The sequence below is a fragment of the Cupressus sempervirens genome, chromosome 8, assembly GCF_028749045.1.
Source record: "Cupressus sempervirens isolate cs-2001-9-10 chromosome 8, ASM2874904v1, whole genome shotgun sequence".
Taxonomy (NCBI): domain Eukaryota; kingdom Viridiplantae; phylum Streptophyta; class Pinopsida; order Cupressales; family Cupressaceae; genus Cupressus; species Cupressus sempervirens.
This window is the reverse complement of record NC_143125.1, coordinates 793,854,123-793,979,359: the sequence shown is the minus strand read 5'-3', so window position 1 is coordinate 793,979,359 and position 125,237 is coordinate 793,854,123. Positions and strand designations below refer to the sequence as shown.

At 36.1% G+C, this 125,237-nt stretch overlaps 1 protein-coding gene across 2 annotated transcripts; it reads left to right on the top strand.

Annotated features, from left to right (window-relative positions):
- Nucleotides 1–3,547: 3,547 nt before the first annotated feature.
- On the top strand, nucleotides 3,548–120,808 carry LOC149544787 (ascorbate transporter, chloroplastic-like). Of its 2 annotated transcripts, none has more exons than XM_089795359.1 (12): nucleotides 3,548–4,025; nucleotides 12,983–13,539; nucleotides 14,354–14,461; nucleotides 26,027–26,182; nucleotides 39,695–39,910; nucleotides 62,599–62,808; nucleotides 92,240–92,377; nucleotides 93,425–93,526; nucleotides 93,682–93,747; nucleotides 119,524–119,608; nucleotides 119,772–119,882; nucleotides 120,099–120,808. In XM_089795359.1, the coding sequence occupies exons 1-11, from the start codon at nucleotides 3,971–3,973 to the stop codon at nucleotides 119,867–119,869; spliced, it is 1,791 nt and encodes a 596-aa protein (XP_089651485.1). In that variant the 5' UTR covers nucleotides 3,548–3,970; the 3' UTR covers nucleotides 119,870–119,882; nucleotides 120,099–120,808. The 2 variants fall into 2 exon arrangements, 1 of the variants encoding a protein (XP_089651485.1); XR_016355071.1 differs by having other exon boundaries at nucleotides 3,557–4,025; nucleotides 119,772–119,930.
- The last annotated feature ends 4,429 nt before the right edge of the window (nucleotides 120,809–125,237 follow it).

The window sequence follows — 125,237 nt, the reverse complement described above, 5'->3', positions numbered from 1 at the left end:
CTCATGAAGAACTGATGTAATTATTGTAGCTTATCTTTTATGATGTTTTTCCAATCGCTTGTATAGGACTGAGGTGATTTTATTATGATTCTTTGATTGTGATTTCATGAGCCTAGGGTAGGTTATCTATGTGTAGTGTCAGGAAGTGGCTTGCAATGAGGGACGGGAGACCCGAAGTGGCTCTGGGGATGACTCATTGTAAGTTGTTTGTTTTAATAAGTGAAAACATCTCACCTAAATACTGACTTAAATGAACCTAATAAGATAACTGTATGTTCTCTCCCATGCCTTGAGTGCTACTACAGACTAGGATGGGGTAGAGAGAACGCTTGGTTGCGACCTTGCATTCCATAGTATGCCTCGTCAGTACGAGAGGATACTAATGGCCGCAGGATTACTGGGGACCCGAGATTCCTGAGGGATTTCTTGGGTAACTTCCAATGTGATTCATGTGATGACACTTTCCCGCTTGCATAGTAGGTTTCCTATGTGTCTTTGTGGTGCCTCTGGGTCTAGATGTCTATCTATGTTGGAACCTTTGAGTTAGTGTACTTTTAGGATTCCCTAGACTTAGAGAGTACTTGTGTTTTGTGTTTTGATATCTTGTTTGGGACTTGAGACTATCTCCTCAGCGCGGTGGGAGTGGACCATTTAGGTTCCATGCGGTCGGGTGGTAGTGCTTTTACTCTTACCATTTGAGATCTGTCTGGTGCTACCTTGGCTGGAGCTTCTTGGGATGCTTGTTCATAATGTTTAGGTGATGTGTTCTACTTTGGAGGATCATCTTATGCTTTATTCTCGAATGTTAGAATTCTTTATGCGTATTTGGTAGCATGTTAGATTTCTTTATGCATATAAGGTAGTATGTTTTAGGAGTGATGTCCCTATTGCTATACTACCGATGATATCTACGGTGACTTGGGATGTTACGCGTGGGGGATGGCTAGGGCCCATGATGGTCTAATGATGTTATTGATGGTTGGGAGGAACCACACACTTAGATTAGTTGTGTTTTATGATATATGTTTTATCATTATGGATGTATGGATGTATCAAGTATGTTATTAGTTTCATTTATTTTATTGTACTTTGTATCGTGGATTTGAGGATGATGTATCTTTATCTTTACATATGTATATTCTTTTAGGCCTTTCATACCCTGTGACATGTACAGTGGATGATTGAGCATTCCGAATTAATTTGCCAAGAGGCATTCAAAACAAATGTATATTGTGGGCATTGGACTTTTGTATTATTCTTTCATGTGGATGTGGTAGTTGTTAGACTCAGAATTAATTAAATTTAAAAGTAACTCAACGTCTTGGGATCCTTAAGGAATGTAACCTGTTATGTATGATTGTTGATGATTACATGTTATTGCTTCTGCTACTACGTGTTTGATGTGTATGTTATACATGCTTACTTTTAAAAAAAAAAATGTTTAGCAAACTTAGTAAAACTTTAGGTTAATTCTTTTGGATCTCTTGGCGGGGCGTTACAATTTGGGATGACAAAACAAGTGAGGGCGGGAACTGTAGATGAACAATCTCTTAGCTAATATATGAAAGACATAGCAAATGCAAACAATGATGTGTTGTGGTAATCCGGGCCCAATTAGAATCTTCTCATTTTGGCTGACCACACTTTTGTATTTTGAAACAATGAAGACCTGATGAGCATTATTAAGCAAGTGATCTTATAATGTTACAATCTGTTGACTACAAGCAAGTTCAAAGATGATTACCCGCAATTGAGTTTCCAAATAAAATGCAAGTGGTCACAAATGCGCTAAAATTGATGTTTGATACAGTTCTTGCATAGTTCGAGCCTTCAAGTTCACCAAAATTTGATCTCTTTATTCATTCATTGTGAGTTTCTTACCATATAACCCTTGAAGTATTCATTCATAGTTGTACTCGAGTCTTCCTGACATGATATGTTATATCATCTAGGACAACATAGATGAATTTATTCACAAGTATGAAAGTGTGCGAAGCACAGGAACATTCATGACGCAAGCACATGGATTGGCAACAAAACAAAGACTAAATAAGATCATATACTTTGATTGTAATCTTTACTGGTAAGGCAACATGGATGTCATAGTCAAATAATTAGTCTACAAATTTCGGTCAACATACAATCCAAATAGCGATTGTTATCATCAAATAATCATAGATAACCACTGTTGTGAATGATACGAACACCTAATCAATTGATGAAAAGATTGGAAGAGTATTGTGACATTCTTGTTTCTTCTGTCTCTCTCATGAATTATCAAAGGGCCTTCTCACAATTGTAAATAAAATTCAGATGAAAAAATCACACAATAATGAAGCTTTATATGTTTCAACTTTCAATTACAATATTCACATCTCAGTTTATGAATGATCCCCGATAACCCCCATATTGTAGTTTGTAAATTTATATAAATTAAAATCCATTCGATTGGAGATGATAAACCTAATATGAATAAATCAACCACACCAAAATTTTTCACATGCTTAGACAATCATTCTAGAAACACTCAAGAACAACAATATTCAATAATCGTGTCTATATGTGTTGAATATATGATCTTTCTTCTTGCTTGGTTGTGCTTGTAGTTATTTTCCTTCATATGCTTTGCGATACCTTTAATCCTTTCAGACTGATCCACATGTGCTTCCCATGGATATGTTTGTATTTTTTTCAAATTAGTAATCTAGTCTTTTCTATCCTTTCTTACAATTGCAGTCTAGCTCTGAGACCATGTTAAGTAACATGGATAGATTTCTACAAATGTACTAACATGGTCAATGTAATTGATGTATTTCAAATGGAGATTTGAAAACTCATAAATATGAAAGAAGACATGTCTTATGAGTTAATATATTAATTATATAAATAACCATATGTCTAATATATATATTATTTGATATATATATAATGATGATTTACCATCAATAATGTATCTCATGATCGAAACAATTTGAATGCAACTACAAACTTAACAATTTTAAATTAGAAAATTATAAATTTTATATAAAAGATTTATCTATTGAATTTTAATCTTCGTCATCATATCTCTATAAACTATTATAATTTAAGACAAGTACAACCGACTACATGACACTTTTTTCATCTCTACGGTTATCTCTTTCATTCATTCTCATATTTTTTTATATCTTTCCTTTCTCTTTTCATCATTTCTTGGCTCGTGTGCCACCTTTTGCCTTTGGATTACTGGTCTTTCATTTTTCTCTCTTTCAATCTCATTTTGAAAATGAAATCTAGCGGAGAAAGAAAACTGAATAGTCAAATCCAAATATATTCAATTAATAAATTCTCAATCTAAGCTCACTCTTATTTACCCTAAATATTATTATTTTTATTCACGACAATGTGACGTATTATTTATTTGTTCATTTCTTGTTGAATTTTTATTATCTATAATACCTTTTATAAATAAATAATAAAAAAAAAATCTGTGACACGTTTTAATTTTTGCTTCATGACCATAGAATATTCTCTTTTTCTTTTGAGAATTTGAACCTCAAACAAAAAGAGCAGACCTCACACATTCTTATCTCCTATCCGTAAAAATCTCCCCAATTGGCATGTAGACGCGGTCACAGTACAATCGCACACTTGTCCAATTTCCAAATACGCCACGTGTCAGTCTTTAAAGGCTTTCAAGTTTTTCCCTGCAAAAAAATCTCTACTGGATTAACTGTAATTTTGCAGTCTATTTTTGCGACTGGAACCCGAAGGCTTTGGGTCTAAAATCCACGTTCCAGAACTTGAAGCTTTTCAATCTTTTCGTTGCAAAGGGTTTGGAATGAGCTCAGCGTTCTAGAGAATTAAACGGCGTCAAAAATGATGCAGTGTGCGGAAATTTACATTCGATTTCCTCGGGAGGGGATATAATTAGTAATAAATATATCTGGGAGGGTGGGAGGATTTCGGGCGCCGTTTTCCTGCCAAAATTATGACTATTGGAGCCACACTTTCCCAAGGCCAGCTCGGCTGTTTTGGCTCGCGAGGTATATTCGGAGTTCGTTTTTGATTTTTAAATACATTAAATGGCTTATCTTTTGAGGTGCCGCTCTTGTGGATTTGAAAAAGAATAAAATGGCGGGCACTTACAGTTTTTGTGAATTCTGTCTTTGATTTATTTGGCAAGTTGTTGTTACAGGTGTGTGAGTCCGGTTTATTGAACCTTTCTTTAGGATGTAATTGTTATTGTGTGCTGTAATTTATAGTTTTGGTTTTGGTAAGTACGGCGTACCGTCCATGGCCGTCCACCAGATTTGAACTTTGTTGTCTCAATTTAACTAAAATAATATATCTATATGAAATGTACTAGGTACTCTTACTTAGTACTGAAAATCTGTTTTTTTAAAAAGAAAAGCATGAGACACTTCACAGATCGTATATTAAATATATTAAGCGTTGAGCTTGAACTAGCACGATACAGAGGAATTGTAAGCGAAGACAAATTTATAAGAGGCATGCGTGGTTTTCCGCTGCTGTGATCTGTTGGAAGAAGACCGCCCTGCTAGATTGAATATGGGATTGCACTGTCTGCCGAGCCAATAAAAAACTGGACCAAATGTTAGTTTCCTGTTACGTGGGCTAGTGCCCATTACAGCGTGCTGGTGATATGTATAATGTGACGGCACGTGGCCATGTCGTCTGTACCTTTTGATTTAAATCCTTCTACGTTTTAGCATTTATTGCTTTGACGACATCACTGGCTAAACTTGGAGTGGTTGGTGCGAATGGCACAGTTAGGGTCTGTTTCAGTCAGAATCCAAGCTTTAATCAAGCCAAAGTAGTATGAATGGATTTTTTGAGTGCATGTCCCTTATTGACATTGCTGTAACAATTTTCCGACAATCTTCTTTTAACATTATTCTATAACAGAAACTACAAAATTAATTTCCCCCAATTTCCAGCTGCTGATATAATCCATTTCAAATACATTTACTTATGGAATATATATGTATTGCTATTATGGAATGTTACGTTCATAAACTACGAACAAAATTCTGACATCATAAAATAGATAAATCCTTATGAAACTCGTGGCTGACCTCATTGCAGAGAGTCAACAATCAGATCAGCTTTCCAATGTTTTTCTTGAATTCCTTATTGACTATATGACACTTCCAAAGGAAGCTGTATGACTCCCTTGAATGGTATGACAACCCTTTATAAGCTGCGACCTCCAAAAAATAGGCAGTGACAGGTTTGTTAATGCATATTCAAGGCTGTTCACAAGGCTCATAAAGCCTTTGAAAATATTATCACTGTTTTCATTTTAGGATTTGATATGGTACGATTCCTTTTGGGTTTTTTAATAAGGTGTAGCTAGGTTAATCTCAGTATAGTATTGGTAATATGTTTTCTCCACATCACACGCAACACATAAAACTGGTTCCTTCTCCCTTTAGACAATCTACACATTAAGGTCTGATCTGTCTTCTCTATCCGTACAACACTTGTTTACAAATTTATTACTTGCAGGGAAATCTCAATAAATTTGTACATTGAATTCCAAAGTCGATAACTATCAACAAACTTCTTGCAAAGCCTATATCAATCTGCACATGTGGGAATTCTAGATGACCTTTGAATCTTTTATATCCACATTCTGACCTTGAATGAATCACATGATATTGGCTAGGGGTGAATCTTTTACCACTGAAACCAATCTTACCTTAGGGCTGGAAGAGATGAACAGCATTTAAGCTCACAAAGAATATAGATCTTTATAAAACATTCAGAACGAATGTGAATTCCACAGTTATGGGATCATTTGATTGCTTAATTTGTTCGTTTCATAGTTGTCTCTTCGTATTATGAGAGCTAAACATGTGTATAAATATAAGTGCACATTGGATATAATTATGTTGAAGAAGTGAGTATGGTTATTGCTCTGCCTGAAGAGTGGATGTGGCCATTTATGGTGAACCACTATAAACCTGTTGTTAATTTGTGCTGTTTTCAAATCTCTAATTTTGTTTCCATTTCCTATTTGGTTGCCTTTTTATTTTTACAATTGGTAGTAGAGATGTGTTGAGTCAGTTGGCAAGAGAGATTCAAGTTTGAGTTGGAGCAATGTTGTTTGAAGAAGAAAAGATCGAACTTAAGTTTGATGGCCATGGAAGATGCAAATGGAGGACTATTTGGAACTAGAAAACTTGTGGCAAACATTACACGATAAAGCAAGGAAACCAGGAACCAATCACATGGAGATTGGGATATTCTAGACACAAGAGCACTTAGAGCCATTTGGTTGTGCTTATCATCTTTAGTAACACATTTAGCCCATCCAAGGCAACCACAACTATTGAATTGACGAGTGCATTGGGTAAGTTATATAGAAAACTCTCAAGATTGAATAAGGTAATTTTGACCTCAGAAAAAATTACATCTGATATTTGGATGCATGATTGGGAGCATCGTTTTATGCTACTCTGTGTGAAAAGTTTTTTGAAAACTTGCAAATTGGTGACTTTGGTAAGTTTTTTCTTGGGAAGAATAATTCTTATGATGCTAATTGGCAAAGGGGATGTTTTGTTAAAACTAGCAAATGGAAATAGCTGACTGTTAAAGGATGTTAGATATGTACCTTAGCTGAAACAAATTTGATTTCAGCTGGACAAATGTGTTCTCAAGGGTGTGATATCACTTTCAAACCCAATAGATGGAAAGTTAAAAAAGGGGCCTTGGTAATTGCTTGGGGTAGAAAATTAGGTACCTTGTACGCGATAGAGGGTCATCCTAAAGTGGGATTTGTTTTGCAGCAGAATGTAGTAGAGCCTATTGGGGAGGTAATTCTTGAGGTCTCTCTTGTTAAGTTGTTAAGGATGATGCAAAGGTCGATTAGGTGAAGTTGACCCCAAAACTCAACCATGCCTTAGGAAGGCCCTTTAATAGAGTAAGGTCTGCATTGAAGACTCAACCATAATGGAAGGTTTAAATGGTTTCACTTTTACTATTAATTTACTGGTGCTCGGATATGAGCCACACTGTCATGGGAATTATGACAACTACAATTATGGAGGTATTGGCAAATGAAAGGACAAAGACCTCCACTCGTGATTTTCAAAGGGGATCTAAGCAAGAGAAAAAAGTCCACAACTTCAAGGTAGATAAGGCAACTTATTCCTTAGCTATTCTTGCAAAGACTTATGAAAGTCATATGAATGAAGGCTTTCCGGATGAATTATAGATCACACATTCAAAGAAGATGATGAACCGAGAATGGAAGCAACTGTTTGTCTTCTCTAAAGAGTACATTCAAATCTCCTTCGTGGAGATCACAATGAAAGGCAAGGAAATTGTGAAAGATGATTTCATGGGGCATGTTGTGTTTTGATTTGTTTGAAGTGCCCACTAGGGTGCCCTCAGATAGTCCTATGGTGCCACAATAGTGCGGACTGAAGGGCAACAAAATTGAAGATGGTAATTCAAATTGTGCATTGTTTTCTAGTGGCAAGGATGGAAATGATATTTACTAGTGCACTTGTGGAGGATTTTCTTTTGCTATCATTATTGAAGATGAAAGTTTTCTATTATAGAATCTTTGGTATAGGTGCAGGATTGCAAAGCATATCAGAGGCAAGCTGCTTTGTATCCTTGAGAGTAAATTAAGGGATGCCTTAAAGTGAACCTTGGTGAAAGTGGGGGGTGTGTTGGGTGAAACCTATGATAAAGTAGGATACAGTATGAGGAAAGCCTAGCATGTTGTTGGGTTCTAATCCTACTAAGGTGTCTTGCTATCAATGAAATGCTATGTTTTATGGATGACAACAAGCTTTTGTGTTTTGCTAGATGTAAGTTTGTTCCTCTTAATGGAGAGTATGAATCTGTGTTTAAACTAATTCCTTAGTGGTGGAGAAATTAGAAACATGTGAGAGAAGCTGAATATAGGTGTATGCAAAAATCTTGGAGGTCCATATAGCTTCCATTAATCGAATTGGCATATCTTGTAACAAGTGAGCTTGTCTATCCTTGTTGAACATTTATAGCCACTAGGTTTAGTAAATTTGTCCCATCTAGTTTTAATTCTTGATGCTTATTTGAACTGAACATTATCTTTACTTGAACCATTGATATTGAGGAATTAGTGCACTCATCCATGTTGAAGTTATGGCTAGTAGAGACTAATATGGCATTCATCTGCTCCATCGACATATTCGATTTGGAATAAAATTTGTTCAAGTTGTTGGTCCTCAAATTTGTTTTCCTGTGAGACACATAAGATGTACTTGCTTTAACTACCTCATCCATATTGTCCTTTTAAATAAGGAGAGTGAGAAATAGGAAATGAACTGCCATTGTCAAAGAAGAATTTTCTAATGACATTGCTTACCTTCTTTTTGATGTAGAGGGAATTGTGGCTTGCTTCTAAACAAGGCTTACTTAGATAATTAGGTCTCACTAACCATACAATGGTTACTTCTCCCATGGCCTTGCCAAGGACTCACCAAGGACTTGTCTAAACCTTCCCAAGATTCCTATTCAAACAATCCAACTTGTTACTAGTTTACAATCTCGCACAACTTGATTGAGCTAACAGTTTGCTCCTCCCCAAGGACTACTACCACAAGCCCTCTACCAACTAGAACCTCAATGTTGTTACAACTTTCATGACATACAAGTAGTCTTCTTACATTCTATTTAGGCAATGGTTAAATGGGTTCTATTCAAATCAACTTACTTTTCAAGTTATTGCAGGAAGACCTAGATGACCTAATGCAATTAACCCTGCCTATTAGGTATTTAGCTTTAAACTTGACATCCACCTAAATAACCCTTGCAACAAATTGCAGTCCCTGACACCCATTTGGCAGCTCTATACAATTTCCAAGAATCATTTGGGTTTGGCTTCTAAGAGTCTTGACCCAAATTGAGCAAGATTAGGCTTAATGAGCAACTTTTGACCAATTTCCCAAACGACGACTACAAACCTTCATCAGTTCACTTTTCTTGAAGTCTTGGCACTTGGGGTCTGCACATGTCTGAGGAATCCTAATCTAGCATTAGATTCCACCATTCAATCCACTATACATCATAATCAAACTATCTTTCTCTCTTCCTAGCTCACCACATCCTAGTTATCAGCCTAGGGTATCATTGCAAAAATAGGAAATCAACCTTGGAAAGACCAAAACCAAAACCAAAACAAACTATACAAGCAATCCTAGCATTCCAAGAAGCTATTTCAAACTTTTGACTAGGAAATGCTAGGCAAAATTCATTTTAATTTCTAAATCCTAGATTTTGAGGGTTTTAAGCTTGTTTGAGTTCAAAAGCACGACTCTTTAAAACAAAACAACCTCAGAGCTTCAGACCAAGTTCTTTAGGAATCTAACTCAGTAATCTTGAAGATTTAAATGTTTGCTTAACAAATCTAATCAATGTACTATGAATTGTAGTATGGAAAAATGACAAGCTAACAAGAAAAACAAAGTAAAACTAAACACAAAAACTTGCTCTCTCGCCTTGATCGATCCAACCAACCTCAAAAACATTTTCCAATGCGTTATATCTTTTCTTTGATCAGTTGTGCCCATTCATAACTGATTTGCGGGCTTGAAGTTGCATTCTTGCAACATTGTTGCAAAAGTTGCAACTTTGCAATTTTGCATTTCCAATGCTCAATTTTACTCCTAAGTGTTCTAATTCACTTATGAATCATTCCAAACTCCTACTTAGCCTTGGAACACCCTTCTCAAGCAAGATTTACATGACCACTCTTGGTGGCTGAAGACCCCAGAATCGACAAGTCAATCAATCAGGGTTTGCAAACAAAATGGGTCTAATTAGGCTCAATCCCACACAATTTTCTGCCTTTAGACCTTATTACATCAGCTAATTACATTTAACAACAAAATTGCTAAGGTGCTCCTGCACCACTTTTGAACTTGGGTATTGAATATGTCCATTCCTAGATTTTAAGTTGAACCCACAACATTTCATTTCCCCTTAATTTTGTTGGCACCTAACTTTGTGGTACCTAAATTTGCTTGGTCCTGAGTTGCTTTGTGCTTTTGGCCTCATTTTATCATCACTTATAAGTGGTTTGAGATGATTCCATATGGGTCTACTTTGGTCAAGTTTGCACGAGTATCATTCCATTTCATTGTTCATATCCCTATTAATTTGTAAAAATCGAAAAGAGTCCAAGTGTGGGAGCGTTTCGTCATCTTCTATTTATGCAGAATTTCCTTTGGCCACTATAAATTTCTTGCTTGTATATAACCCAATTCTGAAATCTAGTCCCTCATGAAAGTTTTGTATGGTACATTTCTTCAGCCCCCCCTCCATTTTTCTCTTTTCCTATCTTTATGGAATCTTGATGGTGGTCCAAACCCACCCTTCTTTCTCCCCATATCTAGATCTATTGGGTGGTTTTGGTGCCTCCCTCTTGTTTATCGTAAGGGTAAATGGATTAATGCATACAGAGAGAATAGACAAGAACAACAGTACTCCTTTTATTAGTCGCATATGCCGAAGACAGTACAATATGCTCATGATGATGATTTTTTTGTATATATACTTTCTGAAGAACCTTCCCAAAGGGGTTCGTCGTTACAATGACCCAAAAGGGTGTATATATACTTTCTGAAGAACCTTCCCAAAGGGGTCTGTCGGCTATATGACAATTACCGAAGGGCCCGTCGGCTACATAATAAGAACCTTCCCGAAGGGACCCATCTGCTGATACACAATTTTACCGACGACACCTCCCCTCTAGGTGAAGGTATCATTCAACATAGACCGATGGATTTTTGACATGTGCTTAACCGCCTCCTGTGGATCCTAGTCTCTGGTTGATGTGATGTTCTTTGAAAGCTTGATCTTTTGGTGTAACGATAATGGTCAATCCAACAAGTGGTATTAGAGCGCTGGGTTACGGGTTCAAATCCCTCAGGTCATGCTGGTGGGGGAGTTGTTATGAGGTTGGTACCTTCGTCCCCTCTAGGTGAAGGTATCGTTCAGCATAGATCGATGGATTTGTGACATGTGTTTAACCGCCTCACGTGGATCCTTGTCTTTGGCTATTGTGATGTTCATAGAAAGCTTGAGCTTTTGGTGTAATGGCAATGGTGATTGCAACAAGACCTCCCTTCACTTCTTGCAGTCTTACATTTGTCCCTCTTTCTAGAATTTCGAAGAGGATTCATAGTTTGTCTTCCACTTCAGCCACATCTCCTGTCTAGCTTGACAAGGCTTCCACATGTCTCCCTCTCTCCTTGCTGTGTGAACTTCTAACTTGTATCTTGACATTTAAACATCCTTTCCAATTTCCGCTTCCTACATATATCCACTCTTGCATATAAATCCTGGAAAATCTTCAATTGCCTTTTACCTTTTGTTTCTTCTCATACAAACTTCAACTTGACATCTAGGTATTTTTCCATCACCTGGACATTGTAACTTGATGTCTAGTCATGCATTCTCTTCCTACATTCCTCCTCGGTGGTTCCTTCATTCCTTTCACCCCTTTTTGTGTACTTTCATTGTTATTCTGGATTTCCATTCATTCATCTAGTTATGAACCTTGGTCTTGTTCTGAAGTCCTGCATTGTTACTCTCCCATCTTTTCGGCACTACAAAAACAAATCAATTTTATTAGCTAAAATTATGATCAAGATGTTCTAAAAAGGGTGAGTTCTGAAGACTTTTTTGGAAGCTCAGTTGCAAAAGAAAAAAAACACTTAGGGTAACTGTGAAATACAAAATAACAAATTATAACATTATGCATGGTTATGCAAATGAAAAAGAGCAGCTTTTGATTAAAAAGTTTAGAACTTTGAAGAAATAGCATTTTATTTTTATTTTCATTTTTTATTTAAACAATAAAAAGGAAGTTTAAATTTTTAGTGTATTGAACCAAATGGATAATGATAAAATTACTATTCAACAGTTCAATTTGTTGAAAAATCAGACTGAATAAAGTAATAACATTGAAATAAAAGGAAAATGAATAAAAGCACTTTGAGTTTTGTCTTTGTCATTAGCTGCAAGGTCTTCCTCTTCCTCTCCTTCCCGTTTCTTCTTTCCGTTATCCTTTTGTGAAAATAGAGCAACAATGGGTATGGGGTTGCAGAATTAACCTTCTCCAATATATTGTAAGCATCTAGATTGCATGCTTTGTTCCTGAGGACATGTCCCTATACACCAATGAATTTAGTTGTCTCTCTAGATGCATGTATTAATGGTGCGGTGTGTGATTCATCCTCCATTCAGTGTCATTGACTTTATGCATTTTATATTCTTATTTTATATGTATGGGGAACCTTTGTAGATATTTGAATAAAAAATTCAATAAATATGACATATTTAGAGGCCTTTCACGGACTATATAATCTCCAAATATTATGTAAGCAATCATGGATGAGGATAAAATCAAGAGATTAGATCCAAAGTTTTTAAAATGACTGTACGGTACTTTAAGGAGAGGCAAGAGTTCAAACTTCACATATAGTAGTCAAATTTGCATTGACTAATTGTAACATTCTTTATAAAATCCTATGTAAAGTTCACAGCTGCTCCAGAGGATTTGATAGTGAACACAAATTGCGTGAATAATATCCATATATCAAATTAGATAATTTTTACTTTGTAACCACTTCCATGACACTCTTTGCCAGAGAAGATCATCATTCCACCTCCATAATTCTGAGTAGGATCTGATTGACGTCATATTCTGCTCTTTTTGGGTTAAAAAACTTTAAAACACGCATCTTTATAACGAGGTTTGCTGAAATCTGTATAAGCAGTTGGAATAAAACTCAGAAATTCATTCAAAAGCTCCCCTTGTGATATGTTCTTTAGAATAAGTTTTCTGTTGGCTATGCTTTCTTGTATTTTAACTATGCTGATTATTCTGATTACTTTATGGGTAGTGTTCTTAGTTTTTTGTATGTTTGTATACAAGTCAAATGAGAAAGATGACATGTAGCTCATGGTTGCTCAATAGGTTATCAACATAATCAAGCTCTTCGAGATTACAAGGCGAAGCACCATGAGACGAACCAAAGGATATCTCTTTCATCTCCACCTTTATGTTCCATATATCATACAAGAAAAATAACATTAAGAGGGGACACAAGTTTGAGAAAGAACTTTCAAGGAAAGCCAAATCATTCTTCTCCTTCGGGAGTCTTCATTTGCAGTCTTTGCAGAACTCCGAAGCATTTAAAATCCAGAAGGCAATTTTTGGGGAAACTTAAATGCTTTCTTTCCTCTGAATCGAGCAATGGTTACTGGGAAAAACCAACAAACTTGGCAAAGCTTGGTATATCTCTCAATAGGAAGTGGCAAGACTATGATCTCAGGTTTAAGGCATTTGCAGATACTGAACCTGAATTTGGAACAGATGGACCAGATTCAGTTCCCTCATTCAAAGGGCTGCCGGAGTCTGTTGGGGCACAGAAGATGGTTTATAAAAAAAGTCTATTAGGGAAGGAGTTTCCCAAGCGCTGGGTGATTGTACTTCTTTGTTTCTTTGCCTTTCTCCTCTGCAATATGGATCGTGTATGTTTTCTTTCTCACTTGTACTTGAAAAAAATCTCATTAATACATTTGAAGTGGCTTCTCATGAATCGTGCCATTTATATGTTAGTTTTATCTGGAACCAATCATGTCATATTCCTATTCTCTCCAATGTTTGGGTCTAGCTTTTTGTCTCCTCTTGAGGGAATTTGATGTTAATTTTAAATCATTAAACATAGCATTGAATACCATGGGTATATAGGAATATATTATATTGTGTGGGTTCATTGAGAGCATACATGGTATGAATGAAAGCATTAATTTGAAATGATTGTATATCAATCCATGGACCATGAGTGCATTGTCAACCCTTTCTTCCTTCCAGTGATTCAAACTAATTTTGTGCTTCCACTCTAAAGATGTTCTGCACTTTGTAGAAGCAGGTGGCATGTCTGTTTTTGCTCATGAAAGTTTCTGGATTTGATGGTAAAAAAAATCTACACAATCAAATCCAGAAAATTTCATGACCATTCATATGGATTGTGAAAATCTTGATGGTAAAAAAATTTACGCAATCAAATCCAGAAACTTTTCTGAACATTCATTTGGATTGTAGAAATCTACTAGCTTTAATGTATGTTTTTTATAGAGATAACCAACAAGAACTGTATGAATACTGGCTAATGTGGTACTAGTCCAAATTTGAAAGTTTGCATTTAAATTACCATTCCCAACTGTATATGAGAAACATAACTATTAGTATCTGTCATTTTTAACATTGTTCTGAACACAGGAATACAGAAATACTCATGTGAAATGTTCAATGGCTATATACTGACTTTTCAGTTTTTTGCAGGTAAATATGAGCATTGCCATTCTGCCTATGTCTTCAGAGTTCAAATGGAGTCCTGCAACAGTAGGTTTGGTGCAATCTTCATTCTTTTGGGGTTACCTGCTTACTCAGGTCAGTTATACAGAGAAATATCATCCAACCTTACCTATGGTTTCAAGGAAAGTGTTAACAGATTGCTTGAACTTGCTTGTTGACTGGATGCATATTTTTCTGCCATATCCATGAGTAATTTATGCAATGTTTGTTTATTGTCATTTTCTTTCTATCTCTGATGGAGTAAATTGGACCTTTCTCCCCTTGTGTCAGAGAATCTAGAAGCAATGTATCTTAAAGGATAAAACTAAAACCGTTTACCCCATATTGACAAAAGGCCTAAAATACTTAAGCTTGTATGGATATTATGACACTATGATTATATTTCCTGCCTTGACTTTTGATGTCAGTTTGTTCTAGTGGGATCCTGCTAGCATCTTGCATTTTCTAAATCATGGCTATATGCTTTGTCAAAAAATACCAATGCTCATTAGATGCAGAAATCATATGGAATTCTATCATCATTTATAAATATTTGCAGTAATACAGATTCCATTCTCTGAAAAGATATCATGGCCAAACTTTTACTATGCCTCCACCAACATTTAGAGTGTCTCCACCAACATTTAGAGCATTCTTATGGCCACCATTATTGGGCTTCCTATTGGACTCCATCTTGATTTGTTTCATAAGAATCAGCTTCAGTTCATGGAGTACAACATCACCTATGGAGAGTTCATCATAGAGAACCCCTATATATGCAATCCTATTGTATAACCACGTCTATCTGACTCTTTATGGTCATGAATGTAATATCCTAAATGTCTATGGTTCATGTCACCAAAACAGTGTCACTACTCCACATTATAGATGGTAGGTTGCTTTTGGTTCACAAACACAACGTTTCATAGTGATACACATTTAAGATGAGTATCCCTTGATAATTATGTGGGAGAATATTGTTTGTGGGATGTATAGAATAAGTGATGTGGGTTATTTGAAAATTTGAAATGAATATATAATCAGTTTATGAAATTCAAGAAGAGTCAGCAAACAATTTGGTTATGATGTTGAAAGATTGTTTCTTGAAATGAGCCGACAGTTCTTCCTGTTGTCAGCTGTTTGGTTGTAAACTCTCAGTCCCATAGACCCTTTGTGGTCTTTTGTTGGACATTAATAACTTTATCTTATCTTTTCTTATCTTATCTAGAAATGACCCAATGAGATAATGGATTAATTTATCGAAATGAAAAAAATTCAGGAGCTACAACTAAATTACTACAAGTTTGTTGTGGTTTTCATATATCAAATAGAAAGAGATAAGTGTTGGTACTCATTCTTATTACTAAGTAATTGATAAATATTTGCTTGATATTAATGATGATCAAGAGATCAATATATACAAAAGAATAAAAGATGTTTCCTTAGGAAACAATCGTAAAGAATAGAAACTTCCTATTCTAGATACAGGAAAATAAATATTAGAAACATTCTAATATTTATTGGAGATTACAATAGATAACCATTAAGTAATAAATAATGATAATAGAAACTATCTATTATCGTAATACCCTCCCTTAATGGTTAATCTATCCACAACACCAAGTTGTCCTTTGCATTGAACAAACTTATTTAGACCAAGAGGCTTGGTGAGAATGTTTGCAATCTTATCCATTGTAGGAATCCACTGCAAGTCAATTTGGTGCAAGAGCACCTAGGCTAACCTCTACTAGTTAGTCAATTTTGGCTTGTACTTGACTCTAGCCAAGTCAAGAAGTTAGTGTAATTTGGTTGAGGACCTTAGAAGGTCTTGTTTTATGTTGGTTAGGTGAATTAGTCACTAGGACTAAGGTCACTAATTAACCTTTGTTTGTTGTTATTTCAATTTCCTAGTGTTAGGAGCTTAGCTTAAGTTGGAGTCTTAAATGTGTTCTAAATACATAATGGTTGTTGTAAAGATTCCATAAGGTCATAAATGGCTTTGGATCCATGAAAAATAGGTGGTTATGAGTCCTAGAATATAGGATTGAGGCACATGACAAAGTTGCCAAGTGTTGAGAAGAAGTTGTCTTCAATTTTGCAATTATTGCAAAAGAGTGCATGCCATTTAGGTATCTTTGGATTCCCTAAGTTATAGGATGGTTATGCTGCATCCAGTAGGCCCTAAAATGAAGGAAATGGCATCTAATGAGACCTAATACTCGAACACAAAGTATGATGGAAGTATTGTAATAGTTTAGAGAAAGTTTAGAGAGCTCTGCAAGCATTTTTAACAGATTTTTACTGGTGTTTGTGTTGACAGTCATATTTAATGGACTGAACGACTAAATATAATTCTTGATTAGTGTTCTATAGGTTGTTTATGAACTTTTTCATTTGGATATCAGGTCATTTTGAGTTCATCTAAGTACTGGTTTTGGGCGTTTTAGTTCAGGCAGTCTATTTTCAGCTTATTTTGAGTAGTTTAGAGAGTCATGACTCCTCCATGAAATCTAACCATGGATAATCATTCATGATAGATGGAAATGGAAGAGGAGTCATTTTTGTATATATTTTTAGGAGTTAGGAGTTGTGAAAGCATGAAGAACTATATATTATGCTAGGCCCTAGGTGAGTTTGTGCAACCCGGTTAGAGGTTTAGAGGTGAAAAGAGTGAAGAAACATTGTATGGTTGTACGTATCCGTACTGCTCCAAGAATTTTTCATGAAGATAAACATCATATCTATCCATTCTATGCATATAGGAGTCATACCAGTCATTTAGGATTTACTTTGAGCAAGTTTGCTATCAAAACCACAGTTCAGTCCTAGAAATCAGGCCTATTAGGCATCTTGTCCTTATTTATAGGAACCCCCTGTACGATCACTTTCAGACCCAGAACCCTTAATGAAAGTTTTAAAACTTCCAAAAGGGTATCCAAATCAAGTTTTAGTTTTTTGAGTTGTTTGGAAAAAATTTACTAAAAAGGGGAAAAACGGACTGGTGAAGACTACAAGGAAATAAACCTATTTTAAGGTCTCTACATGATGAATTGCTGAAGCTGATTGGAAGATGATTCAAGATCCTTCCAAAATAGTTCAAATGGGAAATATTATGATTTTTTACATGATGGAGAAGACCCCTGCAATGCTGGAGCATGTTTATAGAGATTTGGCACTTAGAGCCTTCTAAGGGAGTGTGGAGAAGTGAATCAAAACTAGGGTGTTGATCATTCAAGGTGAAGTTTTCAGAGATTGACTCTTATAGAAGAGTTTGAATAGGTCTTAGTTAATGATCTAAGCCTATTGGAAGATCCTATAGAGAAATAGGATACTAGGAGGCAAGTGAAGTCTCTTGAAGGGTGTGAAAACAAGCCTTGGAGTTTTATCTTACACCACAATTGCCCTGTCTTCAACCAGTTGACGTATGTAGTGAGAGTGAACATCCACATGCTTGGTTTGTTCATGGAAGGCTGAATTTCAAGCTAACTTGATAACACCTTGGTTATCGACAAACAAAGTTGTGGGGCCTGCTTGTTACATCTGCATATCCCCAAGCATTTGATGAAGCCAAACAACTTCACAACCTACCTTATCTGTACCTCTGTATTCAGCCTTTGTAGAGGAGAGAGAAATTCACTGTTGCATCTTATTGGTCCATGCGGTGGCACCAGAACCCAAACTAAACACATATTTAGAAGTTAACTTTTTATCATTAACAAAACTTGCCCAGTTTGAATCTGTGAACCCACTGACTTTAGGATTACAACTCCAAGAGTAAAGAAGTTCATAATCAGTACTACCCTTCACATTAGGAAGCGCACTCTTTTTTGCCATCCAATGATCAACCTTAGGAGTTATCATAAAACGTGAGATGTAGATGAGGCTGCCTACTAGTTGCCTATATGTAGTATCATCAATTGGAGGAGAATTAGACTTGGCTGATAACTTCAGACCTTTCTCTATGGGTGTAGGCGTAGGCTTGTAGTCCTGCATACAAAACTTGTTTAACGGAGCCCTGACATATTTTGACTGAGAAATGAATACATGAGTAGACTGCTACCAAACCTCAACGTTTAGGCAATAATGCATGAGTCCAAGAGTAGTCATATCCAAAGATTGGTATAAACTCTGTTTGTTTTGTTGAATCAAAGATGCTAAACTTCTAGTGATGATCAAATCATCCACATAAATGACCAGAAGGATGATGTCATCATTAGTAGTTTTGATGTACAAGTTTGAGTCTGAAGAACTCCTCTTCAAGCCTTCATCATAGAGGTACTTATCAATTTTCATGTACCATGCCCTAGGGGCTTGCTTCAAACCATAAAGAGCCTTCACCAGTCTAAGAACCTGGTGTTCTTTACCAGCAACCTTGAAACCAAGAGGCTGCTTCATGTAGACCTCTTCTTGTAGGTCACCATTCAGGAAAGCACACTTGACGTCCATCTGGTGGACCTTCCAACCAAACAGTTCTGCCATGGCTAGGACTAATCTGATTGTGCTCATCTTTGCTGTAGGAGCAAATCCCTCATAATCAATGCCCTGACACTGAGAAAAAGCTTTTACAACTAAATGAGCTTTGTACATATCTAAATTACCAAGAGACTTGTATTTGATTTTGTAAACCCATTTGCAGTCAATAGGTCTCTTCCTTGGTGGAAGATCAGAAAGGACGCAAGTGTTATTCTTCAACAAGCTCTGGTGTTCAAATGTCATGGTCTGTTCCCACTCTGGAATTCTTTTAGCCTTAGAATATATTTAAAGCTCAAATACACTGTGAATGTTGGCCATGAGAGCAAACTCTATAGGTTTGCTCTTTTTCCGAGCAATTCTCCCATCATTGAGCTCATCATCTCGAAGATCAGCATGTGTCTTAGCCCACCACTTAGGCCGGAGAGGAGAATCACCAACATTAGTATCAGGAGATGTTATATGATCAGGTTTCTCATCAGAATAATTTGAATTAAATTCAGGTGAAGCATCTACATATCTAGGTGATCCTATAGGAGAAGTCGGAGGTGTCTCTATAGGATTCACTGGTATAACTGGAGCTACAGGAGCTGTTGGAACCCTCCCATCAGGTGGACCTAATGGAAGCTGAACTCTCAAATCATGAGCCTTCATAGGCTGGTCTGCTAGATTAGGAGTAGGAGAAATAAACATGAATGGTCCTCACTGCTCGTCAAAGACCACATCATGATTGTACAGGAGACGAGATGTCTCAGTGTTGACCAAATAGTAGGTTTTGTGAAGACTACTATATCCAAAAAGCATGAGTTTTTGACTCTTGGCATCCGACTTGGTGCATGACGCATCAGAGTCCAAACAAAAGCAAGAGAGCCAAAAACCTTCAGGTGATTGATTTTGGGCTTGTGACTTGACCAGGCCTCTTCCAAAGTCTTACCTTTGACTGCTACCATAGGTGTGACCAGTTCAAAAGATAAACAGTAGTGTTAATTGCTTCTCTCCAAAACTTCTTCGAAACGTGTGTTTATTCGAGCATGGAGGGAGCTATCTCGATGATTGTTCTGTTCCGACATTCAACTATATAGTTCTGCTGTGATAAGTGGGGTGTGGTTAATTGGCGTTTGATGACATGAGTATCAAAGAAGCTAGAGAATTCATTAGAACAAAATTCCCCCCATTTTCTTACCTAAGAGCAATAATAGATTTCCTAGACTCTTTTTCAATTGAAGGTTTAAGCTTTCGAAATACAACAACGACTTACAATTTCTTTTTAAGAAAATATACCCACATTTTTCTCCTGAAATCATCAAAAAACAATTAAAAATACTTGGACCCAAGAACAAAAGCAGTGGCCGTATCGACATGAGCAAAATGAAGTACTTGAGAAACTCGCCATGAATCACTAGTGGTGAAAGGTGTGTGATGTTGCTTCTTAGCCTAGCATGCATTACAAACTCTAAGATGCTGAGTCTAAATCTCTGGCAATTCGAGGACAAGCTCTTCCCGATCAAGTTGAGAGAGATAGTGCACATTTAAGTGCCCATACTGCTGATGACAAAGTGTGTTGATAGAAGATCGCCAAGCAGCTATAGGTAAGTCTCAAGAATCACCATAATTGGTAACTCTAAAAAGACCACAATACTCAAGACCCATTGCAACAATAGACAGAGTCGCCCTATTATTGATGGTGCACTGATGTGAACTGAAGGTGACATCCAACTGTGGAGAGTCGTAGAAACTGATTGACTAACAATAGATTTAGTTCCATCTTTGGATTGTAGTACACACCGAGGAAAATGAGATTCCTCCCAGCAGACTGAATCTAATTGTTGCCTTTGCCAGCAATAGTGTCTTCTTTCCCTCCAAATATAACAAAATCTGAAAAAGGCTGGCAGTAGTGAACTAGTCTTTGTGGTGGGTGAAATTATGAGAGGCACTCAAATCAATGTACCAGGCAAGAGACTTCACATGATCTGTAGGTCTTTTAGCCATGAAGGTGTAAAAAGTAGATTCTATCTGCTCAATGTTCTCTGCACTATTCGCTTTGGGTTGCACGCCAGATTGCATAGATTGGGCAGCTAAGCATTTCCGACATTCAACCTTCATGTGACCATACTTGTGGCAATAGTTTTAACGAATGTTCCTTTTCCTAGAGCCTTTTGAAGCTGGAGCAGAGGACTTCTGCTAAGCAGACTGTTGTGAGACTTTCCTTTATCCTTCTGAAAGGATTTAGCAACAAAGGCTTGCTCTGTGGAGGTGGAGTTGAAACTGCTACCGAATTGTTGTTTCCACCAATCTTTCTGAAGAAGTGTTCAAAGATATGTGAACTTCAAATCAACACCAGTAGCAGTGGTGTTGAGACTCTCAATAAAATGCTTGTAGGACTTGGGTAAACTCTCGAGGGTTATGACCACAATGTCCTCTTCCTCCATCTTGCATCCAATGACAAGCAATTGATCATGGATTTCCTAAATCCTATTTAGGTGTTCTTGGAGCGACTTCTGCTCATCTGTGACAATGGAAAACAAAGTGTTCTTGAGAAAGAAGGCTCTTCATTTATTCGAAGTCTCATGAGATGCTTCCATATCTCGGCAGTTATCTTGCCAGATGGAATCTGAGGGAGTTGATCATTAGCTACATATAATTTGAGAAGCATCACTATCTCCTGATGATGCTGATCATTTGCAATCTAATAAGGACCAAGTTGAGTAGGTTGAGTTCTAGTACCCATAACCACCTAATTGTTGCCGTGATACTCAAAGATGCTTAGCATCTGCTATTTCCATGAGCCATAATTGCGACCATTGAACTTCTGATTTCCCTCGAGCAAAATATTAGTCAGAGATGCCATAGCATGTTTTTAGTGAAAAAGCGTGAAACCATGTGAAGGCATGTACTTGAAGGCACAAAAGAGGAAGGCTCAAAAATATGAAGAAGTAACCACAAGAGAGCTTGAAAAACCCAGAAAGAATATGTTGTCAGATTCTAGATCCACTGGCTAAAAAATTGAGGGTCCTAGGAAAAAAGATGACAACCTAGTTGAGCTCTCGAAAAACTTACCAAGAATCTATAATTTTTTTTTGCTTTGGCACATAAAATTAGGGTTTTGAACAAAAACGACCTGGGCTGAATAAAGCTTCAAAATAATGGTGGATTTGCAAAACAAACAAAAAATTCTAGGCTCGAATCAACAACAGAGGTTTCTAAAAACCCTAGATGCCTCCAAATAGGCAAAAGACGACCATAAAACAAGCAAAAATGACCACTGTTTTTGCAAGAAAAAATGACCACAAACAGATTGCAAAAAAAACATAAAATTGGGCACGGGTTTACCAAAAACTTACAAACGTAGTTGCAAAAAAATGGCTGTAAGTTTCAGACCAAAAAACCTTAGATGAAGTAGATATCACAAAAAATAATTTTGAAAAATATTGCTATGAAAATTTCAAACAAGAAATTATAATATTTTGTGAAAAAATTGAAAGGATTGACTCTAATACCTTATTACGAAGCAATGTAACAACCAGTTCTTCCGGGTCTTAATTAACAACTAACATACTCATAGAAATACAGATATTACTTCTATTCCATAGGAAGTTAAGTTAGTTTCATTCATATGAAAGAGATTGACGGTTAAAATCAATTAAACAAAATTTCTTAACTAAGAATTGAAATACCATTAATTAATTTTCTATGGAAGTTAAAATCTACATGCCATGGAATTTGAGATCGAAATCAAACTAGGGATGCTTCTGCAACCACCCAGGTTAGTTCACCAATACCACTATAACAAAATCATATGATGACTACCATCGAAAACTTCTATATCAAAATCAAATGTCGATTACTATTAAATAACATTATATTAAATTAGGGCATCACATACCATTGGATCATTTAGGGCTTCAGATACCACTGTATCACTTAGGGCTTCAATTACCACTGGATCATCTAGGGCATTAGATACCATTGTATCAATTAGGATTTCAGTTACCACTGTATTATTTAGGGCTCTAGAGACCATTCTATCATTCTTTTCCTTCCGATTGCTTAATTGTGGCAATAATTCAAGATTAGAAGCTATGCTCATATTTGATATTCATATAAATAAAAACAATACATAAATCTATCTCTTGCATCTAGGCGTAAAATAACTGTAACAATGAAATAACTTAATTAATCTTACCTCCTTGCATATACATCATAAAAGTGATAATACCTGTTTCCGACAAACAATTGAATGTATAACTTATCTTTGTCTGTTGTACGTCTGACAACTTTGGGAGAGGTGAAACATTGTCAAGGGCTTAACCATCCAACGTCGGACCTTATCTTATTCCCCACACAATCTCTAATGAGAAAGGCCCTCCCTACCTGGAATAGACAGGGTTCACCTGTCATTTACCGAGCATTCTGATAATTAAACACACCACTAAACTTGACAACAAGAGTTACAATAACAGAATCATGCATGAGCTATTAAATGATTCATATTAACAAAAATGATAAACATTGTTATGTCATAACTGATACTGTTTCGTGTTATTGCAAATTCCTTTCTCTCACCTCTCCACCCTTTTCTTTGGCCACACAGCCAGGCGAGTCTCAGGTGTTCGAAATCTCAGAGTAGACAACTTTGTCAATTATTCAGGAAGATTACATACATCTAGCATTTCACAATCTGTGATTACATGATTATGTTCTTTTAAGATTTCAAAATTAATTGTTTAAATCTAATATCCGTTGGCATAATGATTATGGATCCATACTAAGTTTTTCTTGGCTTCCACTTGCCATGACAAGCAGAATTAAAGAGGATCAAATCTGTAATATCAAACAAGATATCAACATAAGCGATAACCCTACAAACATATTGTGAACATTTGAAAAGGGTGGGTCAACATATACCATGTTAAGAGCTCGTTAATATTCAAACGTTCCATCAAGTATCTTTGGCTTGTACTAGATTTGTTGAAGTCTGTAATTCTTCCTATATATAGTGGTTTGGCATAATGATTGAATTTAGAAAATCAGTCTTTCTTTACCTTGCATTGAGTCCAAATTACGAAATACTGAATGAAGACAATATTGTAACTAAACATTCTATCTGGATATTAAACATTTACCAGAATGAATACCTGAACCAAGGAAAGTTACTGTCATAACAATGCTACAGTCAGAATAAAATATATGATCTGCATGAGAGTTTTTGGTTTCTACAATATGAAAAAGACGTTGCAGATGTATCTATGCAAATGCTTCAAAAAGCCGAGTTCATAAGGCTGAGTTACTTTTGAAACATGGTTGCTTAGATTGGGAGAGAAAATGGGGCTTAGGCTCACTGGATTGCATGAAACCGGGTGCTGGAGATGACAAAAAGATTAAGGAAACGTAGTAAAGATTGAAAATTTCACGCTATGCTATATTGGAAAAATAATAATATCTATCCACGACAAGGTAGACGAGTTAATAAAAAGATGCCGGACTTCAATCACGGCTTCAGTTACAAGAAGAATCGTGCCTTCTTAGCTTCTGCCGGTTGAAAGATTATTTCTGAGACTAATAAAGGAAGTCGGGTATGCATGAAGATATATCTCTGGTGAATAAAAGAAGTCGGAAAATAATATATATCCCTGCCTCCCTCTCGACTCATAATAAAAAAAAGGTTTAAAGAAGACTCTTGGCTTCTGTAACATAAAAATTATCTTGGCAAATAAGAACGCCAAGTGTTAAATTGCTCTTCAAACAAGAAAACAAATAAAAGATGGAAAAAGAGTTGGAAGGTTATAATTTGATTATTATTAAAATTTGAATGTTATTATATCTGAATATTATTATAATTTAATATTATATAAGTATATGTAAATATATTAATAGGGTGACATCACTTTATTAATATAATAAAATGGTGCTATTTCATTTTAATAATTATATGCATGTGTATACATATTTATTATGATAAAAGATCAATTAAAATCCTTTGAGGTATGTTTCATATTTTAACTCAATTATTTTATGTTTCTCAATTTATTTATTTGAATAGCTCATGAGGGTCCCACAGATGTATCCTGTTTCAAATCACTAGGTTCTCAACCCATCTGCCCAGTGATGGTGATGCTCTTGTGCCTAATTCTTTTTTGACAATGCTTCCACCCCTTCAACGTGTTTCTTGCAAAGAAATTCTCCGTAGTTAAATTATATTATCATAATAAATTATTTAATCATAAATAATCATAACGGTTAACTATCTTCTCAATTCCATGAATTCGTGATAAATGATCAACTAACTTGTTATCTTCACTTGAAATTAATACGACTAATCATCTTACCATTTCGCAAGATTATAACCAAATTAACTGTCAATTGACTTCATGTGAACCTCAACGACTATATTTCAAATTAGGTCAAAAATTGGGATGTAACAAGCAATTGGTCAATGTTTGCTTGATTTTAACAATGATCAGGAGATCAATATATACAAAAGAATGAACAATGTTTCTTTAGCGGACAACCGTAAAGAATAGAAACATTATATTCTAGATTCAAGAAACTAAATATTAGAAACATTTCTAATATTTACAAGGGATTTTAATAGATAACCATTAAATAATAAATAATGTAATAGAAACTATCTCTTATCATAATAATTCTAATATTCCTTCAAATGCGTAGTGTTAGTTTTTTTTTCTCTTTCTTTCCATAGGTGCAGTGTTAGAAAATTTGAAATTGATCTCAAATTACACCATTGCAATTAGCTAATTATCTTAATGTTGATTTAAATATGGTTTTTCTTTGCATTCATTTTTCTACAGTGATTTGGTTATATATCCACCTGTGATCCTTCAAAGAGAAACTTCAAGTAGTCTTCTTCAAACTATTTCATTAAATACTATGGGTAAAGAACACGCTATGAAATATTGATATGGCATACTTTAAATTCCAGGGGTAAAGAACATACTATAAAATGTTAACAAGGCATATTTTGTGGTTGTTAACTGAAAAAAGAACTTGAGAAGTGAAAAAATATATGGCTTAAATATATTATTTCTCTTTACTTGATTTTGCAAATGCTTTACTTATATACATTTTTTTTTTCAATTATATCAATCTTTTCAAATTTTGCTGTATGAAATTTTGTTGATATTGCCTGTAACCTGTTTTTCTAATGTGCCTAGCTTCTGAATCAATTAGCAGATTGCTGGAGGTATTTTGGCAGACAAAATTGGCGGCAAAGCTGTTTTGGGATTTGGAGTAATGTGGTGGTCAATTGCAACTATTCTGACACCTATTGCTGCAAAAGTTGGATTGCCAATGTTGCTTTTTGTCCGTGCATTAATGGGGATTGGTGAGGTTAGTTTGTTCAGTAGCTCATTTACCATGGGTGCATTTTAAGGTTTCTCTGAAAGAGCTTCAATTGGCAACTTTTTTAGAGTTGGATACAATAGTTTTTCTTATCCCTAGTTTCAAAATCTGTCACATGTCTAAAATTCATATACATTATTATGAAACATTTTATAATTTATTGAAAATGTCAATAGACTGGCTATCTCAGATAAAAACTTTTAATTGGGGAAGCTTTATAATCTGAATATGGATGAACGATCTCATTCTTGGCAGGTTAGTGCTTACGTTGGAAAGTTTGGTCTCATCCAAATCAATAGGATCTTTTTTAATGTGCAGCTCTGTTTGCTATATTGTTTTCACTTCTTACATTCATTGTAATTTTGTCAAACAATTTGCTTACAATGTATTATTTTCAATTTGAGTGTTTAGAGAAATAGTCAGAGATGCAGAAGTAGTTTTCATGGCAATAATTGTTGTTCATTTTTCACACATGTTCAAATGAAGGAAGATGCATGCTTATTACTTTCAAGTAATTTTCAGAAAATGCATCAAAGAAAAGTATTTTATTCATTTGGAAATAATGTTCAATATTTGCATAAAGGAGCAAATCATGACAAAAATTTAATGCTGAAAGTAAATTTCTCACACACATCTGACTATGAGAGTAGTCCCTACGTGTTGACATATATCTATACCCTACTGAAATCAATAACATGAAAAAGGAGAAAAGGGAGGAAAAAGTCATGGGCACCAATCATTGCCTATAATGACTAGTGAAGGGGCGTCCATCTGCATCCACCGCCTTGCTGTTCCGGATCTCGCCCTTTCCGTGCTTCTAATCCCTGTGTCCATAAAAGAAAATGGGTTAGATCCAATGGATCTAAGCAATGCTGATAGCTCACTTCATCTCACTTTCATCATCCCACATGCTATTCATATCAGTAAAATACAGACATACATCAGCAGATAGAGAGGTCGATCATGAAGAATAAAAGTATTAAAGGGACAATTCTTTTTGTTTTGAAACTTTTTACTTATAAAAAACTGATGAAAACAGGAAAAGCATAGCGGGTGGGATTGGTTTGCATATAAATAAGTAAAAGAAAACATTAAAGGGACATGTATTCCATTACGTGAAACCTTTTGTTTCATTCAGACATGACAATGTAATGAATAGAAATTAGAAATCTATGCTAAAAAATTAAGGTACAGGTATCTTTTAGCTAACAACAGAAAGATGTCATAAATAATAGCAGAGATTGTGTTATTTGTAATAACCCTCCTCAAATCTGACCTCAAAAAATGCTGATGAAAGCTCAAGGAATTTCATCAAACAATTCACATGCAAGGGACGTATGACTGATATAGTATTTCAGCTAGCTTCAAATGACTTTTTCTTCAATTTGCATCAATGAGAATCTTGTGCTCGAAGACTGCAATGGACTACACAATGACCTAACATGAGTGTGCTACTAATTTTGACTGCATATATATAATCTAAGCATGAGGAATGAACACCTACAGCCAACTGACATTTTTACAAACAGTTGGTATGCAAATTAACTAGTTGATAAATAATGATATTAAATTGCTTAAATGACACCAACAACTATTATCTTCTTAATTGCAATGAAAAATACAATGCTCATGAAATATGGCCAAGAATTTGGCATTTACATGGATTACAAAATGATAATGCTGGTATAATGCACACTTACAGCTGAAAACTTATAACACCCTAAAAAGCAATACTAACAGAAGAACCTGGTTGTAGATAGCTGTAATAATTTCCTTCAATGCTGCCCCTTCTGCTTTGCTTTTTTCGAATTGCTTTTTCGGCCTGCTTTTTCGGTTTTGTTTTTTCGGACTGCTTTTTCGTACCCGCTTTTTCAACCTGCTTTTTCGGTTCCGCTTTTTTGGACTGCTTTTTCGGATTGCTACTATGTTGAATCTCAAGACCATATCTTTCAATGGCATCAAGATTTCCAGCTTGAAGGGATTTCGTCCTTCAAACTATTGAGACATAATCTCCAGAAAATTCTCCAATTTCTTTGATATTTCCAAGCATGCATAAATGAGAGCTATCCTCTTTCTTTTAATCCCTTCCTCACTTGCTCCACGCTTCCGTCTTGCCAATGTGAGATAATACATGAGTTTTAATATTACTTCTTTTTTTCTTTTTATAAAGTCCATGTATGTACTCAAAAGGGGGACTCTTGATTTTTTATAAAGTGACTTTATGAAACATTATAATATTTAATTTAAATAGTCACTTTACCGTTGTAACTTCAAACATTAAAATAATATACCAAATAAACTCGAAACCCCACATATAATAGCTCATCAGAAAGAGCCCAACAAAACGCATCTCATCCTGTCACTGAAAATTGAAAGCACTGCATCCCCCTTATTGGCTTACTAAAAATAGTAAGTCTTTCCGAAAACCCAACAAACAAACTCCGTTTGGCCTGTAATTAAATTTGACTAGGCCAAATAACCTCAGGATCCCTTTAGAAGTCCTGCTTAGCCCTCGGAACCATACAAAAATGGGCTAATGACAATATACCTCCAAACTGGCTAAGTGGGGGACATTACATTATCAGTAAAGCTAGTTGCAGGAGGATCTTGGCAAACATCAGGTTTGCTGTCAACAGCTTAATTGAGATTACCCAAACAACAAAAGATCAAAAGGAAGCAGGTGCAAAGTAACAGGGAATTGAAATACTTTAAGTTAATCAGTGCATGGAGGAGACAATTTTCAGTAGCCACAAGTTTTCACATTTATTGCCAAACAATATGATATATGTAGAACGGATTTGTTAAAAGCAAAAGGGCTTAACGGGGACAGATTGCTAGAAGAGAGAAAGAAACAAACAACACATGTATGAAACTTTTATTCTGTTTCAGTCGTCATTTTAAAGAATGGAGGTATAGACTATTTTCATAAGTTTGAAAATGTTTAAATGGTAAAAATGAGCAGAGAAGCTTCATTATAAACCACAGATCTGAGGTGGTAATTTAAACTTTTCTAGTTTTTAGAACAAAAATGGAAGAGTTACAGCTGTGGTATGACGTGTTAATGCTGCATCACTCATACAGCAATAAAAAAGTAAAAACAAAACCATAAATTGTGCCCAGATATTGCAGATCTAAATAAATATGATGCATGATAGTTTCCGTCAAGGAGCAAGTAACAGAAAAGTCTCGAAATATGGCCACTTTCAGCAAAATAATTGTTTATATCAGTTCTTACAAATTTTTGAGAAGGGTAACATACATCATAAACATCAGATATGAGTTCCTAGCAGCTATATAAAAAATCACAAAATCTGAGATGATGATTATGCCCAGATTTTATGGCTTTCCAAAAACAAACAAGCAAAATTATCCTCCAAGCATCTAAAAATACAGTCAATCAGCTGCTAAATACAACAGTAAGAAGTGCCCAGATTTTATAGATGTAAAGTAAAAACTTAACCAGCAGACATGTTACTTATTTTTCATGCCCATGATATATGCGAATTCCATAAAGAAATGAAGCAGGAGGACAGCTTACAGCAGTAAGCAACTGAGTTACATTTTTGTCTTATTTCCAAGCATGCGAAATATGACTCACGGCGTCTAGTAGAGCCCAGCAAGAAAGAGGAAAACCCACAAGAAAAGAAGTGCGGGTTCGACTTTTAAATATCAAAGATAGAACACAGCTATAGCAAAGCTCCTTGATTTTCATACCAAATGTGTATTTTCAGTCATGCTGAAGCAGAGGAAGTAAAGGAAGCTTCAAGACTTAGCAGGAGCAGAGACGTCACCAAGAAAAATTGCCATTTCAGTTGTAAACAACGACTCCAATGCTTAGATCTGAGGTAGACACCAGTCGGCAGCCAAGAGAATCATTTTATTTTTTATGCCAACAGTCTAAGGGGCTTCTCAAGGCGTCCATTGAAGGCATCATTCACCAAAAATGAAGTGGATAGAGCAAAATCGCAGGGGGTTACTCTCAGACGGCTAGGGTTTCAAAACGACCCTGCTCAGTTCATTTTTGCTCTTTCTCGGACATGAAATGACAAATAAACCTATCGACTTCCCCTTTTATGACTTTCTTAATTGCATTTAAGAAGATTTCGGGTCCGGTTACATTCTATTTTTTAATTGCATTTGCATACACTTGTAATAACGTATTTGTATAATGTTTTAGAAAATGCATGCACATTTAAAATTTATTATTATTCTTTAGTTGATTTATATTATTTCGACTCAAAGATAATAATAGATTTTAAATGCATTTTGGAGATAAATAAAGTAAAGTAAAATAATGCAAGTGAAAAGGGAGAGTTCATGTTTAAATGTTCTTTTATTTCTCTTAATTGCATAAGTATTAGAAAGGTTGTAATTATTATTTTTATAATTGATAATCTATAAATCAATTATTAAAATAATAACATTCATGCAATTAAGGAAATAAATAATAAAGTCTAAAGGTCAAAGCGAGTTCAAGGAGGAGTTGGGACTTTGCAAATGCCAAAATTCAAGCGGACAGCTTCAGTTAATATTTTTAGAGGCCCAATTCAGACTGAAGACTTCAGAGTGCATTATGGAGTTATTTATGGCAGTTTGGGAGACTTTTTTGCATTTTTCTTATGCATGGTTGGTGGAACCTCAGTCAGAGATATTCTAAGCATGTTTTTGGGATTTTTAGAGGTTCTTAATAATGAGTTAAATTTTTTTTTTTTTTTGACCTAGCTCTCCTATTTTGGGACAGTTGTATTGTTGATATATACTCCTCTTATTTTTTGAGGAAGGGGTTCAGTTTTTGAGAGAGGACGCTTATGTGATTTCATCCTTAGTGTCTTTTTTCTCCATTATGCAGATGTACTGTTTTGAGGGCCTTTGATGCAAGTAAAGTTTTCATTGGAACTAGTTTTGGAGTTGACAGATTTAGTTGTGTGCGTTAAGGTGATTGATGTTATTCAAATTATGTTTTAATAATAGGCCTTTCTGAATGATGTCTTATCTTGTACCTTCTTTATCTAAATAGCTGTTCATAGGTTTTGAGTTATGTTTTCGTTATTGATGTATTCGATTGTGACCAAATTCCTTTCGTATATTTTCAAAAGTTCATAAACCTCCTCTTAAATTATTGATATGAATTAGCAGATCTTCAAATAAGGTTTTTTGTGATTGTCTTGTCAAATCTTTCATTGTGTCTTAGGTATAGCAGTAATCTGTGTTATCAATCTTGGTGTATCACCTTATTTCTTTAAGTTTTCCGTGTTTTAGGTTATCTTTTTACCCTTTTCCATCTGAAAGTTTCACTTCTCCATTAGTATAAGTAAGGTATAAGATATATCATACAGGAACCGGCCTAGAATCCGGAGTTTCAGCCAAGTTATAAGTTACCCACAACTTTTGGCTGATCCCATGTTTCTCCAAAATCGCTGCGAGTTTTAAGACTTAAGGCAAATTTTCAGGGTGCAGATTTTGGAGATAACAATAATATAGTACAGTGATTGAAAAAACTAAAATACCTTTCCGAACAATACTTTTTTCAAAAGCCCTCAACTAGATTAATTTAAGATCTGAAATTACCATTTTCCATGAAAATATGAACTACCTAGATAATAAAATTGCATTAGAGATCCTTTCAAACATACCAAGAAAATATGATGGACTTTAATAAATTATTGTAATTGCATCGAGCTCCAGTAAGCTCCTAGATATGGACGCAACAGCTAGAAAGAGTTTCCTCTACTGATAAAACTGAAAGACAATGCAATAGGAACCCTAGGCTCCACTCTCAGGCCAAACAATCAATGTCAAAACTCAAATGGAAGCTCTAGAGACTCAATGCCACACACAAGAATGGTAGGACCAGATGCAAGGATGGTACAACCAACCAAGGAAGATACAAATAGAAAACAATTCCTCAAAACCTCCCTTTGGTCAACTTACACAAGTCTAATGTGCAATAATTGTTAACAAATCTGAATATGAATCTCCACAAATAAGCTCCACTATGATTCTTGTATGAAACCACCAAAAAATCCTCCAGATTGGATCTTTAACCATTGCAGAAGATGTTTCTTGCTAGGGTTCTCCATCCTCACAAAGCCTAAGATGGACCAAGTCCAATCTCCAAAACCACACACGCTTTTTTCAAAAAGAAATATCAGAAATCACCAAATCAACATATCTCAAATGAAGGACAAAACCTGAATATGTAGAATCTCAATGAGAAATTAGGGGAAAAACAGATTAGATCATAAGGGCAACTTATATATAACAAAATAACAACATTTTCCCTATCTAAATATTTCACATGATTCTCTTCAAGTGGAAGTCCCCTTTTTCTCTATAAAATATCATTTAAAAATTTATTATTTTCAATTTAGGAGGCCACATAAAAAGATCTTAAAATATTATTTTTGCTCCTTAAGTCAAACATCCACTTTATTTCACTTAACTGATAGTCACTTTATTAAAATATTTAGGTGAAATAATACAAATACTATTTCCCTACCTTTTGAATTTCATCAAGTTCTAAAACTAGAATCTACACTTTGGCATTGAAGGAAGGCTAAGACTGAGATGAATTACTCAAATTTGCACTTACAATAAATAGTAATATGCTAGAAATAACCAAAATGATTCAAACCTTGAACCCAAAGATATTGATATTGAAGATATGACTAATTACGAAAAATAGAAGTTTCCCAAAACAAGGATTACTAAAAATAGTAATGGCCTAAACTTAGTAAGTCATCCAAGATTTCCAACTGATCAATTTGTTGGGTGGATATTTTGCAACCGACAGTTTTGAGTAATATCTAGTGGCAAAATAGGTAGATCAGCCCTAGCGTGTGAGAGATAGTCTCTCCTACCTTAAAGGGAAGGCTCCCCCTTCTCACTGTTCCTAGGATCAACTCAAGGTAAGCAAGAAGTTGAGAGATTTGAAAGGGTATTACCAAAATTCTTTCCTCTTAGCTTTCAGAAAAGAATCCACTTAGAGTAATGGGCAAGACGAAACCTCGAACTACACTTCTATTTAAAGTTGTAAATGGTGATACTGATAAACCAACACTAACTCAAAGGCTAGCTAAAAGCCTATCAGTTTGGCACTAAGTCCGGTCTTAATCTATGCTATAAGAATGGCCTTTACTATTGGGAACAAAGACTTCCAGAAGTAAAGAATTCTAACTATTTTTGTGAATTAAGAAAGAGATACATGCTATAGTCAAAGCTCATAGTCTATATATCTCCACAATCGCTCTCAGGCAAAGCTGCGGCTCTAATTGCTAACTAACTCTTTATTTTCAATTATCAAAAATTTCAAAACACATGAATCAAAGATGACAAATGCAAATCACAGTCAAAGCTTCCAACTTGCACATGTCACAATTGCACTCAATCAAAGTTCAACTTCAGTTGTTTTTTTTGTATTCACTTTTCTTTCAAAATATTACTACACAATCAAAGTTATACTTGCACAATTTCTCCAAGCTCTCTAGTTCTACAATTTCTTTCAAAGTTATACTTGCACAATTTTGCCTTAAGCGGCTAGTTCCTTCATGGCTCCTGCGCGACTTCCTCTCCTGTGATCCTGTAGCGATGGCTCCCATTGTAGTTTGCTTCCTGTGTGGCTGTGACTTGGCTGGTTTGCTCACGACTTCGACGTTGCCCTTGCTTCCCGTTGCTTCGTTGCTTCTTGTTGTCGTTGCTCGTTGCTTGCTTGCTTCCATCTCATGCGCTTGTTCATTTACCGCTCCTTTTGTCTCTCGAGATTTTTCTTCTGTTTCGGCTGCTCGTGCTTGTGTTCCTTTTTCCTTCCTTTCTTGCACGCGGGTTACTCTCCTTCCTTGTCGTGAATGGTTAGCTTGTGCTTGTGGTTGCCGTTGCCATTCTTCTCTTGTCACTTCTTACTGCTCTTGCATTTCTTCTTTCTTCATCTCTCAGATTGTTATCTTCTCAGTTGCTGTTTTTTGGAGACATCCATCCATTTTGGTACAATGGTCTTTTATCTTCATAAGGCTTCATCACAAGAGTCTCATTGGTGTGCGGATACCTGCAGTCATTCCCCTTGCCCGTTGCAACTTTTAAGAAGCAGTTGCATGCGTTACGGGAAACCTCCATCTTGCTTCCTGCATTCTTTCTTTCTGTTCCTTGGTGTGGATAGCGTGTGACTGGCAGTGGTCTCTTGCAATGGGGACTTCCGAGCCTATTCCAGGGACTATCTCTGTGCTCTCGGCAACCAATATTCCTACACCCTCATTGACATATCAGAGACTCTATGAGAGGATGTTGAAGGTGGAAGCGGATAACCAGGGTTTGACGGAAACTGTTCTTGGACTCACTAAGTCCATCGAGGCAATCAAATTACAGGTTGACTCCAACTCATCTGTCGTCTCCTCTTTCTCTGTCACTCTCTTATCTGAAATAACTGACATCAAGAAACACTTTGATATGGTCATTGATTAGTTAGGAGACCTTGACACCTTTAGAAATCAACAGTGTGATCTTGTGACCAAACACACTACTCTTCTATTAGAGACAGAGTAAAAGGCCAAATCTTGGGCCTTTGTTTGTGTGAACCCCATACTGGATCCCTTGGTGTGGAAAAGATTGTCCAGGGGCAGAATACTGAGGAACATTGGAGGCGGGCCCATAAGCTTAACTTAGAGTTCGGGGCCTCCCTACTATTACTACAGACCCTATGACAGTTGGACAGTCCTTTCTTGTTGACCAACTTGGCATCTCAGATATTTCTTTAAACAAGTGTTTGGTGGGACTAGATGGTACCCTCTTTTTGTGGTTCCTCTCACTTTCTGATAGATTACGGGTTCTTAGATCGAAGAGGAAGCTATTCCCTCTTCTTTCGAAGATCTTGGATGAGGACCTCACTAGGGCACAGGTTGTCGAGTTGCGGCATTCGAGGGATTTGGTGATGGAGGTGAGACGTGCCGGTAAGTGGGCTGTGATCCGCAACCTTAGAGCTGTTATTCGTGACTCCCCTCCTATTGGATGAGACTAGAGACCGACTCTCCTAGCCAAATGATAGTCTCACCAGTAGTTGCATGGAGCAGTAACTTCCTTTGACTCTCTCCATATTAACTACTGGAACGGTAATGACATTCTTTGGTCATTACTAGGCCTATTTGTAGATGCGGTGGGTTCAATGGATATTCTTGTCGTCACGAAGACTCATGAGATTCCGGTCCGCCCTCTCTCAAGGTTTGATGAGTTTCAATGGCTCTCTGTATGTAGGGAGGAGGTTCGTGTGCCTGGGGGTGTCCGTGGATCAGGTGGTGTAGCTCGCTTGATCAAAGACGACCTCTTCAATGCGACTTCGGTGGTCCACTCTAACACAGCTAGATTTATATGGATTCAGATCTAGATCAGCTACACCGAGTGTCTTCTCAAAGACATCTTCATGTGGTGTGTTATTTCCTGCCAGCCACCTCTCCGTATGTCATTCATAGTCCTGTTGATGGAGATCCCTTCTCAAATTTACATGAGTGCATGTCGAAGTTCTCAAGTTTGGGTGACATCATCATCTTGGGAGACTTTAATGCTCGAACCAGAGATCTTCAGACCCCTCAGCATGACCATATTTTTGATTCAATCTGTACTAGGGAGTTTGATCAAACCAATATGGGTTTTGCAACGTCACTCTTCAGACAACCTTGGGCCTCTTTCTTGTTATGGTCGCCATCTCCTCCAATTTTGTGAGTCTTCTGGGTTGCTGATCCTGAATAGATTCTCTTGCTTTCTGGGCTCAGAGTCCTTCACTTGTTGGCCTCATTGTGATGGTGCGAGTGTGGTTGACTACGTCGTTATGCTTGCTTCTGTTATCCCCTCCATTACCGGCTTCACCATTACCCCCCCTCCCCCCTTGGCCAATCACTCCATCCTTAGCCTTGTTGCCTACCTCACCCTCCGTCCCCACCCTAGTTCCACCCTTGCCCTTATACTTGAGCCTCCATACCACCTTTCGCTTCTCCAAGTGTGACGACTACCTCTTCACCCTCCACCTCAAACGGTTGCTCCCCGCAGACCTCTTTATTGAATCCTCCCAGGCCTCATCCTTACTTGATTTAGTTGTCGATGATTGTTGGGAGTTTGCCCTCCTCTCTATCCCCCACCGCAAGTCTTCCCCCCTCGACCATGCTAGTTATAAATGCTTTCCCATTAATCTTTGGGTCGATGCTAAGTGCAAGCCTTTCCATCGCTCCTTGTGTGCGTCCTTTGCTACCTGTTCCCCCTCTTACACTCAATTGTGCTCCTCGTACCACTGCCTTCTTCGTCACAAGAAGTGGTTGTTTGTGGCTTCATAGCGCAAATCCCTTTGTGATGCGCTCGCCCGTGACCTGAAATCCTTCTGCCGCACCTTGTTTACCCGCCGTCCTCCCTTGCCTTACACCCTTAATTGGCACTCTCTGGTTTCCCATGTCTCCACTCTCTATGATATCCTTGGCCAGCAACCCACCCACCCCACCTCCCCCACACATTGCCATCTTTTCACTCCCTCCACAGTTTGTCAGACTCATGAGATGTAGCAGAGCTGTCGATGAGGACGATTTTCAAGCAGAGATTTTTAAGCTTGGTATTTCGATTTTGTGCTCCTTCCTCTCGGTGCTTTTCAATAGAGTGGTGTGTATTGGTTTCCGTGTTTCTTGGTCGATTCACGTGATTTACCTGATTTACCTAATTTGCCAAAATTATGGTCTCTTGGGGCAAGAACTTGGACGTTTTTGATCTGAGAGGCAAAAACGTGGGCTCAAAAGGCAAATGCATGGATTGTGAATCCAAACGCATTCTTGGAGAAGCATTACGTGTTTTAAATAACATGTGCCTTTGGTCCTTTATATAAAACACATTCCTAGGAGGCTTTTACATATTTTATATAATATGTAATAGGCAAAATGCATTCTGAAAGCCTCATTATATGTTTTGAACTTGCTTTTTGGAGTTGAGATGCAAAACACACTCTTTGAGTGCCTTTACATATTTTGAAACTTGTCAAAATGATGCAAGTAGTGCAAAAACGAATTCTCCAAGGCTCTTTGCATATTTTGAAATTTGCATGTAAAGTCAATTCTTCATAAACGCACTCTTGGGAAGTCATTACATATTTTGAAAATATGCAATATGTAATATGTTTTTGACAATTTTGACTTTTTGGAAAGCCAAAATGTGGACTCAAGATGTAATTCCATGTAAAGAAGTTCTTTAAATGCAAAATGGACTCTAGGAAGTCCATTACATGCATTTGTAGTGCAAAACACACTCTTGGAGGTCCATTACATATTTACATGTAAATGGGTTGAAAGTTGCCTTTACGTAACTTAAATGATTAATTAAGCACATGGTCAATTGATTTTTGAGGAAATATCACTTAATTGGGTCAAAAATAATATTTACACTATATAGTTTAATTACTATATGCAAATATCACTCAAAAAGTAATATTTATTTAAATGTTTTAAATTAAAACATAAAGTAACTCAAAAATTTAAATCAAACTATATAGTTGATAAAGTCACTTAAGTGAAAAATTTAAAAAGCAACTCAACATAAAAATATAACATAAAGTGCTCTAGAGTCCATAGTCACTTAAGTGATAAAGTAACCTAAAAACATAACATAATATGTTATATTCTTCAAAAAGTGAATGTCAACATTAAAATATAACATTATATTTTAATACATGCAATTGCGTCTCAAGGTAATGCTTTTTGGGCACTTAAATGGTCATATCTTTTGACTGTCAAACTTAATTAAGTCCTAAGATATACTGAATCAAAAGGAAAACCAAAAGGAAAACCGAAAGCAAAACTAAAAGAAAAAGCAAACAAACACACTCAAAGTGTGAAAAAGGACGTTGAAGGCTTCAAAAATTCAAACATAGGCTCGCTAAACAGAAAAAGGAAAGACTTGACGAAAGCCTTCAGTAAATGAGTTCATTATCTGAATTGAAGTCAATTGATTGATGAATACTAACCAATTAAATAACAAACCAATCTTAGAGAAATGCGAAACTAAGTTGAAAAGGTTTCATGCTGTTACCTACATTTTGTGGTGACAAAATGCAGGACAGCACAATCAGTGTCCAAAATGACACTTACACACACGCTGGCAACATCAATACACTCTTTTGATTCTACTAACACCAACCCAAAAAATCAACACCAGCTGCACTACAAAAGAACTCAAAAATGGGGATGTTATATCCTTTGATTTGTTCTTTGTTGGAGTTATTTTTGCAATACCACAAGCCCATGAATCACCTACAAGCAAAACACCTATCACAAATGGATATCAAGCAAGACAAATTCGCTCAACAATTTGAGAATTGTATTGACGTACATAATATTTCATTGTACAAATGAATAAATGAATGAATCCAATACAAGGATAAATGAAACCCTAGACTAAACCTCACATTCTATACAATATAAACTCTAGTAGAGCATAAGGCAGATTTGTGTATAGGGTGTACAACAAAAGATTGCAGGTAGGAATGTGTAGGTCATATGATTGTACAATTGGGAATCTTATGGCATTTTTCCTATTGATTGGTTGTACAACAAAAGCTTCTACCAAATTTATTTTATCTTGTTGTATGATGGTACTTGATTAATTGATTGTATAATACGTTGTCAAATATTATACATGTTCAAGTTTATAGTATGCTGTACAGAGGGGAAGAAGTTTGGGATATAAAATACTATAATTTGATGTACTTTGTTGTCATATGGTTAACATGTGAAGGCTATCAAACAATATAATTTTTTGTCAAAGATACGCATCCTTTCATATCCATATGGTGGTGCCCATATGAACTTGCTATATGAGAAATTTTGTTTGAACTGGAGCATTATAATTTTTTAATTAGTTTCTTAGTTTCTTTAAGGGTTATCATATGATATGAATTGTATGTATAAATTTTTAATTTGATTTTGTCCTAGCTTGTTGTATGGAAAGATTTGTTATCACACCATTGGAGGGTCGTACTATAGTAAAGTGGGGAATGTTACAATTCAATTTCTTAATTTTTTTCATGGGTAGATATACTTATTTCGTTTTAAACGTTTTGTATTTTCCACCCACTTCACGATAATGCTTTTCCCTTTATTATGTTTTTAATTTTTTCATTGTTCTTATTTAGGACTCACCTTTTATTTTTTTCCCCAGTTTACTATTTTTCTGTTTGAGCTGCTGTATAGTCTTTTTCACCTTTCTTTAATAGTCTTCTTTTCTAAAGAAACCATGTAAAAAATAATCTGTATAAAATTAGATCATCATATTGAATTATAATATGTTGATATTATTTCACTTCTTGTTTCTTGATCTGTATTGGTGTTTGTATTTACTGATTAATCTATTAATGTCATTGCTGTGCTAAGATGGAGTGCCAAAGGCATTCTTCCTTGTATGATTTCCTGCATTCCTTTTAAATTCTTTTATCTAAATGATATCTCAAAGGACCTTTTTCCCCAATCTGACAGCAATGCTTTTCTGCAGGGTGTTGCTATGCCTTCTATGAATAACATGCTTTCAAAGTGGGTCCCTGTAAAAGAAAGAAGCCGATCATTGGCACTAGTATATAGTGGAATGTACCTTGGTTCGGTAACAGGCTTGGCCTTCTCCCCATTATTGATCCAAAAGTTTGGTTGGGCATCAGTTTTCTATTCATTTGGTTCAGTAGGAGCCATATGGTTTGCCTTATGGCAGCGCAAGGTAAGTCTGTTTAAACAATTTCTATATACATTTTTTAAGTCTTAATTGATGAATTATGTCACATATATGCATATAGAGTTGATGCAACTCAGCAAGTACATTAGTTCATCAAGATCTATGGTTTTCATTGTTAAACTGAAGTTCAAGCTGGAAGCGTACATGTAAAAATGACTTTTCACATCAGGTTATTCCAAATGTCATTCAAATAAGTCTTACAATACACAGTTTTTCTTTTACTTAATTGTTTAAATGTATGGCAAAGCTCCCAACAGATAATGGCAACTAAAGAACTTTTATGGTCTGCCGTGTTATGCTCCAGAAGACAATAAGTTATAACAAATACAGTCACTGGGAGACGTGCCTCTGAGACCTTGTACAACTCTAGAGTCTTTAAAATTGAGCAGAGACTTTGACACAAACTTTCCCGAAGTTTCCCAGTCTCCTGTCACGAAATTTGAAGTTTCCCATGCATCTCTGGATTTATTTTTGAATTTCAAATTTTTATATGTAATGATAAATCGTAGTCTGATATGGTCATATGCTAAAGCGATGATCAGAAATAAGATACGCAGTGTGAGTTTTGAACTATTTGATTCTATATGGAATAATATTAAATGAGTAAATGACATTATCAATAAACAGTAGACTCTATGATATATCATGTTTTGATTCAATGGTTTTAGATTTTAATTGTTCATACCTAAAACTTTCTATTGTTCTTGTTTTCTGATTTCAAAGCTCTATGTTATGATCTTTCTTGGAAATTATTAAATTACATAAAAAAGAAAATTTTCTGTCTCCAAGTACCCACTTCACCTATTTTGAAAAATTATCGTACTAGTAGCTGTACCAGTGTTGGTGACCTCCAAGTCTCCATGACTCCAAGTGACTATGACAAATAATGACAGAGATTTACAGAAAAGAATGATGGATTTTAGAAATATATATTAGAGTCAAGTGTATTTACATGTAATTAGATAAGAAGAGGGTTTAAGAAACAAAGCAATATAGAGTGTGTCAATTGGAACATTTTCTTCTTGTAAAAGGAGGAAAGGTTGACCTAGAAGAAAGAATAGGTGGGATCATCCTTGAAAAATAGTTGTGGAAGGGAGATGAATATTTGTTTATAAACATATATGGAGCTTCCCTAGTGTAAGATATATCATCAATGGAAAAATGTTCTTTCTTATAGATAAGAGATTGGCTAGGTTTAATCCAAGGGTGCTTACAGTTTAGTATTCAACCATATAATGAGTCCTTTAAGGCTTAATTGTGTCTATTTAGGGCATAATTAGTGAAGAACTTGATGTGCATGGATATACTCTTAGTTACCCTATTATGCCCCTAACCCCTTCAAACCATGCTTGGGTACGAGCAGGTACCTAGTCCTTGTCCAGTTCACCTGCTGGTCCTGGTAGGGTTTGAAAATCAAGGACCCAGTTCGAACTTGCTAACTGTTAGGTTGAACCTGGGCGAACCATGCCCAAACATGTCGAACCAAGCACAAACTTTGACAAACTAGGACTTGTGGACATCATTTAAGTGACATTTTCTTTGCAAATTTTATAAAATTTTGACATCCTTAATCCTAAAAAGTGGAAATGAAAGGCTTAAGTGGGCTTCTAATTCTCATTTATGGTGTGCAACTAGGTTATTTTTTCTTGATAAATAATTTCTTCATCCATTGGTTGAACTTGAAACAATGATACTCGAACTTGCTGTCATGATTTAATTTTATTGTTTTAAATCTTTGATGTTGAACTTGAAGTATACGATGGTATACATGGACTTTCTGTTATGATTTAATTTAATGTTTTCAATCTTTGATATTGAACTTGAAGTATATGATGGTATGAGCATGATTCACGATGCTATGATTAAATGTTTTAAAGTTTATGATGTTTTGGTTGTCTAAATCATATGATTTTATGATACTATGTGATTTTCTAATTTTAACTCATGCTTCTTTCATAAATGCATATGTAGATAATTGTTTATAATTTTTACATGCTTTAGTACGAATGAACCCAAATCCCTTTCTAAAATGTTTTTGTTCCTATGAACCGTTTCTTCAAACTTGAATTTCAAATCGAACTTGAACCAGGAACTTATGATATATTACATTTCTGCACTAATGTGCTTGATTTTGTAAGATGTATCCCTTTTTGGTTGGATTAGTCGCTCCATTTTCGGTTTGCTTGATTTATTGAAATGGTATATGTTTACCGTCATGGGAAAACTAGTTTCAATACATGCTATAGAAGTAATGGGAAAGCATAACACAGAAGTAAATGCAACACAATGTTTTAGGAAACCAATTTGTTATTCCATTAGTGTTTCTCTTTAGTACATCTCATCATAGTTAACTGAGACTAGGCACAACATGAATGATATGATGTTATATTTTCTCGTTCATGACAAGCATACACATATTGCCCAAAGGGTTGCGACTCAACTATTGCGACATAATGCCTTTAGTAACTAACACTTCCTTATGCAGGAGCATCGTGGGTTGCCTTGTTATCCTACTCATTTTGTTCACTCTTCATTAACCTAGTTACCCAGTGCTCGCCAAGTGACTCTTCATTAACCTAGTTATTTAGTGTTCGCCAAGTGACTCTTCATTAACCTAGTCACCCAGTGTTCGCCAAGTGACTCTTCATTAACCTAGTCACTTAGTTTTCGCCAAGTGACTCTTCATTAACCTAGTCACCCAGTGTTCACCAAGTGACTCTTCATTATCACCCAGTGTTCACCAAGTGACTCTTCATTAACCTAGTTACCCAGTGTTCGCCAAGTGACTCTTCATTAATCGAATTACCCAGTGTTCGCCAAGTGACTCTTCATTAACCGAGTTACCCAGTGTTCGTCAAGTGACTCTTCATTAACCGAGTTACCTAGTGTTCGCCAAGTGACGCTTCATTAACCGAGTTACCCAAGTGTTCGCCAAGTGACTCTTCATTAACCGAGTTACCTAGTGTACGCCAAGTGACTCTTCATTAACCGAGTTACCCAGTGTTTTCCAAGTGACTCTTCGTTAACCTAGTTACCCAGTGTTCGCCAAGTGACTCTTCATTAATTGAGTTACCCAGTGTACGCCAAGTGATTCTTCATTCGCCGAGTTACCTAGTGTATGCCAAGTGACTCTTCATTAACCGAGTTACCTAGTGTACGCCAAGCGACTCTTCATTTGCCGAGTTACCTAGTGTACGCCGAGCGTCAGCATTTGAACGTGATTTCTACGAGCCGACTTGCGGGATTTATTTTGTTCGCGACATTTATGTTAAGATATTTTCTTGGGATGCGTCCAGAATGTTGTTGGGTCGGCCTTCCTCTTATGTAATGTTCTAGAATAATTTGTAAGCCATTTTGGCAAGTATATAGAGAGTGTTTAGGCTTAGAGTTAGGCAAGCATCTGGGAAGAAGATTAGAGAGTAGAACTGAAAGTGCGAATTTGCAGTTGGATCTTTGAATGTGAATGTATTTGTAATTAGCTGTAACCCAGAAGGCCTTACAGCTGGGCATATATGAAGATATTTTGATGAATCAATAAAAGTAATTCACTCTTCTTCCTCCTTTGGTTGTTGTTCTTTTTGTTTGTTTCCGTTGTGTTAACTCTTGCAGGGTGGTTTGGATAGTTGGGTGAGCCTTTGGCCCTAGTTATTCGCTTTTTGCCTGCATCACTTCCTAACATACAAATAATTATTCTCGAAACATAATTTACTTGACAACATCAACCCCTACCCTCCCAAAAAAAAATGTCATCTCTCGATGACAACAAACATAATGAAGACAATGTTTTGCACTATATACGTAAGAGAATACAAACTAAGATGAAGATGAAGATGTAGGGGGCTGAGGGAGCATCCTTGGAGTTGACCATCCACGTGCCTCAAAACAAGTGCTGAAGGTAGTGGGACATACGACTTGCATGAATGACAATACGTCTCATCTCTCTAACGACATCCTTCAAGGCTCTAGCCTGTGCAAAGACCACAACCTAACGACCTCTAGCTATTACATCTGCTAAGTATGCCTCCACATCTTCATCAAGTGTGTCTTTTCACAACTCAATGGTTGGCTCCTCTTGTACTACAAGTACCATAGCTTTCTCCATCTCTCTTGTATGATATCCTCCCTTCAATGCATCAACTACTACAATAGGTGTCACTACCTCTCCTCCTCCAGTACCATCCTACTCCATGACCTCTAAAGGAGATTCTTCTCTCATAGGTGACTAAATAGAAGACCGTCGAGAGATTGGTGTGATCTAGAATTGTTGCATCAAATAGGTACTCACATGCCCCACCACTAGACGTCTCTGCTAGGTACCATTCTGCAAAATTCTTCCCTTCCGGCTTAGCTACACCCACAAAACTATCCGTCACCAAGTTAGCCAAGAATGCAACATCTACGGTCACCATATCATCCAACCCTACCACCTCTAATTTGACCTGTGGCTCATGTGGTTCGCTGACCTCTGTCTCAGGAATCTGCATTACCTCAACCTCCTTTGGCGCAGATCTAGGTGGTGAGATCCGAGACTTTGTGACTCCCTTTGATACAAGAATCCCAACTACTGCGTTCAGATAGTTTCGCAGGTCCGACAGTGTAGTATCTCACAAGATCTTCTTTCCCGTCACCAATGAACTTCGGTGATCCTCCTTCAATAGCATAATTAGGATGTCGTACTATGGAGGGGCTTGTGCTTCTATTTTTACTTTGAGGGTAGTCCTACAGTGTCAAAATTAAATGAGCTACAAGGTTAAATGAATCTTTTCATACAAAATTGGAGCACTACATGCATATATGCAAATTTATGAAGCTATTTGGAAGGAGTGGCTGAAATTTTCCTCCAACTTATGTGTATGTGGCAGCTGACACAACAATTTTTAATGCTCTAATTTGTATTACCATATACTTGGTATAATTTCTCAGCTAAATAACCTTATTTCTACTTAAAAGTAATAGAATTTCAAAATTCATGGAATCCCTTGCTTAAATAATGCTCCTAATTGTTCTCAGCAGCACCTCCTTAGATTTCTTTTGCTAAATATTGTTCCTTCAATAATAAAAAAATTCAGTGAGTCATTTAATACTTGTGAGTCCCTTTGGTAGCCAAGTACTCATAGGGAAAACTTGCAAGTCTATGTTGACTGCATTTTCAGTGAATTGGGGCAGCGGAACTGAGTAATTACTCATTGAGACTTGGCAAGATTGTGTGAAAAATTGCTTGATGTAAATGTAGTTAGTAAAAAAAGGGCCAAAATTTTTGTGTAAACACTAAAATAAAGGCTTTCCGGTATTTCAGTAGTCTTGTGCAAATTCGAGTGAAAATTCATGTTTTTTTGTGTTTTCAAAATTATGATAATGACATGTCCATGAAGTTTTTGTGCAATCTCAAAGGTCTTCATTTAGGCTGGTGGCAGAGGCTTTTCTGCTTAACTGTACCATGTACCATGATAGGGAATGCATGAGGGGTGCTGTCTTAAGACCCTTGCGAGGGCTGTTACCCTTGAGTTTGCTAGGAGCATTTTTCCCAATTTCTCGCCAAACTCATTTGATACATTTTATAACTCTATTTTGTGTAAAATTTATGGCTTTTAAAAATTAAAATATTTTCATGTTTTGAGTTTTTCTAATTTGTAAATTTGTGGATTGTTGAGTCCAATTTTGTTAATTATGGTGCTTGGCATACACTCTTTGTTTTGTAATAGTGAATGAATTTTACATTTTAACTTACATTTTCTATTTGAAACATCTATGGCACTTCGAAGTGCATATTTTTAATTAAATCACACTTCTACTGTTAATCTCTGTTATTTTTCTTATGACATTGCAACTGCTTATCTGTATATTAGTTGGCTTGTAATACTTCCCCTTTCACATAGACTACTATAGTGTTTGCTTCAGCTGAAACATCATCATCAATGATGAGAGTGATCTCTTTTGCATTGATTGGAGTATGAGCAGTATTTGTGCCTTCTTTGTAAACTAGAAATATCCAACAAGCTTGTTACTATTTAGCTTTTTCCTTTTCTCTTTCATATTCCAAATCTATCAATTTGTTTATTTCCTGTTTTTTATACTTTTTTCTTTGTCATTCTGAATGAGATATTATCAAGAGGTTTGACAAGTATTAGTGGTGACAATGGCACAATACGGATTTCATAAATGTGATAAGGGAGCAAAATATCAACTCCAAAATTGTATCTATCTTGTAAAATAGTACCAGAAGTTTAAAACATAATGCCATAAACAGAAGATTGATCACATATGAACAAAGAAACTATTGACCAGAAGTTATATGTAGTCATCATATACATGAATGAGCAAAACATGGTATAAGAGACACAAGATGTTGTCAAGAATACCTTTAGTAATATACATGATATCCAACTGAATTCTGGTGTAAGTTGCATAAGACAATCGATAAAGTTGTGGACTGAGAATTATGAATAGAACAATACAACTTTACAAATAAAAATCAGGGTGGTATTTGTATGATGGTTGATCATAATGATTCGATCGAAGGGAACTTGCCAACCTATCAATAACTCAAGACTAGATACAAGTAAGCACATTGCATGGATGCACAACATGTCTTATTAGTTACATTTTCCAGTCATGGGTATGTACAATAACAACATATCACTCTCTGCTGTCACAACCTAGCAACTATCTTGCATAAAATCAAGGGGCAGCTGCTTCTGCTAACTTGTTTGACATGACCTGTTAGTAATATCTTTGTACATTTTTTGGAACTCTTAAAAACCTGATGGCAGTCTAATCTGTTATATTGGATCTGGTGGGTGTATGTCACATGAACCAGGAACATAATGCCTAAAAGTGAAAAATGGGTGGTTCTATTAATGGGCATAGGTCAGTTTTATGAGTGCCAAAAATTTTATCATGTGCATTTATTTGAATAATTAGCATGATTAATATTTGTTGGAATTCTAGGATCACTGCAAATGTACTAAGCACTGCCATTTATTTGGTATGTGTTTTCCCGACCCTTTATTTATAATGAGCAAAGGCTAAAAAGAGACATGTCCCTTCATGGGGTATGTCTATTCGTTAATTTGACAATTTTTATCTTTATATATATATATATATATATATATATATATATTTCTCTCAAATAAACTTATATCTCATATGTAATTATATCTAATATATAATTATATATATCCATAGTTTTATCTGACTGAAGCTATCAAACATCAACACTTCCTCTTAGCTAGGGAGGATAAACCAAAGAACCAAAATCGGAATTAGATTAGAATCGGCAAGGCTTACTCGAATTGTGAATTGCCTAAATCGTCATTATGAATCGGCAAAGTGAAAAAACCCTTGAAATTTAAAGATTTTAACGATTTAAAACTTGTTTCATGCACCCTTTACTGAATATAACTAAAAAACACTATAACATCATCAACTAGAAGTTAACATATATAAATAAGAAACCTAATTGATAAATCCATCACATACATAAAATGTAAGTTGTAGCTTAAGTAAATAAAAATCATAGGATCATAATGAGTCATGAAATAGATATATAGATTATAGAATTATAAATGTTGTCAATATTTATAAATTTTCATAACATTGTGAAAGATATTTAAATATCTCCAAGTTAATATTAATCTCTTACTTGAAAATATATTCGATTTTAAATTTTTTAATAAAGATCAAATGTATTTTACCTTTTTAAACATGTATGAAAGTATAAATGAGGAACAAGAATGTTTTTCATCATTTTTAATCTCCTAAAGAAATAAATAAATAAAATGATAAAGAATAAAATATTATATATATTAAAACATTACTCACCATTTTTACTTACCATTTCGCAACTTCCGGCATCCTCCAATCTTACCCTTGCGATTTCCCGTATTCACAAGCTCTCAATATTAGGCTTCCTAATGTTGCGATTTTTAGTTAAAAATTAGGGTTTTCTGAGAAAAATGAAGCTCCTATGCGTCAATCCTAGAAAATGTAGGATTGGTTTATGTTGAAAGGAAATTGCATTTTGATATTCTTCATGAATCGACATAGCTTCTTTAGCTAAATCGGGTGCTTTAATAATATTACATAAATTTGATGGGAAATTATGCTTGTCATTTTAACTCAATTCTCTCATGAATTCAAACATGATATAAGACGAGATACAATCGTGCATCCATACTAAGTATTCGATGCAAATTCGTCAATGAGATTGTCCAGATTTGGTAAATATTTGTCAAGTAATGAAATCTCTATAATGAAATATTTGCCGATTTTTTGAGTCAGTTTCAAGTGATTATGGGAGATTTTTAGTGAATCGCTATGAATCGCGATTTTGGCAATTTTTGACCCAAAAATTGGCTAGCTGATTCACTGACTCACCATGAATCACTCGGCCTTAGTTGGATTGCCGAATCGCCCAAATCGCCTAAATCGCGGTGATTCACGTTACTCTGGGATAAACACAAAAATGATATTACACCACTCCCAATTTTTAGGAATAACACATTAAGGGAATCTTTGAACAGAAAATTTCCACTATTTTTATATCATAAGTATTGGCCTTCAGAATATCAACATATGATATTCACCAAATACTTCGAGTAATGGTCTCTAGAATATGAACACTTGATATTCACCATGTACTCAATAAGGTAATGATCTGCATAACATCAACATATGATATTCACCATTTTGATATTACAGTTGAGTATTAGTCTCCAGAATATCAACATACGATATTCACCAAATACTTTTTGAGTAATGGCCTCTAGAATGAAATGCAAGATATTCGCCAAGTACTATGAGTAATGACCTCCAGAACATCAAGCTGTATGATATTCACCACGTACTTTGTGTAGTAGCCTCTAGAACATTAATTTGCATAACATTCACAATATACTAAAAAAATGTTTATAAGGTATGTGCATACGCATTCTCATAATGCTTACCATATAAACATCCACCATGCAAGGTATAATCTATCATGATCTACATAGACATCATAAGATATCCATCACAATAAAAAATTAAGTTATTGTAAGATTTGTTTACCGTAAGGGTAAATGGATTAATGCATACAGAGACAATAGACAAGAACAACAATACTCCTTTTATTATTCGCATATGTCGAAGAAATTACATTATGCTCATGATGATGACTACAATGACCCACAAGAGTCTATATATAGTTTCCGAAGAACCTTCCCGAAGGGGTCCGTCGGCTATATGACAATTACTGAAGGGCTCGTTGGCTACATAATAAGAACCTTCTCGAAGGGACCCATTGGCTGATACACAATTTTATCGACGACATCATCCCCCCCAAAAAGAAAAGTCGTCTCTGAATGACAATACAACAAAACTCAAAATAACAAATAACCCAAGTACATCAATACATAAATATTAAACAATAGGATGGGTCCCTAGCGTAGTGGTCATCCGCGCTCTCAACTTGTTTAGCTCTGCCCGCAGCTTGTAGACTTGTTCTTTCCTAAGCTTCAATTCTGCTTCTGCCTCCATCTGAAGCTCTAGAGCTGACTGCATCATGTTTGCAATTTCCCCTAATTCTTTTTCCTTTGCTACTGCCACTTGCTCCTTTTCAGCTACCAACTACTCCTTTTCTGCTGCTAACTTCTCTAGCTGACTTTGTCTCCTTTTTTGCTGCTAACTTCTCTAGCTGACTTTGTCTGTCCAACAGGGCCGCCCTCTCGGAGTTCCAGGCCGCCCTCTCAGATTCCCAGGCTGCCCTTTTTGAAGCTAACCTGGCAATTGACTCCTCCTGAGCTCTCTCAGCTGCCACCTGATCCGCCTGACTCCTTTGAAGAGTGTAATACGCCTCCCTGTATATTTTCACTACCTCATGAATCGAAGCCTCTACTCGGCTCTCCTTACTGGGATCCCTCGTCGTAGCCCAATCCTGCCGCATCTCTACAGTCTCCACATTTGGCTATCCTCACTCCTCAAAGCAGACAGTAAAGGTAGTTGGGCATCCCAATCTCATAAAAGATATAACTATCTCGAGCTCGTTCATGACTAAGTCCAATGCTTGAGTCTTCGTCGAAGCTAACACTTGGCGATCCCGAGACGCTACATCAGCAAGAAATGCCTCTCTCATCCCTGTCTCCTGTGCTATTGAATGTTCTTGCTGCACACCCATAGATGCCTCTACTGCTTCTGCCATACGCTAAAAAACACTATGCAACGGTCCCTCATCCTGAATTGGCTCCGCTACCTGTTCCTGCTAAGTACCTCCCTCTGGAATTTCATCTTGCATAGGTGTTTGTATGCTGGCCATCCGAGGGACTGGAGTACAGTGGAACCGTGTACTCAAGTACTCAACCTCTGTGCTCTAGTCTTCCTATCACGCTCGAGTGATGCCAAAACTGCTACATCCACCATAACTACAACATTTGACCCTACTACATCCAAGTGCACACCCAACGCACTTTGGCTCTCTGCTATCTCTGGTATTGGAGAGTTAGGTACCTCCATGGCAGTCTCTTCCCTTGCCTCGGGTACACTCTCTACTGCCTCCGGTACACTCTACTATAGGTGCACTAGTTTCTGCTGCAGGTTGTGTTTCCGTAGGTGCCACGGTTTCTACTATCGGAAGTGCTTCAACAGGAGCTAGCATACTCTCTCGGCTGACAGGTGCTGCCACTCGGGTAAACCCTACGGCAAATCCAACCGCTGGTCGGACTGGGGAAGGCCTTACCCCGTGCTGCTACTGTAACCGCCTGCTAAGGTACTGCTATTATCACTATCGGCCACCGTGTTTGTCCAAACCTTGGTATATGAGCCATGTGTAGACCCGTTGGGACTAGACAAGAAGTGGTGGATAAAGCAGGGCACAGGAATAATAAGGGGTTGGCTGTGACAATCTCAACCTCTTCGTCGTCGTCCTCCCCTTCCTCCTCTCCCACACTGTTCTCCTCGAAAGATGTCTCTTGCTGTCGAGTCTCTTCCAACAATTCTTCAGTGCTTCGGTGTTCGTCGGCAATTTGTTGAAACCTTCGTCTGCGTTCGGCCCGTTGTATCAAAATTAAATTTTCAAATGTGGTGCGTATTCCATCTTTTCCCTTTAGCTTATTTCTATCCTTGTTAAGCTGATTTGGCATTAGTCTGCATTCCTCTACCTTCGTTCCAGGTCCATCAGGCAACGACGCCAAATGTTTACCGTAAGGGTAAATGGATTTGTTAGTGAAAATAGGATCTGTAACTTGTAATAGCACTTGTGAAATTTTATGTGTTTTTTTAAGTTACTATTCCAATGAATATATATATGATATAAAGAGGCATGCCTCTTGAAGAGACATGTCTCTTTAATATATTAACTTACATTAGTTATAGTTATAACACAATAATATACTCTCAATATATAATAATGAAATATATATATATATATATATATATATATATATATATATATATATATATATCGCTCGTAATATAAGTTAATTATTCCATAAATAACATTGTCATATATTATATATCTCATATATATAAAATATAATTTATCCAATAGAATTATAACATTAACACTCCCTCTTAATGAAGAAGGATAAAACACATAAATATTACACCATAGGTAATATTTCAAAAATAATACATATAAGAAATCTTTGATCAGAAGATTTCTAGAATATGATATCATGTAAGTATTGGTCTATTAGAATATCAACATATGATATTCACCAATTACTATTTGATATCATATTTGGTAACATGAGCATTGGCCTATCAGAATATCAATCAAATGACATTCACCAAATACTCTGAGTAATGGCCTATCGGAACACCAACTAAATGATATCCACCAAGTACTCAATGTGGTAATGGCCTATCAGAATATCAAGGCAAGATATACACCATGTACCGAAAAATATATCTATACAAGCAACTTGTAGATAATCAAATTAATGATATCAACCGCCTAGTTGTTGATTTATAAGATAAAGCCTTTACATGAAACAATTTCACAAAAATGAATCATGCTACAAGTTATTGTAAGGACGTCACTTTACAACAACTTCTCCTAATACAAGTGATAATCGTTTCGAAGTCGTCACTTCTTCATGATGTACACAAGGGACAGGCTCATACATGTATGACATCAAAAGTTCACATGAAGTCTTCATGAATACTATCATGTGGTGTTGTCACAACATTCACCATAAGCATATCAGAGAATAAGGTTTCTCCCTCTAAGTTTGATATCAACTTTTCTAACCTCTTAGCACAAGGTTCTCTCCGATGAAGTATCAGACTTCCTCTGAGTCTGTTATCATCCTTCTAATCTCTTGGTAGAAAGTCATGTCATGCTTCCCTAGTTCAATGGGTATCCTGATAGCATAAAGCCTTCCAGCCTACATACATGAGACTTTATCCCATGAATCATAGTCTTTTAGCTATTATAGTTTCTGACTAGTGTTGAATCCATCAACAAGGTCTACTCCTTCTGAACCAATATCATCAAAAGTTTGATTTAAGCATTTTTATTTTCTGCTCCTCTTTTTCCAAGGTTGCCTCTAATGAACTATCAGACTCCCTCTCATAATTTCACTCATCAAGGATATTTGCTTCAAGAAACTCACATTATCCAACCTAATCATCAGATGATTCGTGAATCCTAAATCACAACTTGTTTGGAGCTACTATCATAAGATTGAGTCGGCACAATATTTGGTAGCATACCTAATGTACCAATCTTCTTTTCCTGCAAGAACATCTTCAGAGACAAAGGAAAAGATCAAGGCAAATAGCTCTTTATAGTAATTATAGAAATACAAAATAAGAGATAGACTACAATGAGTAGATACATGCAATACCTAAGGATAATAAATACTTATCTGCAATAATAATATAAGTTGCTCCAATGAAGGTCCATATGCATCAAATCAAGAAATGCCTCCATGTAAGAATTAAACAATTTGACTACATCTTTTCTGCTCCTCTATAAGAATGGTTCAAATGGGAATAGAACATCGGTTATCATACCCCCTTACAATGTTGGATACCCACTCTTATATTATTGAACATATAAGTACGCCAACAACATTGCATATTATATGGTTGGATTCACCAAAGTTTAACTGAATCATATCTACTCCCTCTTTTTCCTAATACTTATCTTTATTGCATGTCGATAGTTAAGGTCTATGTCATGCAGTCAAGGCCCAAGTGCTCTCCAATGTCGTTGTGCACCCAAGGAAGCTACAAAATTGGAATGATAAACCTCTTGGTCTTTATGATAATAATGGTAGTGCTCATCTCATCAATGAATGTGACAATGCGATTTTAAGTCACAAAAATAGGGATTAGCATGCTGGTCCACTTGACCAAGTGCAGATACTTGTTAGGAAAATCCCATCCCTAGGCACAACATCTCCATTATTGGTAACCATCATCAATTCACAATCCTGGTATGATTGGCGGATTCCTTATTCAACCCTTGCTGAGTCAGGTCTTGAATATCTACATCGATTGCTAAGTCAATATTGCTAAGTAATATCTTCTTCATATTGATATCTTCTAAACAGATTTGGCACTGGCTGACATGGACAATGTTTAATACCAGATCTGATACCATACTGCACTTTTCAGGGAATGAGTGTATCCTTTTTAATAATACTTATTTTAGTTTCATCATTACATATCATACTTCTTTTCATTTTAATTAATTTCTTTTTATCACAGCATGAATTTGTGCTTAACTCCCGATGGCAAAATCTCACAAGGACTTTCAAACCTTAGCAGAGATGAATATCTTTGAGTGGATCTCTGCTACATAATTGTTCTTTGATTGTCATCTAAATTTACGATTGTTGGTCCTTTACATCATCGCTCCTTGTCACACCGACCATTATACTCATCCTTGCCTTCAAATTAACTCGCTGTATATGGTATATGTTCGTGTGCTCCCTTCTATATGTTGGCAACCATTGTTCCATTACAAGACTTCCAATTGGGCACTAGCTTTAAAGCTTTAAATTTCCTTCCATGGATATTTGGGTTCTGGATCAACACAACAGTATTCGCGTGGCAGTTGACACACTTTAATTTATAAATCGATGCACGTAACATTGTATGGCCAGGTCTCATATACCATGTATTTCCCAAACATTTTCATTTATCTCATACATCTAACATTGTAACGAAGGATTGTAGACATTTGACGGTGCAAACTATGATATCGTAGGGATATTGGTTGCAACAAACTCATCTCTATGACATTGAAGCGTTGCCTCCCTATCGACATTCAAGATGTATGCAGTCACTTCCCAACTATAAGCGTAGGCATTTCCTCAACATTTTCCAGAAGACACCTCCAATCTAGCGCGTCTCATTCAAGCCCTTTTAATACAGCTGGATATTCAAACTGCTTCATCTGAACTCTCTGATATTATAATTCCTTCTAAGATTGCAGAAAACAATTGATATGAATAATGTTGAAGGAAAAGTCAACCATCATGGTAGTTTACAATCGATGCCAGTAGCACATTTGTTCTCTAAAAGCCCTCACTGTAGGCGTATAAGGTAGCCATGAGAGTTATATATATGCAAATATCCTTCCTTTATCTTACATTATCTTCTATGATTTTAGCAGGCCTGGGAGTCGCCTGCTTTGATACCATGTTAGTGAAAATAGGATTTGTAACTTGTAATAGCACTTGTGAAATTTTATGTGTTTTTTTAAGTTACTTTTCCAATGAATATATATATGATATAAAGAGGTATGCCTCTTGAAGAGACATGTCTCTTTAATATATTAACTTACATTAGTTATAGTTATAACACAATAATATACTCTCAATATATAATAATGAAATATATATATATATATATATATATATATCACTCTTAATATAAGTTAATTATTCCATATATAACATTGTCATATATTATATATCTCATATATATAAAATATAATTTATCCGATAGAATTATAACATTAACAGGATTAATGCATACAGAGACAATAGACAAGAACAACAATACTCCTTTTATTATTCGCATATGCCAAAGACATTACATTATGCTCATGATGATGATTACAATGACCCAAAAGGTTGTATATATACTTTCCGAAGAACCTTCCCGAAGGGGTCTGTCGGCTATATGACAATTATCGAAGAGCCCGTCGGCTACGTAACAATAACCTTCCCGAAGGGACCCGTCGGCTGATACACAATTTTACCAACGACATGATCGTCACCTTTCAATAACTTCTGCAAATACAAGTGACATCACTCGGAAGTCGTCACTTCCTCATGATGTACACAGGGGGTAAGCCCATTAAAATTGCATAGTCACGTGATATATTCGTGAATAAAGATCCTCTTGACTGCTACAAGTTATTGATCACTAGAGAATCCATCTCAACATGTTTTATTCCCTCTGAATTAATATGATCGTGACCACGTGAAAATTGAATGAATCATATTCTCTATTTGCTCCCTCTCTTTCAAGGTTGCCTTTAATTAAATGCCAGTCTCCCTCTCAATCTCCCTCTTTTTCCTGTAATAACATTCTCAGAGGAAAAGATCAAGGCACATAGCTCTTATATAAAAATAAGAATAATAAGAGAGAGATTAGCATAATTCTCGAGGATAATAAATAATTCTGCATAATGATATAAGATCATTCTAGTGTAATACAAAGAAATATCTAATTTAAATACATACTTTGAGCATATATACATATATACCATCTATATATATTTTAATTAGATTATCAAAATCATCCTTTCAATAGTAATTATAAATCATCCTTTAATTATATTTACACTAATTGTTCTTATTATTATCCTAAAAATAAATAAAATATGTAAGCATTATACCATATTCTTCTCTATTGTTGGCTATCAACCCATGAGCCCAGTGGTCAACTGGCCTGTACAACTATACTATATTAATTTGGGGTGGACCCCTATTTCGTACAACACGTATGCCTTTCAAGATATTCATTGGAGTACAAGCTGTAGAAGGCGAGTGTTTATGTGCCACTTCAAGCAATATGAACATGAATTTACCAGGTAGATTAAACAAGGGTGGCTTCCTCTTTCTTTCATTTATGATTTTTATTTCTAATAATCTCGACGTTCCTTCCGTGTTGATTTCACATTTTAAGGGTATCCATGTTAGCATTTATCACCAATCCTTCGTAGACTTGATGACTTCCCAAACGGTCTCCTCTTTCTTTGATGTCACATCTTTGTTTGACTTAGGATTACTAAATATAACCTCTTCATTACCAGTTTCAGTTGCCATTGGATGCCACGTGTGTGCTGTCATGGAACTTTTCTCACATGATTGAATGACTTCCTCAAAGTTTCCTTAACTCAAACAATCTTGGAAGAACAAGTGAAGAACTCCTGGGGTTGAAGTAGGCTTCTCTTTCAGTTTCTGTGTCAGCACATTTCACACAATTCTCTCAACATTACAACATGAATCTCTTTAAAAATCCTCACTCAACTGCTTTGCTTGAGCCTTGAACAACTAATCCATTTGTATAAAGCAATCCCAAGACCATGAGAAAAATAATCTTGCGAACTAAAATTGAAACGTGTGTTGTCGGTAAATTCTATATTGTAGCCGATGGGTAGAATAGTATCCGAATGGGCTCGTGACGGTTGAGTCACCTCTTCGGAAAGGTATATGTACACCATCCGGAATGGAATTGTAATCATCATTGTAATGGTTGTAATCATTGTATTCGGATTGTAAGCATTGAGTGCATATACGAATAAAGTATCTGTTTTGTGTTGTATCGTGCTATACTACATGCGTTAAGTATTCTTTTACCCTGTACGGTAAACATTTGGTCTTGGCGGCAGGGGTGCTGCCCCTCGACCCTGCTGGGGGCGATGCCCCCTAGGCCCCTAGTCAGTGCAGTTATCAGTCGTGAGAAGTGCAACCAGTTGATTAGACCTGGAGCCATTGCAGGCATGAAGTGTCTACGTCAAAGGTGGAGAGAGCACTAGTGCAAGCCTTTCGAGAGGGATGCTACGCTTTGAGGCACTCGGAGTAGGTGTTTGACGTGAGGCTGTCTTGGTGGATGCATAGAGAGCTCAGGAGGAGCTGGTCATCTAGTTGGAGGCAGTAGAGTGACACTTGGCTCAGTGTACCCAGGAGTTGGAAGCAGAGAAGGCAGCACAGGTGGCTATCAAGGTTAGATTGGCTAAGGTGACAATATTGTGTTAGCGGAGGTTACAGATGCAACGTGTTGTGGAGACTAGTTTAGTGCAGGCACGGGAGAAATGTGAATGTGATGTGACGGAAACAGATCTATTTTGTTACAATTAGTCAGTTAATATTCTATTTTGTTAATCTGTCTCGGATATTTTGTAACTGTCGTCCGGAGACGACTTTTCTTTTGGGGGGATGATGTTGTTGGTAAATTCTATATTGTAGCCGACGGGTAGAATAGTATCCGAACGGGCGTGTGATGGTTGAGTCACCCCTTCGGAAAGGTATATGTACACCATCCGGAATGGAATTGTAATCATCATTGTAATGGTTGTAATCATTGTATTCGGATTGTAAGCATTGAGTGCATATATGAACAAAGTATCTGTTCTATGTTGTATTGTGCTATACTACATGCGTTAAGTATTCCTTTACCTTGTACGGTAAACAACGTGCACCATTTTTGAAGACCCTCCTCATCCTATAGTTGCGTTCAGACAATGTGATGTCCCTATCTTGATATAGGGTAAAAACAAATAATTTTAAGTAATTATAAAGAAAGATTTGAGAGATAAATAATAAATAAAGATATTCCCTAAATAAATAAAGAACAATTTTATTTGAATAATTAAATATTATAATATATTATTATATTATAATATAATAATAAATATCAAATGTAAATCATTAAGAATACAAACATCTTATTCGAATAAGTAAAATGTTATATGATATAAACTAGCTATAATCTAAAAATATACAACATAAGCCAAAAGTCACGACCATACATTTAATATAGAGGAGGGATTACTAGGGCGAAGAAGATTATTGAACATTGAAGTATATAATTAATTGCCTTATTTGGAGGAGGAGATTGTTTACCGCATAGGTTAATTAAGAAATCCACACAGATAATGAACACGAACTCGAATAGCAGAGCTCTTCTTATTATTTGCATACGCCAAGATATTACATTAGGTCCTGATATGATGATGATTACAATGATCCCAAAGGGAGATATAAATACTGTCCGAGGAACCTTCTCGAAGGTATTCATCGGCCACATACAACATGTCAATTACAATAATAGAACCTTCTGGATATATCCCGATACACGTCGGCCTAACGGCATACATCCTGATACATTGACAGAAACCTCCCGATACACTGTCGGGAACCTCCCAATACCCCCTCAGGAAGCTCCTGATACACTGTCGGGAACCTCTCGATACCCCGTCAGGAACATCCCGATACATTATTTCCTGACGACATCATCCCCCCAAAAAAACAAGTCGTCTCCCGACGACTAAACAAAAACTGTCTGCTTAGCTAACCTTGATAGCCACCCGTGCTGCTTGGTCTGCTTCTAACTCTGGGTCCACTGAGCCAAGTGTCGCTGAAGTGCCTTCAACTGGATGATCAACTCCTCCCGAGCTCTCTACGCATCCACCAAGACAGACTCTCGGCCAACACCTACTCCTAGTGCCTCTGGTACACAGACAATCCATGCCTGCAGTAGCTTCAAGTCTTCTCAACTGGTCACACTTCACGACTGATATCCGCAATGACTGGGGGTCTAGCCCAGCAGGGTCGAGGGGCAGCGCCACCACGGGGTCTGCCCCAGGTGCGCTCCCTGTCGCAGACAGATTAGAGCTGATTTGCAGATACAGATAGATCAGGTGTATCAGCTTCGACGTAGCCGGTCGTCACAGTCTGAGACTCAGCCTTTGGGTTCATGATGTATAAGTCCATGTTGTTTTTGTTTTATAATAATGTAGATAGTGTGGGTTTTTTTGTTGTGTCATCGTCGAGAGATGACTTTTCTTTTTGGGGGAGATGATTTCGTTAGGAAACGGTGTATCGAGATGTTCCCGACGGTGTATCGGGAGCTTCCCGACGATGTATCAGGATGTTCCCGACGATGTATCGGGAGGTTCCCGACGGTGTATTAGGATGTTTTTGACGATGTATCGGGAGGGTTCCGACGGTGCATTGGGAGGTTTCTGTCAGTGTATCGGGATGTATGCCGTCAGGCCAACGCGTATCGGGATGTATCCAGAAGGTTCTATTATTGTAGTTGACATGTATGTGGCCGATGGATACCTTCGGGAAGGTTCCTCGGACAGTATTTATATCTCCCTTCGGGATCATTGTAATCATCATCATATCAGAACCTAATGTAATATCTTGGCGTATGCGAATAATAAGAAGAGTTTTGCTGTTCGAGCTAGTGTTCATTATCTATGTGCAATTCTTAATTAACCTATGCGGTAAACAGAGATGGAATGGATTAAAACATTATCGAACAAGGAAAATTAATTAATTTATAATTCCAGTGGCACATACAGAAGAATTATTTGCATCGAAAGGCACCTATGTACAGGAAAAGACATCCAGAAGAATGACAAGCGACACGGGTAGAACCGAGAATAAGGAAGATGTGAATATTGTGAACACTTGGAAAACAATACCAGCACCTTGAGAAACTCACACCATCATCAGAAAGGTATGATGAACCATCATCAGAAAGGTATGATGAAAGATTTATTTGAGCGCATGACTAGATACACACCTGGCACAAATTGGTAGAATCGACTTCGAATCAGACATCATGGAGAAGCATATAGTTATCAAACAATAACCTGTAAATAAGGAAGCTGAAACATCAGGGATAGATAAAAGGAGAACAATCGTTTCACAAATATAATAACTTCCATGAGAGAACAATCGCAGAGAAGGATATCTTAGAAGACAAATGAGAGTCCATGTGACTGGTCAATCATGAGAAAGGAAGATGATAACACCAACAACGAGAGTATCAATAAAATGCAGAACCCAATAGATATTAGAGCCGTAAATTGATAGCAGACCCGATAAGTAGTGGAATGATATTATGACTTTTCCTTTACCAAGGAGGAAGTACCTCGATCTTTGAATCCCCATGGATAACAACCATATGATCACGTTACATAAGAAATCAAGAAAGTAAGACCAGATACAGCTGGAGAAGCAAGTATATTGTCTCTGCATCAACATTACTGAACCAAACTCATCAGTCATGATCAGTTAGCGGTGACACAAACTGAGTCCTTTGCAAATGTAGGTGACATAATAATCCAAGCAATAGAAGGCCAGATAGTAACAAAATCAATCTCCAATGAAGTGATAGAGCTAGCATAAGAAGAGACCTTCGGAACTAACATATCACGGTAAAGTATAAATAGAGAATCATATGGGACTGGTGTGGTTGCAGACCCAAGAAGATTAGAGTTATGTGATACATAATAATTAAGACTAAAATACTCCATACTGAGAATGAAAAACACAAGAGAATTGATAACTCTTTGAGAGATCCAGCAGAGCCCGGACAGAGGACATTCATTATGGATGTCGAGTCTCTCGTAGAGAAGACCCTGAGTTTAGAGGGCATTTGAAATTTGAAAGTCGGATTCAAAATTGAATCCAGAGGAAGAGATTTGTAGAGAATCTCTTAGAGACAATATGTATTGTAGTGGTCAAACATATGCATATCTCAGAGATAAGAGACTTGGTAGAGGTGGGATCTCTACCAAGTAGTGTTACCAGAGATCCCAAAGAGGCCTAAGTGAGAAGCTCTTTCTATGACAATTACCTAATTGAGATGTAGTTCTCACCAGAGGGTTAGGCGATTGGAGAAAGGATTTCTTCCGAAATATTAGGATGGGTAGCTTGGGTAGTGTTTAGATTAGTTTTTTTTACTTAAATCTAATGTTAATATGTTTTTTATACAATTTTCGATATTGTACTAACAAATGGTTGTAGGTTATAGCTCTCAAACCTATTCGGAAATCAGGGACATTACAGATAACCATTATTAATAAAACTTCTTCCTGAAAACCGACAGAGCACCCATCATTACCAAAGATAGAAAATCTCTCTGTGCTAGTGAAGGATGGAAATTTGTGAGTAAACAAACAAAGTATTGTAGTAAAAAATTGATGTCAATGATAAAGCTACAAGTTGAAAATGGGAACATTGTCCTCGACCCAAGCGTTGTGTCTTTTGGGGTTTGTCTCTGTATTCTAAGAAGAATAATTCAAGTGTAAACTATTTAAGCATATTGGCTGATACAAATCTCTACTAGCTTAGAAACAAAGCGATAGAGAATGGGATGAGTGAATTTGTGCAGTCAACACCATGTTTATTCATGGGTATAAGAAATGACTTCTTGTTGCCTTTCTAAGATTCAAATTTACTAATAATGGCTTCCGCATTCATCACGGGAAATCAAGAATAGACGATTTGAATGCTCTTTCATACTCTCTCGAGTATAGCACACTTTTGATAAAAAAGGAATTGTTTGGCTCTTATGAGTTGTCTCTATGTGACTATATCCTTTGAAATGTTTCCCCACGAGTTCACATTTTCTAAAATAGAGATATAACTGAGCAGAAGTCTTGGGACCAAAAGACCATTATAATTTATGAACCAACAATCTTCAATGTCAGCAGTGGAAATGAAGAAACTTCTTTCAGATGAGAAATGTAGTACAATTGCAACTAAGCTTTGATACCATGTTGGAATTCCAGGATCATTGCAAATGTACTAAGCACTGCCATGAATTTGGTATTTTTTTCCAAATGACAGCGACCTTTTATTGATAATGAGCAAAGGCTCAGAAGAGACATGCGCCTTCATGGGACATGTCTATTTGTCAATTTGACAATATATATATTATATTAATTTCTCTCAAATAAACTTATATCTCATATATGATTATATATAGCCATAGCTTTATCCGACTGAAGCTACCAAACATCAACAATATTAATCCATATTGGTTTTGGATTTAGTAGTGAAAATGTGGTGGAGAATGCAGTGCTGATACTGTTTGTCTTTGGTAAATGAGTAATAATTTATGGGTAGAAGTAGAAACCTGTGTCTCTAGCGTAGGATAAATGTAGAACCATCTTATATTTAGTCTGTGCAAGCATACAATAGAGATACACAAATACCTTTCTGTTGCCTGGTAAATGAATTGTATGTCACTTGGTGGATTTAGTGTATTTGTAATTTTTCCAGTTTTAAGCTATGTTGTATATCATACTTGGCTATCTTCATTTAAGAAAAATGTCAAAACAAAATAAAATAAAATCATACAGATTATTCAATTGAGGAAAACTGTAATGTCACAAGCTCTTAACTAACATATAAAACTAAGATTTCTGAAGCAGCTTTTATTGAAACAGGAAATCACAAGTCATTTTTCTTGAAACGATATATATTGTTTAAGTAGACTGTATGTGGCATGTTTTACTCTCTTTGAAGCATTTGTTGCTTTAGCTATGGGAGCTAATGATTAAAGCATGTTGAATGTAATGAGGTCCTATTTCATCTCCGGTGTTCAGAAAGCATGCAGCATGAACAAAAAGTTAAAGAGTTTGATTCAGAAGATTGTATTTTGTGTTTTGATGATAATGTTTTGATACCTGTTTCAAAATTATTCTTCAGGCACACAGCTCACCACTTGAAGATCCCGAACTCTCAACAGAAGAGAAGGAGCTAATTATAGGGGAGAGTCTTCCAAAAGAGCCTGTTAAATCTATTCCATGGAAGTTACTGCTTTCAAAGGCACCGGTGTGGGCATTGATAATATCCCATTTTTGCCATAATTGGGGGACATTCATACTTCTCACATGGATGCCAACATACTATAATCAGGTGCTTAATTGTTTGTACTATTCAATTGATTTGCCTTCGTATTGGCCTACACATATCTTGTACAATATGCTTTTCTTTAAAGATTGATCATAAAAATATTGAGTGTGACATTTAGCTACATAAAACTTTCTGCAATCAATTGAGATATTTTTAGTACACTCTGTGCTTGTTCATGCATTTAGGAAATTGTTGCAGTGACAATACATGGAAATAAGAAAACATTTTAACAAGAAAGTAAATGGATACTATAAATTTGTAATAAAATACAATCCCTGGAAACACATGTAGACCATAGCAATTGATACAGCCTTCCATTTCTTAAGTAATACTAGTGATATGTCAACAATCCTTCATTTTAATGGATACTTTTTCTAAAGCTGCTAGCACAGTTGTGAGTGAAGAGAAAAAATGTTTTCTAATTGGGAAAGAAGAGCCTCTTTTGAGGCTGAGCTAAATATGGGAACTCATAGAATGAGGTGATTATCCATTACTGGGGCATGTTCTGTTTGAAACTCAGATCATTGTCGCTGATAAATGGTGATGGATGTTGGTAAAAAAATGAAAGAAGATGCTAATGCATTTAAAGTGCATAAGAAGACTCTTACATGTTTAATATGGGGAAAGGAGGGGGAAGTGCTTTTTCTTGTAATTTGCATTCTTTATTTTTCAAAACATTAGTGGAAATTAGGGGTTCCAGCCATAAGATTGGAAATTATAGTTCTTGTAGAATCCTTAATTCATAGCCTGTTATTATGGTAAAAAATTGAATATATTATTAAACAGAGATCATAAATGATTTATATATGCAAGTATTCACAAGAATGTTTCTATAACGGACAAAGAGAGAGAAATAGAAACATTTTGAAGAGAGAAAGAGAAAGTTTCCATATTTGAACATAGAGAGAATATGGAGACGTAGAAGAAGAGTGAAAGCGAGAAGGTTTCCATATTTGAATAGAGAGAGAATATGAAAACATAGTAGAAGAGTGACTATTAGAAATAGAAATAAATCTACAAAAGAGAAACAAACATAGAGAGATTCAACTCTAATGCCTGGGTCTTTGGTATTGGTCTGGTTCAAATCGAGTCCGGGTTTGGGTTTGGTTTGCTTGTGGGTTCAGTCAGGGTTCGTATTGAGGCAGGCTAGTTCCTTCAGGCCAAACCCTGGTCAAACCAAGGTCGAACGAGGGCAGACTTAGGAAGAACAAGTGTGAACCAAGCATATTTCCACTAAGAAACATTCTATAATTCTATAATTTAGTTCAGAAACAATTATTACAGGATTTGAATAAGATCTTTAACATTACAAAGCAACATTTGCTTAAGTTCAAAAACTTATTGCATAAAATTAAAGTAGCCCTGAAGACTTCTTCCTGTGAAATTTATATATCCAGTTTCTCACAATGAACCCTTGATTAATTGAAAGCTCTTTGTAGTGATAAATTATATTTTATACATTAAACAAAATCTTCAATAGGGGAAGGGAGTTGCAAGCTACTTTTTAAACATTTTCCCATTAAAATGTTAACTACAAGCAAACAGGATCTTTGTATAGTGAAAAAGTAATAAGCATTTGACGACTTGAAAAGCAAGAATCTTATTAGTGCAATTGATCCTGTTGGCATTGACATTGTGAATTAACTAATGCCATTGATGATGTAGAAGATTTATATAATCTATTAGATGATTGTAGCTTTACTAAGTTCCAATTTTTGAATTTTGAAACAATGATACTTGAACTCAATATAATTATTTTAATATTTTGATGTTGATATGGTTACAAGTATATGGTGTTTTGTTGTTTTTATGGTACTATGTGCATATGTATATGTATATATATGTGCAAACAAATTTTATAGAGTTGGGAGATTCCTTTTGTCTCGAAAGAGACCACAAACCAAAGTGCCACTACCAAACATCTGAAAAATTGGTAAGACTACACCTAGAAATTAATAATATCTTCAATAATAAAAAACTCTCTTCTAACCATGTCATTTTACAGTGAAATACCTCAAAACAAAGCCTAAATATTTTTTTTAGTTCAAGCCACCTTCATTTCATGGCTGACACGGCTAAGAATAGATGATATGACAAACTTGTAAGCATTCAAAATCACCACTAAACACATAAAAATCTCTTGTAATGATCCCATTGTTGTAATTAATGGAAAGAACAGGTAACATGATAGAGCGATCATTATAATTATTATAGTGTCCATTTAGTAGTATCACTTTGAAAGAAAGATTAATTATTCTCGATCAGCATGTCACTCTGCAAAGATTGATTAGTTACGAGTCCTACAACTTATGGATAAAGTGGATTAGTTATTCAATCAAAAAGTGCAATGAAGAGACACGCTCACCCGTTCTTAAGCATCATCAAATATTTCTATTTCTTGTTTCATCCAAATTTGGATAGATTAAGTTGAGCAATAGCCTTCTTAAGGAAATGGGTCGCATATTAAAAGATATCAGTCAGTAACAGCACCAAGCGACATCGCTATTTTCATCAAAATATCAGACAAGAGTCACCTTGAAGTGGGAGCTCTGATCAGACCAAAACTGCAGCATCATTGCATACTTCTAAAGTCCTATCATGAACAATAAGTATCGTTTCATCATCATAAGGGGGAATCAATTGCATAATTCACACAGCTATATCTGAGACAGCAAGATAATCTCCATTATATCAAATTGATAAGGTTCACATATTGTAGATCCAAATATCGGAGTTACTTTTTTCATACACATTGACTGCATGATACATGCTTCATTGAGTTAGAGTCCATCGATTATTATGCATTCGATATATAGCAGTACATAAGTTAGATTACCAGTATTCCACAAGTAGAATCATCAATATAAGGCATGCAGGTTATCATTATTCCACAAGTAGTATCATCAATATAAGGCATGCAGATTATCACTATTCCACAAGTAGTATCATCAATATAAGGCATGCCAAGAATCAAGATATTGTATTTTATTTATAAGTAAAAAAATTAATTAGAAAGAAGTTTCTTACAATTAAATTATAATTTAATAGTCCCATAATCTTAAGAGATTACATGAGGGAACAGTCGCTCCAAGAAACACTAAAAAATGAAAATCAAAACACCATGTAAATCCTCCTGTTTGAAAAAATCCCAAATCTTCAAAACTCAATGAAAGCTAGTGTGATGTGAAATCACTCTACCAGCTGGGATGAATCTCTTCACCACCAAAACTAGTAATCTTTGATGATGCTTTTCAATCTCAATCAACCCCTTGCAGAAATCTCCATTCACTTCCACAACATCTTGATATCTATGTAACTAAATAATAAGAAATGAGAGCTGAAATTGTGCTCAAATGAAGTTCAAGGGAAAATGTGGATTTTTAAATAAAAATATATACATTTTCCCTCTTAGGGATCTTTACGATTTAAAAATTAACTCTTTCCATGGCCCCTTTTTCCATAGGCACCCAACTTGGGGGGATAACTTCACCTTATAAAAAATTAAAACAGAGTGCATAATAATTAATGTAATGCTAATTAGTAACCACCTTGTGAAATTGCTGCCAAGGCACCAAAACTTGCAACCAATCACGCCAAAAGGTAAGTATTGTTGAAGAATGATGTGGGGTGCCAAAAAAACAGGTACTTACTAATTACTAAAACTAGTAGTGTCTTACAAGAATCACAGAGAATGACCCTGAAGGCCAAAACTAGTATGAAAAGTGGTCACCAACTAGAACACCAAGGAATCACCACACTATTGTTAGAAGCCAAGAAAATTGATATCAAACTCTTGAAGAATGTTGGAGCCCCCATAACCACCACCGATTATCCTACGGGAACCCAAGAATAGGTTAACTGGATTTGTTGGTGTAAATAAATATTTACTTATTACACTTAAGATTATTTAGGTTAATGCATTAGTTTATTATTTTTCATTATTGCATTATTTTATTTGTGAGACACTTAGGAGTTTGTGCACTCTTATGAGTTGTCTTGATGACATCACAGGGGTCCGCACCTCTTTTAAGCATATGTTGTCTACAACATAGGAATCTTCTACATACATATGACACTTTGTCATTCTTATCCATTCATCTAGAATGTTGGATAAGGTGCTTAGTTGTCTTATCTTCTGGTTGTTTCTAGAGACATTCTAGGTGCTTCCTGAGAGGCCTTTATATACAGACACTCCTAGTGTGTTGATCATGACATTCTGAACAGAGCAATGTATTCGGACATACTCTGATTAATTGATCATATCCATTTTTGGTCTACAGTTGTGCTTGTGTTTGAGTTCTTAGTTCCTGAGTGAATTTTTCCCTTAGGCAAATTCTTACATGGTATCAGAGCAACTTGGAGACTTTCTCATCACATAGCCATTTGAGACCACACTTGCTTCATCACCTCCGCCCGAATCTGGAGTATCGCAGAAATTGGGAGTGTCTAGAGCCAGATCTGACCTCACCATTGCATCTGGAACGCTGATTCTGGTGAAAAATCGGTTACAAAGCTGCCTACCCTAGGCCAAAGTCGCTTGTGAGGCAAATTTTTTTTGCAAACCAGCACTTGAAGGACCGATTTGCAGAATTGGTATGATCATTTCAGATCCGTACATTTACTTCTCAGATCTACTTTTTTTCATTTGCATCTCTGCTATTTTTTCGGATCTACATTATTTTTTGGAAATTTTTTGGCCATAGGGCCATAGGAGAGATTATTTACAGGTGAAGATTAAAGCTTGTTGGTGCAAATTTGATATTTGCATCACATTCAGAAGGTCCAAAAACCCCCAGATCGGATTTTGTTTCATCCAAATCAGACATTTGAGGCAAAATCTAGAGCCATTTATTTTTTGGAGGCACGGCAGTGATTCAGAAAAAATAACAACTATTTTCAAACAGTGATATCTTCTTCATACGGACTCCTTTTTGCGAGCAATTTTTTTTTTGTTTTGGGGTGGGATTTCGTGATCTACACATTGGTGCAGGTGGTTTGAGATCTCTGTTTTTGAATTTTTCTGGAACTCCAAAATCTCGAATTTTGCCACTTAAAATGCTTGGTACGGGCTCATCTGGACTCCAAATCAGGTTCCGTTTTTTTTGAAAGTGCATATTTTTTTTGTCTACTTGCAATCACATTATAGGTTTTGTAGACAGAAATACTACTTTTAGAAATAGGCTCTAAATTGGCAAGTGGCTTTCAAGTGCCAACAACATCTTTTTCAGGGGGGGTTCTTTGAACTTTTTGGAGGTTTCTTTGATTGGTCCATCATAGAAGAGTCAGAGTTGATCTACTTGAATCCAAATAACTATAAGGAATGGAGTCAACTTATGGTCAGATATCTCTCTTAGCACAATGTACTGCCATATGCGCCAGATCTTGAGTATACTGTTGATCAAGTTGACCTCCTTATTCCTACTCTATCGCTATATGGAGTATAAAGCTTTAAAAAAGACGTTCAAAATTAAGTCATCTGACCCATATGTTTTATGGATGTATCTTTGGGAGCATTATGGAGATCCAGCTATTCCTCCATTCCCAAAAGATCTTCTTCCTCCAGTTGTAGCTGACTCCTCTTCTGATAAGATCACACCTCTAGCTCCTGTTGCTCCTACTGATCCTATTTCAGCCACAGATGCTTTGGAATCAGTGCAGCAGGATACTTTATGTCTTCCTACTCTACCTTCATGCGAAGACTTCCTTTCAGACATTGCACAATTGTTCGTGGAGTCTCATATTGAAGATGTGGGAGATATTCTTGATGACATTTGTCTTCTTTTTGAGGTGGATACTTCATCCTTTGCTGCAGTGACAGATTCATGTACTTCAGCACTGTAGGGTACTCATGGTCTTCCAGGTGATGATTTCTTGCCAGACATTTCAGTTCCATTCTTGGAGTCACACACAGTAGACATGGGAGACTTTCATGATGATTTATCGCTTCTCTTTGCTGAGGCAGATTCTTCTACAGTTATTGCACATTCTCTACATGATCAATCCTTCCAGGTTGGCGTGATTGTGGACTCTTATGTACAACATTTGCAGGAGATCTCTTTCACATTTGAGAAGACTATTGGTTTCCTGAAGAAGGTTCTACCACACTCCCTGTTCGATCTGCACTTCTCTTCAACAGTTTTGGAGGAAGCCATCATTAGTATCGACATAGGGACTTTTGGACAGGCTTTAGAGACACTGATCATCATAGAGATTCCTTCTCCATATAGGGGACATATCTCACAGGTATCCTTGCTCTTGTTTCTTCCAAAGGGGAGGAACATCATACAGAGGTCATGGATTAGCTTCTACATAGGAGCATTCTTCACTGATCGACACACTACTTTTAAGGGGGGGGGGACTACCTCGTCTCCTTATCTTTTTTGGGGGGGACTTTTTCCTCATAGGAGGTTTTGTCCTTCTCCATTCTTTCTTCTATATACATGGATGTATGTCATAATGAGGGGGTCTTGATTACTCCATCCATCCATGCATCCCTTTTATCTCTCTTTTTGGGAGAGGATTTTTCCCATGAGGTTTTCCCTCTTTCCCCGCTTTATGAGAGATTGCATTTTCATTATGTACATGGGTACCTAACATGGCCTAGTAGCCGGGACCCATTATGCATCTTCATCCTAGTTTTATAAGCTTAAGAGCATTCCCCTAAGTTGCACTTAAGGGGGGGTGTTGGTGTAAATAAGTATTTGCTTATTACACTTACTTAAGTTTACTTAGGTTAATGCATTAGTTTATTATTTTGCATTATTGCATTATTTTATTTGTGAGACACTTAGGAGTTTGTGCACTCTTGTGAGTTGTCTTGATGACATCACAGGGGTCCGCACCTCTTTTAAGCATATGTTGTCTACAAAATAGGAATCTTCTACATGCATATGACACTTTGTCATTCTTATCCATTCATCTAGAATGTTGGATAAGGTGCTTAGTTGTCTTATCTTTTGGTTGTTTCTAGAGACATTCTAGGTGCTTCCTGAGAGGCCTTTATATACAGGCACTCCTAGTGTGTTGATCATGACATTCTGAACAGAGCAATGTATTCGGACATACTCTGATTAATTGATCATATCCATTTTTGTTCTACGATTGTGCTTGTGTTTGAGTTCTTAGTTCCTTGGTGAATTTTGCCCTTAGGCAAATTCTTACAGGATTCAACAACTGTCTAATTTCGAAAAAGAGACATCACAAGCACCTAGAGGGGACACCAACACCATGTATGCCTAGGTGTATATGTTCAAGCCTAGTGTTGTAGTCTATTGGCACCAGTGTCCTAACAAGCGAGAAAACACAAGCTAGGGTTGGTCCATAGGACATGTCAAACCCCTAAGCACTACAATTAAGGACATGCAGTGAGAATACGACTCCAAAAATGATGAAAATGACTCAGAGCTCACAACAATCCTAGATTATTGGGTCACAAGACACTGCTTTGATTAAACGAAAGAATTTTGGGGTGCTAAATTTGAGATCTAACATGGTGTTTGGATAGAAAAATATATTGATTCCTATGTGATGTTAGTATCAAGCTGTTGAATAGAGATGCCTTTGCATGGTACCCAAAACACCTTGGAAAATTCTGAAAACATATGTGATTTCTCATTTTGACCTCTTCATCCATGTACTATACAAAATATTCCTTCTTCACTCGGCTACAACTAAAGACCATTCAAACCAAACAAGGCTTAATCTTTGACACAAAAATGAGATATTTGTCCACTACAACTTACATTTGTTTGTAATGGGATTTTCCAACTGATTTTGTCTTCAATGGCTGCCCTTTACTTTGGAATGGATCTTTTGATTTCACTTTGCTTCATGGTTGTGTCTTGTAGTGTGGTTTGCACCATCATTGGGCTTGGAGTAGTCATGGTATTTGGAATTATCTAATCCTACCTACTTATGCCATAGTTTTTGAAAACCTTATCAATTGTTTTCTTCCATATTTTTGACTTGTGAGAAAGAGGATTAACTTGTGCATTTAATGTCCCCTACTAGGCATTATTTGTTAACATGCATCATTATACTTTACTGTGAAATATTGTGCCTTAAACAGATCAAGGGATAATTAATTTTCTCATAATACAAACCATAATTACTATATTTACACCCCATCTTAACTTATTTCCTAACCCTAACGGGGGATAGGAAATTTTATCATAAAGCATTGATAGCTTCTCCATAATTAGGTCCAAGGGTTTCATGAACTTCTGTCAATAACACTGCTTGGTCCAAGGGTTTCTTGAACTCCCGTCAATACCACCCTTGGGAGTCACCTTGTTTGGGAAGGAAATTATTTACCCCTCCCTATACAAACTAACATATCCTTCCAAAGGTATTAATGGAATATTTAAGATTAGGCCAATAGAGTTGTTCATTATATTATAAATGTGTATATATATAATGTCTTATTTATTCACATATAAATATAACATATCTATAAGTCCAATTACTATTATATATGCTTATTAACCATATGTATCTCTTAGTATATATTATTAACCACCTCCGTAATGTATATATCTACTAAAATATGTTTATTATAATATTAAATATTATAATCTCTTGTTCCATTCTTATTCTTCCCATGAAGAGTATCCAATTTTTTTTTTCTCCTATTCCCCATGCCATCGGGAGTGATTTCAATCCTTATTAAATATCATGGATATTGAATGGTTACATCTTATTGGGAAGAGACATATCCTTTTGTCAAGAATTAATTAATCTTTACTTATGTGCTTCTCTCTTGTGATGTATGTGCTTTATCTTCTTTTTCTCCCTTTCCAAGTGAAATTTTATTGCCCCTTTTATATTTCATTTTTAAGGAGTCACATATTTACTTTTCATGCGTTTTGACCATTCATGAACTTAATTATATTTTAATTTAATTCTTTTATATATTAATTATATTTTAGAATGTAATTATTTTATATTTTAATTTAGATTTTAGTTATAGTTCTTCTGTATTTTAATTTAATTCTTTTATATTATGTTTATATTCTTTTTATTCAATCCTATTGTAGAAAGGGAATGTACTTGTTTTTACAATTTTTTTTTCTTTTAATTAATTAATTAATTTTTATATTTTAATATTATTTATCAAATTCTCTTTCAAAAAGGGGACATCACACTACACTTTTCCTTTTGTACACATTGCGAATTTCCCCATTACAAATACTGAGTTTTTGACAAGAAAAGATTTGGTGAAATCTTTATTTATATTAATACATGTTCTCTAGTGCCTTACAAGGTTTTTAGATCCATCTTTTTTTAACTTTGGCAGCTTGTACCTCTTGAAACTTGAACTTGTCGGAGTGGTGACCATCGCTTGATGTGACTATTATGTCAAAAACATTTTCTTAGGAAGTTTTGGTTAGGACAATCCTTTTCTCCGTGGGCACTTCTAGACATGTCAAAACCATCAACCTTTTTAGAGAATTTGGTAGCCCCAACTTCACTAGTACCACATTAAGTTCTTCCTTATCCAAGTATTTGTTGTGTTTTCCACTTCAATGAGAAGTTATTTGATCCTTCAAAGATTGCACTTGTATGCTTCACACTCTTCATCTATGTAGTAGAAACTATTAGACTTTATTTTACCATGAAAACATCCCTTGTCAAGAGGAGTGATGCAGGAGCATCCTTGGGTTGTTTGCAATATTGCATCCCGAAAAAGATATTTGCTTTGTTTACTATTTCCCAGTTATTTGTTCGACTGTTTGTTTTGGCGAACGTTTGTTCTTTCCAGATTCTGCAGGCTTGGCTTCTTATTGTGGACCTATCATGTTTCATAATCCTATGTGCGCAGAATATAATGTTACACTTGGTGGGAGTTATTCTTCATCTTCTCAGGTACTGATTTCCTAGGTTGTTCTATACGATGCGTAGTATTTGTTTTGGCGATGTTCTACATTTAAGAGTTAGCTTACATGCTCTTGGATCTAGATAGTTGGATAATGTGTGGACCTATATCTAAGGCCCGCAAAGTTCTTATGATGTATTATGTATTTGGCCATTAATTCATTGAGGATTAGTTGTATCTTGTATAACACATTTCCTATTATTGGAGATTGTGAACTCAAATTCGACTTGTGTGTCTACATGGCTATATATGCAATGTAGTGTTTGTAATTTGGAATGTATTGGCCATAATCGGGAAGGCTTTACAGTCCGACATGTATATGGTTCATTTGATGTAATTCAAAATTTGTTGCTAATCAGGAGTTGTTTTCAATTGTATCTTCTTGTACTTCTGTGGTGTTGTTATTTGTTGAGGGTTTGGTTGTCTCCTTTGGGGATACACCAATCTTGTATTGCATCAGATGGTATTAGACCCAGGCTTGATCTAGTTGGATTTAGCAAAATGAAAGTTTGATCTAGTTGGACTTATCTAAGCGTGGTTGAGTTTGGTGGACTTGTCAAGGCTTGGACTTCTTGGTTGTGAGGTGGAAGATCGTGGTTTTGGCTCACAATTGCAGAGGACTTGCACAAGTTGTGTTGGTAACTTGTTACAGACTTGTTAGTTTCTATTGGTGGACAGATTGTTGAAGATTGAGGTAGTTGCACCTTGTTTTGTTTCAGTATGCCAGCTAGAAGGATCAATCCTAGGAGGTTGGAACATATGTTTGAAGAATTAGAGTTGAGGAATGAGATCCGAAATGTCTTCAATTGCTTGAGAAGGAATCCTGAAATAGAGTATGAATATGTGGAAGCCGCTGAAGATTTTGAAGTACCTGAAGTAGATATCCTTGCAGAAGAGGAAAGATTGTTGAGAGCTATGACACAAGTTGGTAAGAGTTATAGAATGGAGGTATCAAATTATTCTAGTTCTTTAGATCTTGAGGAGTTAATAAATTGGATTAGTGAGCTTGAGGATTATTTTGAGCTTGAAAACATTATAGATCCACAGAGAGTTAGGATAGCACAAACTAAGTTGAAAAGTCATGCTTCCTTGTGGTGGAAATTCAAATAACTACAGAAGGATAGAGAAGATAATGATGAACCTAAGATTAGTAGAAGGAAACCCATGGTTTCTAGATTGAAAGCTAAATTCATCCCTCAAAATTATAAACTTGAATTGTTCAAGAAGTTGCAGAACTTGAAACAGAAGGATATGTTTGTGAAGGAATATTCAGAGGAATTTTACAAGATAAAAATCAGATCTGGACATCATAAATCCTCTAAGGAAAAGATTGCAAGTTATGTTAATGGTTTGAAATTAAATGTTTAGGATGAATTGAGTAAGTTGAAAGTTGGTTCAGTTGAAGATGCTTATCAATATGCATTGAAGGCAAAAGATAAGTTGGGAAGAAAGCAAGGTAAACAATTGACAAAAGTGGATAAGGGTAAGCAAATAGTTTTGATAATAAATTTGTGTTCAATTGTGGTAAAGAGGGACATCGAGCTTCCTGGTATGAAGATTGACAAACAAAACTTGGTAGTGCAGGAAGATCAGAAAGAGTGAATTTCTGATGTTGATTTGGCTTCACTTGAAGATGGAGAATCTCTTTTGATGAGAAGGATCATGTTGGCTAAGCATGATGAAGAACCAGTACAAAGAAGGAACTTATTTAGAATTGTTTGTAAATCTGGAGGTAGATGTTGCAAGGTTTTTATGGATGGAGGTAGTACTCATAATCTTATATTTGAGGAAATGGTTAGGAAACTCGGATTGCAAATATTGGAACATCCTACCCCTTATGGTATCAGTTGGTTTCAAGGTTATCACTGGGTTTAGGTTAGAGAACAATGCTTGGTTAATTTCAGTATTGGACCTTTTAAGGATGAAGTATAATGTGATGTGGTTAACATGAGTGCTTGTCATGTTTTACTCGGAAGACCTTGGGAATTTAATACAAGAACTATACACGATTGCAAAAAGAATACTGTTAAGTTGAGAAGGATGGCAAAAAGTTTGTTTTGATTCCTTTAAAGGATGAGGAAGGAGGAAAAGAAAAGAACCTGAGTGTTTTCGATATTTACAGTTTGAGAACAACATAACTTGTGGTTAAGGTTAGTACTGAAAATATACAATTTGACTTGAGGACTTTATCCAATCCTGTGATCAAGAACAAAGGCAAAGGAAAGAAGACTTCTAATTAGGTGAAGGCATGCAATAGGTATGATTCATTTGATCCTCGTAGCAATTGTAAATCTGAGATATCTGATGGAACAGTTAGTTGCAACAATAAGCTTGGGCAGACTTCAGTGTTGATTGATTGATCTAAATCGTTTTGTCAATTCAAAGGACAATACCAAAAGAAGAAATAATGGTATTGTAAACACATAATAAACAATATCAAGAATTCAATTTACTCATAATATTAAATAGAATTTCATACAATTGTGGACAATCTCGTAAGTGAGATGTATTCCTCCAATTCAATCAAATTTGGACAAACCCATGGAGGAGTTGTGTGTCTGAGCTCATAAAAGTTGGGCTTTCTTGTGAATGAGATGTATGCCCATGAAACTCTATAGGCGTTGGGCAATCCCTTGGTTGAGATGTCTGCCGATGAACCCCGTGTATAAGATCTGATACAAATTGGCAATCTCAACAAACGAGATGTATGTCCATATCATTTTGTTCTTAAATTCGACTTGAGCCTCTTTATATATCTTCATGGAAGTTGAAAGGTCACTCCATCTACATTCTTATTAGAAGTTGAATGGAAAAATCCAAATTGAAAAGTCATTAGAAATAATATAATATGATTCAATATAATATGCATGTTCAATTTTGATCATTGATGAAGAAGATTTATTGGTTAAGAATGAGCATGGGATTTATGTATTGAATTATTTTAGATGTTCATAAGTCCTTATGGAACATCTTTTGTCACCTTGGGTGTCTGATGCAAGAGCATCCTTGGGCTGTTGGCAATCTTGAATTCCCAAAAAGATATTTTCTTTGTTTCTTGTTTTCTAGTTATTTGGTTGACAGTTTGTTTCAGCGAACAATTGTTTGTCCTTTCCAGATTTTGTGGGCTTGGCTTCTTATTGTAGACCTATCATGGATCATTATCTTATGTGCGCAAAATTTATTGTTACTCTTGGTGGGAGTTATGCTTCATCTTCTCAGGTGCTGATTTTCTAGATTGTTCTTTGAACGATGCATGGTATTTGTTTCAACGAGGTTGTACATTTAAGAGTTATCTTACACACTCTTGGATCTAGACAGTTGGATAATGCGTGGACCTATATCTAAGGCTTCCAAAGTTCTTAAGATGTATTATGTATTTGGTCATTAATTCATTGAGGGTTAGTCCTATATTGTACAACACGTTTCCTATTATTGTAGATTGTGAACTCAAAGCCGGCTTGTGTCTAGATGGCTATATATGTAATATAGTTGGGTCTTAGAGATCATCAATCAATATCAAGAAGAATGGAGCAAGACGATAGCTTGAGGGGTAAGAGTTTGGTTTGTAATTTGGAATGTATTAACTGTAACTAGGAAGGCCTTACAGCTCGACATGTATATGGTTCATTTGATGTAATTCAAGATCTGATGCTAATGGTGAGGGTATGGTGATGGAATGGAATGATAGGGCATGAACTGAGACTAGAGGTGCTTGTTCACTTACATCATTACATTGAGACTCCCCTATTATTAAAGGGGTTTAGATGCTTACTAAACTGAGACTATAATTTGGTTGGATGTTCCCTAGAATTTTATGGGCCCTACTATTCTAGGGGCAACTGAAACTGATGGCCCTACTATTTGAAGGGACCCCCTATGGGTTGACAGATCATATGGACACGACTGGTGTGGGCCCCCCCCACTATTCTATGGCAGTCGGTTGATGTGCAGTTTGGGGGAGGGGAATCCAATGTTGGAGAGCCCTACTATTCTAAGGGTGACTGAAACTGATGGCCCTACCATTCTATGGGGCCCTACTATTCTAAGGGCAACTGAAACTACTTATCCGTGTTCAGGTAGCGTGAGGGTGAGGACCCTTACGTATACTATACAAGGGTGAGGGTGAGGGTAAGGAGGCTGAGGACCCTTACGTATACTATACAAGGGGACACATATAAGTAATGATATACTTTTAATACTTAGTAATGATATACTTATAATACTCAGTAAAGTAATGATATACTTATAGGAAGATTCGGCAGGTAGGACACATATATGAGATAAGTAACCATATACTTATAGTTCTATCATATACAAAAAATGATCTATGGTAATATATTGATCTATGTAATAAAGTTAGGGAGTAGATTCGATGTTGTTGTTAATCTCTGTATATAGATTTGAGGTGTTATCTAATGATCTATGTAAGACAGTTTCTAAATATTCCATGAAATAGAAATAGGTTAGTAATCTAATTCTACAGAAAAATTGTCATATTAAATAAAAAATGATCCGAATGTTATGTTAATAACGTTAAAATCATAGTCTCATGAATGAATAAAAAATAATTCTATTCTATTTTCTATTCTATTAATTATCAATAACAATATAGCCTAAGGGCAGTTGGTGAAGAAACTATGTTTCATTACATCATATTGTGGGTTGAAAGATCCACACCGATTCTATTATTTGGGGTTTATTATGGTTTTTTAGCAACATAGCTAATTGGCCGGGCCCAGATGTATTTTATTCGATCGATGTTAATTCAAAACAAAGTCATCGACAACAGAAAAATTGTTCCTACAGGGAATTTGATTCTTAGTGGTTCTTTTGTGGCACAATTGGTGATCTTCTCATCCATATACGTAGCGCCTATTTATGCAAGTATTTGGAAACCCCATTTGATGACAATCATGCTTGTTCCTGTTCTATTTTTTCTTGTTTTTCAAAGAGCTTTGATGCGGAGATACCCTTGGCTTCAAAATCCAGCAGTAGAATTCTTTATTGGAGTCGCTTTACAATTGCTAAACCTCGCCCTTTTCTGTAAATCTATCTATACCCGATTACTCAATATGATGCTATTCAGATATAGTGGAAACTTTTTATTTCTGCTGAGTACCGCAGCTGGATGGTTGAGTGGACAAATTCTTTTTGTAAAAATGACAAATTTTTTTTGTTCATAGGTGGAAAATGATGTTCCCTTAAAAAGGGATAGAAAGAGAGAATTTCTCGCCTTCAGTTTTCAAATTATTTTCTTTGGCTATGCCATGTTGGCATGCTACGGGAGGAATCCTTCTCTCATTGCTACTAATTGGAATGATTCAAGGACGTTCATTCAAGGTCCTCGAGAAGAACTTGAAGAACTATCATTAGAGTTAGCTGATAAGGAAAAATCTTTTAGGAGTGATCTAAAGGCATCTAACAAGAAAAAAAAACATAAGAAGCACAAGCCTAGGACTCCTACTAATATTCAAAAAAATGAGGAGAATGTCCTTCTTCTTTTAGAACGCTTGTGAAAATTATATTTGATAAATTGATAGTGGATGCTGACAATGATTCAATATTGCCTTTTCTAATCAAAAGGTGACCATTAATATTTTTTGATTCTAATTGGTTTAATGACCCCCTTCAATACGTGAGTATAGGAGATTATATTCTATGTGGCCGTGTGAGGAGCCAAGTTGCTGAATATTTCTTTGATGTTTGTCTCAGTGATGGCCATCAAAAAAATTCTTTCACAGCTCCACCAAGTAGCTCTTTTTTTGCCAAAATGGCAAACTTGGGTGATCAAAGTCTTGATTCAAATCAGGATCATCTTGATGAATGGATAGAAAAAAAATGGGAGAGGAAAACTTCTTTAGGCAAAGAGCTTAAAAATAGGGTGAGAGCTTTAAGCAATGGATCTCCTGTTGTCAAACTTCTTGAAAAAAGAATTAGATTTTCAAGAACAAAAGATAAAAAGCGTCTTTCAGAAGTTGATGATCCTTTACTTAGTGGGCCATTTTGTGGGTCAATGAATCAATTTAAGTCGCCTTGGATGTTGCATTCAGAGGAATACTTGAAAGAGCAAAAAAAGAAATTGTCAAAATCTAAGAACCAAGATTCTACCAATAAGAACCATGATTCTACCAATAAGAACGATGATTCTACCAACCAACTTTTTCGATTTTCTTTAATTCGACTAGAAAATAAAGAAAGAATCGTTCAACCGCAAATCAAACTTGTTTCAAAATGGTGGATAGATAAAATTCGTATGATCTTATTAGAAGAATAGAATAGAGGAAAATGGTTGGATGAGTTTACTTTGGAGGACTTAAAGAAGAAATATGAGAAAATTTATTCTAAAAATTTATCTTCATTAGAATATGTTTTCAACACATTGGTCTCGACGCCTTTAAAGAAAAGAATAGAAAAAGATATTGCTTCTTCCGAGAAAAAATTGATAACAAATTATTTGTTGCATATTTTTCTTGAAACTATGGGTATCAAATGGGAGTTGCTTCTCAGTGTTCTTCCTACCGAGCAGGCTTTGCTTTATGAGTGAATTTTTTTTATTAATTTGGATGAATTATCAAACTCTCGAGTATCTATGGATATTGAAATATCAGAGAAGGATATTCTGAAGGATTTCGCAGACATTTTAGAAGAGGATCCGCCTTCTTCTAATAAGGAACATTCTAAGGATAAAAAACATAAGAGCGGTAAATCAAATATTCATCTTGATGAATATTTCTTTGAAAAAGAACAATCTGAGCAAGATATGAAGGATTTTGTAGATTTTCATGAACTTAATGTCCTTTATAGCAAATTAATAGAATAGGAAACAACCCGTCTTGATGATTACGAACCTCGAATCTGAGATTTTAACAGGTTTGTTGTTCCTAAATTGCTCTCTACCCTATTATCTAGAGTTCACGACCCTATAGCTATCAAAGATTTTCTCAAAGTTCACCCAAAAAAAGCTCAGCAGTTAATAATTATAAAGCCCTTTGACAAGCTTGAGGAACTGGAAAAGAAAAAAGAGGAGGAAGAACGAAAAAAGAATGAGGCCTTAGAAACAACAAAAAAGGGTTGTTTAAACCTTTAAAAGAAAAAGCTCTTGAAGAAGAAGAAACTCTTGAACAAGAAGCAGACAATGGGGGGGGATGAAGAAGAGGATCTTGTATCCAAAGATATATACGTCTTTAGTTATCCTTATGAAGGAGATTTTCGTCAAGATTTGGCAAAAGGAGCTGTCCATTTTCAACGATGAAAAGTTTCAGCAATCAACCATTGGATACTGAGACCAAGGTTGATTCTTTTCGGGAGACTAAAATCAATGACTCAAAAGTCACATGGCGAACCTGTGCCTAAGAAGGACGAAAAAAATAGAATAACTGCGAGATCTTTAAGAATTTACGACAAATTTTTGGAAAGACGCGAAAGACAAAAAGAAGATTCACTACCAAACATAGGAAACCTTTGACGGGGAAGTGATTCACTATGTCAAAGTTGCTCTCTTGTTTACTCATATGTATTTAAGGAAACGATTGTATTTCCCTATTTTGATAATAGCTAAAAATATTGGTCGTACTTTATTGTTTCAAGTTCTCGAATGGGAGCAAGAGTGGTTCAACTTGGAAAAGAAATCATATCTCAAATGTAATTATGATGGATATGAATTGACGGATGCAAATGTCCTGAAAAAGTTCCTAAAAGATTACATCAAAGAAGGTATTCAAATCAAGATTGTATATCCTTTTCACTTAAAACCTTGCTATGAATCTAATCCTACTGACATTGAAAAGAAAAACAGGATACTTAACTATCTATGCTACAAAAATTGAATCACCTTTTGGTAATCCACCAAATGTACCTTCTTTTTGGGAACCTATTGGTAAATGGATTTGGAATTATACATCCGATCGGGCAAAACCTATTATCGAACCTATCCACGAATTGATAGAATTGATACAAAAGAATAGTGAGACAATAAATGGAAAGGTTAAGCCAAAAATCAATCTAGATACTAGGAAAGAAATCAAAATTATTCAGACTAGGCCTATGTCTAATATTCAGTTTTCTTTAGAAATAGTAGAAGATGAAGATGAAGCATTTTCAATCCAAATGGAACAAAATTTGGATCTTCCAGATCCTGATGATTGGACAATCACAATGAATGATCGAATCAACCAAATGAATGAAGAGTATCGCTTCAATCTAGATATTTATAATAAATTGAAAGCTGATTTTAAACAAAGAATGGATCAATCTTCTCCTAACATAAAATCCAAATTGAAAAAAGAGTGGATTCGAATCAAAATTTGGTGTTTGTTTTTACAAAAGAAAAGTCTTCGCTTCATTAGGAAGAAATTGCCTTTTTTATGAAAGTTATTCATTTTAGGGTGAAATTGCTACTTATTGATCTCAAAATAAGTATGTTCAATATGATCGAGTCAAATTTGGAATTTTGCATGCAATTGAGTTAGAAGTTTTGAAACAATAAAAAAAAATTCAATAGCAATCATCCAATTAGCAAAAATGTCGAATCCAAATGCCAAGGAAAAGAAATTTCCCAAGCGTACATTTTTCATCAAATATGGAAAGAAATAAGAAATATGAAAGGATTCTATGTCAAAGATTTAATAGAATCAAGAGCATTGTCTCCTTTTATAAAAAAAATGTGAAAGAATTTTTGGACTCACAAGGAATATTGGATTGCAAGCATCCTGGAGAGTTAATGATTAACCATTGGAAGCAATGGTTAAAGTGGTGTGCTGGCTATAGAATAGATCCACACAGAAATAAAAACGTAAACATGTTATTGGCAACCGGGTTGGGATGGACTGAATTTGCATCGTTTTTGGGAGAGAAGCACTTTGCCACTTTTATGGCACGACTCAAGAACCGGATCAAATGTCATAGATATGATCTTTTGGCATATAGTTATCTGGATCATATGAAAGAGAATAATCACGGACTCGTAATTCAATATATACCGGAACCGGATTATCAAGCTATTACTAATTTTCAAAATCCCGGTTCTTCCTAGAAGAAGAAGAAGAAGAAGAAAAATGATTCTTCTTGGAAAAAGTTTTCTTCCAAAAAGAAAAAAAAGAATTGTGATTCTTCCAAATGTTGTGTTGTTATTTACTGGGGGTTTGGTCATCTCCTTTGGGGATACACCAGCCTTGTATTGCATCAAGGAGCCAACGTCAAAGATTTATTATTTGTCTTCAACCAAAGTTGGTTTACAAGATCAGCACAAACTTCTTTAGGAAAGGGGATTTGCCCTACAATCTTGACCCACTCTTCTTTAGAATGTGTAGTGGGTTGGATGCTTTTGTTTTTTTGTTCCCAACTATGACTTTGAGCTTTTGTTTTGATTCTGCCCTCCACTTCACTGCTAATGATGCAATTTAATTATTGGATTTATTCAGCCACCTCACGCAGTCTTCTTTGTTGTCTATGTTGGATTTTTCCTTTGGCTTTTGTTTTGATTTTGACCTCCACTTCACTTCTAATGATGCAATTGTATTGATTGATTTATTTGGCTACTTCACCTAGTCTTCTTTGTTGTCTTTGTTCTACCAATCTTAGGTATTGGTTGATCATTTAGTGCCATGATTTTGTTGTGGTCTCTTCCTACATTTGTTCAGACTAAGTAAGTTGCTGGTCCTCATGTTGATCCTTTTCATTTTGATGGTTTTTCTCTTCATACCTTTTGATTTATTTGTCACCCATTTGCCTTAGACTCTTATTTGGCACAAAAGTCTTACAATACTAAGAAGTGTTAAGCAAGGATTCAGGAATATGATTAAGTAGTGTGTCTATGACTTCAATCACCACTAAGTTTTTCCATTTCGATTCCTGCAAGATCTGTTCCTTGGGATTCTTTGTGGACATGCTCTTATACAAATATATCACACAAATGCCAAAGTTAACTTGTGAGATTGTCTTCTGTTCATTGATTAATTTGTTCGTTTCATCAACTGGCTGTCCCATTTATATTGCTATCTTAGAAATTTTTAGAGATCTGCAACAGCTCTTTTTTAAACTTGTCTTCTTAAAAGCAATGATGCCAATATTTTCTGCTTCATTTGACAAGACTAATGCTTGTACAAGCGAACACAAAACACAATGCATACTAGACTAACACATATCTAGCTTTATTCATACAAGGTTCCTCATAGATGTATTCTATGGAGTATCAACGAAAGACCTAAAATGCCCCTATCTACAAGAGTTCATCTTAAAAAGGGAAGTGGATGGTTGTGAGCCAAGACAAATCTGAACTTGTTGCAATTAATCAAAGCAGGCAAGCACTAACAAAATAGCTGGCTACTGACAAATCATTACAATTTCATTTATTTTAATTGCATTTTCACATGCCCAAATTGATGACAATAGTATATCTTGACCTCGTGTCTATGAGGTGATGTAGAAGTGGAAGGCTTCATTGCTTCCCCTTCTATTTTGCAACAGATGCACTTTTAGATTGTATAGATTTGGAGTCACAGCTATGTTTGTCCTTGTTATTCCCATTCGTTTTGTAACAAATATTAACTAACTTTTTCAAAGTTGTGAGTCCACCTCTTTGTGATATAGGAAAAGACTCAACACAAGTTTCAATTAATGGGGAAAAACTATTGATGACTAGAGTAATCATATCATCTTCATCTAATGGTTCTTGATAGTTAAAAGCTTATCTCCTACAGCTTTCACCTTAAGGAGGTACTCAGATAGTCACCCAGCACACCCAACTTCGTAGAAAACATCTTTTAAGTATGCTAGTCTAACCTTTTTGGAGGCTTGATGGTTATTTTTCAGACTTTCCCAAAGATCACTGAGGGATGTCGCATTTTGACTGGAATCAAATCATCATAAATGGACAACTTTAACAACAAAATTATTTTATCTCGTGATTAACAGGAAAAAAAAGTTTCATTTAAGAAATATTTTACCACAATTGGATACTTAGCAATAGTGAGTATATTGTGACTTTAAACTATAAAATTTTGGCTAGACATTTTTGAGCACCTGGCAACTCTAGGCCATTACTAAGGTTTCAATTTGATTTATAGGCAAATTCAAAGTTAAAATATTTCTTTAATTTTGGATTAGAAATGATCAAAATTTAACAAAATCCCAAACTTGACAAAAAATGAAAATCAATGAAAAAATGTTAAAAAACTGAATACCCAGTATCCATTAAGGTTTTTCTCCACACATTTAGGATCTTTAATTTGAACTCTGTTATTTTGCTGTGCTTGCCCTTCAGTTCTCTGCCCTCTGTCATTTCTGCCTGCCTAGAATTTTTGGTTGTCTGTTGTTTCTGTCTGTCTGGGGTTTCTGAATTTTGACTGCTATTTTTTTCCCTGTAAATGCATCTCAATCTTCTTTGAATCTTCACCACAGTCTGTCCACAAACTGTACCTCGTTCAGATAAAAAACACCACCTCAGTCTCTCCTAAGCTCTACCTCAGTTGACCTTGCAGTTGGTCATTATTTGACCATCTTTCAGGATCTCCATGCATGTAGGGTTTCTGTGTTATAATTAATAAGCAGCAACGAACTTCCTTAGTGTTCTAAGTACAGAAAACTCTTGTATTTCTAGTGTGATCCTGAGGGGCTTCCTTGTTTGGCTTGCTGTAGTACCAAATGCTGAGAAATAATAATGGAGAGTGTTTGAGAGAATTAAATGCTACAACTTTAATGTGTGTATCCTTGTATTATTTGTAAGTGATATTGGTGATTGTAGCTTACATATTGTAAGTGAACTTATATATTTACCTAATGTGGAATCACTAGTATGACATTATCATGATCAAGAAATTCTTGCGTACAAAATACAAAGTATAGTCTAACATTCTATTTGTTTAAAATTTATATTTGGCAAATATTTGGCTGGACCTTTCCGTTGTAATGGGTCTTCTGTGCACTTGTACATGCAGGAACAAAAGCAGAACCGCAGGGATTTGGTACTTAGGGTACTATATAGTTGGAAATTGTGATAATGCTATCACAATATAGTTGGGAATTATTTATAGTGATGTAGTGATATCTCCTACTTATTTGTTGGGAATTATTTACCACAAAGGTGGTGAAGGGCACCTAATGGGTCATTGGGAATAAATTGGGTAGGCAATATAGATAAACAACAAACTACTCTTGAATGTATATGATCTTAGATTAGGTCCGTCTACATGGTCAAAGAAGAAGTAGAAGATAAGATATAAAGTTAATTAATTAATGGAGCACGAGATGACATGGGTTTGAAAGATTTTTAGAAGCTTGGTCTAGGAACACTTAACCATAATATCTAATGATAGCTAGGGTGATACTCAGGTCACTCATTTTCTAGTTGAGCGGTCAGGACAAAGAACATTGAGATTTATCAAAATCCTGTTTAGTATTCAAGTACACACATTTGCAAATTTTGGTATGTTGAAAGATGCCAACTAAGGAAATGCATTGAAATTCTGAATTTGTTTGTAAAACTATCTGACCAGTGAAATTAGATTATCTGTTTTTATTTCTTTGAGCTTTGGAATGTATAGTTTTTGTGTTTTAAACTTTTAATGTTCTTCAGATTTTTGGGTATTTTTCGTTCTGGAAGGAATTGAAGAATCTGAACAACACTACAAACTCCTAAGTATGAATATGCCTGTTGTTGTTGAAAAAGATCTGTCTTATTATTTTCAAAGTCAAATGAATTCAACGAATTCAAACCACTAAAACCTCACCATATATCGATAAGGCTGAAATAGTGCAGGGCTGAATATCTCCAAATGCACCGCTCCAAGGCTGTGGCTGATGTGAGCTTCCAATGTATGTTGTACTACCAACCCAGACTCATTGAAAGTCTGCAAACTCTTTTCCACAACGCGATCTACACCTCTGTCATATAATTTCTGAAGATGCTCGAGTTTCTGAAATCCTATTCTGAAATATGCAAAATTCTCTCTGCTGGGTGATGTCAGCATTTTACTGCTATGGTATATCTTCTAAGGAGACTGAAATAAACCTTCAACTTCTCCAGATATGCACTGAGAGAGACCTGCAGCAATTCTCTGCTTCCCTCGTCAACAATATGCAATCCTTTACCAATTCTGATCAACAATTACTGTGTAAGCTAATTAGTCAATTAGTTCCCAAGTCTAAAATCAAATTGGATGAATGCTCTCCTTCAAGAGATTTTATTCTTGAAGGGCTATTCTGTTGTAACTCTGCCAAACAGAGCCTTGCTTCGATCTGAGATGAAAACATAACCTTGGATGCCAAAAATGAGAGCCAAACTTTCCTTTATTCATTTTTTCCACCCTAACCCTAATTTCGAGTTAGGGTTTCATTTTCCCCTTTCAATAATAAATTTACTTTATTTTATCATGCCTCATAAAAATCAAACCACAAGGGCTAATTCTATATTGTAGCCAACGGGTAGAATTGTATCTGAACAGGTGCATGATGGTTGAGTCACCCGTTCGGGAAACTATTATGTACACCGTCCGGAAGAGACTTTGGGATGATCATTGTAATCGTCGGAGTAATTGTAATAAGCATATTGCGTATATGAATAAAGTATCTATTCTGCATTATATCTTACTATACTACATGCGTTAAGTACACTTTTACCGTGTATGGTAAACATCCATTAGTTTATTTGTTCCCTCTCATTGAAATAACATTGTTCACATCATTACCTAGGGAAAGGGGCCCAATGATTTATTATAATTTATTCCTTCATAAAGTGATTATATCACTTTATTAATTTTTTAGGTCCAAACTTAGGAAATATTTATATTTCCTTATTTATTAATAAAATCCAATTTGGGGCTCAGAATTGAGATCCGTCTGAAATGCTATGATCACCTTTGCTATCTCAACACCTGTAGGTTGACTGGTAGTTCCTCCTATAGAGTATGAACTTGCCCTATAATTTTGGAACCTTGCCAAAGTGCTAGGAACTGTTCAAGAGGTCTGTACTCATCTCCTCAGTCCCTCCGGTGGTCAACATGCTAACTCCTAGTTCTCTTTAAAATCTAAGGATGCTCATAAAAATAGGAGACTGGACTTGTCAACCTGTAACTGAATTCCAATGGTTTCCTGTTTGTTGTGTGCACCTCCAGGATGTCTGTTAGTGAACTGGGACTTCCTCCTCAAAAATAGAAGCACATCCTAAAAGATAGGAAATGCATTCGAAGTCTCCAAAATGCTCACAAAGGTCTCCGGACACCTCCTAGATGACTCCCAGTCAATCCGTAAAAATTGGGATCCCTTCTAAATTTTAGGAACTTCTTGTCAGCAGCTCCAAACTGCCTGACCAAGTCATGCATGACTCGCAACGCCCTGTATGGGTCCCCTCCACACTCTACCGGTCTACGGGAACCCAAATACTCGGCCAAGTTGAACCAACCATGATAATCTGCTTGTCTCCTAGAAAGGAGACATTATAGACAAAGAAGTACATCACATCAACATAGCAAGGAAGGAGTCAATTTTATACCTAGCCAACTCTACCTCAATGTTCTCAAAGCAAGGGCTCAAATTTGACTCATGACATGGAATTGAACTGCTGGTGAAACTCAGAAAATCAGTCAAATGCTTACACTTTTCCAGTATTTCTTTGCTGCCCTCTTCTTCCCTGTGGGAGAAATAAAACCTAATGAATGTTTCTCTTTGTCCCTTTGTGTCGTCTAGCTGATTGCAACGTTCTTCGACTCTTTTGAGGTGTTGTCTTGCTTGGGAAGCAAATGTCTTGGGTTGGGTAGCTCTATGTAACCAGTATGCATTTAAACTCTGACAGTGATCTATGTCCGCTGCCCCAAAGTTCACAAAATCAGACTTATGATGGGTTGTATCATTCCCATCACCGTGCCCGATGCTTAAACCATGTGTACCCTCAACTGGAAGATGTGTCTTCTTGTCCTCTTCTTTATCAGAAACTGCCATATATTAGGGAAGAGGAATTATGTCATTGCTGCTATGAATTTCAGAACTATTGTTATGTGTCCTAGTCATGTTTTTAACCTCTTCAAGTGCATTATCATAGAAAGTTTCATGACCAACATTGATGTCCTTGTCTTCAGGAGCATTCTCTAAGTAAAAGAGCTACCACATCAAGAGGAGGAGGGTGTAAGGTACCACTGTCCCAAATCAGATCTTTGGTAGTGTCCTCCCTGCCTACTATAAGATTCACTTGTGTAACTTACTGCAAAGATGAGGAATCCTCAAGCGAGTCAATCCCCAATGCTATTATTTTGTTTTCAGGAAACGAGTTTGCCTGTTGATCAACTTCCTCACACAAATTCTTGCAAACTTCCTATGTAAATATGTTTCGAGCTACCTCTCCCTCCTATGTATTCTTGGCCCATTCAGTCTTGAGCTATACCTATGGATGTAAGTCCACGTAGTCAACGAAAGCTAGCTCACGCTTGAGTCTTAATGTATGCAAGGTGAGTATCACATTCCTTGTACAAATTAAGCACCACTTCCCTTCTATCTTGCTGGGTTTGTTCAATTTCTTTCTATGCCTATTTATTGCTAGACAATATTGCTATGATGACCTTTCCCCATTGTCCAACTGAAAACCAAATCTAAACTGACTTGTGCACAGGTGATTTTCGCATCAATTGAATGCAATCATTACCCAAGAGGCTGGCAGGATTAAGCTCTGATACCACTGAAAGATTCTGGCTAAGGAAATGTTTTCAAATTTTGAAGTTGTTTGTAAATCCATCTCTGACTAGCCAAATAAGATAATCTGGTTTTGTTTTTGTGACCTCCGGAATGTGTAATTTTTAAGTTTTAATGTTCTTCAGATTTATTTGGTATTTTTTCCTAAATAATATTGCAATAATAAAAGGAACTGAAGAACCCAAAGAACACAATAAACTCCTAAATATTAAATAACACCCATTGCTCTTGGAAAAAATCAGCCTTCCTATTATTTTCAAAGTCAAATGAATTACAGGAGTTTATACCAGTAAAATCTTGGCATATATTAATAAGGCTGAAATAGTACAGGGCCGAACACCTCCAAATGCACTGCTCCAAGGTTGATTGTGGCTGACTTGAGCTTCAAATATATGTTGTACTACCAACCCAGACTCATTGAAGGTCTGCAAACTCTTTTCCCCTGTCTGATCTACACCTCTGTCATATAATTTGTGTAGTAACGCTCGAATTTCTGAAATCCATTTCTATAACATGCAAACTTCTCCTTTCTGGGTGACATTAGCCTTTTACTGCTATGGTATGGCCTGTAAGAAGACTGAAATAAACCCGTGACTCCTTCAGATCTGCACTGAGGTGATTGATTTGCAACCATAACATTGATCTGCTTGGAAAGAGTTAAAATAGTGCCTTTTCCCTTCAATTCGAACCCTATTAAGCTTTCTTGCCCTTCTATAATGTTGTACAACTGGAGTATTGCAATATAAAAGTATGAATCAACACAGTTTTGCACTGCTGGAAGCCAAACAGAGGTGATGTCAGCTCTGTCTGAAGGGGTGCAGCTCAGCTGGGTAGGATTTTTATGTTAGTTAATGTATCTTGTCTCTTGATCTGTAACAATTCTCTGCTTCCCTTATCCACAATCTTTAATCCTTTACCAATTCTGATCAACAATTGCTCTGTAAGCTGATTAATCAATTAATTCTCAAGTCCGTAAACAAATTGAATGAACATCCAACTTGTCTCCTTCAAGAGATCTCGTCCTTGAAGGGCTATTCTGCCATAACTCCGCCCAACTGAGTCTTCCTTGCTTCAATCTGAGATAAAAAAATAGTAACCTTGGATGCCAAAAATGAGAGCCAAACTTTCTTTTATTCACTTTTCTTTTCAGTCTTAACCTTAATTTCGAGTTAGTGTTTCATTTGCCCCTAATAATAATATAATAACTTAATTTTATTATGCTTCCTCATAATAATCAAACCACAAGGGTTAATTCTCTATTACTTATTTGTACCCTCTCATTAAAATAACACTGTTTTCTTTATTACCTAGGGAAAGGGTCCCAATGATTTGTTAAAGCTTATTCCCACATGAAGTGATTATAATACCACTTTATTATTATTTAATTAAAAGATAAATCCAAACTTAGGAACTATTTAAATACTCTCTTGTTATTAATAAAATCCAATTTGGTGTTCAGATTCAAGATCCGGCTGAGTGCTGTGATCACTTCTTCTGTATGAACCCCTGCAGGTTGACTGGTAGTTCCTCCTTGAAAACAGGAACTTCCCTATAATTTAGGAAACTTGCTCAAAGTGCCAGGAATTGTCCAAGAGGTCTCTACTCATCTTCTCAGTCCTTCAGGTGGTCAACATATTAGCTGCCAATTCTCCCTAAAATCTAGGGAGGTTCCTAAAATTTAGGAGGCTAGACCTGTCAACTTGTAACTGAATCCCAATGGTTTCCCATCAGCTATGTGCACTCTCAGGATGTATGTCAGTGAACTAGATAAGATAATAATATTAATGTCCAACAAAAGACCAACAAAAGGTCTATGGGACTGGAGGACTACATCAATGAGGCTGACAGCAGCAGGAGCACACAAAGGTGTCCGAAAATAAATACAAACAACAACAAGATAAAGGAAACAAAGAACCAAAGAGGAGGCCAAGAGAGAGAGTAGGAGTCCTTTCTAGGCGAAAAGAAATCAGTCACTGAATGATACACATGCCGATGAGTAAAGGCCTTGCTTTGTCTTTGGTCACTCATAGAGGAGTGTTGCTGGTGCAAATAGTTGGTCCAGGACCTGACACATCCTCCTAAAAATAAGAGTGCATCCTAAAATATAGGAAATGCATTGAAAGTCTCCAAAACGCTCACAGAGGTCTTCGGATGCCTCGTAGACAGCTCCCAGTCAATCCCTAAAAAATAGGGATCCCTCCTAAATTTTAGGAACCTGATATCAACTGCTCCAAACTGCCTGAACAGCTCATCCATGACTCTCTAGACCCTGTATGGGTCCCCTTCACATTGCTAGCTTATGGGAACCTAGATAGTAGGCTGACCAAGATCATCTGCTGATCTCCTAAAAAGGGAACATTACACATGTGCAAACTTATGACAAGGCTGCAATTCTCTCATGAAGCTTTTTGTTTTAGGTAATGTTGGTTGGATTAAGAGATTTTCTTGGCTTTCAGGTACCATTATTCTGAAGGATGACAAGTAAATCCTTCCCTTGGTGACTAAATGCCTACTTTAATTAGGCCCTCTAAGTCGTGTTTTAGGGAGGATTTCAGGATCTTAAATCCATATTATTGTGCCCATTGAGTAACCAATATTATGATATATCCTTGGCAATATGTTTGTAATGTAGGCCAAGGAGGGCTTACTCTCGTTAGTCATTTTTGGAGTAGCTGTACAGGAGGCTATGCCCATGAGTAAGCATAACAATTATGGTCTTTTTTAGATCGAGTATCTTATGTTTGGATTCCTAAAATGGCACTCTCTATGTGAATGTGTTACGGTGATGTGGTTTGTGGAGTTCTTTTTGACAACAATCTTACGTCACATTGAATTATAATAATTGCTGTTTGAAATGGTAAGCACAGCTTTAACGAGTAGCTGGGTGGCTTCTAGGAAAGTTTCTTAATTTGATTCTCCAATGCAAATTGTGAAAATTGAAGTTGACTAGGGTTTTATTCTCATGTTGGCTAGGCTCTACTCCAAGGTTGGACCTGATATAGAGAAAAATAAAAGGTAACAGTATTTAACAACAGTGTGGTGAGATGATGTGATTACAATGTTGTGTTTGCTTAATAAAGATCCTTATGTTTCAAATGCCACAAACATTAATGTGGAGCTTTGGTCAGGTATCTCTCTCATGAGCTCTTTTGTGTACGCATTGACTATGATGATGATGATAATATTGGTTATTTTTCGTGTAGCTCATTTTTGAACCATAATATACTGAATTTATGGGGAGTTTTTTTTTTCTTCTAGTGCTTTACTAACTTGGTTCGCACTTAATTTCCTAGATATTCACTCAACAATCATTTCAAGACATGATAGGAAGAAGGTTACCTACTCAAATGATGTAACAGATTTTTCATAGCCATTATTTACTTTTGATTAGGCGGGCTGTTTAAACTTATACTAAATATAATTTATCTACTTTACACTTTGAAGCATCATAACAATCTCACATAATATTGTGCAATAAATTCCCCTTGTGAATAGACAAAACTATGTGACCTATCAAGGAAATCTATATATTGGTCGAGGATGAAGATTACATTTTTCTTTGTTACATAATTTCACTAGTCTTGCTATGAATGAATTGATTATGCTATTGTTTAAATCCAAGCTATGGAATTTAATACAAAATAGGGATACCTTGGATGTTCCCCTAGTTGACTCTTTTTGGAGTTCAAAGACCATAATTTTTTCTTTACTTGAATAGTCTTCTAGCTTAACTTTTGAATGTATAATACCATGTAAAGTTAATTTCAGTTAATATTTGAATTCTTATTATAGCTCTGGGATGCTTGTGTTTTTATGTTTTACTTGAATTTGTACTTGTGTGTGTCTCCATTAGTCATCTATACATATTACATGATTATGTGACAGGTGTTAAAATTCAACCTTACAGAATCTGGGTTGTGGTGTGTTTTACCATGGTTTACCATGGCTCTATTTGCAAATTTGGGAGGATGGATAGCTGACACACTTGTTAGTAGAGGGATATCAATCACGACTGTTCGCAAGGTAAGCTCTGTCTTCTTTGATTCAAATTTTAGCTTCAATTATGAATTATATGTTCTTACTACCTTTCCTATAAATATGATTAACCAAGCAGTTCATGGAATCTAAATAATAGTTTTTAGTAGCATTAAGTCTTCTACATCAATGTAACAAACATGAAAAACATACTTAATAAAGAAATGATCACATGAGATGCAATCCACATATGGCCTCCATTTTTATTTTTCAAATTAGTTATGGTCATGTTGCAATGAATAGTCAGACCTGCCATTTCCTTTTCTTTATTTACTGGTTATCCTATGTGTTAAGAGATCTCCATGTGTATGAGATATGCATATGTCGGAGACCATGTTTATTACATACATGAATGATGGAAGCATTTCTATTTATTTTAATTTTGTGCAATATCATGTGAAGTGTGTTAAAAAGTCAATGTTTGTTTTGGCATATTAAAAGTCGATGTTGACATCTATATGGAAACCTTCAGGTTTATAACTGTGTTGCTAATTTGGGATGCAAGATTGGTGGTTTTCTAATTTTTTTCCTTCGGTTTGATCATACATTTAGTTTGTGGAGTTGATCCTGATTCTACGTAATGCTACTGACCAGATGTCTAGATGCCTATGAAATGTGAAATGTGGAGTTGATCCTGATTCTATGTAATCCTATTATGATATATAGTTACTATACCATTCTGGTTTATCTTGATTTTATGTAATGCTACTAACCATATGCCTGCAAAATTTAAAATGTAGAATCATAGGTAGACAATATGATGTTGTCATGACAAAAGTTCAGTGTTATCCTCTTTTCAATTCAAAACATGGATCATTTGATATTTCTCTACCTGATAGTTTATTTCAACATTGAAATATAAACAATAATCTAAACTACTTTGCATGCTGAACAGTTAGAAACTCATGTACTTTTCAGCATCAATAAAAGTTATTGATATTATATCCTGTTTATAGAACTAGCCTTTGAAATTCCTGTATTTATTGTTTTCGGATTGTGAATATAATGCTTTTGGGTTTTTGGTTAATCTGGCAGGTTATGCAGTCAATAGGGTTTCTTGGTCCGGCTTTTTTCTTGACACAGTTGAGCCATGTCAAGTCACCAGCAATGGCAATCTTGTGTATGACATGCAGTCAAGTATGTACTGACCATAGAGCAACATCACAGTTGCAGAGCCACAGATATTTAATGTTCTTCACATAGTTTAATATAAGTTAATTGAAAAGCATTAAATTTATCTCTGAATGCTTGAAACGTACTTTTAATAATTTCCTCTAATTGTTTGACTGTAGGGATGCGATGCTTTTTCTCAATCTGGCCTCTACTCGAATCATCAGGACATTGGGCCACGCTATGCAGTGAGTATCTATTCCTTGTTAAGAAAATCTGCAAACATATGCACTGTTTTTTTTTGTTTGGGATTCAAAAATTTAATTCCAAAAGTGTAAGTTCACACAAAATACAGAATGGTTTTTTGGCTTTGATCCAAGATAAGATCAGAAGCCATATTTCTAAATAGTGTGATGACAAACAGATGGTAACCAAATTAATGTGATTTCTTGTGCTTGATGAAGTTACATGCAACATATATGCTACATCTTGCAGAGTAGCAATGAATAACTCTATTGCACACTCATGAAACTGGAAAGAATTAAATCAGGTTTAAATTTTTTTAGGAAATAAAGAAAATATATTATACAAAATCTTATAAGCAAAATTAAAGAATCCCAATCTGGTCTAAAGGGAGCTAATGGAGAAAATATCAGCAAGAGGGCCATTCATGCATAAAATGTTGAGCACTAGGTTAGGCTGTGTAATCATGGTATGTAATTATGGTGTAACTCTATTAACCGGCATCATTTTAAGGTGACTTGCCTTCGTCTGGAGAGCTATCTCAGGATTCCCAAGGAGACATCATGCTGCTTGTGCTACTCAAAGGTTTCCTATAGTTGAAAGGAAGTTGACCGTACTGATATTTTAAAGCATACAACTAAGACAGGCTTAATTATTAAGATAAAGTTATTGAAGTTTTTCATATAGATTTCATGTGATACATACAGAATGTGTAGGACACTTGATAGTGAGGATAAGAGTTCAGATGAGATCTTCCACCTCAAAATAGATCTAGAAAAGCTTTCTACTTTGATAGTAACAAGATAAAATTTAATGATTATATTAAAAGGGAAAACATCCCTTCATATGCACAACAAGTCAAAAGAAAAGAGAACATCTGCAAAATATGAAAATGATCTACCAGCATGCAGCCTTATTGATGAGGGGAACCTGGAAAGCAATTGCCAATGTTGGATTAGTTTTTGAATCACCAGAACTGGGCTGGAAAGGGCAGGTAATATTTATAGGTGTATATGGATATCCCAAAACTTTTCGCTTGAATATATACAGTAGGGAAATACCAACTAATCTTGAGATTCCCCAGTGGGTTATTAGTAATTACTAATTACACATGATTGTTGGCCCTTTCAAGGAGTGGCATGTTTTATGACTTCACAACCTTTCTCATTGGGGTGCATGAATTTATGCATTAGGGTATTCCAAATATTAAAATAAGGGTTGAGATAAAATAGTCAATGCGTAATGACTCCGGTTTTTCCTTGCAAGTTACATCTCTTGTTGCCCAAGCACCTTATGACTCTGGCCTAAACTAACATAAATGCAATTAAAACCTGGATATCCTTTTAGGGAAATGAACATATGAAGGGCCTATCATTAGAGTCTCGATTTTCAGAATAATCACCTTCATGGCGAAGTTTCCAGAAACTTCTGTACATGCTGTTTATAGGGCTTAGTGTTTCATCCAACAGATATATTACAAATAAAAAGAAACAAAATCTTAGCTGAACTCCTCTTAACCCACACTCAAACTAACTCACTAAATACATAAAAGGTGAAAACAAGTACAGCCTAAATACTAGAACATTTTGATCTAAAATCTAAAACAGTGAAAATTCAAGGTTTTTGTTTTAATCCCCTGGAGAGTGTCTACTTATTTCCTTTTTTCTGTCCTTTTATGGACGATTCCAAACCTTTCAGATCCAAGGTTTTCTGGATAATTGGCGGATTCTTATATTATATCTCTTCAAATTTTCAATAAATCTCCATAGAAATCTCTGCCCTGCTTTTGGATACCTTGATCTGTACATTTATAACATTTTAAATTTTTGAATCAGTTTTTTAGTATCTATAAAAAAGTGACTGATGAATTTCCCTTCAAATTCCATGTCATCTAGATGAATTGGAAGAACAAATGGCAGCAGCACTAGACAAATGGTCAAGATAAGCAAATTAAGGATGAACTTGATACATCCTCTTTAATCCACATTCATTTCACATAAAATTCACAGAAGTAGATCCATGCTTTACACAATATATTTCTCACTTCACAGCCATCCTTATACCCAGAGCTTTTCTCATTTGTCAATTCAGCGAAGTTCCTTTAGCACTATTCTTCCAATTAGTCAAGTACAGAAACATTTTTTCTGGCATCAATTTATTGCATGCAGTTCTCATAACTGCCGCAGAATCCACAGCTTTGCAGCCTTGCAAGTTCCTTCTTTCATGCAGTCTAAAGCAAATCCAGTGTATTGCGAATGATCTTACATGGAAAGGTTTTTATGTTCCCTAGGTAAATATACACCTTTCTCATCCAGTTCACACCTTAAACAATGTTTAACCATTGCAGTGTGAATTACAAAGGGAAACATGCTACTAACTTTGTAGCTTGCGTAATGGTAATAACTCTGCAAAACGCTGCAAGATGCACATCCCTAATTTAGTTTCCACCTTTTGTTGTAAATCAATACCATGCTAGCACACAAGTCCAGACAATGGATTCATCTCCAATTTACACCTTAAATGCAAACTCCGTGAATCAGAAAATGTGTCAGTTAATGCAAGCTATGAGATAGCCCCATTTAGAATTAGTAATGTGGTAAGCAATGTATCCTTTCACAATATTTTTTGTGGCTTGCTCTGTTGGCAATTTGGCTAAGGAAGACATTGGATGTTATCATTTATGGCAACATATCTTCATCAGTATGAAGATGGCAGACAGTTGATTAAGTTATGGCATTCATACATAGAAAATTGTCTAAGTATCTTACAGATTATCTAACAGGATAGATAGAGTTTTGGTTGGCGAGCTTCATAGAAGCTATATTGGCTCGTGCACACTTAAGGAAAGGTAGTACAAAGTACTATGATGACGTATGCTAAAGCGCAAGTTAGAATAGACTGTACAGACAGAGTTACGAGTAGGTTAGTTACGATAGTATGCATGTAGAACAAAGCATAACAAAGAAATGAGTATTTTGGAAGGAATTATTTTGTTTACGAAATAATTGAGTAACTAATTGGGGACAACATCCTAGATGTTAACCCTAAGTCATTGAGTTATAATAATGTATTTTGTAAAATGTGTAAAAGCATGAAGGCCGAATGGGTAATAATATTGTAATTGAAAAGGTATAAAAATTTTTTGGCAATGTGAATTTAATGTGTGGAACAAGTGATGTTTATGTGAAATGCGATATGCAAATTCTGAAGTATGATCAGAGGTATGCAAACTGAGACGAAGTTTTGTACAAAGCAACAAAAAGAAAATATCAGATATTGAAGATATCAGCAGCAGTGTGAAAGAGGTTTTTTAAATTTATCTGTTTGTATTAAGGAACATAATTGTATATTTCATGTTTGGGCAGTGGGTTCATCTTGCATACATTTTGTATTTGTATATAACAACTCCTAACAGGGTCAAGGCTTCTAACAAGGCCCAAGTCCTCTAACAAGGTTCGAGACACTATATGGATGTAATAGACTCGTAACAGGGTCAATATCTTTAACCAGGCACTTTTGATTAGTGGATCATTTTGTGGGTACCATCCCCACCGGGGTTTTCCCTTGGCCAGGGTTTCCCTAGTTAACAAAATATGGTGTTATGAGTTCTCTTATTGCATGGTTATTTTTACTGTTCAACATAACTAGTTTACTTTCATATGTAAGTTATAAGGTAATTAATAATATCCAATTTTGGGCTAAAGTTTGTAGAATACGAATTCACCCCCCCCTCTTAGTATTCCCTATTTCTAAGAATTGGTATCAGAGAACAGTTACTGAGAAGAGGCTTAACAACTTGAGTAAGATCCCTATGGATATGGAACAGTTACAGAAGAACCTAGAAGAAGCTCTTGAGCAGATTGATATTCTCACTAGAGAAGTAGATTAAAAAAAGAAGAAGATGCAAAAGACTACAACGGAAAGCTGAAAGACAAGATTGATCATCTCAAGTCCAAAAAGGAGCCTAAAGATAAAATTAAAGATAGCGATGAAGTTTCCAGATTGAATAAAGAAAATGCGATCCCGAAGCATGAGCAGAAGATTACTGATCTAAAAATGAACTTGAAGAAAGATGATAGTAAAATCAAGTCAGATCTGAAATTTGAAAATGCAAATCTAAGATCCCATCTTACAAAAGTTACATTTGATTTTGAATCTAAAAAATTGCAGTACGCGGAACTTGAGAAGTGCAACACTAAAGAGAGCTAACCTAGACTAAGCAACAATTAGAGAAGTTATATTATAGTAGTGATAAAATTGATGAGCAAATGTATTTTCAGAGACCTTATGATAAGACTAGTCTTGGATATTTTCAGCTAAGAAACCTAAAGTGAGAAAGGAACCTAGCCCATGCAAGAGAAAGAAGACCTGAACAAGGTTGAGTCAAATCAATCTGATAATGCATCCAAGGAGATTGAACAAGTTGATCAACCAAAACAAACTGATGAACCTAAGCAATCTGAGCAAATTGAGCAAACTAGGGTCACGTAAAGAAGTGAGATATGAATTTAAAGGTAGATGCTATACATGTAATGAAATTGGTTATATGAAAAGGATATGCATAGGTAAGCCATTTAAACATGTTACTAATTTTTATTGTTATAATTATCATGGTTTTGGTCATAGAGCAGCTAATTGTAAGAAACCAAAGTTTGATAATAGTAATTGCAATAGTAGAATGTTTAGAGGTACTAACCTTGCAAAAGAAGATCTAAAGAAGGAAATAATGGAGCAAGGAACAACATTGTATGTTACAAATGTAACAACTTTGGACACATAGCCAGAAATTGTAGAGCACCTGTTAACCAACCTGAACCCATATTTGGAAATAATGCACCAATATGCCAGTTGTGTAACAACTTTGGTCATATAGCGAGATTTTGTAGAATGGGTGAGGAACATCAACAAGTATCCAAACTTCAGAAGAAATGTGAACAGGAATGTCAAAAGAACAAATAGTAGCAATGCTAGTCAGAAAGAAAGCTTAAAAGAACATGTAGAGAAATTCAAAGAGGTATTTGTCAAAGCTAAAGATCCATCCAACTCACATGTAGTGTTAGATGATTAATCATTTGAAGCACCTGAAGGAGACTGAAGTCAACAATTTTATTTGATTAATCTTACTTGAATTAAGTACTTTAGATAATAGATCAAACATCAGAAAGGTATAAATGATGATAGAGAGCGAGATGAGCTTTGTGTAAAGTTTCTGCAAATTCTATTCTAAAATCAGAGTTTTATAATATGCTTGAGTTTTTGTAGATAATCTTCTTTAGCTTTTGAATCTAGGAGGAGTTATCAGATTATTGAATGTTGTTCTGAATTTAATTGTCTCTGCAATAAATTCGTATGGGGCAATATTGCTTGAAGGAGCAGACATATGTTAATTGTGCATCCTCAAACTAAAATAAAACCTACCTATTATACCATGACCAAAGGGCATGTCCCTCAAAGGGACATGACCCTCTCTAGGTCGGCCCATACTACACTTCCATAAATCAACGACCAATGGAGATAACATAAACATTAACTAACATAATTGTTAAGTTATAGTTAGTGCTAAACATTAATATTTTCCAAGGATCACCGCTCATCCTTTTATCAAGTGTAAAGTATATAATGCTTTAAATGGTATGCAAGGGAAGAAGATTATGGTGTGCTCTACACTCTTAGACCAGTATGATATCATTGTTATAAACTTAACACTCCCTCTTAACTTGATAAGCATACTGAGAGAACATATCTAGCATCATCAATTACAATGAATAAGCATAGAGTGATACTCTATATCTATCTGAATCTTCTGAGCAAATGGCATCATGGAACACATAATACTGAGTCATATAACCATCTTGTGATGTGACTTATCACTTATACTAGTGATGTCAGTATTGCATGTAATGCAATACATAGGATAAAATCCAAAGAATAATTAAATTCTTCATTTATCCAGGTTGTGATTCATAGGAATTAGTAATCCTATATCACAACTTGATCTTGAGTTTAACATCTACCAGAAAATAGGATAAAGTCTGGAGAATAAATTCTTCCTTTATCCAAGTTGTGATTAATAGGCATAGAAATACTTATGTCACAAATGATCTTGAACTCACCAAGATCTAATAGTAGTTCTATACTGTTTAATACATTATCTGAGGGATCGTCATCTCTCATAATGTCTTTTATACAAGTATTCATTACCTCAGAGATCGTCACCTCTAAATAATGAATACAAATGGTGGAGCCCAAAACAGTCAATAGCCTGACAATAAAATTATTTTATTAATAATTTAAAGAATGCAAATGAATTACATTTCAACCATACCAAGTCTTTTCTTGAAGTGATCTATCTTCACTCTAGAGAGAGGTTTGGTGAGAATATCTACTGTTTGATTTGCAGTGCAAATGTATTCTAATTTTACTGAGAGAACATATCTGGCATCATCAATTACAATGAATAAGCATAGAGTGATACTCTATATCTATCTGAATCTTCTCAGCCAATGGCATCATGGAACACATGATACTGAGTCATATAACCATCTTGTGATGTGACTTATCACTTATACTAGTGATGTCAATATTGCATGTAATGCAATACACAGGATAAAATCGATGTCAGTATTGCATGTAATACAATACACAGGATAAAATCCAAAGAATGATTAAATTCTTCATTTATCCAGGTTGTGATTCATAGGAATTGGTAATCCTATATCACAACTTGATCTTGAGTTTAACATCTACCAGAAAAAAGGATAAAGTTTGAAGAATAAATTCTTCCTTTATCCAAGTTGTGATTAATAGGCATAGAAATACTTATGTCACAAATGATCTTGAACTCACCAAGATCTAATAGTAGTTCTATACTGTTTAATACATTATCTGAGGGATCGTCATCTCTCATAATGTCTTTTATACAAGTATTCATTACCTCAGAGATCGTCACCTCTAAATAATGAATACAAATGGTGGAGCCCATAACAGTCAATAGCCTGACAATAAAATTATTTTATTAATAATTTAAAGAATGCAAATGAATTACATTTCAACCATACCAAGTCTTTTCTTGAAGTGATCTATCTTCACTCTAGAGAGAGGTTTGGTGAGAATATCTATTGTCTGATTTGCAATGCAAATGTATTCTAATTTTACAGTACTCCTGTCTACCATATCTCTTACATAATGGTAAGGAATTTCGATATGCTTGGACCTGTCATGAAAAAAGGGATTCACCGAAAGCTTGATGGAACTTTGATTATCACAATGAATAATCATAGTATCATGGTTTGCCCAAATAATCCCACAAGTAATTTTCTAAGCCAAATTGCTTCCCGAGAGGGTATCGCTGCTACAATGTTTTCGGCTTTTGTGGAACTTTGTGCTACTGAAGACTGTTTTCTGCATATCCAAGATATCATTGCTGATCCTAAACTGAAAAAGCATCCTAAAGTACTTTTTCCTGTCTTTAACACTTCCCCCAATTTGAGTCAGTGAATCCATGTAAATCTAAATCAACTTTCTCATATTTGAGCCCAAGATTAAGAGTGCTTTGTAGGTATCTCATAATGTGTTTGACTGCAACTAGGTGAATCTCCTTTGGCTCACACATAAATTAACTTAAGGAATTAACAACATAGCAAATATCAGGTCATGTATTTACCAAGTACATAAGGGACCCAATCATCTGTCTATAGAGCTGGAAGGTGATTCTTTTGCTACTTCTTTAAGTTTATGTAAATTAGTCTCCATTGGAGAAGACATAGGCTTGCAATTCCACATTCCAAATCTCTTCAAAATATCTAATGTATACTTCCCTTGATTAAGTATAATGTTGTTAGAATTCTGCCTTACTTCTAGTCCTAGGAAGTAATGAAGGAGTCCTAAGTCTTTCATCTCGAATTCTCTAATTAGATCTTTCTTGCATTGATCTATCAGATGATCATCACTTGTTATTAGTAAATCATCAACATACAGTATCAGAATTACCATATCATCTTCATCTATTTTATAATATAGATTTGGATCGGCTTCATTTTTGGAGAATCCTAAGCTAGTGAGATATTTATCAATTCTTTCATACCAAGCCCTTGGAGCTTGTTTAAGCCCATAGAGAGCTTTCTTGAGCCTACAAACAAAAATGTTAGGATCATGAGTTTCAAATCCTTCTAGTTGCTCCAAATATACTTCTTCTGTAATCTTTCCATTCAGGTTTGTTGTTTTTACATCCATTTGATGTACTTTCCATCCCTTCGATGCTGCAATCGCTAGGACTGCTCTTACAGAGGTGTATTTGGCAAGAGGAGCAAAAGTTTCTTCACAATCAATCCCCTCTTTCTGAGAGAATCCCCTGGCTACAAATCTGGCTTTATATTTTTCAATGCTACTGTCTGCAACATGCTTTAGTTTAAAAATCCACTTGGAAGAAACAACAGATTTTCTTTTAGGTCTTGAAACAATTTCCCAAACATCATTTTTCATAATAGATTGGTATTCTTTTGTCATAACATCTTTCCAAGCTGTATGTTTAATAGAATTTGAAACATTGGTTGGTTCTGATTTATGCAAATCATTCATGTTTGCTGTATAACTAGAAAATCTTTTGGGTCTTTTGCTTTCTTTGATGGTTCCGGAAGGTGCAACAAAGTCTTGTGCTTCCTCTATTGTCTTAATGGCCCAAAGTGGTCTTTTCTTAGAATTTTTAGTTTCTTCAAGATTAAGATTTTGAATTTCATCTTCGATTTCTTTAATGTTCTCCCTTTAAGACTCAAATTCAGTATTTCTTTCAAAACTAGGTAAAGGAGAGGGTTCTTCAGAACTTAGGGCATTTTTGAATGCTAAGTCTTCTTCAAAAATTCCATCCCTACTAAGTTCAATATTTTTCTGTCCAGGTATGAAAATCCTATATACTTTAGATGTTTCACTATATCCCACAAAAATACCTTTCCTCTTGAAGGGTTCTAGCTTAGTTCTCTTTTCTTTTGGAACATGATATATATAGGCACCCAAAAATCCTAAGATGACTTATATTGAGTTTAACCTTAGTAAAGACTTCTTCAAAAGTTTTATATCTAAGGTAGGAGTGAGGGCTTCTATTTTGAATATAGACAGTAGTGCAAGAAGCTTTTGCCCAAAGATAATATTCTAGATTTTTATCAAATATCATAACTCTTGCAACTTCTAAAATTGTTTTGTTCTTCCTTTTTGCAACCCTATTTTGTTGCAGGTTATAAGGAACGGTATACTCCCTCTTAATTCTTATTTCTTTACAAAACCTTTTAAACAAATCTGAGGTGTATTACCCTCCATTATCAGTTCTAAGAGTTTTAATTTTATGTCTTGATAAGTTTTCAGTTAAGGTTTTAAATTCTTTAAATCTCTTTAGGATTTCTTCTGATTCTTTGCATTTTAGGAAGTAAATCCAAGTTTTCTTAGAGAAGTCATCTATGAACAAAATATAGTACTAGAATCCTCCGAGAGAAGGAACATATATAGGTCCACATAAATCTTAGTGCATTAATTCCAAAACATTGTTAGTTTTCCTAGTGCTATCATGAAATGGAATTTTGGTGTTCTTACCCACAACACACCCTTTGCATATGCTTGAGTGATCTTTATTTAGTTTAGGTAAACCGGTGACCATCTTCTCGATAGTTGATAAGGTTTTGAAATTTAGATGTCCTAACCTTATGTGCCATATTTCATTTATGTCCGCAGCTTCATGAATTAAGGCTTGAATAGGTCAACTAGGTGCTGAATTTAATTCATACAAATACCCTTTTCTTTAACCAATCAATTTTTCTTTCTTAATTGAGGAGTTCTTAGCCCAGGTTATTACTTTACCGTTCATGAATGCAACATTATGTCCATCATCTTCAAGTGCTGTAATTGAGATTAGATTTCTTTTTATTCCTAGTACACAGAGTACTCCTTTGAGAAGAAGAAAATTTCTTGATTTTAGTTTCAAGGTGCAATTTCCAATTCCTTTGATGGAATGTGCCGAATTATCACCAATGGTTATTTCGCCGTTAACTTTTTCTGATATAGAGTCTAGTGCTTTGTATCTTGTAATATTTCTAGATGATCCACTACCAATCACCCATGCTTTATTTGAGACTTCATTTGATCACGACGAATAAAATACACGATTCTCAGGATCATAGTTATCTTCTTCCTTAGTAACATTTGTATAGTTCACTACTTGTTTAGAATTCTCAGGGCAATTAGATCTGCAGTGTCCAAACTTTTCACATCTGAAGCACTTTATTTTGGATAGATCTTTCTTAGATTTTCCATTCTTTTGATTACCCCTTCAGACATCACTTCCAGGATACCTTGTTCAAGTTATCTCTCTTGGCCTCTCTTGTGAGGCCGACTGTTCTTTATGGGTTTGTGGTTTGGGGCCCGTCTCTTCTTGGTTTTGATTGGGCCTCGATCAAGCGGGTTCAAACTTTGTTTTTGAGGTGCATCATTAGATGCCATAGGTTCACTCCTCATAGTGTCATTCTTGCTGAGTTTGGTGCTCATCCTTTTAGTCTCACGACCATTTTTATTTGATTTGGATCCTCCATCACCTACGTGGTTTTGCAGATCGTGCTGGTGATTGTGATTGAAACTCCTATTTGGCTTATTGTTTGCCAGTTTCTACTGCGAGTTTAGAGTTTGATTCTCGCGCACAATGTTGGTATGCTCAGGCCTCTTCTTTGCTAGGCTCGGTTAGGATTGATATTGACCGCCTCCCCCCTTTTTAGTTCTCGCTAGATGCCCCAGCTCATCTTCTCCCCTCTTGATAGGAGTTAAATGAGCATGTCAGACTTGACATTTATAGGCAGTACATTGCCACTACTTGGGTTTATGCCCGCGTATGTCCTTTTATGTGGAGCACTTTTTGGAGATTATTGATGGGATTATAGTTCATCCTAGCTACCTTTCCCGATAGTGGTCTCATGCCTACATATCTCTTTGGGATCTTTCAGAGTTGGTTCTCATCGTCTTTGGGTTTAGATTGACCATCATATTGATAGTGGAGAGCGGATCTGTAAGCTTTGTACTTTAGGTGAGGTGGAGATTGAGGCTCACTTCATTTTCCATTGCCCTATATACTATGAGATCAGAGGGAGATTTTTCTATCTGTTCTGGGAGTGCTTCTCTCTCTATGATTTTTTTAGCTACTATGATCAACGATGTCTTGTACTTTATCTTCGAGAGGCCATTATGCTCTGTGATAGCATGATCTAGTCACTGCTTCCACACCGACACTCATCTACTCAGCTCAGTACTACCTTCTTCATACCATTATCTTCCTTGCGTGGTGTGAAAAGACCTTCTAGCTCCACTAGATCTACCAGATATTCCAAATGTGTTAGATCCTGTACCGGCTATTTGCACCAACGACACTCCTTTGCGAGTGGTTAGAGATAGAGCAAGAAGTTTATTGAAGTTAGGAAGTTTATCTCTGGCACTTACTCCTTGTGCGAAAGTTTCCCATGAATCTAGTAATCCATCCATAGCCATCAATGTTAGTTCCGTGTCACTAATGATGGTTCCTATACTTGCAAGTTCATCTCTTAGGTTGGTAACCCTTAGGAAGTAAAAATTCATCGATTCTCCCTTTTTTATTTGTATGTGATTTAGTTGCCTTTTTAGTGCGAGAACTCTAGTTGCATTGTTAACCTCATAGCATTTAGTAGTGCATTCATCATAACAAATGATGTTTGATGTTTTGTTAGCATAGGTACGATATCATTTTTTCGCTCCATCTAATATGATTTGAATGGCTTTCCTATTTCCTTTAATCCAGATAGATTTTTGAGGTTGAACTGTAGGTTGTCTAGATGCTGATTCGACAAATTGTTTTACATCATTTTCTTCAAGAATCATCATGATTTTGAATTTCCAGGCATCAAAGTGTTCTTTCCCATCAAACTAGTCCTCGGTTCTAATTGTGTATACCATTGAAGATAGGAGAATGATGCTAGATATATATAAGGTTTGATTATTTAATTTGCAGAGCCTAGGTTTGACTACTAGAGTTTTGATACCATGTAAAGTTTTTTGCAAATTCTATTCTAAAGTCAGAAACATTTATAATATCCTTGAGTTGCTATACATAATCTTCATTAACTTTTGAATGCAAGAGGAGTTATCAAAATATTGAATGGTGTTCTGAATTTAATTATCTTTTGTAATAAATTCGTATGGGGCAGTATTGCTTGAAGGAGTAGACATATGTTAATTGTGTGTCCTTAAACTACAATAACACCTACCTATTATACCATGACCGAAGGGCATGTCCCTCAAAGGGACATGACCCTCTCTAGGTCGGCCCATACTATACTTTCATAAATCGGCAACCGATGGAGATAATATAAACATTAACTAACATAACTGTTAAGTTATAGTTCGTGCTAAACATTAATATTTTCCAAGGGTTGCTGCCCATCCTTTTATCAAGTTTAAAGAATATAATGCTCTAAATGGTATGCAAGGGAAGAAGATTATGGTCCGGTCTGCACTCTTAGACCAGTATGATATCACTATTATAAATTTAACACTTTGCACAATTAGTATGAGGTATAACAGGATGTGTTCAAGCCATGGTTAAGAGCGCAGATCATTTGGAAGTCGTATGTGAGTACGCGAAAGAAACCAAGTTGTCCGGTAATCATAAACAACTTTTTGGTGATTGTGTACTTATGCAATTAATGATGAAATGAATTGGAGGCAATTTAAGGTTTGAAATCGATTGATTGAGTGCCATTAGAACGTGTAAGAGTTAAAGAAGTGGTTTGGAGTGAGTTTAAGGCGAAACTGAAAGCATTTTCCTATGTGAACAAGAAGAAGCCCTAGTTACACGAAAATCAGGTATTTACCTTAAGTCGTATTTTCGAAGCTTTAATCTATACAATGGAAAATCCAACAATTTGTGATGTGAGTGATTGTCCTAGATACAAGTTCAAGAAGCATCCTTATGTATCATTAGAAGATGATTCCTTAGGAGCATTTTCTCAAGTGCCGTAGAATGTGTTACATGTAGAAGACATAAAATCTTATATTCCTTGCAAATTTGAGAGCATTAGAGACAGTGACATCCACAAGGATTTAGACCTATTATGCAACAATGACCTAAGTCTTAAACAAGGGTTTGAACATTTGAGTGCTTTAAACATTGTGAAGCATATGTTCTACACAGACTTTGATAATCACAAGTGGAGTAGGATAATTCTGAGCATAATTCATGAAGGAATGTTTTGCATAGGAGATATCCCTATTATGATTGATCACAACATGATCCATAAGCTTACTAGACCAAGTAACGGAGGTTGTAACCTAGTTAATGAGAAAAATGTGAAGAAGCTAGTAGAGACAAATCTGAAGACCAAATTTGATGGTAGGAACATGAGGATTGATCTGATAAGTGAAACTGATGTCAGGGTAATTAGTAAAATCATTGGATTAAAATGAATCTTAGTTCTAGAGTGAACTCTGTGCCTGTTGGATTCATCCATGCAGCCTATTTGATGATAGTTAAGAAGGAGAAGGTAAACATGTGTGAAATTGTGAAACAATAGTTACTGGACAACATTGACAAGTTAAACAAGACAAAGAATGCAATGTTTATGTTTGAGTCGTTATTGATACACCTATTCTTTCAAGCAATTAGAAAAAGACAATGATAAATGTACAATGAGCATAATAACTCATTACTATAGGAAATAGTCTGAGGAAAGAATGTAGATGATATAACTAGAATGATGAAAAGATTTCAGTTTGTGATGAAACAGAAATTCAAAATTCCACCTACCTTGGTTGAGAAATACAAGAATGACATTTGTTTTATGGTAGAAACTAATGTCACATGTATGGAAGTAGTGGAACCATGAGTGAAGTTTATTGACCCAATGGGTTATGAAATGAGTGAAGAACTAATTGAAGGAAATGTGAAGATAATCTCAGAATCAGACAGAGATATGGAATGTCCTAGATGTGGGACATATGAAGAAAAAGTTAAGGAAGTTCACAACGAACTTCATGGTAAAGAGATGTAATAACCCTCCTCAAATCTGCCCTCAAAAAATGCTGGTTGTAGATGGCTGTAATAATTTTCTTCTATGCTGCCCCTTCTACTTTGCTTTTTTCGAACTGCTTTTTTGGCCTGCTTTTTCGTACCCGCTTTTTCAGCCTGCTTTTTCGGTTCCGCTTTTTCGGACTGGTACTATGTTGAATCTCAAGACCATATCTTTCAATGGCGTCAAGATTTCCAGCTTGAAGGGATTTCGTCCTCCAAACTATTGACACATAATCTCCAGCAAATTTCCCAATTTCTTTGATATTTCCAAGCATGAATAAATGAGAGCTATCCTCTTTCTTTTAATCCCTTCCTCACTTGCTCCATGCTTTCGTCTTGCCAATGTGGGATAATACATGAGTTTTAATATTACTTCTTTTTTCCTTTTTACAAAGTCCATGTATGTACTCAAAAGGGGGACTCTTGATTTTTTATAAAGTGACTTTATGAAACATTATAATATTTAATTTAAATAGTCACTTTACTGTTGTAACTTCAAACATTAAAATAATATACCAAATAAACTCGAAATCCCACATATAATAGCTCATCAGAAAGAGCCCAACAAAACGCATCTCATCCTGTCACTGAAAATTGAAGGCACTGCATCCCCTTATTGGCTTACTAAAAGTAGTAAGTCTTTCCGAAAACCCAACAAACGAACTCCGTTTGGCCTGTAATTAAATTTGACTAGGCCAAATAACCTCAAGATCCCTTTAGAAGTCCTGGTTAGCCCTCGGGACCATACAAAAATGGGCTAACGACAACATACCTCCAAACTGGCTAAGTGGGGGACATTACAGTCCGCCCCTCTTGAAATTGCTTGTCCCCAAGCAATCTCAACTCAGGATGCTGAATAATCTCCTCTGCCTCCCATGTCGCATCCTCAACTGGTAGGTTCCTCCACTTTACTAGGTACTCCCTGATAGTCCGCTTGCGAAGCACCCTCTCCCTGGAGTCAAGTATAGCCTCAGGAATCAAGATAAGCTTTCCCTCATCATCGAGAGGTGGCAATACTACTGAAGGCACCACATTATGCCCTAATGCCTTCTTAAGGCGTGACACATGGAACACGTTATGCACTTTACTGTTTGCAGGCAGCTCCAACTCATAAGCTACCTCACCCACTCTCCTGATTACTTTGAATGGTCCATAGTAGCGTGGTTTCAATTTCTCTGCTCCACTCCTTTTGAGAGAGGACTGTCTATACGGCTGTAACATGAGGTACACCATGTCTCCTACCTCGAAAGATCTCTCAACCCTATGCTGATCAGAATATTGCTTCTGCTGATTTTGTGCGCTTTTCAAATTTTCCTTCAAGGATTGCATAATGTCCTGACACTCCTGCAATATATCCTTGGCCTTAGGCACCCTACTGTCCCCAAATAAAAAATCCAAAAAATTAGGAGCATCATACCCGTACAGTGCCATGAAAGGGAACATTTGAATAGACATATGGAAAGAGGTATTATAGCAGTACTCCCCTAGATGCAGCCACTTCACCCAAGCCTTTTGCTCTCCTGCAATGTAGTTTCGAAGGTACCCCTCAACCCATTTATTCACTATCTCTGTCTGCCCATTAGTTTGGGGGTGGTAACTGGTACTCGGAGTTAGCTTTGTTCCACACAACCTGAACAACTCTTGCCAAAAGTGGCTCATAAACCTACTATCCTTGTCGCTGAGTATGTTCCGTGGCATCCATGTAATCTAAATACCTCTCGAAAGAATAGCTCTGCTGTTTGTATTGCTGAATATGTGGATGAAATCGCAAAGAAATGTGCAAATTTCGTCAATCTGTCTACCACAACAAAAATACAATCCCGACTCTGTACCTTGCGGAGGCCTGTGATGAAATCCATGGAAATGCTATCCCACTTCTTCTTTGGTATGGGTAGGGGCTGTAGTAAACCACTTGGAAAGGAATGTTCCTATTTGTTTTGCTGACATACTGGGCACTCCCTAACAAACTGAAGCACCTCTGTTTTGAGTCCTTTCCAAGTGAAGCGCTCTCTCACCTGCCGATATGTCTTAAAGAATCCGGGATGTCCTACCAATGGTGAATCATGAAATGCCCTCAAAATCTTCTGCTTCATAGCAGACCTAGGTACTAAATAAATCCTTTCCTTGTAGATGATCAAACCATTTACAACAGTGTATCGACTATCCTGAATAGTTGCTTCAATAACACTAGATGCCCAACTATCCTTGGCATACTCTGCCAAGATCAACTCTCTCCAATCGTCCATGACTATCCCAACAACAAGCAAATGAGGCCTTCTGGATAAAGCATCAGCGACGATATTTTTCTTCCCTTTGACATAGACTATGTCAAAATCATAAGCTTGTAACTTACTCACCCATTTCTGTTGCCTGTCATTAAGATCCTTCTGTCCAAGGAAATGTTTCAAGCTGTTATGATCTGTTTTTATTGTGAATCGGCTCCCTGTTAAGTATTGCCTGAACTTAGCTAGCGCGTGCATGATTGCTAGCATTTCTTTGTCATAGATGCTGTAAGTTCTCTCAACACCTTGTAATTTCCTGCTCTCATATGCGATGGGATGTTTGTCCTGCATGAGGACAGCTCCTACGCCCTCTCCTGAGGCATCACACTGTAGCTCAAAAAGCCTGGTGAAATCTGGAATGGCTAGAATAGGGCATGTACTCATCAACTCCTTGAACCTGTCAAAACAATCCTGAGCCTTCTCTGACCACTTGAAACTGTCTCTCCGTGTCAAATCTATAAGTGGTGCTGCTATCTGTGAAAATCCCTTCACAAATTTGCGGTAGAACCCGCAAAGCCCAAGAAATCCCTTGAGTTGTGAAGTGTTCCTTGGCGGTGGCCAATCCAGAATGGCCCTGATCTTGTTTGGGTCAACCCGAACACTTCCTGCACTAATAATATGCCCTAGATAGAGCAACTCTGTCATCTCGAACTCGCATTTACTCATCTTGGCATATAATGACTCCCTCTCTAGAATGCTGAGCACTGCATCAATATGCTTGAAATGTTCCTCCCAAGTATGGCTGTATATCAGTATATCATCAAAAAAAATCAACACAAACTTCGTCAACTGATCTCTGAATACTCTATTCATACAGGACTGGAAAGTGGCGGGGGCATTAGTCAACCCAAAGGGCATGACTAAGAACTCAAAATGTCCATAGTGGCATCTGAAAGCTGTCTTCTCCACGTCCACCTCTCTAACCCGTATTTGGTGGTAGCCGGATCTCAAATCAATCTTAGAGAAGTAGCAGGCACCGTGCAATTCATCAATAAGCTCATCGATGCGTGGAATAGGGTATCGGTTCTTGATTGTCTTCTTGTTTAGTTCCCTATAATCAATGCACATCCTCATTGTACCATCCTTCTTCTTCACCAGTACTACTGAAGAAGCGAAAGGACTCTTGCTTGGTCGTATGTGCCCCATGTCAATCAACTCCTTGATTGCCTTTTCTATTTCATCTTTATATCTTTTTGGATGGCGGTAGGGTGTGATGATGGCTGGCTTAGCCCCTTCCTCTAACTCAATAACATGCTCAATTCCCCTATCCGAGGGTCTCCCTGGAGGTATCTCACCAAACACCTTAGTATGTTTGGTTATTATTTTTTGTACATCAGGTGGATACCCCTGTTTATGTTGCTCTGTCACCTCAGGCATTACTCTGAACTCTGCTGTCCATTGCACCTGGTCGTGTCTGAAGAAACTCTGCATCGGCTTGAGTGACACCACTCGAAGTCTCCCATCTGACAAACCTTTGAGCACTATCTTCTTACCATTTGCCTCAAACCTCATTTCCATTTTCTGGAGGTTAAATGTAAACTCTTCCAGAGACTTCATCCAATTCATCCCAAGCACCATATCCTGATCACCAATGTTGACCACAAAGAAATCTCCCACCATGTCATAATCTCCCAAACGGAGCTGCAAGTTGGTGATTTTCTTGGTACAGTCGATTTTGAAGCCATCGGCAACCATCACCTTAAATCCCCTATGCTCCTCTGTATGTAGCCCTCTGCGTGACACAAACTTTTCATCAATGAAGTTATGTGTTGCCCCTGTATCAATGAGTGCTACAAATCTTTGTCCATCCAAAGTTCCCCTAACTCTGAAAGTGACGGCCTCCTGTATACTGGACAATTGAGCTATCGTGCTATCACTGTGTGCTTCCTCATGTGAAGAATTATCATCTCCATCTGATTCTGATGACTGCTCTGAATCTCCATCCACTGATTCTTCGGCTGAAAAGTACTCCATCTGCTTAGCTTTTTCTTTCAATGGACACTTATGTGACAAATCCCAAGGCTCCCTGCAATGAAAACAAAGCTTCTTCTTCCTAAGATCATTAAGTGTCTCATTGTCCAACCTCCTCCTTTCCTCCTTAGGTGGCTGAGCTTCTCTATGAAAAGGTTTACTGTCCTTATCTTTCCTCGAAGGGAAACTCTTTGCCTGGAATTTATTTTTAGAAGCTGAAGAGGAATCCATGTCACGAGCTTTCTTAATGGCTTCTTGCAAAGTGGGAGGGTTGAGAGCTTTAATCCACCCTCTCAACGGATCAGCTAACCCATCCATAAATAGAACTAGTATCCTCTATTCAGATACATCTGTTACTAACATTGCAAGTTTCTGAAATTCTGAAATGTATGTTTCCAATGATCCCCATTGTTTAAGCTAAGCTAACTCCTTGAAATAGAGTTTTGGATCCTTCCTATCAAAATGTTCAATTAGTCTTTCCGTAAACTCCACATATGAGGTAATGTGTGCATGACCCATAGTGACCATACCATGATGCCACCACTCGTGTGCTAACCCATCCAGATGAATTGCTGCACACTTAATAGCTTCTTTCTCAGGCATAGGGTTCAATTGAAAGTATGTGTCAAGCTTTTGAACCCAAGCTCTTGTTGTAGACTTCCCCGAGCCATCATAATATGGTAATTGAAGTTTCCCTACTTTCTTTCGTAGCTCATAGCTCTGGTTCTTGTCATGTCCACGTGGCATATGCTTCATCCGCACATCCATATACTCCCTAAAGGTAATTGCAGCAGTAAAATCTGGACCTCCGACTTCCCAATCTCTCCTCAACTGGTCCTGTATATCAGTGATCTGGGGCTTTGGTACGGGCTGCTCTAGAGCTCTAGGAGAAAATGTGGGAATCATGGGCCTTGAACTCGTTGTCCTAGCTTGCTGGGGTGCATGACCGAAATTGTTCCCAACTTGTTCACCTCCATTATGTGTCCCATCCTGATTATTCCCATTCTGATTGTTACCATTCTGATTATTACCATTGTGATTATTTCTTCCACTTATGTTAGCGTTCAACCCCATTTGACGAGCCATCATCTGCATCATAAGCTCCATTCTCTGATTTTGTTCCTGTGCCCTCTGTTCTGCTAATCGCTATCCCTGTGCCAAGGTCTCTAATAACTGTAAGAATCTTTCCTCTCCAGGATCCCGAGCATTCCTGTCTCCCATATTGCCGTCTTGATCAAAGAATACCTCCTCTGTGTATGTATGACTGGATTCTATGTCCACCTACACGGATGAACTAGACTGTTTGCTCTGCAGGTTTGAAATCCTATTTTGTCTTGCTCTGTTATTGCGGAAATTATAAGGCCCCTGTCGCATGCTCAAACATAAATGCTCTGATTTTAGTGTTTTGACATTTTGTCAAACACTTTCCCCTCTATCCGGCTGTTCCAAATTCCCTATAAGACCTCCACAGGATGGCAGGACTTATAGCTCTGATACCATTGTAATAACCCTCCTCAAATCTGCCCTCAAAAAATGCTGGTTGTAGATGGCTGTAATAATTTTCTTTTATGCTGCCCCTTCTACTTTGCTTTTTTCGAATTGCTTTTTCGGCCTACTTTTTCGTACCCGCTTTTTCATCCTACTTTTTCGGTTCCGCTTTTTCCGGACAGCTTTTTCGCACTAGCTTTTTTCAGCCTGCTTTTTCGGTTCCGCTTTTTCGGACTACTACTATGTTGAATCTCAAGACCATATCTTTCAATGTCGTCAAGATTTCCAGCTTGAAGGGATTTTGTCCTCCAAACTATTGAGACATAATCTCTAGCGAATTTCCCAATTTCTTTGATATTTTCAAGCATGCATAAATGAGAGCTATCCTCTTTCTTTTAATCCCTTCCTCACTTGCTCCACGCTTCCGTCTTGCCAATGTGGGCTAATATATGAGTTTTAATATTACTTTTTTTTTTCCTTTTTACAAAGTCCATGTATGTACTCAAAAGGGGGACTCTTGATTTTTTATAAAGTGACTTTATGAAACATTATAATAATTTAAATAGTCACTTTACCGTTGTAACTTCAAACATTAAAATAATATACCAAATAAACTCGAAATCCCACATATAATAGCTCATCAGAAAGAGCCCAACAAAACGCATCTCATCCTGTCACTGAAAATTGAAGGCACTGCATCCCCTTATTGGCTTACTAAAAATAGTAAGTCTTTTCGAAAACCCAAGAAACGAACTCCGTTTGGCCTGTAATTAAATTTGACTAGGCCAAATAACCTCAGGATCCCTTTAGAAGTCCTGGTTAGCCCTTGGGACCATAGAAAAATGGGCTAACAACAACATACCTCCAAACTGGCTAAATGGGGGACATTACAAAAGATAAAGAAGAAGATTAAAAATAAAATTGATGCAATATTAAGAGAATCAGGAATGACAAGAGAAGAGTACAAAGAAGCAATGAACATAGCCTTAGAAATGAAGGCTAGTGGTCAAGCATAGGTTTGATGGCTAAACCATTAGCAATTGAAGGGGTGACAGTAGCAGATCCATCATTGGGTTCACCTTATGCTGCAGTGTCACAAGTACAACCTATTGTTGTATGACCAGTTCATAAGGATAGAAGTGAAGAGGAGGTTAGCATAACTAGAGTACAAACAAAAACCCCTCCCAGTGCTAGAAGGTCATCTAGATCGATGAAAGTTAAGTAAGAACAAGCTTACTCACCATCTAAGAAGAGGACCAAGCAGATGTCTAGTGGCCTTGGTAAGAGAAGAAAAACTTTATAGGTAATTGAGTTAGATGAATCTGATGAAGAAGAGTCAGAGGAAACAAAGGACAAGCCCTTTGAGAAAGTTGAAGCAAAAGCAAGGAAAACTTCGGGTAAGAAGCCTTGGAAACCCTAAGTAAAATATCTCAATGTGCAAATCATTGATGACAGTAATTTTGTGTAGTTGAATAAGTATTACAATTTGTATAGCAATATGGATAGATTGCAACTGGAGCATGTTGTAGTTAGGCACATGATCCTAGCAAATAAAAGATTTGAGGATATACAGAAAGATATTCCACAAGACTTGTATAATAGACTGATTAATAGAAGAAGAATAGCAGATGAAGATAAAAGAATCAGAGAAAACCTGATCAGAAATTCTGTGAAGTTAACAGTGTAGATGACATAGAGAAAATAATGAAGGGGATTGAACTTTTGTTGAGAAATAAAAGGAGAGCAATTTTGTTGATGGGTGACAATTATGAAGAGGTAAATAAATAGTTTGAATTAGCAATTGTGAAATTCATGACCTCTAGATCCAACATCTGAAAGTCAAGCAAAGCTTTAGGGGGAGCAATCCTTGTGATTGAAGTGAAGCAAACACCTGTAGAGACCACAACAAAAGAGAAGATAGAGACTGCAACAACTACATCAGAGGTAGAGAAAGAAAAAGATACCTTGATGATAGAGTCAACTTCCCAAGTCTCCATTGGTACTGATACCATGCAAGTGGATAGTACAAGGATCACTTTAGACACTATAGAAGATCCATTCAAAGACTATGGCACTAATGTTGGCAATTTGGTGAGCTACACCAGCTCTTAGAATGAAGAAGAAGAAGAAGAAGAAAAGAAAAAGCAAGAAGACAAAAAGAAGGAAGAAGACAAAAAGAAGAAGGAAGAAGAAAAGAGAAAATTAAAAGTTGAGGAAAAGAGAAAAGAAGAGGAAAATAAGAAGAAGAAAGAAGAAGAGAAAAGGAGAAAAGAAGAGAAAGATAAGAAGAAAAAAGAAGCAGAAGAGAAGAAGAGAAAGAGAGAGGAAGAAATATTAGAAGCTTAAAAGAAAAAGAAATTTGAAGAGGATGAGTTGAAGAAAAAGAAAGAAGAAGATGAAAAGATAAGACAGGAAGAAGAGGATAGAAAGAAAACGAAGGAAGAGAAGAAGAAAATTGAAGAATAAAGGAAGAAATTAGAAGAGGAACAAAAGAAAAAGGAAGAGGAAGAGAAAAAGAAAGAAGAAGAAGAGAAAAAGAAGAAAGCAAAAGAAGAAGAAAAGGAGAAGAAAGGGAAGATGCCTTTGGTAACACTAGAAAACTTATTTGATGATGATGATCAAGAAGGTTTTATTTAATCTTTAAGTAAATTATTTGAAAGGAATAAAAAGGTGAAAAGCTTGGAAATAACATTGAGCGAGGTTTCAAACAAGTTACAAGAAGTTGTATCTGTTAGGATAATAGATATTGATCCTCAGGAAAGAGCAGTAAAACCAACAAGTACATTTGACAGTGAACATACTCAGTTAGCTAAGGTAGCAGCTAGTCAAGCACAAATCAAACACGATGTACAATTGTTTGACATTTTATGCACAAATGTGAGGAATGACCTGCAATCACTTGATGTTTGCATCAAGGAGTTGAGAAGATGTTTAGAAGAAGGCAGAAAATTGTATGGACAATGCACCTTGTCATACATTTACATAAAGGATACGAATGATGAGTTAAGTGCTAAACTAAATGAGCTACAAGTTTTGACATCTAGACTGCAGCAGCCTGACACAAACATTGAAGACATAGAGGCAGAGATTGCACAGGTACATGATAATATCAGAATCATTGAGCTGAGAAAAAAGAGAGTGATTAAGAGGTTCTCTTTGCTAAGCGAACATCTAACACTGAAGATTAGTAATGTGCAGAAACAATTTGAGCAATGTCTTGCAGCCAAGACATCTTATGATAAATTTGTATATACAGACTCGAATGCAGTTGAGGTGGTGTCCTATGACCTATGTGCATTTCTCAGTAAATTAGAGGCAGTAAGGGTCACTTGACAGAAAGGATTTGAGAGCTTGAAGAAAAGCTTTGTAGATTGCATCTCTAGAATCTCAAGTTTGGCATGAATCAGAGGTAATACAATTTTGACTTCTAAATAAGTTTTGACACCTTTGTCATTGATGTCAAAGGGGGAGAGAATGGTAAGGAAAATTGTATAGAAGTTGTATAGATGTATGTATAAAGATGAGAAAGAAAGATAAGAAATGTATGATTATATAATTATGTATGGAGGGAAGATTAGTCAAAGGGGGAGTTATATAATGTAATTTGGAGATATAAGGAAAGATGGTTAAATATAATGATTCACAAGTTTTGAATTTTGAAAATTTTGATAAGGCCGAAATTTTGTAAAGTTTTGATGCTATAAGTATTTGGGACTTACCCAATTTTTCCATATGTTGCAATCAATGCCAAAGGGGGAGATTGTTGGCAATTTGGCTAAGGAAGACATTGGATGTTGTCATTTATGGGTGACAACATATCTTCAATATGCAGATGGAAAACTTTGTTGATTAAGCTATGACATTCATACTTAGAAAATTCTCTAAGCATCATACAGATTATCTAATAGGATAGATAGAGTTTTTGGTTGGCGAACTTCATAGAAGCTATATTGGCATGCTCGCACTTAACGATAGGTAGTACATTCTACTATGATGACTTATGCCAGAGCGCAAGTTAGTATAGACTATACAGACAAAGTTATGAGAGATTATTAGTTACAATAGTATATAGGCAAAACAAAGCATAATAGAGAAATGGGTATTTTGGGTTGAGGAACAAAATAATTAACTAAATGGGGACGACATCCTAAATGTTAACCCTAAGTCAGCGAGTTAAAATAATGTATTTTGTAAAGTGTAAAAAGCATGATGGCCAACTGGGCAATAATATTTTAATTGAAAAGGTATAAAAGAAAGTTTGGAAATGCGAAGTTAATGTGTGGAACAAGTGATTGTATATGCGAAATGGAATATGCAATTTCTGATGTATGATTAGAGGTATGCGAACTGAGACAAAGTTTTGTACAGAGCATCAAAAGGCAAATATCGGATATTGAAGATATTAGCAGCAGTGTGAAAGAGGTTTTTTTTTAATCTATCTCTTTGTATTAAGGAACTTATTGTATATTGCACGTTTGGGAAATGGGCTCATCTTGCATACATTTTGTATTTGTATATAACAACTCTTAACAAGGTTAAGGCTTCTAATAAGGCCTAAGTCCTCTAACAAGGACCAAGACACAATATGGATGTAATAGACTCCTAACATGGTCAATATCTTTAACCATATACTTTTGATTAGTGGATCATTTTGTGGGTACCATCCCCACCGGGGTTTTCCCTTGAGCAGGGTTTCCCTAGTTAACAAGGTTTCCTTAGTAAACAAAATATGGTGCTATGAGTTCTCTTATTGCATGGTTATGTTTACTATTCAGCATAATTAGTTACTTTTATATGCAAGTTATAAGGTAATTAATAATATCCAGTTTTGGGCTAAAGTTTGTAGAATACCAGTTCTCCCCCCCTCTCAGTATTCCCTATTTCTAACATGCTCTTATTCCTTAAGGAGCTGAGTTCCATTCTGGCACTTGCATCTTATCATACGGGTATGTGACTATCTACAATATGTCAATTTACTGTAAATCATCTTTTTGGTATTCATTTGCATCATCATGAACTCACATTTAACAAACAAAATGTAACATAAAGAAGACAAATAGTGCAAAATAAGCATCAAATGTATTTTTATAAAATAAGCAATGACCCCATCAAGTGTAGTTTAATCAAATAAGAAATGTCTCCAAATTTCAAGTCTGTGTGCTTCTTGACAAGTAATTTTGGCAATGCTCTGTACATAATTTTATGTTTTACATATCAAAGAAATTGAATGGGAACTGCTCCAAGTTTAGCACAGGCAGTAAGTTTCTCAACCAAAAGTCTAGAGATAATGAGAACTCTTTGCTAACCAAACACGATCACTCAGGGCTCTTCATGCAGGTGAGAGAGTCCAAAAACATGCTCTTCTAGAGAATGATTTGACACTCTTTTCCACACCCATGCACATAAACATGTGGACCTGCCTGTACACTTTCAGTTTGCTTTTGTTAACAATTAATACATGTTGTTAATGCTCTTTTGGAATCTGGTCCATATCTTAGGTGTGCATGCATTTTGATTGTATATTCTAGTTCCAAAGAAGGAAACTACAGTGAAAAATTAGGATTCTTGCCTGCTCAAAGAGCAATTTACAGTTCAATCAACTGATTAAAGGAATTAGCTTAGAATGTGTCAGGTAGCCAGTTGCTTGATGATTGAACAATGTCGCACATGGATGCCATATTATAGTTCTAAAAGATTGTAGTAAAGGTGTCTCCAATGTTTATAATGAATTGCTACAGATCCATGTAAATAGAGTTACCAGAGATGGGGAAATTATAAATATAACCAGATTTGAGTCCCAAGGATACTCAACAACTTTTTTTTTTCCAAAAACATAGTTTCTATGTTTTTGTCTACCCTTTTACTTGTGGCAACATTTCTGAAAATATTCTAGATGAACAACAAAGTCAGAAACTGTATACATATTTGTTATTTTCATGTATATGAAAGCTACATATTCCAATTCTGTGCAGGGTGTATTGCTTGGTCTGTCAAACACAGCAGGAGTGCTTGCTGGTGTTTTTGGAACAGCAGCAACTGGTTACATTCTACAACATGGTTTGTATTCACAAGATTAGCACCATCATCTACACACCTTATTTTTGCATTTCTAAAGTTACCCCTCTTTTCTAATCAAGATTTAAGTCTATGAAAATAATTCACGTGATAGTGTAGGATGGAAATTTCACAGTTATGAATGTCTTCCTTTCCAATCCTGTAGGTTCTTGGGATGACGTATTCAAAGTTGCTGTTGCTCTGTACTTGCTTGGAACTTTAGTATGGAACATTTTTGCAACAGGAGAGCGTATCTTTGATTAAATACCAGTTCATAGTGTGTTCTTGCCCCCCTATCATTACATGGAAAAGTTAATAATAGCAGGTCACGAATAAAGCACTACTTTTTGTTGGCATATAGAAGCTCTTCTGGGAATTGAAAGTTAATATGTTTAATCTCCCACATTTAAATAGAAACAAATACCATGTTCAAAGCTTATTAACGGACATTACCAGATTGTTTAACCAGTTATTTGTTGTTTACTGTTAACAGACAGATTATTTATCGGGGATGCATAATCCAAAGAGTGGCTAAATGGTCTTTGGCCAAATTTGTCCTGCAAAACTGCTGAGGCTTAAATTATCAGCATGTCAAAAATGATATTCTAGCCTCAATCCATCATTTGACATAAGGTAAATTGTCTTGAAACTGCGAGTCCTCATTTCCAGAGTAGAACAGATATAGTTTGATTTATTTATACATTCGATCAACATGTCATCCTCTGGTTGAATTCTAATGACTGGTTGAGCAATTCGCTTATGGTTATTATGAGCTAGTTGCAATAATATATGCACTTATGGGCGTAAAAAAGAATATTACTCTGTACCCTGTTCAAGTACCACCACCACGGCAATGTCTATCCAGCATTTTGGATACAATTTTCACAAAATAATTATCAATTACAATTAAATAGTGCTGTTTATTGTTAAAATTCAGTAAATGATTATTTTGTAATAAGTGCATCCAGAATGCTGGATAGCCACGGGAGTGTCAGCACCTTGCAAAAACGGTTTTAATTGCTGGAAGATATGCTTATGTCACAGCCATTTGTTTCCAAGGAACGTAAGGGGTTGTTTCAAGGAACTTAGCTAGTTCCTTTCAGATAAGAAATGTTAGGCTGAAATGTCACTAAATAATGCTAAGCATTTAAACATCTAACCTAATTTATTTTGCTATATATGGTTAACTTATGATGGAGGAAAGTGTTGTATACGGTGCAATACTGTGTGTCTGACAGGTTATTTTGTCCCATGGCGATCATTAACTAACAAGGAATTGATCTTGGATTTTAGAAGTTGCATGTAGTCTCTGGGAAAACTGCAGTCTTGTGAACGCTATAGAATGATTCCAGTACGAAGAACAATACAATTGAAAAATTAGTTTAAAATTAAGCTCAAATTATTGGAACTCACTGTGAGATTTGAGAATTACATTATCATACATGAGAAAGGAAAAACAAATGCAATTAAACAAACACACCATTATGCAATGCAATTAAACAAACACGTCACCATGCAGTTGCCTAAATGTTGGTTATTTTATTGGTGACTCCTATATTCAATGATTCTCTTAGCCAGGTAACATTTTTTCTTCACCAGAAAGTGCTTTAAAATTGGTGTACAGAAACCTTTTTTGAAATCATAAATCTGTAAGATATTGTAATGGTAAATTAGGAGTGTAACAATGATCCATAAAAATGGTATTTAGTCTATGTTCGGAAGTTCAATCTTTGCAGTCTATACTTTCTTACTACCGAACTTCAGCATGTGACAATATTCAAACCATGGTCAAAGCGTGGTAAAGCTTATAGAAGGCATTTATGCTTGAGAAAGCTTGAAGTTTATTGATGCACACAAGGACGTGGGATCTTATAAATGATGGTGTGTCCATGCTAGCCATGTTTCAAGGTCCCTCCATGAGCGGGGCCATGGTTTAGTAGGAACAGTAAATAAACAATGCGAGGTTGCGTGTTTCCATCTTTTGTTCTTCTTGTTCTCTGGCATCCTGATGATGGATCATGTAGTATGATCCAAAACGTTGATGGTAAAAAACTCTACACAATCAAATCCAGAAATTAAAATTTCATAATGAAGAGTTGCTCAAAAAACAGGATCATTTAAAAAAAAGAATATCATTAATATTTTTATTGCTATCTTGGAGTGATGGCTTTTGGAACATATGCAAATTTATTTAGTCATTTATCTGATATTCTAGCCTTGTGTTCAACTAAAGAATTTGAAGTTGAAAATCCTTGTAATCTAGAGGTCAAAGAATGGAACGTCATAGCTTCCTAGATGTGGATATTGAAAAAACAACTTCTAAGGGCAATTTCATTCAAAGGTTGTATATGCACTTCAAAAATTTGATTGGAGTATAGCAATAGTAAGATTTTGTTTCAAATGATTGACCATACTGTTAAAATAAGTAGGATTTATTGTGGAGGAAGCTTTCTTGACATTTCTAGATTATTATTTGAATCTTCAGTATATTTAAATTATTTTGGCAGCCAATTATATCATTTTTTATATTGTTGCTATTAGTGAATAACAATATTTACTTATTGTATACTTTCACTTTGTCCTTGTGGGTTATTGTTAGTGAAAAAGGTAAGTGTTCAATATTAAATTTTGTTGAGGATATTATAATAGTATGAAAGCAAACATTTTACAAGATTGTTGAATGACATGAAATGAAAGACTTGTGATGGAACAAGTGTACACTTGCGAGACGACAGGTATTTATGAGACCTTAGTTTGAGTGTGTGAGTGATAGTTAATCTAAACAAATGGCAAAACAATGAAACAAACTATCAAGTCTACACAAGAACGTTTCATCTCTCCCTAACTACAATGGCTAAAACACTCTTAGATTAAGCATCTTAGCGACAATTCTAGAATGAGATATTGTAGTACTAAATGAAGCTAAATGCAGATGATATGAATGAAACAAAACAATTATGATAAATAAAGCTAAATCTTATGATGTAAATGGAGCTAAACGATCACAATTATAACAACTCAAAATGCTCTACAAATGCTTATAATAACAATGCATAAACTTCATATGCAAATTGGTCTGTAAATGACTATAATAACAAATGCGTGAACTTTTGGGTCCTTCAACTCTCAAAATGCCTTGTATTTATAGATTTTTCAAGGGGTTGGGGTTGAGTTATAGATTTTTACCATTTACTCACTAGGTAAATGTTGAATGAATAAAATAACAATATCTATGAGGCCCACTTTGAATAAAATATTCATTCCCACTTAAAAATTAAATTAAATAACAATATCCATGAGACCCATTTTAATTTCTTTAAAATTGATTTTCATGTGTAAATTTCAAATGGGTTCAAATTGATTTATTAGAATTATTGATTTAATTCAAATTTGATTTGTTTTAAGATATTGGAAACTAAGTAATCAGTTGATTAAAACTAATTACATAATAATTCAAATATCTTTTGTTTTTTTAATATTTCTTCATAATTCTTCAAAATTCATTTGATTTTAACCTTTAAATCTCGCTGATTTGGTAAAATCCTTGGTTAATAGTTGTGCCAAATTTACGGTGTCTACAAAAGCCCGTCTTTGAAGTGATATGCGTAGCATTTTGGTTCAAAAAATGTCTTTGATTTGTCTTATTTTCGTGAATTTTGATGCAATTTTGATATTTGAGTTTCTGGTTGTTGATGATTACATGCTTGATGTTGATGTGGTACTTTATTGTTGATGATTTAAAAAGTTGTGAATTCTAACACTAATTTTTTTTGTGCAAAGTGTGCATGTGAAGATAAGATAAATTTATTAATGTCCAACAGGAGACTAGTGAGGCTCTAAGGGACTGGAAATAGTACAAAGGGCAAGCATTAGCAGGGGGAGCACCAAATGGTGTTCGTAGAAAGAATGTGAAAGCAAAACAACAAAAGGACCAAGAAAATGAATAACAACAACTAAGAACTCCTCATAGGTGAGAAGTAGTCTATAATGGAAAGGTGGGCATTAGAGCAATCAGGTACTTGAGAAGGTCGCCTCTGAGGTCTACTAGAGGGATGTTGCCGAGTGTGATCTCTATGGGGTCTCACAAATCTGGTGTGAATTGAGATGGTGTAGGGAGGCTGCTTTAATTCTCGGGTAGGGACCGTAGGATTGAAGAAAGAGGTGATGAGTTGCGTAGGGGTTGACGTCGAGCAAAGCTGGAACTGTAAAGTGTGCTCATGAAGCCACATGGTTTCCTGAAGGTAGAATGCAAGAAAATGCTGGTCAACATATCTAAAGAATAAGGGAAGAGAGTGACACTCTCTGAACAAATAGTAGAATCTCCCTTAGATCTCATAATAAATGGGACAAAAAAAAAAAGTGAGACTCGGTCTCAACCTCCCCGAGGTGACAAAGCTGATAGATCTTGTCCTCCTCGTCGATTTGGTGATCACTCTAAATATGTAGTCAATGAGATCCCCACTCTAAAAGATCCCAAGGAGATGCAAAGAGTGTGAGTCCAATGACGAGTGAGGTACCAGGGGCGTAAAGTGATCCCGTCTTGGATATCAAGGAAGTGCTCAACATAGAAGGCCATACGCAGATGGAGCCCATCTGGGGGATTCCTCTAGGTCGTGATAACATACTAGCTGTAGATATCAAGTCTAACATGCTCATTCAACTCCTGTTGATGTGGAAGAAGATGGGCTAGAGCGTCCAAAGAAAACTGAAAGGGGGTAAGATGATCCAAACTAATACCAATTGAGCCCAAGAGGGTAGAGATTTGGGTGTGCCAGCAATGAGATCTGTGGCCAAAGTCTATATCCGCAACCTCCATAGAGGAACAGTGAGCCAAGTAGGAATATTTGTGACGAGCGTTAGAGGAATCAACAAAGCTTCGAAGCCGACGAAGAAGCTAGACTAAATCAAAGATGGTCCCCAATTTGAAAGAGTGAGCACTAAACTCTGGCAGAACAATGTTGTGTGGTGTGGACCAGTGACATCTAATAATGTGCCAAAGGAAAAATGTTTGGACTCTCTTAACAGAGGCCCACTCAGATTCCAAGAGGGAGGGCCCTCAAACAGTAGAGTCATAAAGGACAGTCGGCTTGATGAGGGAGTCAAGAAGGGACATCTTAGTCATGGTGTCGAAAGCACTATTGCTCAAGAATAGCGAGGGAGCGGAGCCCCTTGTTGACTCTAGGCTACATGGCTAGTCTCAGGCTGAATCGAGGTCCAAAAAACTTAACCCCCAAGTATATGGAGATGTACTCTCGATCTCGGTACCATAGAAGTAAAAATGGAGGTGTGATGTCCTCAAATAATTAAAGACCATAACCTGAGTCTTGCCCAGAGTTATAACTAGCTCACATGAGTGGCAGAAAGAGGCCAAGCCTTCAAGGAGCCATTGAAGACCATTGGGGGAAGATGCTAGGAGAATCACATCATCAACAAATAGGAGAATAAAGATCAACACCTGATGTAAGTAACAACCATCGCTAGGGAGTGAGCAATCATGGAGAAATGGCTCAAGCTCGTTGATGTAGATGCCAAAGAGAGTGGGGGAGAGAGGGCAACCCTATTTCACCCTGATAGTGCTTTGGATAGGGTTAAAGAAGCCTTGTGGAGTCTTGAATCTGCCCACAACACACTC

Excerpts from the sequence above, each read along its gene's own strand:
- LOC149544787 (XM_089795359.1), top strand. The coding sequence starts at position 3,971 with ATGACTATTGGAGCCACACTTTCCCAAGGCCAGCTCGGCTGTTTTGGC. Across the intron at positions 4,026-12,982 it reads CGGCTGTTTTGGCTCGCGAG|GTTATCAACATAATCAAGCT; the intron begins GTATATTCGGAG and ends GTTGCTCAATAG. Across the intron at positions 39,911-62,598 it reads TTGCCTTATGGCAGCGCAAG|GCACACAGCTCACCACTTGA; the intron begins GTAAGTCTGTTT and ends ATTATTCTTCAG.